Consider the following 134,262-nt stretch of genomic DNA (forward strand, 5'->3'; position numbering starts at 1 on the left):
AACAGTTTGGGATTCAGTGTCTTGCCTTGGGGTTACAAAACAACTCCTCTACCAGTTAAGAACAGTTATAAAACATCTTGTATGGAACAACTCTATCAGTTACAGAACAACTCCTCTATCAGTTAAGGACAGTTATAAAACACTTACTCTAGCAGTTTCCTACTCTGGCATGTTTGCAAATAGTATGGTATAGGCCTGTCATGTTAATATCAAAGTCTCATCCTAATGTGAAACATTTCAAAATCTACATCAGTCATTAGTGGGAAAAGAAAGATAACAACATGGCATAAAACTGTCACAGCTTTCTCAAAACGTACTGTATGCTTCGTGGCTGCCCTCTGACCATGCTCACCAGCAGTTCTTTTTCAGGCAGCAGTGACGATGCTGCTGCTCACCAGCTCAGGAGAGAAATGGAAGCTGAGCTCATGGCTTCAGTCAGTCAGGTCTGGGCTCCGTCTGGGATCCCCCCAAATCTTCAGCAAAGCACAGAGGAAAACCTTTATCTCAGTGCGGCTACACCAACCCCAGAAACACCCAGCACCACCCCATCACCCATTCCCAAGTACCGGGCTTAGAGGCATTTTCCCAGGGTCTGTGGCTCGGGGTGGGGGCGGGCAGGCAAGAGAGAGAGACTCTAAAACAAAAGCGGGAGGAGTGTATTAAAATGTTATCTGCCCGCCACATTTGGCTGGGGCCACAGTAGTCCTCTCGGGGGCTAAAGCGATCTCGCATTGTAATGCAACTCTGAGAATGGTGTGATCAGCCTGGATCGCTTGTGCTGTGTCGTTAGTACTGGGAGTCGCACTGAAAAGGCTCCAGCCTCAACTCTAGGGAGGACTGAAGGATGCGAGTCCTTCTGGATCATTTGTTTGTTTGTTTGTTTGTTTGTTTGTCAGACTGCTCCACTGTAAACTAATCTGTTCACACAAATGTGACAGTCTTATGTTTTGTCTTGATAAGGTTTCGAATAAACGCAGCGATTGAATACAATCCAATAAATGTGTCCATGCTGTATTCTGAGAGAAAAAAAGGACAAATGAATAAAGCAGCGCAGTAGTGGCAGATGATAGACCTACTGCCCTGGCAGTTCAGAATGCTGTGAAAAGAATTACTGTCCAGGAACTTTTATTATTTCCTTAAGAAGATCAAACATGTAGCTAGTGTTGCACCTGAATATCCAAGTGCAAGTTCAAGTTTATCGTCATGTGTATACAGTAAACAGTGAAATATGTGTGCTCTGGCTCTCATTGTCTTACATAAAAGTCCTCAGTGTGGTATCAGTGGGCTGTCTTTGTATTTGACACAGGGCACTGAAGCAGCACCAAGTACTGCTTAAAATGGGTTTGATTTGAAGCATGACTCGGTATCATTAATTTGTGGCATTTATTAGAAGGGTTTTCATTGTGAGGGGAATACTGATAATGGAATAACTTTGAGGTTCTGATTACAAACTTACACCTTTGAAACTATAAGTTTCCATTGGTTCATTACTTTTCAGTCATTTGTATTCAAAGTAATGTGTGGTACAGTATCTCATTAAGAGTTTAATTGGCTGATCACTTGGAAAAGTTTATGAGCCGAAATATTTTCTAAAACACTAAAAAATATTTTCAGTAATAATTATAGTGCACACAGTGTATGCTCCTGAGAATCTGACAAAATACAGTAAGCATATATGCATTTATACTTATTTAATATGTCAAGATACAGACACATACAGTGATCTGAGATACAGTTGCTTGATATGACCAGAAACAGACACTTGATGATAATGTATGCATCGATAAATCAAGTTTTATTTTTATAATATATGTAGTTGTAAACACAAAATCAAAATAAACCTAATTTACATATCTGCAGTGTACTGTATATGTGTGAAATGAATCAGTAAATGGGGCGGGGATGAGGCGACTGTTTTCAGCCCTCTCACCTTTGGTTCTTTCTCACCTCCTCTCAGCGCCGCTCAGCATGAAACCCTCTGTTTGATGCTCAGGAACTCAGAGGAACTTGACAGGGAAATATTTGCAAGTTGACAGGCCTATGAAGCAGGCATTAATTTAGCGATCTAAATAAAAACAAAAGAGGCCTGGAAGACTGGCAGGGGAACAAGAAGACGTTCGGCTGGCTTGTCAGAGGGTCCACTGGGAGATCCAGCTCAGTGAACCCGAAGTCATGGCAACAGAAGAATTACCCCCTGATTTCAGCTTGTCTAACCTGAAAGCTCACAAACAGCAGAGATCACCCTGTGGGAGAGGTGCACCACGCCTCATCCCACAAAACAATTTCTTACTTTTCTGCTCGCTCAGAGAGGAGACAACTGGAAAGAGCAGAGTTTTGGGGCCACAAGGCAGCAGGGTTTTGGGCCACAGGCAGCAGAGATTGAATGTTGAAAAGACTTGCAGGAAAAGTGGCTGAAATCACCTCCCGGTTCCTGATAGCTCCCTGTACAGCCCTTCATAGTTTTGAAATAAAGTTAGAAGTGTTATTGTGTTATTCTACATGTGTTGTTGGTACACTTTATGTAATTAAAGATATTTGGGAAACTGTATTGTATACAGTATTGTATATTGTACTGTATGTTATGATTCTCCTGTGCATTTGAAGCCATTCATAAAAAATATGTGTGTAAGGTACACATATTTGTACTGTAGGTTACCAAGTGTTTAGGTACAGGGTGTTCGATTCAATACAGATGTGGAAAGTAAATGCCGTCTTAAACAGTAATCAATAGAGGGTTTTTTTGTTTTTGCGTGTGGCTTTCAGATTCTAGTTCCCACACAAACATATTAAGTGAGGGACCATATGTCAGTTTGGTTAATTAATGACATTCTATTGTTTATGTGTTGAGCATCAGCAGTATTGTCAGAGAATGTTGGGCTAGCAGTACAGGCTTACTGTAACAAAAATTAACTGAATGGTGACTTCAACACCGAGGTCTACCGAATCATGATTTTTTGTTACACCCCTAATAAAAACACCAGAGGCCTCTCACCACTCCCAACTGCACCATGGTAAATCAGAGATTTGGAATTCATGAATTTATAATTGTTCCTTTAAATTCTCAGTCTCTCAGATGCTCAGTAACTGCAGTCAAAAAACATGTCAGGGTTGGCTGTAAAAATTCAGCCAAACACAAAGTGTAGTGCATGGTGGAAGCAGAGATGACGTGATGTTTTGGTTTATATCAGTCTTCAGACATGTTGCTAGGCACTCATAGAGAGTATAATCCTGTCTGACTCACTTCACTAAATGCATATATATTGGAAGAATAAAAGGCACACCTACGTAAACATTCATACATATTTTAAATACCCCTGTTTCAATTAATAATTAACCTCTAAGTGCTTTTAGAACACTAATACAACAATGGCAATGACTCATGTGCCTACACTGCAAACACTAAATGGGGTAACTCGGGGTTATCGTTCGAGGATTTATCTCTACAGATATGGCTCCTTCTTTTTTAAAGCACATTTTTTTGGCCTTTTTATGCCTTTAATGACAGGACAGTGAAGAATGACAGGAAGTGAGTGGGAGAGGGAGAGTCGGTGTGGGATCCGGAAAGGACCACGGGGCGGGAATCAAACCCGGGTCGCTGGCATACGGTGCAGGTGCCCAAGCCAGTCGCGCCACGGCCGGGGCCGATATGGCTCTATCTAATGGCTTTATGTCAAATCTGATTACCTATGGCTGAGAAATAAAACTCATGCTACACACACACACACACGTACGCACGCACACACACACACACACACACACACACACACACACACACACACACACACACACACACACACACAAATCAAGTTATGGAGTTTTTGGTGGGCTCAAGGGTTATTTCTACAGAGAAACTCAGGTGGACTTTTGTTAGATTCCATTCAGGTTACACACTCGCTTCGTCATGTAGCCGTAGCTACAGTAAGTTAAACTTCACATAGTCCTTCATTAACTCACTCGCTCACAGCATCCGCTAAGCATTCTACCCACTCCTGTGTGGCCCATCACGGGGAGAATATTAACTCTTGAAACCCACATATGTAATTAGTGCTGTAGCTTTACCGCCCACTTCCCAGCCCCTGGGATTCAATCAGAAGCATACTGGGCCTGCTCTGTCAGCACCACAGCTCTGCTGATTTTGTTTTTTCTTTTTTTGTTGGGCAAAGACTTTGTAAAATTACTTTGCCCCAAATTGACCTGTTCGGACCCGCAGAGGTTTAAATAATGAAAAGGCCATTGGGATGATCAGATTTGGGTTGTGATTTATGAGGAAGAGGAATGACTGCATGAAAGGCATGGGAGGCAGGAGGCTGGCTGGCAGTGATCCTTGCTCTAATAACTCCCTGTGGTCAGATAACTACATGCATTATTTAGAGCTCAACATGTGTTCACTCATTTATTTATTTATTAACTTATTTTATTTATGTATGTGGCAAGCCCAAGCCACTATTACTGGAATTTGGAACCTATTTAGTTTCCCCAAGCCATCTACTGGGTTCCCCACAACAGGTCACTCAAATGAAAGAATGGGGCAAGAGATACAGGTTTCCTCAAATACATTAATTTTATCATGTACACACAGACAGGTAAAAACACAGTAGCCCATAGTTAAAAGGAACTCACATAATCAGTATGACAGCAGTGAATGAGCCTCCAGAGGCGAAAGTGCAGCAGTGCAATATGGGTCCTCACAAGTTAGTTCTTTACAGCACAGCAAACCGTACAAAGGCAATGACCCGGTATATACACACCCAAAAATACATACAAAACCAATACACCAAATAAGGGTCACAGCAAAAGATAAGGACTAGCCTATGAAAGAAAACACAAGGCCCACATGTAACCCTGTAATACTGCCCACAGATGGAATTGGCCCAAGCCAGTACTGATTACATGTCCCACAAATAAATACAAATAAACTAAAATAAGTTTAAACGAAACTCATGCACTCTCACTTCAATCACACACATACGCAGACTTACCCAGACAACAAACACACCGCAAGCAGCAAGCACACTGATCGCCAAGCAGTAGCCAAGCATAGCCAATGAGCAGCGAGAGATAGCAACAGGCCCAGTCGATTGGTGCAGCCGAGACCAATTCTGGCTGTAGCTTTTTGGACCAGCTGGAGTCTATTCAGGGTGGATTTAGTTAAACCTTCCGGTACATATAGTGAGTTGCAGTAATCAATCCTTGAAGAAATAAAGGCATGGTTAAGAATGTCTAAATGACTGAAAGAGAGAAAAGACATTCTCTCCTTCTCTCCCAGGAAGTTCAGATGCACGTAAGCATCCTGTTTTTCTATTGATTTCAGTAAAACCTCCCTCACTAACAGCACAGAGGGAAGTCTCAGAGATGCGCCCCAACCATCACAGCTTATACACTCAGCAAACCAGGTGATTTCTATCTGCAGCTACCCCAGTGGCCAGAGCCACTAGCTTACAGAGTGCAGTTTGAGAGTTCAAGGCTGAAGTTAACTTTCCTGACAAGCCATAGGTTATTGTGCATATCCATGTTGCTGTGGTGAGGATATTATCACTGTATTCAGATGCACTTAAATATTTGTTAATATTTATTTAGGATAGTGACTATATGTTCTGTTGCTGGTCGTCAGTTGTAAACGCTATAGAAAGTCTGAGAAACATAACGTAATATAACATAAAATGTATGTTTTATTTTTGTCCTATTTCTCAGCACTAAATCCACATTTTAGACTTGTTAGGTAGGCCTAGTTTGGCAATTGATTATTTGCATTTATTACACGGCTCTTCATAATGCTGAAGAATGCTCCATTCACTTGAATGGGCCTTTCCAACGTTCGGTGGTCTGCTAAGTAAGGGATAATGTATAGAACGCCGGTAATTATCAGGAAATAGGTCCTGACAGGGCGAACCGGCCTGAAGGGACATATTTCCCGATAATAACCGGCGTTCTATGCATTATTCCACTTATTACACGGCTACTTGCCAAAATGAAACAATAAACTCCATGATATGGCTCTTTAGCCCACATAGCCTAAGCTACAGTATAGCCTATTTGTTACCGTTTCATCATGGCTTTTGGTGAGAAAAAAATAGTTTGCAACATCACATGCTGAACTTGAATCAAACATTCTTTAGAACACAGCTGATCAATCGTCTGCTTTCACTTTTGAATGAAGTTCTAGTCCTTGCGTAGTGATATGAAAGACGTGAATTAGAAGCACAAAGCCCATTTTCCTTGACAGTGGTCTGTTATACTTAGCAACGGTCTGTTATTGAGAAATAGCAGACCACCAAATGTTGGGAAGGCCCATTCAAGTGAATGGAGCGTTCTTCAGCATTATGAAGAGCTGTGTAATAATTCTCGATGTAACATGTACAGATATGTGCAGTGTAGTAGCAGTAACATTATCAAAGTAGTATGAATAATAGATATGCAGTGTATTAACAGAATAATATATTATAAGAAAAATAGAATAAATATAGATATTGTAACAATTTGATAGCGACACACACAGTTGTCCAATCAAAAGGTTTATTAGCTGAGAACGAGAGCACACAGACCAAGACCAAGACCAAGACACAGAACACAATACACACGGGGCAGGTCAAGCAGACACACACACTACACATACGGGGAGGACGCAGCCCCCCACACAAAAAGGATCACACACGAGGGAGAACTAAAAGGGAAACATGTTACAATAAAGACGCTAACATTACACTCAAAACTAAGGAGATATAAAGACATAAACCCCCCAAATGTTCGCTCTCGTATCCCAGGATGCCCTGCGTGGGAGAACGCTATGCAATGTCTTGTGCGCCGACGTTACACAGCTCCCCCAACAAGCCATTGCCGTCCTCGGCAATGCCCACGAGGTAACCACATGCTAGCGCCGGGCGGCGTCGCCCGCCACTCAGTTCAGTCGCGACAGTACTGCCAACTCACGTGGGGTGCGCCGCCAGGGAGCTCACTCAGCGGGGACGCCACGCTGCTAGCAATCCAGTACGGGCGTGCTAGCAGCCACGTGGCCGACCCGCTCGTCACCAGCTCCCTCTCAGCAGCCGCCCTCAGGCTGCACTTTCCGCGGCGTGTCACCGCGGCACTCCTCCTCTCCTGGCGGGGCCCTAGGTGGCCTTTTCAACCGTCGACACTGTACCAAGCACCGGGGTTCGAGGGGGGGTCAGATGAAGCTGCACCAACGCCACTCCGCTCCGTCGAGTCACCGACCAGGACAGACAGGCACCGACTCCGCAGCAACCGTACCGCACTGAGCTCTCCCGCTGCAGCTACCGTCTTCGGCGTCCCTTCTCGTGTTGCCTCCTCGCAGAGCCGTCCTGCTCTGCTCCCGGCCCGTTCCACTCCCTCGCGGCCTCAGTGAAGGCACGACCCCCGAGATGGCCATGCTAACGAATTCCACACAACGAACTTTTTAAAGGCGCCGGCCAACAGGCCAACTAGAACGGGCGCCCACACAGCACGGTGCCTCTCGCCCGCACCCAAAAGTTTTAAAGTTCAGAGTTTAGAGGGCCTTTCCGTCGAAGCTGCCCCCACCGTCGCGAGTTCGCTGCCCTCAGCAGCTCCGCCAACCTTCCATCGTCTAGGAACCTCGGCGAGCCGCACTCCCTCGGCCCCGCTCACGCGTTGCGGCTCGCCGTGGAGTCAGCGCCCAGGCCAGCGTCGTCTCTTCAGGCCCCTCTTCAGGCAAGATAACTTAAAACAAGATAATCAAGCAAACACAGGGGTAGATATTTTAGTTTGTTAATTGTTGTCATGTTCATTTTACCTAAGGTCTTTCATGTGATGTGGTCACCTGGCTTGTTAGTTCATATAGAAAAATGCAAATATGCAGTGCAAAGCTTTGTGAGGCACATTGCATGTTCGGTTGACTGGCTGCTAATTAACTTGTTCTTGTAATTGATCCACCCATCAAGGCCTAATTAGTTTCTCTTCATAGCGACAAAAATGATTAATGTTTTAGAGATTTGATGTGGGCAATCAAAGGTCAGTCTATAGTTATAGCAGTAGCCAATAAGCGTTTTAAATGCATTCATACTCTTCAAGCTGTAAGTGCTTAATACAATAGCAATGCTTATAATACAATAACAATGCTTATAATACAATGCTTTATAAGATCAGTTATGTGTGTCACTGTTATGTCACTGTTATGTCATGAATACTTGAAACCCTTTATGTGTTTATCATGCTGTGGATGTTGGCTTGATCTGCACTTCTGTCCTCCAAATGAATAGAGCTGATATGTGTTTGTGCATTAATATGTGTTCATTTTACAAACTGTTTAAAATATTTAATTGTTGTAAGAAGTATTTTTCTACAAAGCTTTCTATTTATGATATTGAGCTGGTATTATATTGAGCTGGTGGTTAATTATGTTATGCTAATTATATGTGACACTCATGTCTCTAGGATTGTATCGCTTAGAGAGATAGCGCAGCGACTCTGAAAAGCAAATTAAATAACAAAAATATTCATAATTGCATTGCATTAAGATCAGCATGTTCTCTAAACAAGGTTTTGATGGACATTTCAACAGCATGCCAACTTCTATTTGCCAAACTCCCCTTACATATCTAACTCCCACTTTAAAATAATGTTGTCTGTGTGCTTCTGAAATATGACAGTGGGTTTGGGCTTTGCAAGTGCAAAACCTATACAATGATAAATGATAATAGATGACAATGAGGCTCTCGGCCTGTCCACCGTGTATGGCATGTTTGGCCTAGCAACCTTGGAGGAGAGGTGAAAGAGAGGTGAAGCACATTGAGGAGAAAAAGAAGCACTGCTGTCTGTGCGAGGGCATGTGTTTGTGCACACACACACACACAAACACACACACACACACACACACACACACACACACACACGTGCACCCACACACACACACACACACGCAAACATGCACACACACACACACACACACATAAACACACACACACACATATGCATATTACAGGGCAGTGGGACAGTGAGCAGCTGGAGGAGAGTATAGTTGTGATAAGCATAGCTTTAGATTAACAGACTCACAGGAAGGGAGCAGGTCTGACATGCCATGTTGACGACGACAATTTTTTTGGTAACACTTTATTTTAATGTGTCGCTGTTACAGTGTACTTACCTAATTAGGTACAGTGGTACAACCTGTGTAACAACATGTACTATCAGGTACTATCATTGTACTTGCATAATGTATTTGTGGGTACCTACATAGAGTTGTTACATTGTAATACTGAGTGCTTTTACAAAACGTTGCCAATTTGCCTAAATTTTCATCAGAGGCAAAGAGCTGACCTGAGACCTGCTGGATGGGGTAAATCGGGTCATGATCGATTTGATATACAAAGCATGCTTAGCTCCAGTCAAGGCCTCATTGTCTTCAGTGTACCTGTAACAGCTGTGCTGCTACAACCTTGTTACTCTTTGATACAGTGGAATAAACTGGAACAGGTCTTGTCTTGGAACAGGTCTACTAATTCACATGTACTGTGTGGTGTAACAGCACATCAATTACAGGATGCATAACATCATTGACAGGATGTATATATGTAGATGTAATTACTTAACTGGTACACTTTATTTTAATGGGTTTATTCCACTGTACCAAAAGAGTAATACATGTGTACCAACACAGTTGATACATGTAGTACAGTATGTAGGGTAATGGCAGACATGTTCCAAGACACCAATGACACAACATACATGTAATACTGTATGTAATTGTAAGTACTTAACTGGTACACTTCATTTTAATGGGTTTATGCCACTATATCAAAGAGCATATAGTTGATATATGTACTATGTAGTGAATTAGTAGACTATTAGTGAATTAGTAGACTATTAGTAGACTGTTCCAAGACATCGAAGACATAACATACATGTCATATGTACATGTAAGTAATTAACTGGTACACTTAATAGGTTTATTCCATTGTATCAAAGAGTAACAAGGTTGTAGCAGCACAGCTGTTACATGTACACTGAAGACAATGAGGCCTTGACTGGAGCTAAGAATGCTTTGTATATCAAATCTATCATAACCAGATTTACCCCATCCAGCAGGTCTCAGGTCAGGTACACTGTAACAGCGACACATTAAAATAAAGTGTTACCATTTTTTAAAATTAATTTCAGTAATAGAATAAAATGTCTCACATTATAAACACTTTTATCATGATATGACACTGAATTCTAGCACTGCCTCTTCTTGGACAATTACTTGCATTTATATTTGAACATGGACATTTCAGTGCTCCATGGCACTTAGTTCAATAGATATGCATATTCAAGGATACTGCCAGGATTGTGTATAGTGGGTGTTCCAGACTGAATATACCTGGGCCAATTTTTTTGTCCCAATCCAGTCTTTCTCTCTCTCTCTCTCTCTCTCTCTCTCTCTCTCTCTCTCTCTCTCTCTCTCTCACACACACTCACACTTAGACTTACACTCACACACATGTGCACATACACGCACATACGCACGCACACACACACACACACACACACACACACACACACACCCCACACATTCCCACATGTGTGGGCTGTCGTGTGGAAGGGTTAAGGTGGAGGGGAGAGGAGGCGCGAGTGGTCCTCTCTGTAAAGGGCAGTTTGGCTGTGTGGCTCCGGGAATGACACGCTCAGGAGAGTGTGTAATTAACCAGTCTGCAAGCTCAGCACAGCGCCCAGGATCACATTCCGCAAACACACTTAATGATTACGCTGCAAACAAGCAGGCGGGAGAGCGAGTGAGTGAGCGAGTGCGTGAGCAAGGTGAGGCCAGCAGATCCTTCACAGCCTGACCGCCTGTCGATGCTGAATGGCCCACACACTCCGCCAGCTACAGTACGCCAGCTGTGCATTTTGATTTGACCTCGGGGTGTGAAGACAGAGGACAGGAGCAAACCACTACCTTGGCCTTAGGGGTGACCTTAACAGCACTACACACAGAGCTGTGCACTTCGTGTTTGATCTCAGCGGAAACCGAATACCTGTTGGAGAGACAAAAAGCAAAACCTTCGTGTTTTTTTTTTGTTGTTTTCCTGTTGCGCATGTAAAAGACAACCCTCTCTGCTCAAAAGAGGACAATTCTGCACGGAGAGACAAAGGCTATTTTGTTTAGCAGTACATTAGGAGACATTTCCTCATTTAGGTATCTAAAATATGAAAAAAAAATGTTTTATTCTGTAAAAATGATTTGGTTGGTATAGTTATTTTTTTCATTTTGGGCTTAAGAAAACTTCAGAACTTTATCTAACATCTTGGGGGAAGTTGATTCCGCAGTCTTGGTGCAGGATTTTGTTTGGTGATAAATGACTCTAAACCTTATCAGTCAATGGTAGGCCATGAGAATGTAATTACAATTGATCTCTTGTACATGCCATCAATTTAAAATCCACTCCCAATATCCAAGGTAACCCCTAAGTCATTGGTCTCAAGAAGTTAATGTTAATTAGGCTAAAGCGTTACTTTTTCATTTAGTCTGAAAAGGAGTGTAGCTGCTATATTACTAGATCAGAGACTAATACAGTGGTATGGGTGCTTTCAACCATATCACCTTGTTGGTAAAAAAAAATCTTTCAATTTGATAATGTGTGGATGAAATAAAACTGTTGAGTAGCTCTTTCAGTGGCTGTGGATGAAGTAGTCCAATGATCAGCATACATAATCCACTGTGTTTGTGCAAGCGTTTCCCTTGGGCACAGCATCTTAAGCCTCAGATGCAATATCCAAGACCCAAATGCTGTTCTGAAGGTAGGGTTAGTTTTTAAAAGAAGGGGTCTCCCAGGTGAGATGCATTACACATAATACAGTATGTAGCTAACAAAGATGTTGACTTGTACATAACATCTTACAACAAGTTCCAAGTGGAATGCTTTTGGGATTGTTTTGGGATCTGCCACAGAAAGTAACATATAGCACAATTTTCCAGCATCTGGGTGTGCAAACCTCTGACAACATTTTGTCCTACACCAACCTCCAACCTAGGAACACAATTGTAGTTTGTAATACAAGCTGGCTATTTGTAGTTTATCAAGAACAACCCTGCCCATGCATTCCAAGTGCCTGAAATCAATATGAACTACATACTGAGCAGCTTTGATAGAGATCAAATCATTTGTAGTCTTGGAACATTGGCACTGTTTTCATAAATACCGACATGCTCTGTTTGCATTTAGAGAGTGCTGTTTAGACATACATTTTAGATCAAGAACATGCACAATTGTGTACCTGGAGAGGGTGTGATTGGAGGTTATAATCCAAGTCAGGTCAATGATAGTTCCCAGAACGGATGATTTAACTGCCCTAACACTTTATAAACTAGATGTACCGTAGAGCGGTACTAAATAGGACCTCCGCCCAGTCCGGCACATTTTTTTTTTTTCAACAAATATGTCACGCTTGTCAAATTTCCTACTTCCTACTTTGTTCCTTTTTTGTGTGTTTGTAGTTGAGTGTGTGCTTGTGTGTGTGTTTATTGAGTGTGTGCCTGCATGTGTGTGTCTGTTTACATTTCTTGTGTATGTATGTGTGTTTATGTGTGTGTGTGTTTTTTGTGTGTGTGTGTGTGTGTATGTGTGTGTGTGTGTGTGTGTGTGTGTGTTTGTGTTTGTGTATGTAGGTGTGTTTGTACAGTATGTGTGGGTGCATGTGTGTGAGGGTATGTATGTGTGTTTATGTGTGTGTGTGCGTGTTTGTGCGTGTCGTGTGTTTGCATGTATGTGTGTGTGCATGTGTAGTGTGTGTGTGTGTGTGTTTACATGTCTTTGTGTGTGTGTGTGTGTGCATGTGTGTTTGTCTTTATGTATGTGTACGTAAATAAAGCAAATCAGGGAACCACCTACTCTTTCCGATAAGTGCCATGGGATCTTTAACAACCATGGTGAGTCAGGACCTCAATTTAACATTCATGCAAAGGAAAACATCTCCTGCAGTACAGTGTCACTGTCACTGCAATAGGGCATTGGGATTGATATTTGTTTGGTGGCTTTTGGCCACAGGGAAGAGTGCCACCTACTGGCCACTTGGTGTCCAGCCACCTACAGGCCACTTGGTGTACAGTAACATAAATCATAAATTAATTTATTGTATGCCCCCCCATGAACGGAATTCCAAAAAACTTGGCGTGCATTCAGAGGGTGTCATAATGATCCCACACTTCCAATTTCATGCAGTTTTGACCATGTCAGGTCAGATATATCTGCGATTACAACATCTTATTTTTGCTTTTTCATTTTTAACTAGGTGGCACTGTACATGAAATGAGTGCTTATGGGATGGGACCAACATACAAAAAAAGGCGGTCCGCTTAGGCCCTACAATTCTCGAAATATTCACAGAAAACTGTGTCCGCCCTTCCCTCCTTTCGGGGAGTCCAGTCCGGCTGAGGGGCGACGGATCAAAACGAAAAACAATGGTTCCATGCTATCCTTGTGGGGCTACATGCCCACCAAGTTTCGTGCACCCCGGTCTTTCAGTGTCCCGGGAATCCTTGATGGAAAATTACTCATGCGGAAAAAAACAACAAAAAAACGGATGAAAATAAAATCTGACGAATAACAACTCAGAGAGAAGACTTCACACGTAGACTGACATGTTTTTCCAGGAGGTGAGAAGAGAAAGATGGGATCATCAGCAGAGTGGTGACTCCACTGATATGTGGCTCACCCTTATCAGAGGTTGAACTAATGCTTTGTACTGCAAGCCTGGCAATTCTCCAAACCGAATATGCCTACATGTGCACCAACGACAAGGACCCCAGTGGTAAAACCTGAAGCCCACATCTCAGCCCTGTCCTATTTGTAGAGTCCTCTCAGTTTTTTTTTTTTTTTTAGAAATGAGGGGACTTTGATAGTGGAACAGCATGCGGCCCGTCTTTCCTGTCAGAAGTCAGTTTATTTATGTTTTTTTGTTTTGTTGTGTTTTGTTTAATGAAAAGCCACCCCTTGACGTACAACTTAAGGGTGGCAGTGAATTTATCTCTGTACGCTTTCACCTCCATCTTAAGAGGTTCTAGAGGAACAAACCCTAACCTTGCCAAATCCATAAGGACGTGTTCAGGTGAAAAACTGTGGTTGGACGTGTGAGAGATGGGAAAGTGTGCCGGTCTATACCTGATAAAAGAACATGAAGGTCACTGGATTATAGCTTGCCTGACAAAGCCACTGGTACTCAGTGATTACACTTTTCTTTGCTGTCGGATATAATGCTACAGTGTGCTTTTTATGAAAGGTATTTATTTTGTCTGCCGCTGAAGCATATTTGTTTTTTTTTTAATGACTGATTGATGGTGTCATTTCTTGATGCTGGACACAAAATCCTCAGGGACAAATTCAGATGTTGTATGTTCATGTGAACTGTCATGTAAGTGAAGCAACACAAAGATACAAAGACTGGATGCTGCATTATTAATGGGAAACCTGATTCTATCAGAGGAATGGAATCCCTGCTTTGAGTAAAGATCTGCTCTGTTCTTGTGGCTCACAAATAAAAAATACCCTAGTTTACAATCAGTTAGCCTCATCAAAACATCACGCCCATGCTTATTGAGACGTTAGCCTTATTTCATGGGTCTAGGTTAGACGTATTGACATTACTTTATTGCAAATAGATCACATCCCATGGAGAGCGAGGACAGCTGTTGCATATGACCAAGGTCTTTATCATGGCAGTATTAATATACAATCTCCCGTGTGTATCCCGCAGATGTGTCTCTCTCCACCTGCTATCCTTTGGCAGGATTTATGGGATCATTGGCACAGAAAATATGCACCGTTAAGTTTTTCACACAGTGCAATTCAATCACATCATGAAATCCCTCCTCGGTCACCTCCCTCATTGTGTGCCATTGTCGCAGGTATTTTTCCAGCCGCTGCACCACCTAGAGGATTTAATTCCTCCTCGGACTCCGGCGGGCAGAAAATCACCTCCTGAAAAATCATTACTCTCCATAATCCCTGCCTCGGCTCCTGTAGGACTGCAATGTGTGGATGACAAAAGCAGGAGGGAGAGAGACTGATAGGAGCGTTGGCCGTGGAATAAAAGCAATTGGATTAGAATAAGTTTGAAAAAAAAAAAAAAGACGGAGATATAGCCAAAATTGAATTGAGGCCTTTAAGTGCCCTTGCCTGTCAAGGTCTTTCATTTCTCAGTTTCCAACTTTATTCCACCTGGGTGACAACTGTGACAGACAGTACAAAGAGCCAATCGGGTTCAGTTTTAAGGACCGTCCTCTCTGTGTCATTCTAGCGTTTTGCATACAGTGCTTCCATCACCATTCCAGAGCACACATGCCATGTCAATCAAATAGCAAGATATTCATATTAGATACAAATATGACGTACTATAAAATTAATTGCAATTATGTACAGTGCGTGGGTATCACATCAGTCCTACTACTAAAGGGGATAGATCTTGTTCTGTGTTAGCCCCAAAGCTCTGGAATGCACTGCCTGAGCAAATAAGGTTAGCTCATTATGTGACATCTTTTAAATCTCTTCTTAAAAACTCACTTGTACCGCAAAGCCTTTAAAGAGTTTATTTAAGTTTAATTCTTTGTTTTCTCTTGTTTTGGGTTTGTTTTGCCTTGTATACTGTCTAAAAAAAAAATCTGAATACTTTTTCTTAAAGCATGAATCATAGCAGTGTTCATAACAGCGGCTGTTCTGGCTATACAACTGGGCGTGTAGTTAAGTACAGCGGGGCCTCTGCTATTTGCCGAGTAAAATTGGAGCTTAGGCCCTTGTGATGATACTCAGTCTGCCCAGGCACTGGCCACCAATGAATGGTGAGATTCAGTCCTGCTGGGGAATTGAGTGTCAGTGAATAACCTCGGCGGGCCTTTGTCTCACCTCAACCCCACAGGGGGGCAGAGATGGAGAGAGGCAAAGTGGGGTGGAGAGGGAGGTGCAGAGTGAAGGACTGAAAGGAGAAAGGGAGGGGGGAGGAGGTGTGGGGGTGGCAAAAGGAGGCCCAGCGTGAGATCGTGTTGACCAAGCGCTTCTCAAATCCACTGATTATAAAGCAGATGTGGTGCTTGGGAGGAGAGAGAGTGCTTGGAAAAGAGAGAGAGTGAGTGTGTGTGCAGGCAGACATCCCTGCCAGAACAGCTACAAAGACATGAATGAGTCGAAAATAAGAACCATCAAATGCGTCCCCACAGGCAGTCCAAGATAACAGTCCTGCCTGTGTTATTGAGACAAGGGCACGGTGAACTTGATACCTCGGCTGTTGTTTTGGCAATTAGTACAACAGAGCGGAACCCCAGTCAAATGAAATGCATCCTGCAGTGGTGTGGATTCAATTATCTGTCGCACATCCTATAAAACGCAAAGACATTCGCCATTCTGCTCCATCATGCAAAAAACATTATTCGTTGACACTGTCATTAAATTAAGCTTGTGATGAACATAAATAAGTTATGACACACCTATGTTTTTCGTTATTAAATAAAGCCACAATACCTATAAAAAAGAATTCTGAATATTGTAAATAGAAAATGTCTTCACTGGTGCGCATAATGTGAATGTGCTTTCATTGCTGCACTTAATTTGGCATCTCATTTTGGCAATCCTCAGCATGATATGTCAACAATTGATTCCTCAAAAACAAACCAAAAACAAAGTTGTCTTCCTAAAGTCTGCATTATCTAGGTCAACTATCACTGCCAAGTTACCCTATGAATCCTCGGTTCCTTGTGTTGTCTGTCTGTGATTGACATTGCACCATGACCATTTTACACCTAGGCACAATCCTCTCTCCGCTGCTCAGGAGCGAGTCTGTGCCGTGTGTAAGAGAAAGGTGTGGGGGGCTAAAAGTGTTCCTTCCTCGCCACTCTTGCATCAGGCCCCATCAGGTCTGCCTGCTCTGCCACCCCCGCAGTGTCAGGTATCAGGAGTGATCATTATCACAGGATCTGTTATGTTTCCTCGTATACTTCAGGAGCCAAGTACACATCACATCGTGCTGACGCAGGCGCAGACACACAGATAGCCTGGCATGGCAGCGCGCAAGGCAGAAGGCAGGGATAGACTTCTGAAGAACTGCCTACAACCAGTCGAACCCAAAGGGATAGGCTTCAAACAGAGCAGTGACAGCCATTTTTTTTCCCTCCCTTCCTTTCTCTGTCTCCACCATCTGAACCAAAAACACCCGGTGGTAGAATATCCTTCTCTGACTGTGAAACAGCCAGAGTTGTTTTTCGTCGCAACATGTTTGTTTCGCTGACCATCTCCGCCTTTACCACCACCGCCGCTGCCTTTGTCTGATTGGGTCTGGACCCAACTACCTACCCAGCTGCAGGGCTCCCAGCAGGGCTGCCTGTATTTGTCATGCAGCTGGAGGCCAGTGTACCTTTCAATATAAGTGAGCCAAGACTTAGAGAAACATCCTTCTGAAATCATTTCTACATTAAGGCAACCAACTTAAACATGAAGAGTTTGGTTCCAAAATGCACTGTAAACGTAAATATATTTTTATGTATGGCAAGTGCTTCTTTTAAAGCCTCACTGATCATAAAACAGGAGCCGGCTATGTCTAATATGGGTGTCCAGAGGGTGCAATAATTTGTTTTCTATTCAAGTGGAGAGTCATTGCATGAGTCCACTCTAGTATGTCTATGCTGGAGAATGGAGAGCACGTTCTCATAAGTACAGCTGGAATTATGCCTTTCTGCTCCTTTGTGGGTGGGCAACAGAGCGGTCCGTTTGCTCAATGAATTGAATTTGTGGATCATTAAACATGGTGACCCACGCAGCCTGAGAAGATCGCTCACGAGGGACCAGAATTATTATTTCATTGAGCTCAGGCCATCATCCGCAGTGCTGCTTTTGCTCCACTGTCCTGGCACACCTCTGCACAGTTGCTTCATATCCCAACCCCAACTCCCAACCTCAAATGCTAATTCCAAATCCTGCATCACATCATCCAAGGCATTTTAATTTTAAACTCTCCATCACTTTCCGCTGACATATGTCTAATACAGAGAGTTGGCAGTGAAGCTCATGTCTAATTAATGCATCATCCTAACTTCTACGAGTGAGCTGCTGCCTTTTTTGGTGTAGAGAGTCTGTGGACATTGCATACCAATGTTTTCACACTAATTCCAAAGCCAACTTTATAACCTCCAAAAAGATGGAGTTATGAGTCAATATAGTTTGATTCTTTTATCTACCACAGGATATTAGTTGTGTCCATGCTTTCATTCTTACCAGTGGCATTGTCCTTCAACGGCTGATTCATCAGAGCCTCTATTTCATTTCTTTTTTCAAGGCTTCTTCTAACTCTTGGGCAAGAGTTGACTTGCCCTGTGTGTCAACTGGTGCAAGTCCAGAATCAGGTGAAGAATCACTCACAAAGAGCAATCAGCAAGGTCACCAGTAATGGCCAAGAGAGTTGCCATGGCGGCCACACCACCTGTTGTCCGTTGCTGTCTTTGGATCACAGGGTGTCATAGGATGTCTGTCTCTCCAACCTCCTGTCACAGCAGAGCAGCCAATGCACCAGTACAATGGTGTTGCACCTGACTGTGCTAATTTGACAAAGGTGCACCTGTGCGGGATAATCAAGCAATCCCAAATACTCAGGTGTCGCACACTGGTCCAAAGAGCACAGCCAAAAGCTGTCAGGAACCATCTTTATCCCAAGACCGCTTATATCCACTCCAAGAAGCACTAACAATGGGTCCTGCACGTGCATGGGTGTTTATGCTGATTGAGATTTGCGGGAGTTGCCGCGAAGGATTCAGTGACGTCGTACTAGCACAAATACAACACAATGAAAATATTTTTGAGACAGCCGCAGTTCGTCTAAAACAGGTCTCTGGTATGGAGTCATACCAGAGAATAGCCGGGTCAGTTCTGCTTTTCCCTCCTAACCTAACCACTAACCATGCACAATCCTCAGCATCAGCAACTTTCTTCAAACATGAAACTGCTGGGGTAAGAAATCTGAACACTTTAGAAGATGGATGTTTTTAATGTAACTGAGGCAACAGGAAAATTATGTCCCTGTCTATGTGAGCAAGTAGGCAATTATGTCTCTGTGATCCTGTGTGTATTGGATGGGGTCGGTGATGTCATTTAAAATGTATCTCGGCAAGTACAAAATCAAAATGGTGGGGATGGAGTGTCTAGACAATAGCAGAATGTTAACACACAACATCCCACAATAGCAAACACAATATTCCAAACCTTAGATACACTATCAAAACCTCTGCTTCTGATCTGCTTCTGCTACCAAATGATTTTATCTCAGGTGCATCGCCTTGGATAATATCAGATGCGATGTTGATGAAAACATGTGGCCTAACTCTGAAGATCGCAGAGATTAGATACAGTAATTGTGTGCTTTTTTTAGTTCCCCCCCTTTTTATCTGGGCTTCTTGCTGTTGTTTTTTGTTCAGAATGCTCTTGTGTGTTTCATGGATATTTTGTTCACTGTAAGCAATACTGTAAAACTTTTTCTGTTCTATCATACTGTAAACAGTATTTATACTGTACCTCCTGTACAGTAAAGGGGGAAAAATTATTTGCTTTTTACTGGAATGCTTTTGAATGTGAACATTACATGTGGACACACAGTTCCCAACCAAGACATTTAGGTTAAAACTTGTGGATAGAGCATGTTTTGCATGCAAATACCTGTAAAACTGAAACATAAAAGTCTTTGTTTTTGTAATGTCAACAATAGCCAGTATTTTGAAACCTGGTGTACTTTGATTGACTGCATGTACCTTGTGAAGTGAAAAGAAGTGTTATTCTTTGACAGAATAATTTCATTTTGAGTCAGATTTCCAGTGTTTTGGTAAAGTTAGTGTGTGCAGAGAAATATGTGTTCTGTTTTGAAATGAAGAGTTAGTAGGCTATATATTTAACAAAATGTGTTTTTGAGAAGAAAATGATCCATTTAGCCAATTGTGTTTGGTAGGTGTGAGTCTGTGTTAAGAGTTTAGAAAAAGTATCTGAAGTATGGGTAAGCGCTTGTTAGTGATTGAAAAAAACTGTAATTACTGGTTTCTATCATTAATGACAACTATAGTCAAATTATTGGGAGACTGCCATGCAGCTCCCTAATGACGGCTTCTAAGAAAGCTTATCCTCCAGCAAACACTTTTGTGCACATCTATAGATTGGTTTCACTTTGAAATGTCATGTCAGCATCTGATTATGCTCTGAGATGTACCATTCATTTCATTCTGTTTTACTAAATTGCATAGACCCCCTAGGCTTGAGGGTATATGTTGCATACTGTACATATCCTTTTGAGACAACCTCAGTTTGATATCCAACATTCACTTAATACAAGCAACTGGGCAACGTGAGGATTAATGTCTTGTAATGTCATATGGCACAAGGTTTCTTTTTCAAATATGTTTCACAAAGAGAGAAAACTGCACACCTTAATCAGAGGCTCTGTCCTTGACTAGTCATTCTGAAGGTGCTGTTACTTCATAAAGCAATGTGAAGAAAAGCACTGCTCACTTTGACAAAGACAACCGGTATATTGATGAATTGACAATGATGACTTTGAGCAATTGTCATGCATTGGTTCTATAGGACACAAGTAAACTTTACTGTGCTATAGCTTAAAGGATGGTGCTGGTATTTTTTCAACCTGAATAAGGTTTATTTGGAAAACAAGTAATGTGTCAAATGAGGGATAGTCTCTATGTTGAGAGGGGTCTAACAGATATTATTACACGGCTCTTCATAATGCTGAGGAATGCTCCATTCACTTGAATGGGCCTACCCAACGTTCGGTGGTCTGCTATTTCTTGATAACAGACCATTGGCTAGGCTATGTAGGCTAAAGAGTCATCTCGTGGGGAGTTTATTGTTTCGTTTTGGCAAGTAGCCGCGTAATAAGCCGGATAATGTATAGAACGCCGGTCATTATTGGGAAATAGGTCCCTTCAGGGCGGAACAAGACCCCTCCGATGCGCGTCCGGTTCGCCCTGTCGGGACCTATTTCCCGATAATGACCGGCGTTCTATACATTATCCCTTACTGAATGTCTGTTACACAGTTGGTTATATGTCATGTATATGTTATGTCAAGTAAACTGGTCAGAGTGTGTAATGTTGCTAAAAAAATAGGTAACACTTTAGTTGACGGGTGAGTTCATAACACATTCATAGCAGCTATCATAAACTGCACATAAAGCATTCATGACTGTTTCATGAGACATGACTCAACATTCACACCAAACCTTTCATGAATGTGGAAGACAGAATGACAAAAATGTGTCAAAATAAAAGTCCAACAATTGCAAAGCAGCATTGCCGTTTTTGTTCCGAACCTCTTACCTGATCACGTCACATCTGAGTCAATGGGCTACTCCAGTGCCAAAAAGACAGAACATGGTCAAGCAAATAATTTTTGTTTCATAAAAATGTATTTGTTTTATGATACCTTTGCAGAAGATTTCTCATCTTTTGCTACTGGGAATGTCCAACCGTTCCAGGTTACACAAATACGGGTCAGCTGAATGTAGGCTAGTTTACCTCCCAGTGTAAAATTCAGTGATTATGAATACTTCACAACTTGTATAGTAAAGTGACATTCGATGTAGACTTCATAAGATATTCATGAAATATTTACAAAGGCTGGAGAGAAAAACGGCAATGCTGCTTTGCGATTGTTGGACTTTTATTTTGACAAGTTGTCATCGTTCTATCTTCCACATTCATAAAAGGTTTGGTATGAATGTTGAGTCATGTCTCATGAAACAGTCATGAATGCTTTATGTGCAGTTTATGACAGCTGCTATGAATGTGTTATAAACTCACCCATCAAGTAAAGTGTTACCAAAAAATCATACAAACTGTACAGTGTATTTGAAAAACATGCCTTGTAGTAAATGAGGGGTATTACTCTCTGCACAGTTGGTTATATAAATATATAAAAAATCTAAGACCTGTAAAATATATTTAAAAAACAATTGGGACATTATTCTCTGTCATTTGTGTTTTGAATGTTAAAGGAATGCTGGCCATAACTTTACTGCTGTCATTTTCATAATGGACCAGTAGTATGTGTTTTAGATCAAGCTCTCATGATTTTCATAATACCCGAGCACTCCCACATGTTTGTGATGAAGCCCATCTTACCCAGTAACCCGTACTGTGATTCCTGGACATCACGCCTAATTGTGTTCTCCCAGCCCCCCTCAGACAGAGCACCCAGGCCCCTGTCTTGAATCTCAAAGTGGGTCATTGTGTGTTATGTTTGGTAAGGGCCACTAAATCACTCTGCAGGGGTACGTGTCTCCGATAGCCATGGGGTCCCCGTTAGATGATTTATATGGATAATATGATGCGGGTAATAATAATAACAACATTTTATTGGAATAAGAGATGAAACTAGGTCAGGCTCCAACAGACTTATTCAGTATCGGACCAAGGCGTGCCTACGGAGACTCCAGACACAAAGAGACTCATCCATCAAAAAAATCCAGCCAAATATAGCCAAAGAAATATAGTGGAGCGCTTGCTCCTCTACTCCAGTAAGTGGACGACTAACTAACTCTGCCAGTCACTGAAAAGTTTGCACACGAGAGTTTTTTAAGTTTTCAGTTTTTTCAGTTTTGGTGACATCTCAGCCCAACAGGAACGTTGCCAAAATAGAATGGTGATAACCCTTAAGATGTTTTCCTACTTATTTTAAAATGACAAAAGAATATATCTGCTGTGGACAGATTTCTTCAAAATCGCCTCACGTGACTCTACTTCTTTCCCTACTAACAGAGGAACATCTGCACCCTATCAAATGGATGAAGGACCATGAGATGTCATTAATAACCGCCTGTCCATATTGGATTAATGCTCTTTGTGTATGCATCTTTTTCTCTTAGTTTGCCCTACTGAAGGTCAGAGGAGATAGGATGCTCTATTTGACAACTAGTGCGAGACATCCATCCATCTTGGGGGCTGAAACTATGGTGATGGAACTAGGGTAGCACACTCGGGAGGAGAGGAAGGAAGGAGAGGGGCAGGCGAAAGGGTGTGGAACCCATGAGGATAGAGGGGTCCTGCCCTCAACACCGTACCCCAAAGCTGCTCTACCAACTGGGACGTCGGGAGGGTAACTGGAGGTGCTTTGAAAAGCACATGGTGGTACATATGTTGAGGGGTTCTCTTTATCTTTAACTCAGAGCAGTCAAGATCAAATCACATCATCATAAAAAACATGTCCATGAGGAGATTGTTTCTATAAATCCATTTAAACAATCATTCTCTCATTTTTATATAATATTTAAAAGTTTGTAACAAACCTTATATTTATTAATATTCCACTCGTTCAAACAATGAGCTAATCATCTAATCAGGAGTATCTAGATCTGTCAGCTCCTTCCCAAATCCACCTTTACAAATAACGTAATACACAGCACTAATGCAGCTTTCGCTGTAAGTTAGTTGCTTAGGAACTTAGGAAGGTAATGATGGGGCCTACATGTCCACAAATCTGGCCAGATAGGTTCTTACATGTAGTTGCATGTACAGTAGGTGTTGAGTGAGTTGTTAATGGTTGAGGATGAGCATTTCTGATGTGGTGGTCTAGTGATATTCCATCAACAACGTGCATGAAGACAATTAATCACCATTCATCAAGAGCCAAACCTGAAAAGATGTGCAGTTCCCATATGGTACTCTATATGATGCACTTAAATTATTTTTCAAAATGTAAAATCTTAAATGCAAGGCTTCACATGAATTGTTATTGTATCTTTGCCTATATACAGTGACATATATATCCAATAGTAGAAGGATCAAGAGATTTCGTCTCAGGAGGAAGTAACTTGAATTTGATATATTTCCCCTTGGGGATCAATAAAGTATCTATCTATCTATCTATCTATCTATCTCTCTATCTAACTGTACCTAACTTAGTGACTGAGGGAAAATCACAGGCAGATGAAGTCTGTGATGAAATTCAACAGAACCGAGAGTTACACCAACACGTAGCAGATAACCAAAGGGTCCACTCCTGCCCTCCCTTGTCCTGGACTGGCCAACTACTCCAAATAGAACAGGATTAAAACACAGGCATCAATATATTCAAAACAGACCTTTCTCATTAGCACAACAACAAAATAAGTTTCCCATTAATTTTCTGTCGACTTGGTGCCAAGGCACAGCACATCTTGTGCCTTTGCCAGCTGGACACAGGAGACCAAGCAGTGAAAAGCAGCACTGAGATTGGGTTGTGCCTTCGCCATGCGCCACATGGAATACTTAACAAGTTTCTTGCGCTCTGACATCAAAAAGGCACAGGGAGGCTCCTCTGGGATGTCAGTGGGCTAACTTTGGTCTCTGGTGGGAGGCTACGAGGAGCGCGCTGCCTTGGCTTTATCTTCTCTGTATGCTAATGGAGCTCTGGCTCTGCTTGGGATACAGCACAGTGCTCCCCGGCCTTGTAAAGCCATGCTCACAAGATCTTTTATCAAACACTGAACAACTGACCTCCATTGTCTTCACAAACACACACGCGCATGTGGCGCACACACACACAAACACACACATGCGCATACACAAGAACACCTCACAAGCTCATGCTTTGTTGAAAATCCCAAGAGGATGTGTGCCATGGTGTGAAACCAAGCTGCTGTTTCTCATGCCAAACACATGGATCATTGCCTTCCCCAAAGGTTGAGGTTGCCCTCTTATCAAATGTACACACCATATGTTGAATCTTTTATAACAGGCTCAGAGGGCACTTTTTCTGGGTGGAGGATGACCACACAACAGGGATGATTCCTCAGAAATTATTATCTTTCTTTCAGTTTTCAGGGTTCTGTCCTGACACATATGTTGTGTTGTTTCCATAAAACAGCAAAAAAACAGCCTCGACATCAAATTATCTGTCAGTGGTGGTGTTCACAGAAATGAGGTTAACGATATGTCTCTGACGGCCAAGGCAGGTGCTCCTGGTAAGGTTTCAACCAAATGAGATGAATATGTTTATGTTAGGGCCCAAGCCATTTGATTCTGAGCCAGAGCCTGCGCTCCTGTCATGGGAAAATATAATTAACAGGTCTGCCGCCATCTCTCTTGCAGGCCGCCATGTACATTTAGATAATGAGCAGTCCTTTACATGACAACCTGTGGTGGTGAATTATGACTGCTGCCATCGGTCCTGCAGGTAGGTTTCCACCATGATATAATGAATGCTCATGGAAATGACTGGGTTTTTTGTTTGGATAAATAAATAAATAAATAAATAAATAAATAAAAAAGCTTCTGAATAGACAGTATTGGTGGGTGGCGCAGGGCATGAGGATGTGTGATGAACTTACTGAGTCAACTCAACTATATCTACAACTGGTCCTTGAAGTGACCGTTCCGCCATTGAAAAACCAATAGACCATATTCCCCAATGACGTGCTAATTGCAGGTTGTGCTCTACCATGGCCAAATGTCTCACCGTCTTTGAACATAAGGATTTCGATTTTGCTTTAACCTCTATTAGCCTCCGTGCTACTAACTCAACTGGCTTGAATAGGTACAGAATTGTGGGTAACGTTATTAATTTTGGCCTATGTGCGGAATCATTCCGGGCGCCTTAAAGGGAACAGCTGTGTGACAGAAGCCAGACCATAAAGCTTCAGCTCGACCATAAATCACTCAGCCTGACAGCTCCTCCCCTTGATCTACACAAGGCTCATCAGGGTGGGAGGGGGACTGCCATCATGCACCTGACACAAGGGCATAAATGACACTCTGCTCTTAACAACACAATCTGCCATTTTTCCATAGTTGGTTACAGAGTTGACAGGTAAAATTAGAATGTGGAGAGGCATATGACTGTGACACTATGGAGCATGCTACGGCCCTTCAGATGAATCATAGGGTATGGACTCAGCTCATCTCAAAGATATACCCTTGAGAATCACTTATGGTATATATATTGTTCAACTTCTACAGATGGGTGGGTATACAATGATACAATGCTCACTTAACCATTTTAACCATTGATGGACACCGACAGTCCTGCAGTGTTGCCACTGGCTCACAAATAGACTGTGCTATTATGGTGGGATTGGTACTCTCAGACAATGATTTCTAAGAATACCACCGCCCCTTTCTGGTTCAGCAGCACTCTGGCCAATAAATCTGTGGATGTACGTCATTTCAAATTATATGCGACTTGCGGGTCATGACAAACCAGGAGCTTCTAATTTTCAACCTGTCCGTAAAATTAAACCTCCTTTGGTTTCTTTTTCTTCCCTGAAACCTCAGTCTCCTATCGTACTCCTGGAAATTAAATCCAAATTTTGGGAGACAGCCATCATGTTGGTAATTACACTAAAGTCTGGATGTAATTAATTTTATTGGACCAGTTAATCGATTCCTGATGAAAAGGGAGATTGAACAGATAGCTCTCTTTATTCATTTCAGTTTTTCCTTTCTGACTTGCCTCATCATGGCTGGCTTTGGCTAAGCCATTATCCCAAAATGACACTGTTTAATGTGGCTGGCCCCAAACCAGCATAGGCAATGTGCTAACTGACATTTAGGCCCTGCTATGGAACAATGTGATGCCAATGCAGACTAATTCCCTCATAATCAAGGGTATGAGGTGTTTCTTGTTGACATGTGGGTGAGCATTGGCAATTTGTGTGTATACTGCACACTTGGATGGAAAAAACTTTATGGCATGCCCTTAAATAGCAGAATGTATTTTATTTTTTACAGTTTACAGTTTACAGTCCTCATTCATGTACAAAAGAGTTAATTGAAATGTGGCTACTTAGCTTGGAAAGAAAAGGAAACATGGATGGTAATAAAACATGTAATAATTGTTCAATAAAATGTCATCAAATTTGAAAGGCCATTTGAAAGCAAAATAAAAGCCCTTTACTGTGTGTTTTTAAACATTAATTTCTGAAGAAATTAGAGGAGATTCATATTGACAAGCCAGCTGGAATCTGCCACTCTCTTTGTCTCTCTCCTGTGTGCACAAGATGCATTCCCAATTAAGCGGAGTAAATAAAGTTAGATCTGCTACGTGGAGGAGATTGAGATGACCCAAAAAGTATCATCCTTGCATGTACTGTAACATGGTGTTGGTGCATTTTGACATTGTAAACGTTCTCGAGGAATAGTGAAACACAGTTTGCAGTAAAGCTACTATTTATTGGCTAAATTTGGGTGTCGTATCAGATATTCAGACTCGGGCCAGAAATTAAGTCCAAATATCTTGTCTACAACATAACAAAAAATACGCCATTATAAGTGCTGAAGTCAAAAACGTATCCCAAAAAGAAGGCGCAAAAGTCTGCTGAGTTCCGTGCAAAATTCCTTTAATGACTACATAACGCAAAGCGACCAACATTTATACCCCTCCTTAGATGCTGACACAACATTTGGCAACTTCGAACCCACATGTGGCATTATCAAAGGATTGTTGTTCGGTCTTATCTTTGCAGCACAAGAACAGAGTTTTACACAAAGTTCAGGGGTTTTACAGTGATCACAGGTCACACACCGTTCATGGGTTACATATCGTTCCCTCGTTTTCTCTATTCCTGGCTGTTTTGAGTAGAGCCTGCCTCCGATGACATCTTTATCTCCACAGCTGCAAGGCCAAACATGCCTTTATCAAACAGGCTTCGCCCATCCACAGTGAGACACAAAGCGACAAAGAGAGACATAGGGATACAGAGCACACAGGGGGAATTCTGGTAGAATAGCTTCAGTATGTTATTAGTATTAGTTAAACTTGTTATTTAAAATGTTATAAAAGTATGTTAGTTAGGAATAACTTCAGTGTATTACTTGAATATGGTTGAGGTTATATAAATACATGCTTTACAGTTTCAAACTCATTCTCTCTCCATAAAACTTAAAACAGTAATCATCACAGCAGCAGCGTAAGGGTTTGGCAGTGCTGTGTGAAGTTGTATCGAAAACAATGGAATCTAATGTAATCGAACGTTAAAACCGGAGTGTGCCGCACTCATGTCGGCCCCTATGTGCCTTGATTGTCTGTGTGTATCAGTATCCATGGCTACCTATAAGGCACACAGACATTAGGTCACCAATCTAGAACCCAGCACGCAAATCCATATTTTATTTTAGAGGAGAGAAAACGTCCTGGTGGAGCCCCATAATTTATCAGATAGGCTCCTAGAAAGCTTGACTGGTGTTTGAAGAGGAAACCTCAGAGGAGAGCTGAGCTCTTACACAGGAGAGGAAGCAAGAAACTTAAGTTAACTGAGAACACTGAAATTGGAAAGCCATTGGTTAATGATGCCTTACATCTGTGGATCCTTCTGAATTACAAATCTCTAATAATTGAATCTCACGTTGAACTCATTCTAGACCAACAAGTTTCCTGTCATCTAATCACCTTCTTCTAACTGAGTCAGAAACTATTCCTCACCTCTTCAGTGTGGTGCTCCAGCTAGGTGTCGCTTAGCTCGCACATTGGGTCCTCTGTCCCATCGACTGAGTGGGCTCTGTGCATTGGTGTTATATTGGTGTGCATTGGTGTTATATTGGTTCGAGCCTTGATAAAGGGGGAAAGGACTGTGAGTCTCAACAAAGTGCCACAAAAAAGTTTTTGGAATCCCTGTACCTGAAATCATGAACCAATGATGCACTCTGTCAATCATCAGACATCAGACTCCTGAGGAAAATTGACCACATTGTGAAACAAGAGAGCCATTGTGCTAATAGATAGATAATACATTATTGTCAGACACATCTGAAATGTATCGTGTCCATCATAGCAGATAAATTTGCAGGGTCACTCAAAATACAAAGAATAAGACTCAGTATACATGCCATTAACCACACAATTAAACACATTCCAGTGGCCTTTCAAATTGCATTTGAATTTTATTTAAATACAAGACTTGTCTCTGACCAATAAAAGGATGGGTAGAAGTAGGTGTGGCCTTTGACCAAGGGTAATTGATTGTAGAATAGCCAAAAAAGTTGTAGCATTGTTATAAAACCTTTAAAATCTCTAAACTGGATTGATGAAAGGTCACTTACACCTGTAGGCTACATTGTATTTGGGAAAAGCAGAAGGTAGCAGCATAATGTATTTATTTATTTATTATTAAACAAAACAATCCCTGTCAGTTCCATGCAGTTTTCAACAGCTATCAAGAAGAGAGGTCATGTCATGGATTTTTGTGAATGCACAAATTAAATAGCAGTAGTCTAAAACAAAATGCAGTTTTACCCAGTGGTGCAAATAACTGACATGTCCAAAAGGGCCTTCATGAAATGCGTTGCTAGACTGTTCATACACATTTTAACGGGCCAAGTTGAAGCCGGTTGAGCTACCGTCCGTTATTGTTCGTGCAAATAATAGGCTGATTCATGTTCCCTTGCATTTTGCAACTATGAGGTCCATGGTTAGTCTGGCTTTCGCCAGACCAAGCTCAATCTTTTAAGAAATCGAAAAAGAAATCCACGCACTGGCGCACCCCCCGCGACGTGTTCGCCCCTCGGTTTCAGAGCTATTCTAAATGCAAAAATGCATAGAGGAGTTATGACAAAACCGTGACTGTTAACAAACTATATTTATAGCTATATAAGGTAGGCCCTATGCTAGGCCTATTACACAACATAAATGGTCACTAGGCTATGCTGGCGACCCAAATAAAATCTCCTTTGGGAACCAATGGCTTACAGTATCAAGCGGACTTAAGCTGCCACCTCTTGGCGAAAAGTTAATAGTTTTGCATATCAGTAGTAATACATTTCACGCAGCTGTGTTAATCACGGAATGCGCGAATGAAGTGGACACTTCTAAATGGAACCCAACCCACCTGTACAGTAGCTCAAGGTCTGTGGCTAAAGCAGCCATAATGAAAGCGTTATCATTGTTTGGATACTTCACACACATGTGTTTTTTAATCTCATAGACTACAGCTGGAATCAAAGCACATCGACTCCCCTCTTACACCCTAAACACGCACTTCGAACAAACAAAAAGCATCTCAGTCTCACGGTATACAGTAGCCATAGGCAAAACTGTATCGGACCAGTGTAACGTTGGTACTAAATCAATGATTTTTGTAGCACGTGCAACAAATATGTGTAGGTACAGCCTCTCAACGTGCGCTCTCTAAAACATTTGGTTTAAATGGAGATGTAGATCATCACGGGTGCATTAATAAATCTACATTGCGCGCGAAGTTGACACAAATTATTCACTTTGACGAATTTATGTAGTTTCAGTCCTAGTTACTTTACTTTGAGCCATGCTCTTCCTTACTTGAATCACCTTTGAAAATAGAGGATTGAAGTAGCCTATGTTGGGAATGAACGTTGACTCTGATGCTTTTTGAGACTTTGAGCAGAAATGCCCCAGCCCGGTGTTTAGGATGCATCATAGACAGGTTATCTTTCAGGTAGCCTATATATTTTCCATTAAAAAACCATCACGTAGCGAACGTGTTGTGGCTAACTCACTACTCCTGTTAGTAGCCTAGGTTATGGTCATAAGCAAATGAGATGACAATCAAAAGATACAATTAGTGCTGCTATCAATTTGCTTGGTATAACCGCATTTATAGTTTTCTACAAATGCAATCAAATTGGCCTCCATCACTCAACCAATGCTAACGGTAACATTATTGTACCTAGGGTCCTATAGCTATTGATATTATAAGAATAAACGAACCGTATGTAAGAAATGTAATTCAATTAATCATAAAATGGCCCTGATTTGTCACTAGACATTAGGAAATCATGCTAATTTCAAATACTTATATCACTGACAACAGTAGTCCGGCCAGGATATCGTCATTTAAAAAAGTGAAGTTGCATCCCTCAACTGATGTTGATGTTTACATATTTGTGTTTTAGCCTGATCCGCCACCCTCCACCTATCTAGTAATCACAAAGTCAGTAGTGTTTCGGCATCTGGGTTGCCAGCTCTGCTCTAGTTACCACATCTGGGGTGTACACCGCTCTACAGTATTTTGAAAGTGATTGTAGTACCAGTTTTGGCCAAAATCCTACATACAGTTCCTTTAATGTACCTGCAGTAAAAAACAAGCATATCTGATAAACATTCTCAGATTTATTTCGGCTTGAAGAAGAAATGGGAATTACATTTCATGTGAAAATCGTCCTATCCTTATTAGACGTTCTCTGCGGTAAACTACAGTCCTTGTAGGAAGCGTCCATTGTTTTTCCAACCCACTTCCAACAAAATTACGTCTCACTGCAACGATGCGCCATCTGGTGGACAAACGACTACGTATCGCCAATACTGGAAATGCAGCCATGATGATGATGATGAATATTTGGTTTTCCTTTAATCCTACCGAATTTGTAATTATGTGTCGGCCGTTCTAATTGCCGATACCGATAGTATGTGCATGTCTGTGTGTGTGTGCGTGTGTATATGTGTGCACCGCCATCTACAGGCCAATGAGTGTACAGTCACTAAATGTACACATAACTTAATTTTTTAGACCCCCATGGATGAAATTCTACGAAACTTTGCATACCCCCAGAGGATGCCAGGTTAATCATAGACATACAATTTGGTGCAGTTCTGAACTGAGGAGAGGGGCGATTAAAGCAGAGTGATATTGCATTTTCATTTTTTACCGGGGGGGTGCAAATCACAAATGCATTTTTTGGGTTTCGGGAGGCCCAGCATGGAGGGGGAATGGCCCCCGGGGACCAAACAAAATTTTTCCGTAAAAGTCTAGTGGGGCTACATACCCACCAAATTTCATGTGCCCCGGTGTTTCGGTGTCCCGGGTATCATTGACCAAAGATTCAGGAAGTAGATGACGGGGGGAGAAAAAAAAAGCTTCGCTAGCGGCAGTCATAATAAAATGATGGGTAGAAGTGGGTGTGGCCTTTGACCAAGGGTAAGAAACATAGGTAACACTTTACTTGACAGTATCGACATCAGGGGCGATTCTAAATCTAGAGCTTTGCTGGGGCACAGGCCCCCAACTCCCAATACATTAAAAAAAAAAAAAAATGTGCGCGCAATATGAAATAAATGGCTAGCCTAGGGGTAGGCTACAAGCTTCAAAATCATTATTGTCATTGTCATACTGTAGGACCAGCACTCTCCCTCAATTGTTGTAGCAGCCACTATCCAGCACATTCAAATACATAGGCATAAGTAGGCCTATACTCACTGCATGAATTTAATAGGCTTTCCTACTAACACAAAGGAAGCTTATTTTTAGTCAAAATTGAGATATCCTTCCCTCCCAGGAAAGGGTCCTATAGTCATTCTGGCAATATTTAATTTGGATAATTTCCAAATGTAGCCTATAAAAATCTGCACTAGGCTACTCTGATTCTGTGCAGATTATTATAGGCTACATTTGCAAATGCAGCAAACTTATTTAAGTTTGCCATTAAACCATAGATCAAATCACAGCACTGGCTACCAACATAAATGTTAATGTGGGCAATTATCATACCTCCCTCATCCTCCTCATCTCTCCTCACTGTTCCTCTCCCTCTGCCTCTGTTCAGGAAGAATTTTCTGATGTCCATCTCTGAATAGTTTATCAAAAGGCTATGTTTAGTTTTACAGTAGGACAGCTTCACAAACAGTATAGGCTACTTTTACAGGACTCTCTCTACAGTATACGTAAATCATTATTAATTCTCCGCATGGTGTGAGTGTGTGTGTGAGGGAGAGAGCACAAGCTGGTAAACTTTTGCTAAATTTAGGCTACAATGACGCTAAGCATTGAAAAACAGATGCTAATTATGTGGGCAACATTCTCTAACAGCGATCAACTTGTCATTTTTTCTGTCAAACAAGTTGTGAATTTGTTGTAACATTAAAACAGGGGACGACTTACTCTGCGCTCAAAGTGATGTGATGAGCTCCAGCGGTTTCCACTCTACAAAGAAACACTCGGAAGAATCATGTGAACGATTTTCATTGGTTGTTGCGTTCAATCTTACCCAGCTACAGAGGTGCTATTTCCTGATTGGCTATTATGCCCCCTTTCTTTTTTTCCTTGTTTATTTTTATTGGCTGGTAAGTGACAGGCTCGAGTCATGACTAAAGCAGGCACGGAGATGCGCTCATGAATGCCGTTTCCAGCGAGAGCAGCGCTAGAATTTTACTGGGGCACTGGAGACTTTTACTAAGGCACGTGCTCCAGTGAATAAGGTCTAGTTACGCCCCTGATCGACATAAGAGTGACATGACACTGTCATGACATGAAACCTAACCCAAACCCTAATCCCTAACCCCAACCCTAACCCTAATCCTAACCATAACTTTAAAGGAGAATTCCGGTGTGATATTGACCTAAAGTGTATTGAAACATGATACCGAGTGTGAACGTATGTCTCATAGCCCATCTCGGCTTGTCCCCTGCACTCCAAAATCTGAAGCTAGTTAGCCCGATGCTACCAACAGCTTTTTTCAATAGTGGTGCTTGGCATCCCGGGCTAGCCATGCAAATAAATCACTGTTTTACACCCATTTCACGAGGCTCAATGTATCTCCACACTTCATTGGTAGACTTCGAGGGGCCCTGACATTTAAAAGCGAGACATTGAGAACTTTGAAAAAGTACTGGTAGTTTACTTACAAGGCGATTTATACAGACAGTATCTTCCGAAGTTTAAGCGTTTGCAGCCATCTTGAATTTAGTCGCGATAAATTAGAGCGAGCAAGAATGAACAGCTATGATAAGGGATCAGATTCCAAAAATAATTCAGTGGAAATGCATGGATTCCAGTTGCTGCTACTGAAAGAAACTGGAATCCATGCATTTCCACTGAATTATTTTTGGAATCTGATCCTTATCATACCAGTTCATTCTTACTCGTTGCTCGACTTATCGACTAAATTCAAGATGGCTGCAAACGCTAAACTTCGTGGAAGATACTGTCTGTATAAATCGTCTTGTAAGTAAACTACCAGTGCTTTTCAAAGTTCTCAATGTCTCGTTTTAAATGTCAGGGCCCTCGGAAGTCTACCAATGAAGTGTGGAGATACATTGAATTTCGTAAATGGGTGTAAAACAGAGATTTATTTGCATGGCTAGCCGATGCCGAAGCACCACTATTGAAAAAAAAGCTGTTGGTAGCATCGGCTAACTAGCGCCAGATTTTGGAGTGCAGGGGACAAGCCGAGATGGGCTATGAGACATACGTTCACACTCGGTATCATGTTTCAATACACTTTAGGTCAATATCACACCGGAATTCTCCTTTAAATCTAACCTTAATCCTAACCATAACTTGTTATGACAAAAACCGAATGTCACTTAATAACAGAAGCGTTATGTCATAAACGTTTATGACTTGTTTATGACACGTTCATGACAGTGTCATGTCACTCTTATGTCGACACTGTCAAGTAAAGTGTAACCGAAAAATATATAGGTAAGAAAAATATAAAGTTTTAACATGTTTAAACTTAAATAAATATATAAACAAACATCTATGTATGTGCATAATTATGGAAAGAAGTGTATTTAGTTTAGTATGTAGTTTTCATTTGAGATGTTAATTTCAAACAAATCAACCCAAAATCACCAACAGAGCAGCCTTCAAGAACATTTCACAGGGGTTATCAAGCGAACACTTTCCTTCATGAATGATTCACTGAATTAGGCCCACAACACCTCCAGAAGGCTCAACAGTATCTGGCATCCCAGACCCAGCCCCATCCACACTCATGATGGGTTCTCTGCCAACAAATATCGACAAATTCATTAGTCACTCATTGCAGTGGCCGTTTATGATCTGAACAGCAACGTAACCAGACAAACCGCAAGCCCTTTATGCGGGCACCGTCAAATACCAACAAACTCATTAGTCAATCCTCTTTGTTGCCGTGGCCATTTACAGTATAATCCTATCAGCAACATATAAACAAATAGCAAACACTTGATGAGGGCGCCAACAAGTACAAGCAAATTCTTTGGTCATTCCTCTTTGTTGCTGTGGTTGTTTATGATCCAATCAGCAACATAACCCAACAATCCTCAAGACTTTGATGCGGGCACCCACAAATACCAACAAATACCACCAAATACAAATTCTTCAGTAATTCCTCTTCGTTGTTGTGGCCATTTATGATCCAATCATCAGTATACCCAACCGACACGCAAGCCTACTCCAAAAACACACCAGCAAGATTTCAGACATCTCAGAGTTAATTCAGGTTACAACATGACCCCAAGTAGTCTGTGAGTTGGAGAACACCTCACATAGACTAAAACAAAATTCAGACATATAATATAAGTCAAACACACACAGATTAAAACATGCATGCGCTTTCACACACAGACACAGTCAATTGATTGTTGGATTGAATGTTAAGTGTGAAAATGAACTTGTTTTTTCTATAAACTAACAGTAAATTAAACATTGGAAATGAGATTTTTGCATACAGTAACTTGCTTGTTTTGTCCCAATTTCACTACACAACTACATAGAGAAAACCTTGGCGTTTTACTACCCTTATAGCACATTGTTGCTCTGAGGTAACAAACTGATTTCTGCTTTGGGGGGGTTAAATGTTATGATTGATATGTCAACAGGGACCCTCAAGCTCTCTAAAAGTGCTGCAAAATATTTTTTTCTGCAAAAGTATGTATGTATGCAACATGAATGGCTGTATTTTTCATCCGATTGTATGAGGACAGAATAGTCATGTCAAGTCAAGTCATATAGCACATTTCATACACAGAGGTCATTAAATGTTAGGCTCAATATTCTCCAGAATGGAAAAACTCATGGCAACTGCTCTAAGACTACAGGGGAAGCTCAGCCTCCTAAAATATCACGGAATATCACATCAAATAACACTATTACATTAGCTTCTAGCCTACTATTCCAACTACAACATGCTGAAAACATGTTCATTTTCATGGCTAGTTTGTTCAGCAATAAGGTTTTGCCAGTCATTTCTTGTGATTTTGCACCCGTAATACATTGTGTGACGACACAATCTATCAAAAAAACATGCAAAAAACCCATAGACGCTCGGCTTCACTGGACTTTCAAAAGCTAGATCTTTATTGGACCAACGCCACAAAATCGTCATTTCCAGGGAAGCCCGGCGTCTCTGGGAGTGAATAGAGCTGCACAGTCCCGCCCACAGCCGATGCCGGAAGTAAAAAATCAATGCAATTTCTCCGGTATAAGCCATAGAAACTTAACTGCACATGGTAGACTTAAAACCAGCTACGGCTGTACTAAGCGATTGTATATGCTCATATAGACGCCAAGAGTTCATGGGGCACTAACCTTGTTTTGAGATAAATGCCTTTTATTCGCGATCTCTTGGATAAGTACTTCATTACCCACAATCCTGAACAAACAATCCCACAGTGATGCCTCTGATTGGTGGAAAGGCCGTTATGGTCATAGTAAAGCCCGTCTACGGACATTATTAGACATTCTCTGAGTATTTTACTGCCTATGGCGAAAATCTTAATATGATTAAAAACTTTCTTGACGAATATTGGTACTTGTATCAACAAGGATTGTGGTTTATACATCACACGAACTTAGTCAGGGCCAGTACACTATCAAATAGACCACTGTAAATATTAGTTCAAACACTCAAACTTTTCAGGTAGCCGACTGGCTAACCTTTAGCATTTCCGAGGCAGCTAACATTAGCCTACATGCTGCAACACAGGTATGAAATATATTATGTTTTAGTCAGTGTCCAAAGGGGTGAAAGCCATTTTAAATCGGGTCACATTATTGACTGTTGTGTGTCCAAGAGTCAGCTTGTGGGTTTTGTAAGGGCCAGCATGAGGGACAAAACCTACAAAGTTGTGGTGAGTTAAGCAGGGAGGTTGGTAACGTCAATGCTGCTAGTTAACATTAGCTAGGCTACTGTAGCCTTCATACTGTATGATTCATATCAATCATTAACCTAGGAATACTTCGCCCGTGCATTTAATGAACATTTTGTGTAATAATTCACGGCAAATTAATAAACTGAATATGGTGGTCCAAGAGCAGACCATGCACCGGTCCATGCATCAGCCCGACTGAGCAGTGATGACAGTATACTGTAGGATGACAGTCAGGTACGGCACACCATGTTGCTAACGTTAACGTTAACCGCTTTCACACACACACAATATAAAATACACGATGATAAATATAAAATTCAATATCAAAACACTATTATTTACACGATTACTCCTGAAATAACTGCTATTAACTGCACATTCACTATATAAAAGTTAAATGGCAAAATAAATCGTGCCGATTTTGCCTATATTATTCAGTGAGGCGCGGCGGTTTATGGGATGAGTAGTTCCTTCGCTCGGAAATGAAAATATGTACACAGTCTTGTACCTTTGACTTTTTTTGGATTTTCTCTTCGTTTTTTTTTACTCGAAATTATATGTTGTATGCTTATGAGTTATGCCGTAGCTGGTTAGCCTAAAACATGCTGTAAAACTCTTTAGATACGGATTTTTCCAAACGGCAATGGGACAAATGAATGGGAATCTTACATCCGGCACCTAACCGCTTTTTGGCTGTGGGCGGGACTGTGCAGCTCTATGGGACAGTGGGATGGCCCGGACGCCGAGCTTCTGTATGATGATTGGAGGAACCGTCATAGAGGCTGGACTTTTTTTGATTGACAGCATATTTCGCGATCTGACAGGAAGTGGTTCAAGTTCAAGCGATCTGCAAGTTGCAGCCAGGGGCTTCTCAGTTCAAGGGATGGGTTAACGTTAGTGTTGGCAGGTGAAGTCAAGAGGCAAGTCAAGTTGCAGCTAAAATTCTCATAATTTGTGATGTAAATGTAAATAAAACCGTAATGTGGAGTTATAGAGTTTGTGACTTGCTTTTGTTTCAGTTGTGTATTAGGGGTTTGCACCGACGTCACGTTCTGGCCGGTAACTATGGTAACCCAGCATGCGCGGCCATATTGGCGATACTCAGTGAATGAAGTACATTGGAGTATTATGCACTTTGGATGTCTTACGTGATTGTAGCCGTGTCTAAACAACAGAAAAGCTCATAAAAATGCGTCTAAGATGCAAAGGCATATAGGGCAGGACTTGGACCACAAGAAAAGGAGCAATATTTCGAGAAATTACGGATTATTGGCAGCGCAGATCCATATGAGTTGGGTGAGAGAGACAAAGTACTAAGTTCAACCACAAACGCCCCCCTTCCTCTTTTGGAAGTCAATACCTACACCAGATGTTTTTTCTCAGTCTAACCTATTGGTACAACCTAAAACACGGCAATAATTAACCATTTTCCTTGACGATGTTAGGGATTTACTTCAGTGCCTAATGCTTTCTAATGAGGCGAGTATCTCCAATATGGCGATGTCCAGATCTGATGACACGCCGTGCAAACCCCTAATTTAGGCTAAGTTAGGTAGTGTGCTATATAATGGTGTAGGCTACATTATGCTAATGTTTACTTGAATTTTAAAAGCCTACCAGGGGAGATTAAAAATAAAACAGCAAGGCAGATGAACGTACACAGATAAATTAATCTAGAAGGCTAGCCTAAACTCCCCCCAAACTGCCATGTCTGTCATGTTAACTCTATAGCCTACTGTTTAGTCTATTCTGGGTTTTGGGATCATTTTTGCCCTCAAAGAACAATATAGCACCTTAATAATATTAATTTAATAATTGACCATTTTTATCAGAGCTTCCCCTATTGCAAAGAGCAGCAACCGCCACTGGTTTCAATACATCCTGGACTCTCTCTGAAGAAGCCGAAGAAAGTGAAAGATAAAAGACTAGATAGATAACTATTCTGTTCTACTGTATGTGCTAAAGTGAACCCAACAAGTGAGCTGAGTGAGCACACAGAATGGGGACCCAAATGGACAGCGGGGAAAATCAATTTTAGATGAGCAGTCTAGAAAAGATTTGCAGCAGTTCAGGATCTGCATATTATATTCATACAAGAATAAATGTGCCGGGCTGGTTTAATGATGAGAGACAGCACTCCGAGTGGCCCACGGCTATTTTGAATTACCTAGTAAAATGAGCTGACATTGGGATTTGCGCCTCACTTCCTGAAAAGATACAATTAATTCTTGACACCCAATGCTGTTTGCCAGGCATATCTTTAACGTGTAATGCTGACATTCAAGCCGCACTCTGTTAAGTGGCTGAAAAAAAAAAGAAATGTTCAGAATTTGTCAGATTCTAAATTGAAATCACTTAACTGACAAACCTAAATAGCTGAATTTCTACATGGTGTGTCTGTCAGACTTCATGTTTTTTTTTTGCATTTATTTATTTTTTGCATAAAGCTCTGAATTCTGTTCCAAAAACACAGTATAAAAGCTATACAGTACTGTTGTGTTCTACACATTCGCCTGAGAAGAAGAATACATGGAGAATGAATGACACTGTTACTGTTGTACTGCATCCACTTTATTACTAACATATTACAAGTCACTTTGCATACTATCGTAGAGTTATTACTACATTACAACCTAACAAGTACATATTCACAAACTGAGACATATTCAAACTTGAGACATACTCAAACTGAGACATATTCAAACTGAGACATACTCAAACTGAGACATATTCAAACTGAGACATACTCAAATTGAGACATATTCAAAGACATACTCAAACTGAGACATACTCAAAGTGAGACATATTCAAAGACATACTCAAAGTGAGACATATTCAAAGTAAGGCAGGGGTGTGTGTGCAAGTCAGAGGCAGGGTGGGGTGTGCCCTTGGCGTAGGACGTTCCACTGGGACCTGCCGAGTTCAGTTGTGGATTAATTTCCTTTCCCTCCTAACTTTTCACATTTGTGCTGTGGATTTGATATTTGTGCTATAGATTTTGTATGTGTGCTGTGGATTTTATATTTATGTTATGACTTTATGGACGTATTTTGGCGATCAGAAACGGATGGTCATAGGCGTAGACTTTAAAGACATTAAAGGCGTGGCCAGTCCACATACACTAATTTGATGGTGTGATTTTGTGATCAAACGCTGGGCACCGGACGCAAAAAGGTTGTTCTTATGTTTCTTACTGTAATCAGTCATGGGTGTGTTTTGGGGCGTAACATCCTTTAAACCAATGAGAATGACATCTGACATTTTCATTTAAGAGCAAGCAGCTCAACTTCAAATAGCGCATCGTATTTTGATAGTCAGAGGCGCATTTTAAGGAATCTGCTTACATGCGAGACTGTGTGTAACAGGGATTCCACTAAACCTTGTTTTACTTTGTGACTAAAGTATAGCCTACATGCATCTGCACTCGCCTATTATTTGAACTCATTAAGACAAAGTGAAACTGTGGTCTCTTGTTCAAAACAAATCAAATCAAATCAAATGTTTATTTGTCACATACATTATTATAGCCTGCAGTGAAATGCTTGTTCCACTGACTCCAAGAATGTGCAAAGGATAAATATTTAAAAAAAAGGGAGAAGAATAAAGGAAGATAGTCCAAAGTGCAAAGTGTTTAGGCTATGCTGGTGCTCCTGCTACAATCCTCATTTAGAATCCTGATAGCCTGGGGGTAAAAACTTTTCTGCATTCTCTCCGTGTTGGACTTCAGGCAGTGGTAACAGTTCTACACAGTTAATTACTTTCACTATTGACTGACAAGTGGTTACCATCCAAAACATAGCCTGATAAAAAGCAACACTTGAATGACTTGTGACATGTTTGAATGACTGAATAAAAGGATATTTACCCTGCAGAGGAGTTGCTGCTTACATCTCGAGACAGTGCATCTTAAGCTGTGCTTTATATGCACCTTTCGCTATACTAGGTTTTTCTTGTTGGTCAGTGGCGTAATTATTTTTAGAGGGTGTAAGAGCGATTTTTAGATCATGCGCCAGACCACACCTTATGTTGTTAATTGCCACACCCCTGGGTACAAGGTTTAATAAAAGTACAGTGCATGGCGAAAAATCCCTCACTTTTGAGTGTAAGATAAGAATAAGCCTTGCGTTGCGCTTTGTGCCACCTTGCACCGGGTGCATGATAGGGGCCTATGTGTTTGTGACTTTTGTATTTGTATTGTGACTTTTGGGTTGGACCATCAAGGCCTACTTTTAATGTCATCCACTTCCCTATGCATGCTAGGTTATAAAATCTGTCATAGCCTATGTGTACAAAAAGAGTATTTTTTAAGTGGAATAGAACTACTGCTCTACATTAACCCTTTGTTTGTTGACATTTTTATCATGTATTGTATGTCACGATCAGTAAACATTTGATTTTAATGTTGTCGTTGACTCCATTCAACTCTGCTTGTGATTGAGTTAGGCTATGTACCGTAATTTCCCAACTATTAGCCGAGGTTTATACATTGATTTTGCAAAATGTATTCAGCTATGAGGTTAAAGGACCTTAGCAACTATTTCAACGTAATTAGAAATCACTTGGATGGTTAAATGACCTGTTCCGGTGAAAATAGTGACTTTCCCCGCTGCCCCTAGCGCCCTCAGGCGGCAAACCAACCTTGCAACATTGAGACTACCGTCCCGGAAAGAGACGTGAGAAACAATTAACTTGTTTTAAATCGTGTTTCTTACCTTGTAACATCCACATTGTTCTGCCAAACTTATGCTAACCGTTTCGCTAGCTTGTAAACAAATCCACGTGCTTTATCGTTACCTTTTTCCACAGTTTGAAATAGCATAATGCACAATTTCTCCAGCAGAGGGGGAAATATAGCTAATCCTGCCAAGTTTCCCTTTAATACATGGGGGCAGTTAATATGATTTTGCTTTCTGCAGACAGACAAAGTCGGCATTTACACTGTCAAATTTAAAGTTAGAGTTTACTGATATAGCAGTCTCTTTTGTTCAGAGCGACATTTATGGCGAGTTTGGGATTCGAACCATGGCTGACCAATCAGTGACACTGTTCCACATGACCCAATTAATGCTGCTCCACATGGCGCTGTGTCCTCATACATCATCTGTCCCTGAGACAGTTAAATGCATTACATGGACTCACAAGGGTCTTGGTCTCTTGGTATGCACTTCAGATATAGACCCTTTGAACAATAAAAACAAAAACAATGCTTGAACGTTCTATTTGGTTCCCAATCTACTTCCTCTGCATTAAAGGTCCAGTATGTAGGAAATAATGGAAAATAAACTGTAACCATTCCAAAAATGATGACCATATGTTGTCAGAGAGTGAGGAAACACGATTAATTGAAGTAATGGCTTATTTGACAACATTACTCTAACCCGTGAAACCCCGTAAAACCCATGAAAAAAAATCAGTTACGGGGCGGAATCTCTTGGAATTTTCATTTGTTTTGAACAATTAATTCTAGAATAGCGTAGCCTATTAATAATGGGCTAGCGCGTCCTCCTATTTGGGTTGCCAAATTAGCAAAGGCTAACTGTCAACAGCTGTCAGTTGTAGTCATGATCGCCTACAAGAGGCAGGCAAATTTCCAAAATTAAAACAAGAAACAAATTAAGTGGACATCGGAGGAGCTTCCTGAGATGGTGACGTCTTCGATCAAACGAAGAATATCAAGTCTGCCTTGAGAGCTGGCCATATTTCTCCACAACAGGTAGCCTATGCTAAACTTCATCTGCATCGCTAACTTCAGCTACATATGTTACGTTGGTTAGAGAGGTATTTTTTGTTTTCACTGTTTCCGTAATGTGTAGCTGGGTCATGGTTGGAGAAACGTTAAAGCAGCTGCAGGTCAACTAGCGTTAGCTAAGTCTTCATTACATCTGGCAACCCAGAAGAGGCTCGCGTCTGGTAGTCTTGAGAACGTTCACCAGTGTTTTGATTTTGGCCAACAGAACGTTCAGTAACAATCCTACAAATCGCACCTTTAAGATAACATATGGAATGTTAAAACAGAAGCCTTGTGGGGCCAACTATGATGCTGATAATGGAACTCTCTTGAAAGGGTCTATAAGGCAAACACACGCAAATCCTCCAACTGCCACAGTCTATAACATTATTCTCTGGGTGCAGTGGGACCTGCTGAAGTGACGCCTTGGGTAGTTACCATTCAATCCCTGTTCTAGTTCTCGGGTAAGACCCCCAGATTGTCCCTCTAACAGACCCCTCAAAACACGGGACAGGCAATAAAAGTCTGCCAGTGGTGTGTGAACTATTTTGTGAATGCTCACAGATGCACAGATTGAGTCAAATGTAGGCCTACTCACAGCCCTGATAAATTAACATGGCAACTTGTAAACAAAGTGGCAGTTTAGCAGGAAATTATGACTCGAAGTGCTTGTCAAGTTGAGAAACGGGTTAAAAAAAACATCCAACATTTGTTTCTGTCTCACTCAGGCACAATCTCAAGCAGCAATTTACTGGGCATGTATTGGAATGAGCACAAAACAGAGATGGTACCACATATTAATTATGTATATCGGAACACCTCAGCAACCATTACCCCTCATATACTGTACTGTATTTTTGTTACTACAAAGTTCGGTTACAAGTCCGAAGCGCTAACCAGTAAGCCACGGCTGCCCCTAGGTAGGTAGGTAGGTAGATAGATAGATAGATAGATAGATACTTTATTGATCACCAAGGGGAATTAATAAAACAGTTTAGAAATCATCGTTATGGTTAAATAACCTGTTGTGGCGAGAATGGCCGCTTTCCCTGCTCCCTCTACCGTCTCCTAGCGGAAAACCAGCCTTGCAAGATCTCCATAGCGTCCCGGCAGTGTCTGAATCAGGAAGTCCCGTAAGAAGCGAGAACGAGCGAGAAACACAAAATGCTTAAAACTCTGAACATACACATTCAAGCACCGATTAGCCGTGCCGGCTAGCTAAAAGGTGACTTCATTTTAGATGGTCATCATGGCAGAGTCAGCAAAAAGACCAAAAAGATGATTGTGAAATATGCATCCCAAAGCTGTAGGGGGAGCTCCGTGGAGAAAAATGCGACAACAAATGTGAGAAATCGGCAAAGAAATGACGGTTACAGAGTTACAGAAGGGCCCTTTAAGTAGCGTTTTAATGATAAATAAACTATAACAATGTATTAGCAAGACAGTGAGATTGTGATGATTTTGACAACCTTTTTTTTTCAACCTTTTTTTTTATTAATATTCATAATTCACAGTATTCATTTATGACTTTTACTAGCTTTCACTAATTAGTTTGCACAGAAGAACTATAACAGATCATTACTGTGTGCATAAATGCAATGCCATCACTGTGAATCCAAAAAGAATAACAATTATGAGAAAGAATACAAATTATCAATCAATTAGTTATGAAATATTAACACATTTCGCACTAACAGTAAAACTGGAATGTATTGATGAGGCCTATTACTTGGTGCTGTGAGTTAGGAATCTGCTGCTGCTATGTTTTATCTAGTGAGTATCTAGTTTATTGCTGTGATCAGGACTGAATTGCCACACATGCCTACAAGACAGCATGCTTAAATCTTGGAGTGCAACGTCTATTCAGTCTTGTCCAACCTCAGAGACAATAGTCGTGGTCAATTTTAAAAAATTGAATGATTGAGCAAAACTATCCTGTCTCTCACCCTTTATGCAATGTCCTTGTTTGAATTTGCACAATATTCCAAATATTCTGCAGACTCTAGGGCTAATTACATAAGAATTATCATAAACATGAAATACTCCATTTGACTTAATACGCTTCAAGAACATCACATAAATAATGCATAGGGGCACTTTTATTTTGTCTCAAGGGGGACTCGCAGATAATTCAATTTATTACTTTCTGAAGAGACTAGACCAAAACAATACAATTAGATTTTCGTACAGCCAATAGAATGCTTAAACTGCCATGGAGCCATATTGTGAAGCCATACCCAGTGTCACAAATCAGTCTGGAGCTTCCAGATCGTAGCCGGGCTTTTCCCCTGGGTTCCTGGCTGGCTGTGCTTTAAGCATGCAGGATTGACACAGAGGCGGAGAGAGCGAGGAAGCACCACCTCCACTCATTTCAGTGGCTGATACTAGGCTAGCTGATTCAACCCAAAATATACACTCAGTGGGCAGCAGCCATCTTTAAAACATAGCATCCAACATGCTCACATCCACCTTTATCTTCACAAACAAGCCAAATAGTTTTCACATTATAGTTGGCCATGTGGATTGGTATTCTGTTCGTAGGAAATAACCAGTTCATCCACCAATCCACACAGACAACGTTTGTTACAACCTGTAATGTGTCCCCTTATTGTCAAATTGTGAAAATGTGGGCAGAAGTGAGCACGTCAGACACCATTTTTAAAGAAGGTGGCGGCCAACTGGGATGCTAACAGGCTGAAACTAACGCTCTACACCGTGACCCCCTGGCTTTGAGCATGCTCCACTCCCAGATAGCCTAGTCCATAGCCACGCCACACCACGTCATGCTACGCCACGCCACGCCACACCACGCCACGTCACGTCACGTGCACAGTGCACCTTTGTCTAATTATCACTCTGATTTTCATATCACAGTATTTAAGCCTTCTTCTGTAGATCTTTCTTTGCAGTGCATTGTTGTGCTGCCCTGTTTTGGAGTTTGGATTTTTTTTTTGCCCACCTGGGCCAGGGCCTAGGCCCGGTTGGCCCGTTCAGTAATCCATCCCTGACAGTAGTGCAGGAAAAACATGTACCATACTAGCTGCTGAAACTTTATCATTAAAATGCCCCTTTAGCATTAAAATGGGGCAATAGTCACTGAGTAGTGGTGTCCACTTGCAAACTCCACATGCCCTGCAAATACCCGGCCTCTAGAGAAGCAAGATGGGCATTTTGTGACGCACGCACCATTCCAATTTTAAGTTTGTAGGAATGCACCGCAATTGGGTTCCTTATACTGAGAGAGAGGAAAGGGAGAAAGGGTCATGATTTCAATTTGCTTGAGGTTAACGTGAGAACATCTCTCTCAGACTTGAAGACATGAGAGATGCAACATTGCAGGCGTGTATTAATCTCACTGACACTAAACAAATTGAGTGGGACACAAGAACAAGAGCAGCGCAATGAGGATGACTCTGTCCTTTGAATATAGTGGCTGAGTGAGTCACACAGAACATTGGCCATTTTGGCTGTTCAGTATAAAGTCCAGACTGTCCAGCTCTATGTCGCTGTCCTGTCCATCGGTGTAAAGATAGACTTGAACATGAGCGCTGTCATTCTAAAGTGACTGCCATTCATTGCTGCTCAGAGGTGGTGACAGCCATGACCAAGGCAGTCACTCATTTCTAAAGGGTGGTAATTGTCCAGGGAGCAGACACCAAAGCCTTGTATTCTCTCTGGGTGATATCTGCTCTGAAGTTTTATTGCTCACGTCAGGTGGAGCTTTAACAAGACAGGAGATTTACAAAGCAGCCATTAAAACCCAGATGAAATCAAGGAGCAGTACCCCCTTGAATGATCAATCCATCTAGGATATCGAACTTATATAGGGCCACCTGAGTAGAAAAGACTGTAGCATGTCTGGTGTGTGGAGGTATGGCTCTGCGCTCAAAACCATTTTCTAATTCAATCATAGTCATGTGATTTTATTCATCCTGTCATGTTCTGTTTTGGCTGTATGTTTTGTTCTTCCATTGCTCTGGACGGATCGCTGAAAATGTGCAGGGCATGTCACCGAGGTGTTCAAATACTATAATGTGTGACCATGGCCTCTTACATTATAGCAAACCATGGAACACAAAGAGGGTGGCGAAATATGGAATTTCATGTTGATGAAAGATTCAGAAATGTTGAGAAAATGGAGTCAACTATCTGGACGTGGTAATTAGCACAACCCAGAGGTAGAATGACTGTGTTGAATCAGATGGTTTACATGGGTGGGATTCACACAACAGGATGTTTATGTGTCCCTGACTCCCTACCCCACATTGTGTACATTTGTTCAATGTGTAAAGTGTCAGTTATTGCTGCCAGCCAGGGTTGTCAAATCCCATGATGCTGTCGCGATACTGTTCATACTCAAGTCACTTTCAAATCCTCACTTTGGAAACAGGGAATGGACAGGACTCCTACAGAGGCTCTTCCTGTCTTAGTAATGCAATCACTGCTTTCTCTCTCAGCAGTGTGATTTAGAGTGAGAGTGTGTGTGTGTGTGTGTGTGTGTGTGTGTGTGTGTGTGTGTGTGTACATGTCACAGGACTGAACCTTGTCTGAGCAATTATTTCACCTGTCACATCTTGTGTCCTTGTGTCTATTTGAATAAATTGTCTATTTATTCTGAATTGCGGATACAAATAAATAAGTAACATTTTGAGTTATACCACATGTAGAAATTAAATCCTATCTGTTATAAGCTGCAGCATGTTGTTATGACTACAAATCAGAGGTGCGGTGTCTATTTTAGTAGCCTATGCGTTGTTCTCCACTTTCTCTACATCTCCACATGCATTCCATAGAATTTGAAGTACAGAAAACAATACTATTTCAAGGTTTTTCTTTCTTCACACACATAACAGAGAAGCAGTTCCTTTAATGTAACTAAAAGTATTTCCCATATATATGTGAACATAACTGTATTATAAAGCTTTCTCTTACTGTTGCAGAGTACAATAATGAAAACATATTTCTCTTGTGTTTTTGTTCAGTGTAATTGTAACTGAATCATCATCATAAAGGTCAATTGGAAAATGTGATCTTATAGATTATATTAATATGAAAGCTATATAGAGACAGAAAGAATATGAAAAAAACAATTTTACCAAGAAAACAAGTGAAAAAAGCATGCGACAAAGTGAGTGCACATGCAATTTTTACCCTATAGACAGACCGATGGAAAAAAAGAGAGAGAAAGAAAATGGTTGCCTCTGGCCTCTCTCACTGGCATATCACGCCTCATTTGATTTCAGCCATTATGAACAATATTTCTCATCCCACTTTGGGCCCCTGGAGCTGTTGGCTCTGAAGCCACCTGATATAAATAAGTACGTAGAATTACAGCTTAAAGCTTCACGTTGAATTACATGTGCCTTTCTGGACTTTTTTTTCTTTTTTGGTTTCTTTCTGCAGTCATGATTCCCTTCCTAGTCTTACCTCACTGCATAGTGCACACTATAGGCTTACATACTGTATGGCCCTGTATCAATAGCCATGTGGATTTTGAAGGTAAGGCATTCTTCTTAAGTCATCTTCATTAGGTCAACTGCATTTGGTGTAAACTATAAATGCAGTTGACCTAACCCAGAGGTACAATGAATGTGTTGAATCAGATGGTTTACATGGGTGGGATTCACACAACAGGATGTTTATGTGTCCCTGACTCCCTCCCCCACATTGTGTACATTTGTTCAATGTGTAAAGTGTCAGTTGTGCTGCCAGCCAGGGTTGTCAAATCCACGTATGCTGTGCGTATACTGTTCATACTCAAGTCACTTTCAAATCCTCACTTTGGAAACAGGTAATGGACAGGACTCCTACAGAGGCTCTTCCTGTCTTAGTAATGCAATCACTGCTTTCTCTCTCAGCAGTGTGATTTAGAGTGAGAGTGTGTGTGTGTGTGTGTGTGTGTGTACATGTCACAGGACTGAACCTTGTCTGAGCAATTATTTCACCTGTCACATTTTGTGTCCTTGTGTCTATTTGAATAAATTGTCTATTTATTCTGAATTGCGGATACAAATAAATAAGTAACATTTTGAGTTATATATATCCAATCTACTGCATCTCTAACAAGATGTACTGTTAGAGATGCAGTAGACTCTACAGCATCTCTAACAGTACATCTTTATTAGGTCAACTGTATTTACAGTGTAGAGCATCAAATACATTGTTCCACAAGCAATAACTGATTTAGTTTAGTTATTTAACCAAGTGGTTGGTGTGTATAATTGTGCATTTACTGTATGAAGGTATCTTGTTATGTCACTGACTCTAGAATTTCACTGAGCAGCTCCTCCCCTCGTGTCTGGATCTAAGCAGTGCCACCTCCTCCAGCCTTAATGGAAACCGACGCAGACGGCACCTCATGTAGACGTGCGCGCGGAGACTTCATTTGCACAGTGTCTGGACCGCACTTATTAGGACCCACACATAAAGAGGTTACCCTCCCAGGCGACTGAGCTCAGGCATGTGCAAACAGGCATCAGTGACAGCGGCTTGTTAAATTGATACATTGCTGATTCTGACCTGTATCATTAGGCTCTTAAATTTCAAAGGAAATTCCCGCACTAGGCAGGCAGGCAGGCAGTCATGCAGGCATGGGTCTCTCTCAGTGGGGACTTCTGAAGACGTGACTAATGGTGGTAGATTGGGGATCAAATTGAGTATATTATTTAAAAGCCTCATTCTCGTCGATAATGAAATTGTATTCATGCCCACTGACATGGATGTGTGCTTGGGATAATCTCATTGGCGCTCTGGAACATCTGCCTGCCTTTAGGGAAGACTGCATTTGAGAGTCGTCGGCTCTTGGACGCCTTCCTTACCTCTCTGAATGACCTCCCTCTATATCCAATCAGAAGGCTGTAGAATGGATGATGGAGTCCCACTGGAGAGCTAAGCATCCTGAGCTGATGAGGAGAAGGTGGCAGAGATAACGTGCAGTGATAAAGTGATGAAGTGAAGAAGTTGCAGTTGCAGAGAGATATATGACGATAAACAATGTAGCTGTTCAAACAGCTTGATCAGCATCCTTTGGGTCCAAATGAGGTCAAGAAAAGTCACACTTCCACTGTTTTGTTCGACAATAGCTGTCATTTTAATTAATATTGTTTAATTGTTGAACTGTACTGTTCCTTCCTGTGCTGCACTGTCATCTCTCTTTAGAATGAGTGAAACAGCCCCCCATATGTTTTGTGGTGACTTTATGGTGAAATACAGTATTACACTCCTGTCAACTCCAGGGAAGCCAGCCTGAGTTTGCAGCGCTATCAATCAGCAAAGGAAAAAAATGTCAACCAGTCAGATGAGGCTATAGTGGAACTGTGATTAGCCTGCACTGTAGGAAGGGCAGCCAGCTTGTATTTGGCTTCCTCCAGCCCCACACCAGTCATATCATTGGATGTTATCAGTGTCCATCTCGTTTAGTCTTGAGTTCACAGTTAGCCGTGCAGTTCTGGATGGTGGGGATCTGGAGTTTTTTAACCACTTCCACTTTAGCCACTTCAGCAGCCAAAGAGAGAGACGTGTCTCGCTGTCTCAAGTGTCTGTAACCTCTGTCTGTAGTCTCTAAAAAGAAAAATTACAGACATTTTTTGAAAATCCCTAAAAGAGGTTCAAGAAGATGAGGATGTCTGGTCACCCAGGCTTGGGATAGTACCCCATCGTATCTTAGAGGAGATGACATCTAAGAACAACCTAGTACAGAACCATAGCCTATTTTTGAGAGTTTTGAGTGTAAACATTGGGGGCCAAAAATACGTTAATCGAATATGCATTTGCATTTGAGCCTTGTGGCATGCTCATCATGTCAAAGTAGATCATTACTGTAAGCCACTGACTAGGCTCAGAACAGAATTACACTTCAACACTACTGTGGAGAGGGTCCCTGCAGACTAAACAAAGTATTTCTTACCTTTGTAAATGTAAAGAAAAGATACAAAAAGGGCTGTTAGTGCATTACCTATTTGCTGCCATCTTGCTAGGACTCTAGGCTAGGAAGATTGTGGTGACCTGAAGAAGGATAAGGTAATGCACTGACTATTCTTACGGTTGCCGCCATCTTGCAAGATCAGAAGAATAGGTAATACACTGATATTAATATTTGTGTGGCTAAGTCATTTCCTGTTGTATGAAAGGTGAAAAGTGAACAGAGGCTCTATTACCTATAAAATAAATGAAACCACTGGGCACTGTTTCAAATATTATTAATCTCCAGTCGTGGTGATATTCACCATGGAGAACACCATGCCACAGATTAATGGCCTGAAACATTGATGTACTTTAGTACATCTAAGGAAGCCGATCCCCTGTGGATCTCATCACTAGCAGTGATTGATGCTGCCACAGGAGACTCGCTGGCCGGAGAGCCACAACTCTCACTCACGTAAAGCTGACACTCCATCGTCTGTGTTTACCCGCAAGATTTACTGTGCTGCAGACTGCTCATTCAACAGCATGGGAGCAGCTTAGGGGCCAGCAGCACTGATTTAAGAGTGTGTGTGTGTGTGTGTGCCTGTGTGTGTGTGTGTGTGTTTGTGTGTGTGTGTGTGTGTGTGTGTGTGTGTGTGTGTGTGTGTGTGTGTGTGTGTGTGTGTGTGGTCAGCACACCATGGCCAGCACTGCTTCAGAGTTGCCCTACCGCACCATGACCAGTGGGGCACAGCATGTATTTCAAAGGGGTAAAAGTGAGTAACAGACCAAAAGAGAGACTGAGAAAGAGAGAGAGTGAGAGAAAGAGAGGGGGGGAGAGGGGGAGAGGAAGAGTGACACAGCTGAGGATAATCCACACAAAAAACTCATAAATCTCTGTGTAGCTCAAACCTTGCTGTATGAAGAACACTAAGTGTTATGTGTTACACTGACAGAGCAAGATTAAGCCCTGAAACACAAAGGATGCCTTGTGTGCGCATTACATCTTATTTGTCATCGATCATGAAGAGCCCAAGCCACACCAGAAACACACGTATGCCATGCAGGCAGTGTTAATGCTTTAACCTGTTAACATAATAAACATTAAGATGTTGTGCTGTAGTAGGAAAGCCCATCAGCCCCTGCAGCTAAGATGGTCACCTGCTCCTCTCATCCTCAGCATTGCAACAACTCCAGCATGATGGCTGTGGGGAAGGTACAGGCACAACTGTGACAACTGCAATGAGTGGATTCCACCTCCAACACTTTTATAGTTTGAGGATTTTAGGATGGCGGTCCAGCCCTCAAGCTGACTAAGTGTTCCATTTTCAGAGGCGCCCCATGGAATGTGGAAAGACTGGTTACCCTGGTTACCCTGGTTGGCTGAGGGCACACACATAAGCATCCAGACTACCAAAGACATGATACTTCATAGGGTGGAGGAGGATGCCACATATCTCTCCTCATTTGGCACCAGACCTGTGGATTGTCAGTAAGAATGGGGTGGCGCACAGGTGAAGCCTAAAACTAAAACACCTGCCTATATAATGTTGTCTGACAGAGAGACGCACATGGATGGAGATGAAAGCCTCTGCAAGCATCCACACTCCACAGCATGACTGTGACTTTGTCTCTTGAATTTCCCCTGGGGATCAATAAAGTATCTATCTATCTATCTATCTATCTTGTCTAACTGTTGCTGTCGCCACTGAGCCTTTATGTCACTCTTCAAGGTCAAGAAAGGCTGTTCATTACCTCCCATTTGGCATCGCACGCGTTTATCTAACAACAGAAGTGCCTGATGCCTCCATAGGGCCCGCACTCCAAAATGTCTCGCATTACTGGAGCTGTTAAAACAATCTAAAAAACCTCAGTTTTCCATCATGATAGCTGTGTGTTTGAAAACTCGCTTGTTTTCTGAGAAAATTGCTCTATCGTGTCATTATAACACACTATTTACTTCACTCTTCAATAAAATCAGAGAGATTAAACTGAGCTATATTGTCTATCCAGACATACTGCATTCAAGTGCATTCTTCAAACAGCAATTAGGCCCCAACCCATATTCAAGCCTATTGATTAAACCTGGTTATTGACTCTTTATAAGAGTGGAGCAATGCAACATTGTTCTCAGGGGCACATTTTCTTGTGTGGTATTTTAAATTGAAGGTTAACTTTATCGATTCTTAGGTATGCATCTATTTGAATATCATTTTTGAGCGAATTTTAAGAACTGGATGAAGAAAAATATAGAACACTAATTGATGCAATAGATGTAAACGTTTTGAGACTGAATTCTGGACAAGTTGCTCATTCAAATCCCTGGCTTCTCTGTTGGTTAGCAACAGGCAGGGAGGGGGGGGGGATTCAGCCATGCTGTCAAAACAATGTAGTCACTTTGGAGAAACAGAGGGATGTGTGCAAAGTCATCAACTCAAAAGGGTCTGGATGCTAGAATTGATTAGCATTTAGATTGTATCTGGTTTAGAATCAGATGGATTGCTTCAGATGAATGAAATGGAGCCTGTACCACAGATGAACAGAAAATAACTGGATGCAATCAAACTGACCAAATTGTTTTTCAGAGTGTTTAATCTGCCATGTAATATCTCTTCATCCCATTGAAATGTTTCCAATTGGGCAGTATATTACAAGTGTGTCGTAGCCCACATCCTTTTAAATTACCTTATTATTATATTATTATTACTGTACTAAACAATAACCACCAGCATTGTTACATCCCTTACCCTTATCTTACCCTACAGATTGTTGACTAATTGTAGTTGTTGATTATGTAATTCTAAATAAGTATGGAAATGTATCCGCTGTTAAGCCTAAAGGGTTAGTAGTTTGAGTATAGTCCATACATGTAGACACAGCCTGAGTTAGTTCATATACAATAGAATACCATGAGCCAGATCTGTTTCAAAAATGTTAAGTGGTGGAGTACGTACAATAGATGTTATGTTTGATTCAGTTTTCAAACATCTTCCGGGGTTTTATATTAAAAATCTGAGAGACTTTGACTGTATAAATCTCCCCTCTCTCCTCCTACAAAACCCTGAAATAAATAAATAAATTTAATCTAGACAATTCTGGGTAGCATGCACCTCTTTTTTTCCTTATGATGACTTAAAAGTGTGCATCTTTGCATCTGCAGTATGTGTGAGGGTTTCTTTTTGATTGAACACTATACTGATAGTGGAACCACAAGCACCCATCAGGCCGTAATTTGTTGGCGCGTCACCCATTCTGCTATACACTTAAACGGGAAGACTCTGCCATTTGAAGTTTTCATTGATTCACAGAGTGCCTGCCTCTGCAATTCATCCTGCAAGCCTACAGTACTTCACAAAACAGAGTTTTCCAGAGTGTATCTTAAGCCCATGCCAGTCATATTCAGCAATATAGTAGAATAGCAGAGCAATTCCTTCAGGCTCGTAGCCTAATTGATCAGAGGTCATGCAATCAATATGATTGTCAAAAATAGATCTGTCACTGACTGCACCTTAAACTGAAAGGTGCATGCATTAAGAGCATTATAAGAGCCAATGGGGTGATGCTCAGGTTGCAATTGCAGTTGGATGAGTCTTGCCCTTTGACTGCATCTCAGTCTGTTTCTTTTCCGATATCTTCACCTCTGTCATATCCTCTAATCATGACCCATCTACTGTGAGCTTCATGGACTTGCTTCTGATTGAATTGACTAGACTCTGAACTCTTCCAGGGCTAATTTTAACACGGTAAGAAATGCTCTGCTAATTCCTCAGTAGCACTAACCACTAACATCCTCCTGTTAGGTTATAGAGCCACCTGCTGGTATATTATTGAAAGTAAAATAAAAAAAAAACATAAAATGATTGTCATGATAACTTTATGGAATTATATTGGGGGATAGATTGTGTTAGCCATATTGTGGCTGTAATGTGTTTATAAAATTATGTTCAACATTTGTTATTGTGTCCAGAAATAACTAACACAGAATTACCATTTATAAAAAATGATTGTGATTTATCTGGGATTGCGAGTGTAGGCCTATTTTACAAAGACATTTTGACCTTGATCTTGTTCATTTTCCCCTTGATTTAGTCTGAAACTGACTGTGACTGAGAACATGTGCATGTGTTTGTGTATGGTATGAGTAGGCCTTTTACAATGACTATTTCTGCTGTGCTCAACCCCATAGTGTCCATCAAGGCTCATGCTCTCCATGACAAATGGGCATCATAATCTTGATTCTTGAGACACAGCCTCTGCCTCTTCATGAAATCATGAATCATCGTCATGATTCAAGGCATGAATTGATCTCCTTGTTGTTTTGTGCGCACAGAGCACAAGCCGTTCTCCAGATACGGCCATGGAAGTTCCCGTGTGCTACAAGACATCCTCCTGCCTCTGGTGTACATTGTGTATCAATGTCGTCACACACCCTGGGAGGCCCGCACAACAGCGCGGATGCCCAGTGTGTTCACTGCCACGCCACGCTGAGCCCGGTAGGATGGCACGCCACCCTCATTATTCCTCGCCACGCTTGTGTTTATCTAGCAACACTATCCCCTTCTCATGCCTCCCTCCTCCCCCCGTCATTTTATACTCCCTTACCTTTAATTACTCATGTGTTTATTTAATTAAAAGGGCAGGGTCCTGCATGAATATTTAATGTCCATCTCCTGTCCATCACCTACCAAGCTATTTGTTTATTCCTGCAGTGAATGCAGCAGAGTAACGCTCTGCTGTTTTGGTGGAAATGCCATAAAGGCCTTATTGTTCTAAATCAATGATGTGATCCTTGTTTATCATGTAAAATCGATACATTTAGAGATATGATTGTTAAAACTGAATTACACAAAATGAGTCTTCTGGTTCCACTGGTACCTGCACAAGACAATGCAGAACATTTATTGTAATTGAAACATTTTGAATGTAAGATGCAGGTTATGTGGCTTTACACAGCAGAAGAAGCCTTTTATTGAATCGACCCACGCAGATTCTGCTTTACATAGTTTTGCTAGCAAATGTTTATTCATGTGACAAAAAGGTTTTGTGTTGATGAAAATACTGTTTCATGGATTGTTTGAGACACAGATGGTGGTTGAAAGGGTTCCTGAAGGCCTCATCATCAGACTGGAACTTCTAGACAAAGAATTGTAGCTATTTGCACTGTGTACGGATATTATCAGAATGATATGTTTACTTAGTCGTGTACTGAAATGATCCTTAAATATTACTTTTAGCCTACATCAGGCTGCTCCAGAATGACTTGTTTGCTTCCACAGAGCAATTCAAGGTAATCCTTGTAAACAAAAGCACTGGACTCACTGTATGTTTGCCAAAAGCCACTTTCACACTCTTAGGATTTTTGACATTCCACAAGAGCACTAAAATGTCAGGTTGACAGAAGCTCATAATGTGGTTGCATTTGGGCAAACTTCATCTCAGACGGAAACAAAGGAGTTTCGAAGTCAACAACAACCACAATTGGGAAGGCCGTCTCTTTATGGGCTTCCTTTTCTTTGTGCAGAACTGCCTACAGTACATCATCTGAGTCAGTCATTCTCTTGCAATAAAACCACACCCGTATTACCACAACATACTGACATCAAACAATAGGCTACAGCATCAGTATCCAACGATGCCCCCTCATAGAAAATGCTTTCTCAATCAAGGATGAGAGCCAAGAATCATTCCAGATGATACACATTTTCATAGGAACTGGTTTAAATAATTTTGTTAAGCAAATTTAATCTGCTTTGAATGACTTCTCAGTGTAAGTCAGGCACTCCCCCTGCCAGGAAGCCTCAGCAGCACTCCAGCATTGGAGTCTGTCTGTTCCTAGTAATACATATAATACTGCTGCTTTAAACTATTCACTTTATTGATCACTCATACTGAGATCAGATAGAAGACATAATCTTCTACAAAATGTGTTGATCAGTGTTGATCATTTAATGTAATTCAGAAATTCAGAAAGATTTAAAAAAAGATGTTTTGCTGACTCATACACTATTTATACTTTACTTGGTTGATTAAAAGATGAAAACTCTGAAAAAGTCCTTCATGAAAGAGATTATTTATACAAATATAAAATATCAAAGCCAAAAAGGTCATAAATGTCCAGATCAAAAATGGCTGGCCACACAATGTGCTCTTCACTATTCATGTGCAGGAGTTGTAAACAAACAGTGCAAGTACATAACAAATGCTGCATCTGAAACACCATTGCAAACCATGGCAAAAGATGTATAGCCTACATCCTTAATGCTGTCTGACATTAAATTCAGAGTACCTATTGCAGTGTAAGGCAGTTTGTAAAAGAGAACATTAAACAATTTGTGAACTGCGATAACCCTAAATTGTGAATCTCTCATAACCCATTTTCTGCATAACAGGCCAACACATATCCTCAATGGCTTTTATATCATTGTAGTTCATGTTGTCCTTCCAAGTGTTGATGGTGGCCGGTGATATGTCACCCTCGTACATCAGACTGTACAGGTTGGTGGAGGTGCTGTATATGAGCTGGTTTAAGGCTGCTGGGGAAACAGGCACCCCGATAAACGAGTGTATCTCCCCTGCGGTGTCCTCTGGGAAACGCACTATGTCCTCAAACTTCACTCGCATGAAATTGTCGGCGGGCAAGTCACGGTTGATCCGGACAGTCGCGGTGGTGTGTGCCAGCCACACCTGGGCCAGGAGTTTCACAGGCTCTGGTTCTGGCTGTGAGAGCAATCGCGTCACAGCCTGGAACTCAGCGCTGAACTTTGTGCACACCTGTCCAGCACTGCCGCCACCACCACCACCATTGCCCTCCAGCTGAGAGAGTGCAGAAAGGTGCTTCTGAACATTTTTACGGCTGTAGAGGCTTGGCGTACTGCTGTACAACATCATGTAAATCCACGCACGTGGGTCTCGTACTACATAGATTGCCCGGAAAGAGGGCCCGATCACCTCCTGAATGAAAGGCACTTTGAGAGACCAGCCCCCGCTGGCCAGGTTCAACATGGGCCGGGCATTGCGGTATGTCGCTGCGTGGCGCCACAGCTCTCTGGTGTACTCTGAATGCCTTGTGGTGCCTTGCTTTCTGCCTCTTTGCTGTGCCAGTGGCTGCCTGCCAACGTTCTTCCCTTTGGTTTTTTTGATGAGCCGGTTCTCATTTCCGCGAGGTAGCTGGATGTTCTGCAGGTGTAACCTGACATTGAGTGCTACGGAGTGAAACCAGCCCTGGATTGCTTTGAATTGCCCACTCTGGGCATCCGTTTTAGACCATTCGCAAGCATCCACAAGCGTGTCAAACGCATACTCTGTTCTTGGCACTTCCAGATGGGCAGGGGAGACACTGATGTACACAAAGTCAGAGCTGTTGGAGAACAGCTGCTCAAGGATCTCAGACCCTGAACCCGGCAGGGATGTAATGATGGTGGATGGCAGGGTGCTCACAAACTGAGGGGAGAGAGAAACAGGGTCTGAGTCTCTGAGACCCTCTGAGATCCTGTTTGATTTTGTTCCGCATATGAACCGTGCACAGCCATTGGAAAGAAGAAGAAACTCAAAGAGCCAGAAGAGGAGGATGAGAATTAAAGTGTAACGCATGAGCCAGTGTAAGGGTATGTTTAGTGTTCTTCTTCTCCTCAAATATGCTAAAGCTATAAAGAACATTAATCCCACAACTGTAGTGACAACTAATCCAGTGTGAGAAGAAGAATCTGATTCATTGTCACTGACTGCAGTTTGAATCCCCTGACCAAAATATATAATTTGATGCTTGTTTTCTACTTTAGCAAAGCCACTAAAACCTAAATAATTAAATCTGGCACCGATATCTTGATAGTGTGTTGCAACTGACACTGTTGTTTCTGTATCATTCAGTTTGAGAGATAATCTGACCCCGTGTTTGCTGTTGTCAATAAACCTGAGGCTGGAAACTTTAACATAGGGCCCATGCATTAGGTATGCTATTCTGGTGACTGAGTTTGTCATGGGAAAAGTCACATTGATGAACTGAGTCCACCGCTTCTTGAACTCAGCAACTTGTTCGGCCTCTTGTATCCTGGCAACAGGACTCAGACCTTCACTGTCAAGCCAAAATATTTTATAATGTGCATCCCACACATCCATCAGCGCACCATTGTACTTCTCGAAGACTCTGTGAGGCACGTACTTCAAATCTATGTCCAAGTTATGAAAGAAGGCACTGAGGGCATCCAAAGGTGAGCCCTTCTGTTTCTCCACGTGATCCAGGACGAGCAGAGTTTGAGAGTTAAGCAGCATCAGGGCACGGTACACACTCTTCAGCTTCATGGCGGAGGAGTAGGCCGACACGGCCTCCCCGCTGACGAACAGGGTGTCTTGGTGAGAGGACGCGGCCACCACCTCTCCCGCGGTGCTGCCCACGTCCTTCTCTCCCCAGTAGAGCCATTTCCCACACTCGCCCAGCTGTCCCTCCCACGGCTGATTGCACTGGCTTGTCGGAGAGGGAGAGAAGACGAGGACGTTGTTCAGGTGGCTGTACTTGGGTCCGTACAGCGCCTCCGAGATAAACACCTGGCCATTGGGAGCGAATGTGAAGGAGTTCTGGTCTGGGTGCTCATGGCCTGGGTTGAAATTAGTCCAGCCGTCGACCCAGGAGTAAGGCTTAGCATGGACAATGTCATACACAGCCCTGCCACCTAGTTTCCCAGACTTGAAGGAGACAAATGTGTTCCCCTCTCTGTAGGGCAGCCCGGCCCCGTACGTCACCACACCCCAGTTTGAGAAGATGTGCATGTTTGCTTTGCCAAAGCCTGGCGGGGGTTGAGGGTCATTCTCACCGTCGTACCAAATGAACTCTGTGTGTAAAGTTGCCCACCTCTGAGCTGCTGACTGCATCATTGGTCCATCCTTGGGTCTGTGTTTCCGGACCTGCTGAGCGAGCCAGTTCCCCATGCCATTCTGGAGGACAAAAGCGTCCAAAAACACCAGCTGACTCTCAGGACCATAGAACCAATTGTAGTTAGAGTCCGCAATGCCCACTGTCCTTTGAAACCCTGGGAGAAGAGTGGCATAGTAGAACCAAAAGTGTGCCCGCAGCCAATGGTTTTGTGTGTTGTCAATATGAAAGTGCCGCCTCGCAAGGAAAACGTACTGTGTGATTGATTTTGCAGTGTAACTCCCATATGCAACACCCTCATCTAAAGACCCGTCTACCACATGGTTCAAAAGAAACATGGTTTTCTCCATGTAGTTCACGACCACCTGCTTCCACATCATAGTCTCTGGGTCACTGTGTTCCCCCACAACAAGAGCACCCGTGAGGATAGCCATGATATTGGTGGTTTGGTGGTTCTGGAGAAACTGCTTCCCCCACCCCCTATGCTTAGACAGCTCATACAGATTGTGAGTAGCAGCACGGATCTTCTTCAGGTACTGAACCCGCCTCTTTGTGTCCAGGTAGATGTAGATGAAGTCGTACGCTGTGGCGAAACCCGTGAGAGAGTGGGCTATGGGTACCTCATCAGTGGGTGCGCTGGTCACCATCCAGTCTGGGTACTCAGCCATTCTGTCCATATATTTCACTAGGAACTGTGAGGCTGCGGAGTCGTCTGGACAGAGCAGACAGTAGAGTGCGAGCGGGGGCAAGTTGTTCCCATAGACCTCGTTCCATCTGCTGCCGAATTCCTGGTGGTTTTCAGGTGGCAGGTACATGGCGGGACTGGACAGCATGGCATCGACAGCATTGTGAATCACTTTGAAAATATGTTTGTGCGTTGTTCTCACCTTCTTTTTCAGTGACTTGAGCTCAACCTGGTCAAAGAAGAGTCTGGGATGCAGGTCAGTGGACATGAGCTTCCAGGGCTCTGTGGTGGTGTTGCCTGCCAGAGGTTTCACCCGCTCCATGTCCTCATTGAAAAGCGACTGTTTGTCAGAGACATTGAAAATGCCTGAGAAGGCAAGCCCCACTGCCAAGAGACAGAGCAGGATTACAGACCGCCCAATGCATTCTGCTGCCATGATGCAAATTCCAGATGTTTTTTTTTTCACCCCAGTCTATACCCCTCCCCTTTTCAAGAGTCTGTGGGAAATTGTCATCAGAAGTGTCTGTGTACTGTCTTCCAACACTCTGAACAGGAATGAGAGGCGTGTTAGTGTTAATGCAACTTGGTAGCACTAAAACATTTTCAAATGAACTTTTTGCTGTCTCTGATGATTGTCATGTTTTCGTTCTTGAGAGATCCCCTTTCATTTTCACCGTTGTTTCACGGGCAGCACAGTAACACAATATTAGGCTAACGTATCAAACAGTAGAAGTAAAATGTGAACATTCCAAACATCAACAAAAAGGTTTGCGCCACAAGTGAACAAAAACGTATACCATTGCCTGTTGCTTAATGTATGTTTGAACTGTGGGATGTCACAGCAAGGATCCACATAAGTCCAACATTTCAAATCCGTATCTCCTTGTCATGACCAGGTCAAAGCCTCCTCTAAAATGCATCCCAGTATCATATTCCAAAACAGTGTAATCGTCCGTCGTGCTCGAGTCAAGTTTAATTAGATAGCGCACTGATCCAACAACCACAGGGTCCAAGAAATATGTAGCCTATGGCTACTGTAGTGCATTTTATTTGGCGAAGAGTCGTTCTAAAATATCGGTTGTTCCATCGTCCGTTTGTTTAAAGAAGCGTCATCTTCTTTCATCCATCCAGCGATCAGGGGCAGAGCAGAACTAGTGACAAAGTTTGATTTGCGTAATCCTCATATTGAAAACCTCTTCCCACAATCTGTTCATGCCTAAACCCAAGCCCCATCCAAAGATGGATCATAACCCCGCCTTCCTAGTCAACTGTAGTTTAGGATTCAGATCAAAACATTAACAATGGCATGCCCATTTATCGATGGAATTACTGTAGCCTAGGTTTGTCTTGTAACTCCATTTCACTGACAAATAGCCTATACTTCCCAGATTGGAATTTAAGTACAGCTCTGCGCAGTAAGAACACATAGGCTTCAATGTGTAGTGTACAGGCCTATATTCCCTGCAAATAATTCACACAAGATTTAATAGAAAATCGGTTCCATTCCTCCATCCGTCTGGTTTACTCCATAGGACCACAGTAGTTGTTTCAGGCTGGAACTGGAGTGATATCATATAGTTGACATGAAGCATAGGCTCATGTTTAATATTGGAAAAATCTGTTAAGATAAAATCAAAAAATAAAATACCAGAATGCAGAATAGTCCCCTGTGTCTATGTGTTTGTGTGTGTAATGTAGTTGTAAGATTTACATAATATAGTTGAAAGATATATACAAGCTGACCTATGAAACAATCACAAAAATACACCTTATGAGTAAGCAATAGTACATTCATTAGGACTATATATGGGAAAATATCTATGGTCTAGCCAATTATTCTCGTGAATTCTGAAGTGCTGGACGTTTTTCCTAGCATAAGGGCAACTTTTCCTCTGTGCCACGTGAGGGTAATTGCCATCTAATCTTTCAGTTCAGCTCTATGCTTTGGTCTTTCATTAGACTGTGCTCCTCTCTGCCACACACAAATATAAAATACTGTAAAAGACTTCACAGACCTAATCATTACCAACTGGCCTGGCAATTTCACATTGTTGCGCAACATTTTCTTTCTGTGGAGTAACAGTCAAATGCACAAGCACAAGCCACACAAAAGACCAAGTGAGATCTGTCTCAACATTACTGCAGTATGCAAGGGTTAGGTTTATCTAAAGCTAATTATCTAAAGTTTATCTGAGCCATAGTGTTTTGCATGCCATCAATGGTGACATGGACCATTCTGATTGACGTTCAGTCAGCATATATTTCAAATCTCTATACTTCATTTAGGCTACAGAATCTCAATCTCTGCATCTTACTCCCTCGCCAATCATAGCTTATTCATAGAGAATTTCAATGTAATTAAAAACAGACCCAAGCTAAAGACAAGGACATAAAAACTCTTCAAAAGCGTTTTCACTATGATCACTTTTATCTGTCATTTTATAGTGTTTGTGAATGTATGTCCAAGTATATGCCCATATTTGATTTAAAATATGTCTTGGATCATACAAGTATTTATCTTCGTTACATTTTGTTGGAGCATACAGTATATTCAACAAATACATCTGCTGAGAGACTAACAATGCCAACCCAAGGTGTTCTTTCACAAAACTTCAATGTTATGTAATTTTATAAGTAAACAAAGAAATGAGATCCCCAATGTTTTTATTGACATAAAACAACCAAATTGTTTAGATTAAGTAGATTTGTTGAATACACATGGTTGTATTTGGCCATTGCATCCCAACATTACTCTCCAGTGACAATTTGCTAATCCTCCTTCTTAGAAGCCAAATTCTTTCTCTTGTTTTCTTTGTCTGCGATGGCCTTCTTCCCTGTCTGCTGCGGCTCCTCGTCTTCATCATCGTCCACGCGCTTAACAGTGCATGTGGCATATATTATCATGCCAACGACTCCCACAGGAATAATAATAACTGCACACGTCGAGGCCGGTGCAGCATCAAACATGGTCTGCATTAAAAGACAAACAATAGAGATTCAAAGTCATTTTTTCAGCTTGAGTACAAGAACTACATTAGACTAACTGTCAAAACCAAAACTGAGGGCAATGCAGATGCGTTTTTATCCACAACTCCAGTCAAATGTTGTAGAGCTTCAAAACTCTTACTTTCACGGTTGTCTTTGCATCATTCACGGTTCTTTTGATGCGTTGCACAATTCCATTTCCTCCAAGTTGCTGAACACAAAAAAAAAAACCATCATTCTCAGAAGGTTAACATTGCACATCAGATTTGCATGAGTCAAGGCAAATAACCAGTTCTCTCATCATGTATATCAGTAGATATGTCTCTACACTGGATACATGCAAGAAGACATTTCTATATATTTCCCTCATTTCATTCCCCTTTGTGGTATAACTGTCTGTATAGGTTTTATTTCAGGTTCATTTACAACAGCAGGAAGTGGAGGTAGCCTACCAGCTGCACAGCATTTCATCACTCCTCAACAGATGCCTACACCAATCAGCAGAGTTCATCCCAAAATGATGCAGTAACAGCACTGTGACAGTGGTTAGCATTAAACCACATGGACAGCTGGCAGGACCAATCATGATGTGCGATCTCACATACCTTAACCTTGCCATCCAGGATACCATTTAAGAATAAAACCAGATCCTCTATGGTCTTCACTGGCAACTTAGGCATATAGTATCCATCATTGGACAGGTTTAGCACTATGATGCAAGGTGCCTTCACTTCACTGAGGAGAAGACATATTAGATCAGGTCAATCTTGACAGCATTACAAGCAGCCAATCTGGCAACTGAACCCATTTATTGATATTAATCCTAATAAAGAGGTATGTCCTCACATGGAATATAGTGTTATTTGTGTATTGGCCATTTATTTCCTCCAATAATATATAAATATAGTAAAAATGTGATTAAAAGCCTAGTCTCAATTAGACACAGATCCCTTTTTACCAGCCTGGAGTGGCTACTGGTTTGGACAAATAAAGGCAGGTCTCAATTAGAAGCCTGGTCTGGTTTTTATGGACCTGTTTAGGTTGTATAAAACCCCTAAAAGCAGCAGATCGCCCGCTTGAGTTAGTTCTAATCTGCTTAAATCGCGCACACCAAAGTCAGAGTTTTCCCACTAATGAAAGGCACACTATGTTAGCTAAATGTTCCTAAATGTTTAAACTTCTGTCAATATGGGCATGCTATACATTGTCAGTGTAGATTCTGTAGATTCTGCCCAATTCTATCGTTCAGTTTATTTAACGGAAACCATGAGCACCAAAGTAGGCTACGGTCAAATTCATTCAGATTTACGAGCATGGTAAAGAGAGGCAATAGACAGTGGTGACTCCATACCTTTTGTCCATACCATAAAGTCTGAAAATGTGTCCTTTCCGCAATTATTTGTACCAAAGATTTTATGATCCATTGTACCATTATTTATTTGATAGTTCTGTATTTCCCATCTTTGCTGAGCAAAAGTTTTGTGTGAAAGGAATTAAAGGCCTGGCCCATATAGACACCTGTCCCAAATATAAGCAGGTTGTGTTTGGCGATTGAAGCAAATTAAAGCCCCGGCTATAAAATCGAGTTTTTATGGTATACAGTATTTTGCCTCAAAATCGTGGTGTTATGGACCACATTGTATCACATACAACCTTCAGGTATATTATTATATTATATAGTACATACATAATATATATATATATTATAGTGAAATATGAATATTAAACTCTCGCTCACTCCAGAACTAGGCCATTCAGGTAGCTGTTTTCTTCCATGTGACCAAACTGGTAGTTACTGGTAAAGAAGAAAAACACTTTTAGCATTGAATGACATAAACAGATACAAAATGTCTTAAACAAATAGCACAGATTCTGTGTTTATAGCATTTGTATTAAAGATAGCATTTATGTCAAAATGCCAGTGCTGTCGACACGTTATATTTCTATTACATTATTATATTACATAATTTCCTTTATACCGACTGTCAAAAGATCTTTCTATTATTTCTCATTACAGCATAACGGTAATAATCCAATCCAACCTTAAATGGTAAAGAATGTATAAGTGAGAAATAAACCCCCTCTCACCTGCTGAAATGATCTTTATATTCCGTTGCAGCAGTCTCAATCAGAGCCTTGAGGCTGAATTAAGTGAAAGATTTTCCAACATTTTAGAATTGTGTGTCATCTAGCATTGAACAAGCATAAATTACATTACATTTATACATCTTCCTTTTTAACCAACCGAATGCTTTCCTCAGATGGATTCTTCTCATTTTCCACAGCTATCACCACAAGTTTCCCTGTTAATAGTCAAGCAAAAGAGAACCATGACAGTGGCACACAGTAATCACTGTGGCACCATTATCTACCAACTTGTGGGGAAACTCATATATTACACAAATTTTTGCTTTTTAATCTGGCTAATCATGACAGTTATCTGTTTTATAAAATGGTTGTAATTTACCTGAATCTCCCATTGCATACAGTGTGTAAGAGTCAAGCTTGGTGTAAGTAGGAAAACGCTCCCTGTTCACCCATGTGGTAAGGTCACCATGCTGTTTTTCTGCAGGCATTACATTAGATAATAGAGGTAAAGGGGAAAAGAGTAAATCACTCTTTCATTATACTTCAGTTACTTCAATTCAATTCAATTCATGCTCATTTCATGATTAATGCCCCTATATAAGGAAGATTATCTTAAATATCTTAACATGATATTTATGGACTACACAAAAAGACAGACCCATAATTTGCAGTGGCTGTGTAGGTTTATCTCTCTGTAAAATGTGAGCAGTCTAAATATCAATATTCAGCATGTCCTGCACTGAAGTCATACATTTTATTCATACAGTATATCTGAGTGATACATACAGCTACAATATAAACAAGCCCCAAAGTGTCCAAATATCAAATGCTTCCCAAGGGTTCAAAGAGAATATTTGTGGATATATTTTAAGTGTCTCTGAGTTTTCAGTGCCATATAAGGATTAATTATTCATGAGCTTCACATATTGGTTTTGGTATATCCCGATAAACATAGCTACTGTTTGTTTACTTGGAAAACCACCAAAGGCCACTTTGCCCTTTTGTTTAAGCACTGCCTCTCTGTTTTATTATTACTACGCCATAAGACATACAGTATCTTGGCTAGAGAAGAAAGGCACACCCCTTAATGAGTCATTCGGTCTTTGAAGAGCACCATCCAGAAAATTGGGCCACAGTCTAGCAACAACCAGAGGGGTTCTGTTTAGACTGGCTTCTCCAGCCGGCCTATTGGATATAATCTGTGTCCATTTCCTGGGGGGGGGGGGACCATCCTGTTTTCCTCCAACTTTTGTATCTGGGGCCACTGGGGAATTTCTCATTTGTCTGATGTGAATGGTGAAATATCAACTACATAACAGTCTACATATGCAAAATAAGACACTTACCATCATACATGAAGAATGTTCCATCTTTGAATACAACAACTGATGGAACTTCTGGAAGTGTCACGGCCTGATGTAAGCAAACAAAACGTCATGAGCAAATAGCAAATGCCAAAGAAAGGGGGCAGATTTAATGAATATGAAGACTTCGGGCCCTAATTTGAACAAGTCTATCAACACTCATTATCAAAGTTCACATGCATGAATTGTAGTCATCGTGGGGCATGTGGGAGCATTTAGTCGACTTTAGCCGTTTTAAGCTCTTGCCAATTGTGTTAAATTAGCAAACTGATTTTACCTAGTTATTAAATTAGCTTCAGCCCATCATTCAAATTAAGACCCGATATGTGTACGTACACATGTATACTTGAAGGACAGAGACAGACTAAATAAAGAAAGAAAATAAAATATAAAAATATATAAAATATCCAATACTCTAATTTTAAGTGTATCAAAATAAACTACAAAATACAGTAGCCACGTCATGTATAGAAATAAAATACTGTATTTTTGTATTTTGAAAAAACTAAAATACTCTTTAAAGGGAGCATGAAATCACTTTGTAAACCTTCCATATCTATTTAATTTATTCCTTCATCACTACACTGACTCTGTTGATAAAGTGTTTGAGAGCAACAGCTTTTCCCTGCGAGACATGATATAAATCTGCAAAACAGTGAACAAATCAACTATGCTGACCTGCCTGTTACATCTCATAGAAGTCACAACTGAAGTGTTACAAACTAACCACCGAACCTATTGAGCCACAGACTGAGCTTAAAGTAACCCAATGCAGTTCTATTAGCCTATCTTATAACAGCTTCAAACTCATGGAACACTGCCATATCTGGCCATGTCTTGAATCACTGCCTTGAATTTCCCCTTGGGGATCAATAAAGTATCTATCTATCTATATATCTATCTATCTATCCATCTAATACAGAGAATGAAGTCTCTGACATTGTCAATGCATGCTCAGAATGATATTGCACTGTGTAAAGCTGTTGATCAGGTAGGATCATGACCCAATGGGCATAGATATGCATGATATATTATGCAACTTTTTGAGCGATGTTGCAGGGGAACCATATAACAGCTTCCATGTGTTCTGCTGACTAAAGTTCTCAAGAGACTTGAGGTTGGTGTGATAGAGGGGGGGAGGGGGGTGTGTGTGTGAACAACCTACACAATACTCATCTTGCTCTGGATTATCTTCCTGATTCTCAATATTCTTATCACGTGTGGGCAAATTACAGAGTCAGCACCATCCAGGGGCTACATCCATTGTTTTGCTTTTGCCATTTTATGACTGTACTGGTTTATGTACTGGTTTTACCAAAAACATTTGCCAATATTTTGAAACTACAAAAATACACATCTACAAAGTATCTTGGTACAAAATACGAAGCCATTTTCTTTATCCCAGTAAAATACAAATGACAAAATCCTATTTTGTATTTCAAATATGTATTTGAAATATAAATACTGCCCATCTCTGTATGTACGTACAGTAAGTATGTATGTACATGTACAATGAACGTGTGATGATGCTAGACTCACCTTAGGCAAAACAGTCTCTAAGGCTGAGTAAAAGGATAGGTACACAATGAGCTGGGAGGCCATTTTCACATACTTTTCCTGTAGAAAGGAGAATTTTATTTAGGTAACTGTTAACACCTTCAGATGTATCAAGTAAGAGCTCTACTGCGCTCCATCGTCTGTTCAGGGCATTACACTGCACCTTCTCTCTTCCCATGAGGTACAAAACAAATTCCCCACCCTCCCAATAATGACCACAACATGGCAAGAACAAATAGATTATATAGTGTTAAAAACATAAAATATCTGCAAAATAATAATTTGATTTGTGTTTCCTTTGCACCTTCAGAAGTGATGCTCCTCCGATGTACACAAAGAGAATATCATTGCGGCTCATGACATGCTGAAACATCTGCTGATTTGGAATTGCCCGGACAACTGGTCTAGTTATTTAAAAAAAAAAATAAAAAAAAACATAAATTGGTCATTATTCATTAATATATTATGAATGTATTGCACTGTGAAGTCCCTGCACAATCCAGTATCTTAATATTTCATTTATAGAGTGAATTGTATTATGGTAGCCTACTGTACATAGATGGCATATTTGAGAGTACATACCCTGATACTCTGATGGCAAATTCAATTATCTCATCCTTCCGCCTAGGGCCATTGTAATTGAAGATTTTTTCACCCTTAAACCTATCATTGGGGAATTAAAAAAAGATTAGACTATATTCAGAGCAGTAACAATGATCTACTCCTAAAATACACAAAAGCCTGAAGGCAGTTCATATGTAATGGGGGCGATATAACTGTAAACACTCACAGTTTAATTGTAGGATATCCACGGACTCCAAATTCAGATGAAGTACCTATATATTTTTATTGTAAGAGATTTTACAGTTAAAGTTGACCTCATGGAAAACAATAGCCTACTGTAGCCTAGAGCAGCATATGGAGCAAACTGTTCTGTAAAATGAATCAGTAAACATTCATTTAAATGTAGGCTACACTGTGGAGCAACAAGTATAAAACATCCATAATTCATAATAAAGGAAATCTTTAGTTTTTAAAGTAATGACACATCAATATGGAAAAGATGAGGACAAATCTCAACCATGAATCCCACTTGCACGATAAATAAAATAAGGCTTGGGTTGTCGTGGGATACTAAATAGACAGGCAAGACAGTGGGAATTGTCTCTCTTTCCAGCAAATACCAGCCACAAAGTGCTTCCTGAGGCTATACAATGGATAACTATGCCGACCATCTGGTTACAGCTTGAACTCCATGTGGTTTACAACATAGGATAGGGTAATCCTATTAGATGATTGTGAATCCAACCTGCATAAGCTACATGCTGCCAAACCAGTTTGCAAGTGGTGTATACCTCACCAGTGACTAGACTGAAAGGACACAAAACCCACACCATGTTATGTTGCAGTGAGATCCACTTTACACGGCTTAACAATGATATCTTGGTGTTGACTTGCCCACCCATAAACATATTATACCCAGCATGAAACAAGGTTAAGCGGAAGCAGAACACTTACTAGTGTATTTGGTGCAGTCCATCATGCCCACGTTCACCTCAGAACCCATGCTTTTCAGTTCAGCCCCTACTTCATACCACACCGGGGCAAACGTCTTACAGAATGTACACCAAGGAGCATAGAACTGCAGGGGATGATAGGCTACAATGTAAACTCTCATCAATCCAACTTATAGCTACTACAGCAGTTATTGGTGAATATGCCTATAGGCTATCAACCTTACCTCCACCAGCCACATTTCTTTCGTTCTTATCTCCTTAAACCTGAAGAAATGTAATTCAGACAAAAGTGTTAAACACTTAACCTTATATATAGGCTAGGCATATTTATTAATTTAGGCTATAGCCTAGTTTATGTTAAGACCAAAAGAAAGTTTTAAATCTGATTGTACATACGTATCATCAAGCTCGTCCACGTAAGCTGACACAGATGTTATGGCTATGAAAATCACTGTAAATAAATCGATCAAAATAGGTTACAGTAGGCTACGCTATATAGGCCTAGTCTAGGCCTATATGCCAATATAAGGTTCCTTGTGCTTAGCTCGAAGCATGTGGACAAGTCCGGGGCAGAATCTAACAATTCAACACGTAAGTAAGTTCATTGCGTTTACAGTCAATTATTCAGGCTTACCTGCACAGGTGAACCGTAGTGTTGCCATTCTCGCTATAATAGCCTACCCTACAATGAGATAATATCCGTAACCGCTATGTGGAAACAAGGCCATCAAACGACTCCCACGAATGTGACGTCGACATACTGTACCGCTTAGGCCTACCTGAGCAGGGATTTAGGAATCTGCTTAAGCCACTAGCTGAAGGCTCGAGTGTCGACCAACGATTGAATGGATAGTCTCAATTAAATTCTATTCAATATTCAATAATAGCCTAAATATCTTGAATATAAAAATTACAGGTCATAATATTTGAATTACTATATGACATAGGCTATCAATCGAGTCTGTGATCTGCGAATCTATAGACCTTTTAACACAGGACTATTGGACATCATAATTATAAGCAACAGGCACGATTAAAGAAACGATTACAAAAGTTTATGCATGATCAACAGCATGCAACGCATAGATAGGCTAGGCTACGGTCTGAACACATTTACAGAGGGCTTAGTGTGTAGGCTACCCAATATACCAGAAGATGGCGATGTATTGCCGTGCTGAATCACTGTTTTCATTGGGATCGGCTCGGTCCGAGCCACTCTGAATTAGTTTCTCATTGAGCCATGGCTTTGTACAAACAGAGTTATCTTGAGCGCCGACGGAAAACTGATCGTGAGGAGGAATTCACACAATCTGAAAAAAATGTCTGGAATTACAATCACGGAATGGGCCTTTAAGTACTGATTGCATTTTACTGGAGCGAGTCACTTGACCTCACTAAAAAGCCCACAAAAGTCTTATTTGGTCTCAAGTTTGATTGGTCCGAGAGCTGTATTTTGAAAAATCTAATTCGTCAACATACATATCTGTCAGTATCAAGTTTCACATGCATCGTCACTATTGGGTATGATGGACATGGAGGTCCGCATATACTTGCATCTGTCTGGCTATCACTGCTGTCAATCATCATGCGTTCCCTCCCGATGATACTACTGCAAGTGGCGTCTGAGGAGGAGGAGAGGCATTTGTTATTATGCCATTGGCGTAGTAGGGGGTTCGTGGGTGCCATACATTAAGTACAGCAATACTTTTAGACTGAAATATATAGGGCAAAATATTTTGTCTAAGCAGTTAACTTATGCGTAATACTGGAAGCACTCATGTGGAGTTTCGTATGAAATATTATTATTTTACGTTAAATGTGTGCGCTAACAGGCTAGTGCGTTGTTTGTTTTCGGTCATCTGACGCTGTTTAAACATTTTTAACTACGAACTTCAGCTAGCAAGTTCATTTTCTTTTCTCGCCTGCCAGCAAACTCTTTTGGCAATACAAACAATTATAGTAGTTTGCGATCGCTGAAGTGAAACCTGTCATATATTGGAAACTTTTGAAGCAGCTAGCTAGCGAGAAGACTGTAATGGGAAGAAGAATCAACGTCTGCAAGTTGGGCTAGCTTTCTAACTTCGCTAAGATCTTTATGTAAGTTCTCGTCTATATCTTGGACTTGGCAGTGATGGATTGCACATTACACTTTTGACTTCACTGTGACTTGCAATGGGACTTAACGAGGCCTATCGACCCTTTAAACGGATTTTCTTAGGTAAAGACATACTACCAGGTAAGACAATCACTCACTCGAACTTTAGGTAGCTAACGTTAGCGTATGAGCTAACTTAACATCGTCACTTTATGTCACTATCCATTGTTGTGTGTTGCTGAGTGAACTTGACAGTTAAATAAGTTGCCAATAATTTGCATAAACTACTTGTTGATGTAACAGTTATTGAGAGCCATCTAGACAACAGCCAGATTTATGAACTCTGAGCCATCAAATGTGCATCCTATTTGTTTTGATAAGCAGTGCCCTACAGCACAAGGGATGTTCTTCACCCAAACCTATTCATAAACGGTAGCTGTGCAATCAATTCAGATTTAAACGTGCTAGTAATGTAAGATCAGTAATTCCTGCATTTGACATTCCTGCATTTGACAGCTAACGTTAAGCGCTTCGTTACGTCACCTTCAAAGGCTGAAATTCTATTTGCGCCGCAACTTCATAATGCAAGCTGCATGTGCACAAGGTTAATTAAGTATTCTAGCCTACAATAAAAGTGCGTTGGGATGACAATAAGGCTTTTAATATGCGTATTTCCCTTCTGTTAAACAGATAGCCTAACTTTCACAATAATTATTGAAAGGGTATAGCTCAGTGTTCTAACGTTTGCTATTTATGGAACTCTTGTGCAATTCCATAACCTGTTCCAACCAAAGTCCAAGCATGCTATTCAAAATCTCCCGTGTAGCCTACCTCTGAAACAGGCCCTGAGGAAAAGCTCACTCTCCGAAGGGCAGCTCAGCCCAGTCATTATTTAAAATCTGTGGAATGTGAGGCATGCTGTTTTTTCACATCCCTGTGTGGTGTAAAACAGATTGCAAAGTCTGATTGTAAGCTAAGCGACTTAAATTACCTGAATATTTTAACTATAAAATACCTGAAGGAGGCTAATGCCGTAACTGGCCTATTGGTCTCCTCACTCCTAAGGTGTGGTGAAGTAGTAGCAAAAGTATGGTCCCATTAGTCAGACATAGAAATACCCTCACACCTGTCTTGTGACTATCCTGTCTGAGTCCTGTTGGACCATTGTGTTCTCATTCATTGTCACCCAGGCTGGTGTTCTTTGAGCATAGAGATGAAAGTCTGGATTTAGCTAGTCTAGCCACTCTTTTATGTAGAATTATGTAATTAAAAGATGCAACATCAAGCTAATAACAAGCTAACTGCCGCGTTTAGATGGTCTGTCAATATGGTTTTGGAAGCCAAGATTTTGGCAGCCTTCAGCCAACTTTGACATGCGTTTAACACATCACATTAAAAACCCTTAATGAAACTGATCTAATATTAACTCTGCTCTCAGTGTCATTTGCACAACAAGAGGTATATAGAGGGGCAGGGCCTTTCCCTATTTATTTGGAATGAGGATGTGTCTCCGTGGTTAGTCAAACATTCCAAGCCTTCCATACTTAGTACAAATTGAGAACTACACACCTTGACGTTTTTATGATTGGAACATATGTCCTAAATGACAAAGGTTATGTATAGAGACTAACAAGTAAATGCTCTGTGAGTAATGCATGCTGAACTATAGGCTATTTTCCCTCTCTGGGTTTGCACTCGTACTTTAATATTGTCCCCCGTGTGCATGTCATCATCTTTGGAAAACTACCTAATTGTCAACTGCCCCCAGTAAAGATTCACAATTCAGAAATTAACCAAGTCTCAGCCTGTAAATATTTGGGTGTCATGATAGACAAAAATCAGTGTGTTTTCTCCATAGATTGAGATCCTTTGGAGCTAGTAGCCAAATAATTTCTTTGTTTTTACATCAGTTATTCAGAGTATCATGCTCTATTGTAGCACAGTCTTTGTTGTTACATCAGTTATTCAGAGTATCATGCTCTATTGTAGCACAGTCCTCCTTTTAATCGCAACAGACTTAAAAACTCTATCCTATTTTTAAACCAGCTAAATTAAAATCCAGTGCAATATTTATTCAGGGTTACAAGTCTTCATTATCTTGTTTTTGTGTATGTTCATGCCATTGTCTTTTGTGATACATGTACATGCTATATGTGTGTCTATGTTGTTTTTCTTAAATGAGCTGCCTACTGATGGAAAAACAATTTCAGCCCTGACTGACAAGAAAGTTGTATCGTATGGTATTGTATTGTTGTGTGGGAGGATGCCATAGTTAATCAGGCTGGTTTACTTTAACCTTCTGAGACTTCTGGATGTTTGCTGAGGCTGAATTATCTTGCCTCATGGTTCTGAGAAGCTACTATCCATCCTGATTGGATCCCCCTCTCTCTCTCCATCTCTCTTTCTCTCTCTCTCCATCTCTCTTTCTCTCTCTCCATCTCTCTTTCTCTCTCTCTCCATCTCTTTCTCTCGCTGCCCTCTATGCAGCATCTTTCCCTCTCTGTCTGGCTATCACCCTAATCTAAAGTGCTTCCTCCATCTTGTTGCATGTAGAAGAGCAGCGCGACTGACCAGTTCCTGATGCATTATAAACAGTGAACGACTGCTGAGATGTCAGCCAGCTGGGGATGGAGAGTAGAGGAAGACAGCCAAGTCTGGGAAGTCAGTGTTAGACATCCGCAAACCCAATTTTGTCAGCCTTTCTCTTTTTTCCCCTTCAGGCTCTGAACCCAATCAACCCGATGCTTCATGCATGCTGAATAATGGGAAATAGTTTTATTTCTTTCAATCTTTCTTTTTGTTTCTCTTCCTTTCATTCTTTAATTTCTAAGTTATTCTCTTTCTCACATGGATTCTTGGCCCCCTTTTTCTTCCTGTATTTCCCAGAAAGAGAGAAGGCATGACGACATAAGCACCAAAAGTGCCTCCCTCATGCTGTGCACTTTCCTGACAGCCTCAGCACACAGAAATAGTCGTGGACATTCTTGGCAGCGCTGGCTTTGTGATTTCAAAGCACAAGAAAAATGGGGAAAGAAGCTTTGGTGGAGGAGGGAAAAAGTCCTTTTATGGATGTCACTGGTGGTCTGGCTACACCAGCTTTTCTGTTCAGACTGAGAGTAGTGAGTCAGAGTCTTAATGTCACTGTAGCGTTGTTGAAAACGTAATATCAAACAGTCTGTGGTTGTTGACAGCCTGCCAAACACTTAAAAAAAACTTTTACATGAGAAAGCCTTGCTATAAAAGCTAAATTAAAGTGGTCATCTGTTCTCCAATTGCTTGTTCGAAAATTAGAATGAAAATAGATATATATGGCTCTCTTGAAGTCTTTATTAGCAGTGCTTTTAAGAAATACCTGAGAAGAGAAGGAAGTCAGGGGGTTCAAACGACACTAATGCTACTTTGCATTCATTCAAACTGATCCCAGCTCAGCAATAGGACAGGGCACCTGTTTGATCCACTGTCTAAATCTGTGTGTGTAAACTTTTTAAAAAGTCTCTAAGGCATGACATGTTTTTGTAAAATACCATCACACTGAAAACAAATGTTGTTCACAAACATACGTGAACGTTTCTAATATGGATGAGAGACATGATTGGCCATAAAGAATGAATTGGTGACGAAGTTGAAGTGGAATAATTTGGGGAGTTGAAAATATAAGACCGGTAACGTGCACTCTTGCTTCAGCCCATCAAGACGACTAGTACAGCTGTTGTAATTCGCCAGAGGCCTGGGCAGATCTACTCAGCTGCACTCTTGCAGCTGAACACTCAGATGATGAATTGGTCAGAAGAGAAAGGGAAATCCTGGTGTTGTCCAAGCTGGAGAATGAAATGGCGACGCAAGAGAAATATCTTCTTTAGCCCCCTCCACCTTTTCTTCCGCTGTCAACTGAATATGGTTCGTCACTCGGTGTCATGTCCAGCACGGCTTTCACAGCAATGCAGCAGGCACTGAATGCATTTAGCTTGACATCCAGATAGATAGATAGATAGATAGATACTTTATTGATCCCCAAGGGTGTAGGTGTAGGTGTTCACGGTTTGGTTACTATTGATTGTATCGCTTTGTCGTGTCAATAAAATACCAACTCCTTAAATTGTCTGAAGATGGCTTGTTTTTTTGTAAATGAATAAATGAATGAAATCAGCCTGACGGATGGCCTGCATCATCAACCAACAGAGTCCACAACAACAATTGTTCTGGCTATTTATTGTCCTGCAGCGATGTGACAGCATTGCTGACACCTGAAGACTCTTACCCATGTGCTACCTTAGCCGCGGTATTAAAATTGAAACGAGACTTCCGCAACACCTGTTGACAAACACACACCTGTTTGATTCCCTTAGGCTTGTCTTACACCACCACCGCCTCCTGTCTGTCAAAGATGTGAAAGGTCTACTGCGGAGTCCTCCACCACGAACGGCATCTGCAGCATCAGTAGACATGGATCGGAACAAGCGTAACTCCATAGCCAGCTTCCCGACGCGGGCTGACCGCCCGGAGGAGCTGGACGTGGGGGTGGGTGGGGTGGAGACGGGCCAGCTGGACCGAGTGTGCCCCTCATCCTACCGCGCCCTCATCAGTGCCTTCTCACGCCTGACCCGTCTGGATGACTTCATCTGCGAATGGATCGGTTCTGGCTTCTTCTCAGAAGTCTACAAGGTAACCCGAGGGCAATGGCACAATGCCCTGCTTCACAGGCGTTTTTGGGTTAAGTGTTGAGTTTAGACTCTGAGGTATTTATAGGATCGAGAATGTTTAGTGGAGATGAGATCTTCCCTCACATCTATTTACACCCATATTTAGGCTGTATAACACTGTGCAGGTGTGGAATTAAATGTGTTATATCTGCCCAGTGCAAACTATTAATTTAGCGCTTTTAATCATAGTGTTATCACATTGTTTAAGCCCCATTCAAACATAGAAGAGACTCATGGAGTACTATTGTCATTAAGTAATTACAAGCGAAATAACTATTGGTTACGCAAAATGTTGCACAACATCGTTAAAATAATTTCAACTGTTTAGATGACAAGAGGAGGGCAGCAAGTGAATGGTCGACAATATGAAAGAATGCAGCTTTACTTTACTTTTTAATCTACGTCTTTAGATCTGGCATCTGAAAAAGGGCCACAAGGAAATCTCATGAAAGCTCATGTGTGTCTGACGCCCTTCATGTTTACTGAAACCCCATAGGCCTGTTTAAGTGCGCGGAGGCTGTATTTATATTCACCCTTTGAAAAGGCATAAATAGCTCATAGAGCGGGCCAGAGAGAGAGAGTCTGACTTCCCCAGCTGCCTGTTTGGTTTCAGTAGCTTTGTGTGATGCTAGCCTGCTATTTTATGATTCAACAACAACAAAAACACAATACTCGCTATTAATCAAGCTGGTGGCATTTTTCAGTGTGTATTACGTCAAAACAAGGTCAGTGAGATTCGGTAATACCACAGCCCATAACTGATTCACAAGAATGTGCTGTGTGAAAATGGAAAGCAACACAGAGGCCACCAGATGCATATCAGAACTCCTGAGAAGTGTATAATTAGGCAGTGGTGTGTCATGCCATGGGCCTGCTGAATACTGCTGCATAACTGCAGTGGCAGCAGTGATCTGAGCCTCGCTCAGCGGAACTGTAAACAGTGTGGAGAAAAGTGAAATGTTTTGCTGTTGTCAATATTAATGGTGCTATCTTTAAACTGGCTCCCCTTAGCAAGAGAGCAGGAAAACAAACTAACTCGCTACGAGCAACGCTCTGTTTACAGTAGCTTTCTCACTTTCTCAGCTGCGTTTAGGTTCAAAACTTTTTGTTTGGAAGAAGAAGAAAAAAAAACGATTTGTTCCATAGGGCAGACAAGCCCTCAGAGAAAATGAGCTCACATTGCCTGATCAGTCACAGAGCCAGATCAATGCCAGTCATCACAGTGGAATGGCTGCAGCCGTGTCAAAAGGCTTGCCAGCCGTTGCCTGGGCAGGCTGGAAATCCTGCCACTGATGGATTTAACAATTCTCACGGACCTAGTTGTCGGGCATCAGGCTTAGTCAGAGTGACATACTTGGGGGAGTGTGGGTGTACGTGTCTGTTTGTGTGTGTGTGTGTGTGTTGGGTGGGGGTAGTCTGGGGTATGGTGGCTGATGAGTAAAGATGTGAAGTCATTAGGCTATGAATGGTCATGGAGTGGATGTTTCGAGGTCAGGCTGTATGAAGCGGCAGCTGCAGCCTTGCTAAACCACATCCTCGTTCAGTGCTGAGTTGGAGTGAGGCTGCAGTGCATGTAGGGTGAGTTGAAACCTGAAGGCTTGTAGGTTCTCAAGTACAGTAGCCAAACTCTAACACTTGAAAAGTCACACTCCTTATAAAGCAGATAAAGAGTATAGAGCTTTATTATCCTACTTCATTTAATATATTGTTGACATTAAACATTTAACAAAAGTCATTTAAGGTGGGGTTTTTCCTTTGACATTTAGTTCTCCCTATGCTCCACTTCATTATACCCCAAAAAAAAAAAAAAATAAATAAAATAAAACAGAGTATTTTTAGCTCATGGACAACTGCTTCCATAGATTTTAACTGGATGGGGTGCCTATGAATGGAGCACAGAGACATAACAGTGTGCAGTCAGCCCTGTGTAATAAAACACCCAGACCAGACTCATTAGCACACGGCTGTGTGGGGGGTCCGCGTCCGCCATGCCATGTGGGGGTGAGGAGGAGGACACGAGACCATATCACTGTGTGTGTGTGTGTGTGTGTTTGGGGGCAAGTGGGAGGGGTTGGGTTTAATCACAAGGTAATAAGGAACCAAGTTATTGGCTGTACAGTAGTTGAATGAATGCACTGAGCATCTAATAGACCATAATGTTTACGTCAGGCTGAAGTTGAGACAATGCCTCACTAGCAGGGTATTGGCCCCAGCTCTCCGTTAAGTGTTCCTGTGAATAGTCATCAGCAACCCACTATCCTGTGCGGTTACAGCCTTCAGCAGGGGACTTTTGAACACAGAAGGATGAGGTTGTCACATGGACTGTATAAATAATGCCCTGTCCACTCATACAGCTCGTGCACTAATACATCAACCATGTATGGTTCTACCAAAAATTCCAAATGAGATGGACTGAGAGACGGTGGAATATAACATTATGTCCAATATTCCAATATGTGGTTTAATGTTCTGCATTTCTCATTAGTGGGTCACTTTGATACTAAAAGTATGATTCTATGTAATGACTGTATGATATCTACTGTCTCTGTGTATATCTGTGTGTGACTGTATTTAGAGATAAGAGGGAATATTATGTTCTGCATGGCTGCGTCGGTAGCTATCTGCTCCAGATTGCCAGGTTGCCACTAATCAGAGTCTGATTCAGTGTAGTCCACGTAAGATGGGATGACACTGAACACTATCTCCCGTCAGCCTGGAAGGATACTTAAACCCTGACTATTTCCTTGTCTAGTTAGAGCAGCTGGATCTTTAGGTGAAGTCATGCTGTCTCTCCCTTGATGCGCATCATTGTAAATAAACTCTGTTCCTGATTTTTCATACTATTGGTCTGACTGGATCTCTATTCATCTATGGTATCAAAATTACCATCAGACCCAAATAGTTTTAGAAAGGCCATTTTAGTGATGCCAGTATGACCTTAAATAGTGTCGGGCTTTTTGAAGAGGGTTGTTTCCCCTCACTGGTCTCCTGTGTAATGTTGCTATGTGGGGATGAAGCATTAATCAATACTCGTCTGTTACATAATGTGTCACGTTTCTGTGAGACTGTGCTCCCTGTGCTTTCAGTTGGTTTCAAACTCCAACGTGACTTTGCACGTATGTCAATTGGCATTTTATCAGCTTGCTGTTTTGACGCAGCGCTTTGTTGTTGGATAGTCTTCAGATGGCTGTACACTGCAGCTCTGCTGAATGGGTGTAAGGCGTTTCATTATTTACTTTGCGAGAGGGAAGGAAAGGCCATTGTGTGACTGAGTAAAAAATGGCAAAAATCACCTCAATATTGAGATGCAGGATGTGCTACTCTATACGGAGGACCAGTCACAGACGGGCCGTAAAGGGGTGTGGTACTGCAGCCTTTAGAGGGTGTGCGTGCGTGTGTCTGCGTGCGTGTACGTGAGTGAGTGTGTGTGTGTGTGTGTGTGTGTGTGTGTGTGTGTGTGTGTGTGACCGTCTGCACTCTCCCCAGGTGGCTAGGGGTGGAAGCCATCTGCCCCAGCTCGTCCTGCTGGGCTGCCTGCCTTTGCTTCGACGGGCCATGATGACCGCGCGGAGCTCTCTGGAGGCTGAGTCTGCTAGAGAGGGATGTTGTTGTCGTTGTAGGAGGAGGAGAGGTGAAGCACAGCACTTCCCTTTTTCCAGTGGCTCCGTACTTCCCTTTAAACGGGGTTCCTGTCCTCTCTCCGCCTCTCCACCCAGTGGACTTGGGGGCCTTTTTTGATTGGGTGCAGTCAGTGAGAGCTAACAGCAGTTAGCCTCACTCTTCTGTTCCCAAGGGCCTGTTGTGAACTCTTGACTGACTATTCTGTGGTAGACTTGGTATCTTGCACTTGCCCCAAACCTGTTGATCAAATATGCACTGGAGTACCATTTCTCTGCCTTTGGGCTCTGACGCTCTGTATCGCTGCCTTTCAGCTTGAGGAAGTGAGTTGGAATAGATACCGCTTAATATTTCAGTCTATCATAAGCACTTCCTGCCGAGTCTTTCATGCAGAGCTCAGAGCGGAGCGTTTCTTTTTCGAATCCCTTGTAGCAGGCCTGCAGAGCGGAGAGAACGACACCACTTGAGGCTTTACACCGAGCCGTGCTAATCTGTCTCAGAACGTTAGAACGTGCAGGGCCTGTTGCGAGCCATGCTAACCTGTCTCAGAACATTAGAACGTGCAGGGCCTGCTGCGTCAGTGCTCCCTGACTCACTCACACAGCGCCAGTGTGATAGAGGGTATCTCCTCTTGCCCAGCACTTTGGAGTAGAGTACAGTACACCAGATCCAAGAATACGACCTTTGCCCCCTGCCATGCAGCCCACACCTGTTAAAGGTTTAGATATGTAACAGGTTTAGCTATATAACAGAGGTGTGCACGTGGCGTGCCGGATGAATCCAGCAGGCTGAAAAAGCCATTCAGTCTAATATCCTTGAACACTGAGCTTTGGTGTGTAGCATGGGCTCAGGTGCGAGTTGTTGGTGCACAATAAGGAACTTCCTGCCTCCAAGGCTGTTGCGAAAGTAGAATTCTGTTTGTCATCACTTGGCTGACTCAATAAGATCTAGAGCTGCTGATAAAAAATACAAGAAAGATGTAAGATATCTGAGAAATATACAGATATATTTAATTTCATTTAAACATGCACATACAAGTACATTTTATAATCCAGGCTCTCCACTGCAGTAGCTTCTGTTAGATAAGTCTGAACGTTGTCTACATTGATTTATGAAGGTTTGAAATCAGCTTTTTAGGAGACCCAGGGCCAGATATATTAACGTTTGCGCCCATTTCAGGCGTATTTGTTTCGCAACATGCACATAAAAAAATGGCAAGGTATGTACAAACAGGCCGCACTGAGGTAAAAGCACAGAATACCTGTCGCAGGAGCTGAGAATGTCAATTTGAGCTTTTCCGTCTCCTGCATGCATTCATAGGAGGGTCAGGAGAAAGTGGGATTTTTGTGTAAAAAGATAGGCGGAGAAGCGCCTAATTAGGTATTCCCCTGTATGTACGAAAACTGCCCATTAAAGCGCGTGTCTATGTTGCGCCTAAATATTTCTGCCTTGTAAAAACAGGTGTTAAATGCATCAATAAGAGAACCTTTCAAAGACAACAGAATCGCTATTTAGAGCACCAGTTTTACGTCTTTGTACTATGTCAAAAGCAACCTTAATTTTCGTTGGCCTTTCCACTTAAACTTTCCAACTTGCTAGATTTGACCAATCTTCCATAGCCCACGTGCACAAGTAGTTTGAGTAGAACTACTGCTCTTCATTATCTAATACAATGCATGACAAAACAGCTAAATGTGTGCTTATCAGTTAACTTCATTCAACTGCGCATGTGATTGAAGTATGTCTTTCAGTTGTTAATGTTCATAAATTGAGGTAGGGGGCGGAGAAAGGCGCTGTTTACCCGATGAACTGCATGTTTGGTAAATACGACATTAACATAAGCGTGCGGTTTCTGCGGGTTGGACATGGCACTGATAACGCTATGTTCGCAAATGTACGTACATCTGGTCCCAGTGTTCATGCAGTGTGTGTGTGTGTGTGTGTGTGTGTGTGTGTGTGTGTGTGTGTGTGTGTTTTCCAGGTACGTCACCGCGCTTCGGACCAGGTTATGGCTCTGAAGATGAACAAGCTGAGCAGTAACAGGGCCAACATGCTGCGTGAGGTGCAGCTGATGAACCGACTCTCCCACCCCAACATCCTCAGGTGTGCACACAGACACACACAGACACACACAGACACACACAGACACACACACAGACACACACACAGACACACACACAGACACACACACAGACACACACACACTGAGGATTTCCTCACGCGCTAGCTGCATACCACAAGGTCATGTGGAGAGCCACAGGGCAGAGCATGAATGTGCTTCAGGGTTTAGTAACCAAAACAAGCCGATGTGCTAGGGAGGGAGGGAGGGAGGGAGTGAGGGAGTGAGTGCTGTGTAATTGCCTTGTGTAAGTCCTAGATGAATTTGCACAAGTGGATGCAATGTGTTTTTCAACGACCACAGTCGTTCCTTTAATGGTACAGTTTGTTGTTGTAGTGGCGGGGATCCATTGTTAGATTGACTCATTTGAGATTTTATTGTCAGACACAGGGTTCGAAATTAGCACCTGCCAAGTGCCATTGGCGAGTATATTGTTGTATTGGCGGCTGAGTTATGACCGCTACTGCTCAAAGTTGAGCTAGTGATTACTGTGATCAACCTATGATACGGAACACAGAGAGAGAAAAACACTCATTCGTTTTCGTTTAGACAGGCCCCCTTGTTGATTGATGTCATCTTAGGGAAGGGGCCTCTCACTTGGCTGTAGCTGAGTGCCTCACTGGTTCTTGCTCCTCTTTATTTCCAGTGAGTGGCTCAATATCAATGCAATTTGCAGCCCTTTCATCTCGTTCATAAAAAAAAGACTCGGGACTGCGGCTTTCAATACAAATCCCTGTCACTTCTTGCTTTTGTGGAAGAGTGGGCCGAGCAAGCGAACCCCCTCGCCCTCCTCCCCTAGCGTTGAAGTAGGACGGAGGGCCATTAACAATGGATGGGCTGGACCGCCACCCTGAGCTTGGGTTTCATTGATGTCCGTGCCTCTCAAAGAACTGACTTGGCCTTTTATTTTAAGCTCCACAAAGGTCATCGCAGTCTGCCGCCACAGAATGGCTATAAATAGAGTTTTTAAAAGATGCTTTGACTGTGCCAAGGCCACAAAGGTATCTGTAATCACACTTGAATATGATTTATTTATTTGTCAGAATATTTCAAATGTTTTGAAAGTGCAGTGTTATGGAAAAGTGACTTGTGTCATTTTGTCAAACTCTGCAGTAGTACTGCGATTTCTTAGTTTTTGTTTTATTTTAGTTTTTCAAGGGACATGAGCGTAAGATATGAAGCTGTATGTGTGTGCTATTCTGAGATTAGTCAGTGCTGCTGAAGTTCAAGTTCAAGTTAGTTTATTCGTCACATGCATGATTGTACATGTACAACAGCAGTAAAATGTAACATCTCCAACTGTGCTGGGAGACAATAATAATAAAGATAATATAATAAATAGAAACATTAAAAACAAGGGACTCCCCTGTAGAGTTATGGAGCTGGATCTGTTCATTGGTTAAACATGTTAAACAGTCTGTTGTGTAGTCTGTTGCTTGTTCTGGCCAGCGCAGACTTATTCTTTGTCAACATGCTGGATCGTCCCACATCATGGACAGAGTGACTCGAATTGTTTTAGTCATTCCATATTTGTGATGCGCAACTGTTCGTTTGCACAAGGGAGTTGTGGCCAAGCGCAGGGGACAGAGACAGAGGCCGTGTGTGTGTGTGTGTGCGCAGGGACGCTACAATCGCAGCATTGTTGCGTCCCGCTCCACCGGGCCGCGTGGGGCCCTGGTGCTGACAGCGGAGTTCTGAGGGGGTCTTTGTTGATGAAATCCCAGCAAGGACCAGCCATAAACTCAGGCTCTGGAGTTTATTGGGCCATAACGTAAAAGCTGCTCACAAATGTTTGCTGTTGTGTGTCGGCGGCTCACGTGTGACGGCCCTGCCCATGAGGGCCGTTTGGCGCTGATGGTGCCTGCTGGTGCCATAAGGGCCGACACAGGCAACCCCAGTCTCTCCTGGGTCGCTAACGATCTGCAATGTGGGGCTGTAAAAACACACACACATTCCACACACACGCTCACACACTCACACACACTCACTCACATACACAGTCCCAGTAAGCTGAGAGATGGAATGCCGATAAAGAGAGAGTAATTTGTTATGTTTTCCATTTGGAGGCAAAAACACTCATGTTGGCTCTTGCCCCTTGTAGGTACTGGGAGGAGCTAGGACTCCTCAACTGTTACTAGACCAGTCATGGCTACAGTTAACTTAAGGTTAAAATAGAAAACAATACTTTAAATTTGGTTTTGACCATGTAGAACACAGCCCCAAACAGTATATTGTGCTGCAGTTTTCCTTAGGGATCTGCATTTTCAGGTTGCTGGTACAGGTCTATGCATTTCCCAGCTTTGCTCTCCCAAGCACCTGAATGCAGTGTTCAGTATCATCAGTCTCAATGGAGCTTCTCCACAATGCAGCATCTCTGCATGTCATTTGCAGGATCCGCAGAATATTGGGCTGGACTTCTGGCCTGGGGGGAAAGGACTCTTAATACCTCCACTTTTGAGTACAAGTGTTTTTCTTCTACGTTCATAAAAGCAGGAATGCACAGCAAATCTCACTGGCGCTGTTTTTACCCAACCAGATATTAATGTTGTTTTTCCCCCTAACTGCATTTGTCATGGTTTGTGTTCTGACGCTGTTGTCTTCAGATGTTCTGCTCAAACAGACAAGTAAATTAGTGGGTGAAAGTGACTGACTTATTCTTTCATTTCTCTCCTTCTCTTCTCTTCCCTCTTTCCCTGGCAGATTCATGGGTGTCTGTGTCCAGGAAGGTCAACTCCATGCCCTGACAGAGGTAAGAGGCACACCTGTTTCAGGTGGGGGTTAGATTCTTTAGGTAAATCAGTTACCTAAAGGAGGTTGTCACGTCTGGGAATGACAGGACCAACTGAGGCTGCCTCCAGCTTGATCGCTCTGTGTGTGTGTGTGTGTGTTTGGTTCAGTTTCACATAACATTATTTCTACACCGACCCAAATTTGTCATTGGTCATTTGGTGTTGATCTTCAAAATATAATGTGGCATTTACCATTTTGCAATGAAGGCAGAGCCACTTGGGTTGATCTGGAACCTGGCAATTGTTTATTAGCCAACAATATTAGCTTTTATGACTAACCAATGAATTTTGTGTGGCTGGAAAATAGTGTATTAATTCACTAGAGTTGAGACAGACGCATGCGCAATCTGATATACACTACCGGTCAAATGTTTCGGGTCACTTAGAAATTTCCATTCCACTCCATTATAGACAGAATACCAGCTGAGATCAATTGCATTGTCTTAACCAGAGCAGCAGTTTTCAGATTACATTATGTTCTTACATAATTGCAAAAGAGTTCTCGACTGTTGTAGAAAGAAGAAAGAAATGGCTGATCTTTAATACAAGATCTACATTGCCCATTATCAGCAATCATTCATCCAATGTGAAAGGCACATTCTGTTTACTAATCTGATATAATTTTAAAAGGCTAACTGATCAAACATTGGAGAACCCTTTTGCAATTATGTAAGCACATAATGTAATCTGAAAACCCTGATTAAAAAAAAAATGTAACTGATCTCAGCTGATATTCTGTCTGTAATGGAGTAGAATTAAAATTTCTAAGTAACCCCAAACTTTTGACCGGTAGTGTAGCTATCCAACTCATGACGTGGATCGACACCGATGCAAGCAAACCGAAATCAGGAGTGAAACGCACTAGGGTTGATTAGAAGGCACTGAAGGCTGTTGGGGTGAAAGCCCCGTCTCTCTACTCAAACTTTAGTGTGATTTTACTGTGGTGTTAAGTCAGTCATTTCCTGCTCCAGGTAGGCAGAGTTAATGGGCTACAGTCTCTGTCAGGCTGGCAGGTTAATGAATCAGTGAAATGTGTGTACTGTAGGAGTTCCCTTATTTCTCTCTCTCTGTCTCTCTCTTGTTCTCTATCTCTCTCTCTCTCTCTCTCTCTCTCTCTCTCTCTCTCTCATTCTCTCTCTCTCTCTGTCATTCTCTCTCTCTCTCTCTCTCTCTCTCATTCTCTCTCTCATTCTCTCTCATTCTCTCTCTCTCTCTCTGTCTCATTCTCTCTCTCTCTCTTTCTCTCTCATTCTCTCTCTCTCTCTCTCTCTCTCTTTCTCTCTCATTCTCTCTCTCTCTCTCTCATCCTTTTTCCTTCGGTTGTCCTCTCACCCTCTTGTTGTCCTTCTGGGTCCTCCAGCGACGTGTTTAACAAAAGAATGTAGCCTTTCCGACAGACAAGTCTCTACAGGCCCTTTGGGAGAGCACAACACTGTCTGCACTGTTTGTAGCCGCCGCGCTGAGCTGTGCTGTGCCACCGGGGCCCCTTTGGCCCAGAGTGAGAGTAAAGATCACGGCACTGCGTTATGCACGCCATGTGTTTTTGACTGCAGCCTGTAATCAGCGGCCACTTACGGGCACTTTTAAGTATGGTGCCCCGAGTTAGTGCACCCTCTCACCTCACGGCATTCTGGGCTACACACGCCTGACGCTAGAGTGGCTTTGACACTAACCCCCTACAATCCTATTTCCTCATAACCTTTGTTGTGTAAGTAAAACGTTTGAATCCTGTGAATTACCAACTAGATGTAAAGTGTGACTGCTACCCGTCTTCCATATTGCAATCACTGATATGATTCTAGCTTGTTTTCTCCTAATATGGGGCTGCTGCTGAGAACTTTCTCTGTATGATCTATTGTTAAAATGGCTGTGGTGGCCCAGCAGAAGAGGTCTACCCGATAGTTGACAGAGGTTGACCGTGTATGTGGACATGGGGCCCTCAACTCATTTACCTTCTCTCTTTGTAGACTATGAATTTGTTTTCATAGGAATTGTAACATGTTCCCCAAGTGACTGGGTTATCAGATTTATGAACATCTTCCTCAAAGCTTTTGGAGAGCTACTTAGAAACAGGTGGGGAGCTACTGGTAGCTTGCGAGCTACCTGTTGGAGACTCCTGCTATACGTCAAGGCGGGGACTCCTTATTGGGCGAGACCTCAACGGTGAAGTGAACTTGAATAACATCACATGCAACCAGTGTTAAATTCTGATCTATCTATCTATCTTTTATTAATTACCTTTGGTCTAACTCTGCCCACTTTGTGCTTCTGACTTCGCTCTGGCAAAATACGCTGTTAAACTCACACCCACGATGTGTGAAATCAAGGGCACTCCATCATCCAGCAGTACTCAAAAAACAGTCATCGGTCAGTGGCTGGCCAGCAAGGGGCATGTTGTCAGTTATGGGAGCGTGTTGAATGATCTATTAAGTAATGGTCTGCTCCTCTTAAGAAAGTTGTTGTGGTGTGTCTGTGCAAACGCAGAGGTTGTCAGTTACAGGACATTTTAATTGAGCGTGTTGGGAGTGATCTAGTATTAAGTGACTGTCTGCTGTTGTTGTGGTGTGTCTGTGCAAACACACTGTGTCTTGAGTACAGGTTTCCTGGAGTACAATGTGCATGAGGCCATCACCGTGGCAGTGTCTGTGTTGCAAGTACGCCTGTTGACACACTAACTGTACAACAACAGTACAATTTAGTTTTTAATTAACAACAGAGAATGACTGCAAATGGACACCACACTCACCTTGAGCTGTAGATAATCAGTGTTTTGTTTCTTTCTGTTTTTGAGTTCTAGGTTTTAGGTAAAGCAGCATGGCTTTCATATTACAGTTTTGCAGTCAGGGAACTCGGTTATCCAAATGGGAGGTTTGGGTTGCTGCCAGAGTTCCGCAAACCTTTTCATTCATAGTCACTATGTCGCTATGTCAACCACCGACCAACAGCACCCATGTGTCCGGTCTTACTGTCGTATTTTTACTTCACAATCCTTACATGTTTCCTCAAACATCTGCCGTTACTTGGACTTCCTTCCCAGTCTGACACAGCAGAAGTGTCCCTTGACATGAATGTACCAAACCATACCATCCAACATCAGGAACAGTGGGACAGCTGTGTCTGAGTTGCACAGAGCCCGAGGGAAGGATTCACTTAGGCAGTGAAAATGTATTTCTAATCTCCTGTGTGGGAGTGAGTGTGTATATGTGTGTGTGTGTGAGACAGACAGACAGACAGACAAATCTAGAAACAGTATGAGATTACACCATCATATAAATAGATAATCTGGAGTCAATGGTTTGATAGATAGATAGATACTGTATTGATCCCCAAGGGGAAATTCTAGAAATGATAGGCACAGCTCAGGAGGCCCTTGTTGTCCCCAGACAATTTGCACTACCCTATCCCACCCATGGTGTCTATCTATTTCTGTATTTACAAATTGATTTACTTATTTACAAATTGATTTACTTATACATAGCCTTATTCTACCGTTCTTCATACAATCCATCCTACACATATACACTTATTGTTAATACTCTTATAATGTTACGGTATCTGCACTACAATGGTACTGTTACCACACTGCACATAGCTGTACATACTGTACATATATGGTTCATACTGAATATCCATATATTCTGTTTTTCTCATATTTCTAATATATTCTGTTAATACACTGCATATATCTATATTATTCTTACTACTATTATATTGGTACTGCTACTACATTGCACATATCTGTACATGTTGTTCATACATTGTTCATATCACATAGCTATATTTATTCTGCTCTTGTAAAGTAACTGCTAATACACTGCACGTATTTATATCTTATTTGTATTACTCTAAACCACCTTCTGTAAACCAACTGCGTACTACTGTCTACACTGCACTATATTTCTTTTCTTGCCTATGCACCACCTGTCTGTACTTTGTATATCACATTGCACTTTTCTGCTTTTTTGCACATCTGGTTAGACGCAAACTGCATTTCGTTGGCTTTGTACTTGTAGAGTACTCTGCACAATGACAAGAAAGTTGAATCTAATCTAATCTAATTTAATCTATGCAGTCTACTCATGCTTACTACGCCACTGTGAGCATGCAGGCCCAAAGGGAGGTGTGGCTTGTGGACTGACTGGAAGGCAGCTAGGCTGTATGACCTCACTGGTATATCAGGTGATGCTGTATGACCTCACTGGTATGTCAGGTGATGCTGTATGACCTCACTGGGAGGTCAGGTGATGCTGTTTGGTAGAGTGGTGCGTGCACATCCCACCTATCTTTAGGCTAGGTGCAGGACAAAGGAAACGCAGAGAAAACAAAAGAGAGAATGTCTGCACTGGAGAGTAGCTCCCAAATCCCCCGTTTCAACCCGACAGGGTCTTCAGGCAAAGAAGAAGGCCCTGTCTGGTCAAAACGTCATAGGTCAGGTGACTCTTTCAGATGTTTGACGACCCAACTGGAAGTGTACTGGAAGCCTTCATGAAATGCTCATTTTGACACCCATCCACCCTGCTGAGCTGTCCTGAGTGATGAAGGTGGTGTGGTTAGTGGAGGAGGGAGGCTGGCTTTGAGGCCAAGACTTGAGCATGGCTGTCCTTGCCGTTGGCACATTGACCTTTGCTCTGCTTTCCCTGTGCTGATGCACATTAGCGGAATGAGGCATTAGGGCAATTCTAATGGTAACTAATCCCTAACCCACAGGAGATTATACTATTATTCCAAGCTGCACATGACCCCAAGTGTTTTATACCATCCTGAATCCAATCCAAACAGAGCGATGATTCATTTTCCCCATCTTTCGCCAAATCCATTGTCCGACGCATTTTACTCATGCTCCTCATACTGCAGCGTGATGAGTCCTGCTGTCATCGGCGTTTAATTTGACCTGCGGCCACTGGGCTTTTACTGGCCGTACTGAGCCGTGCATCAAGGGCGCTATTTATCCGTGGGCAGCAGTCCTTAGGGCTGCTCTCGCGCCAGAGGGATTAGCTCCATAAAGGTGCGCGGACACCGCGCTGCAGTGAACGAATGAACGGCCTTCTTTTCCAGTGACACGGTCAACCGGCCAGAGAGCGGGCCAATGAGGTCACTCAGCCTGGCGCGTCCCCAGCACCCTCTGACCCGCCTGCCTGGTTCTCCAGGGCCCGCGCGGGCGTCCAACCTCTGCCTGATTGGAGGAGAGAAGCGCGGCGCGGCATGGCGTGGTGAAGCGAGGCTGGCAGCAGACGGCAGATGCCGGTGGGGCTCCAGAGGAATTTGAGGGCTAAAGACGGAGTAATCCCTCATCAGCACCTCAGCCCCCAGCCCCCAGGACCAGCACCAACCCCCAGTGTCTGTCTGGAGCTGCCAGTGCAGGATGGAGATCTGCTTCTGTGCGTGCGTGGTGTGTGTATGTATGTGTTTGGGGGGGATCGCATGGGGGAAATTCCCTCCACAAACATCAAGGTCAATCAAATCCCATCACCCCACACTGCTGTTGGATTAGGTTGTCTGCATGCACAAGTGCACCCAGCAAGCCCGTACAGTCCTCCTGCAAATCACCCCAAAGCACCGGATGCACATGGCGAAGACAAAGGCCCATGGAGATCTAGACCTTGATCAGTCTGCACACACCATCATCACTGTTCAGCCTGAAGGTGCTTGTGTGTGTGTGTGCGTGCGTGCGTGTGAAGGTGCATGCCGATCTGGACACCATCATCACTGTTCAGCCTGAGAGTGTGTGTGTGTGTGTGTGTGTGTGTGTGTGTGTGTGTGTGTGTGTGTGTGTGTGAAGGTGCATGCCTCTGGTTTGTGTGTTTGCAGCACATTGAAGTAAACAAGGCAAAAATAGACACAGATTGCGGATTCACAGGAGAGTGTCGGGACTGTGTATTTGGAGAAGGTGATATCTAAGACCCTGCATCTGAAGTGAGAGGAATAGCACACACATACACATACACCAGCACCTGTCATTCCTCCCCGGAGGTCAAAAGTAAGCATTAAATCACACTTCCTTTGGCGCTGCGAAAACATGCTGCTTACCTGGTACCACGGGAGCTTTGACAACATAAAGCCTCCAGGAAATGTTTGTCTCTTGTTAATAACAGGGTATAAAGTGCATTTGATTCTTTGTGAGTCTGAATGGAACATGTAGACAAGCCTGCACTTAGGTTGGAGGGATTTTTCCCTTTATTTTTCTACCATGCCTGTTGGTTGTGGTATTTTGAATGGATTTGTTGACTGCTGGTAAAAGGTCGTGGAACACCTATCCCAGATCTACCATGACTTCATGATGCAATACAGCCTACACGCACACTAGAGAGCTGATCTACATGGCTTTATTGTGTGTGTGTGTGTGTGCCAGTGTGTCTGGGTCTGTGTGTGCACTCGTTAAGCCTCACACAGTAATCCCATTCACACGGCTTTGGCAGTAAAAGATAGCAAGGAACTGTCAGATAGCCACAGATCACAGGAGCTCCTCCACTGGCACACTTAACCAGCTCAGGGCACCGACCGGCCAAACGACCAACCGACCGCTGAGCGCTCCTCTCCAGGCAAGCACAATTTCACCGCTGTTTTTAGTTGGAAGGGGGGTTGGTGGCTTCCTCGAGCTTGCCTTGGACTGTTGAATCTCCCTTGCAGCCATGCTCTCGCCCTATCAAAACAGTGTTCCTCTGCGCTTACTAAAGTAGGCCACTGTGGAGCCCATGGAGGCTCTAATTAGATAAGTGTCATGTCAAATAATTCCCCACAAAGCCGGTATTGTATCGCAGGGTGCCCACATTTCCTCCTGGTGATAGCCGCGGCGCGACTTTATGTCTGCTGAATTAGATTACGCGCAGCGCAGTAGTTTAATGTCACACAACACGGCAGTTTAAAAGATTACTATGTCGTTGTTAGTCGAGTCCTGCTGTGCTCTTAACAAATGGCTGGGGTTTAAGCGTGTGCCGTGGGTGCCAACAGAGCAGTCATAGACAAACTCACAGATGCGTTATTAGCCAGGTTCCCATCCAACTTTTAAATGCAGTTTTTCACCATGCAAACGGGAAATCCAATGGGAGTGGAAACACTCGAAATCTGCATATGTTTTTGCATGTTTTATAAGACATTGCTTCAGCAGAGGGGGTGAATTTACTCCCAATTTGCATAAGGTATTACATTTTGCAACTAAGGTTGATGGAAAACTAAATTTGTTGGGCTCTTTACAACTCTTCTCTTCTCATTCTCATTCCCATTTTCTTTAGCCGATTTTTCACCAATGCACTTAAAATGTGTGAATTGGATGGACACCCAGCCACTCACATTAAATCCTGTTGACTTCAGTAGCATAGGCTGTAAGTTGCTACCATGTGCCACAGTGTGTTTAGATTTGATTCTAAACAGTGTTTTCTGAAAACTACCCCTCCCAGGTCAACAGGAAGTACACTCATGAAATATTGGTCCATCTTTTGTTGACTGCTGCTACTGATAAGGATTCAAATAATGATTTCCAAACCGCAGTGGATATGCAGGTTAATTTGTGACCTTTTTGCAGCCTTTTTATTGGTTGCATGCCACCTTACTACCCCAACCCGTAACAATGGATTTAGCCCTTGGAACACATCTGAGTCATGCTGTCAACTAACAACTGATGTTTCCTACCGTTCAGTCCTGTTGTGTGGAAAAGTTGACTAAATGATTCATTTCTCAGCTAAGTCCACCTGCTGCAATCTAAATGTGGTCCTTTTGCCGTGTTTCTCAGTACATAAACGGTGGCAACCTGGAGCAACTGCTGGACAGCAACAAGTACCTGAGCTGGACAACTCGGGTGAAGCTGGCTTGTGAGATCGCCATGGGCCTGGGCTACCTGCACTCCAAGGGCATCTTCCACAGGGATCTGACGTCTAAGGTAAGAGAAGCACAGCGTGAATCCTAAAGCAGTGTTTCTCAAACTTTTTCAGACCAAAGACCACTTAACCAATAAAAAAAAAACCTCACACACCACCTAGCTAAAACAAAAACAGCTGATCTACTTCAACAGTATATTACACAATAGGCCTACTACCCCAGAGTAAGAGGATACACACCCTTTTCTGCTCTGTGTGTGCAATAACCGAGTCTGACACTGTTAGCATAGCTTAGCATAATTCACTGGAAGTGGGTTAGACCAGTTAGCCAATAGCTCCCTTAAGTAAGTTAGCATGTTCCTTTAGAGAGAGACATGGCCTGGTCATCTCTGGTCTCGCCTTGTCTGCTCTGCTGCCGACCTCTCATCTTATGTTTCGGTTGCAGCATATGACCGGGGGGTGGGGGCTTCATGTTTTCTGCACAGCTGGCGTCTCCTCCTGTAAAAAGCATTGTTTACATTCTTCTGTGGCTTTCATAAATCCCCCACAGCCCATATTTAAAAGTATAGTTTTGAACATTTGTCTGGACATGCATCAAACAGGCTTTTGAGGTGTGTGTGTGTGTGTGTGTGTGTGTGTGTGTGTGTGTGTGTGTTCACCAACAGAACTGCTTGATAAAGTCCGATGAGAATGGCTACTCTGCAGTTGTTGGAGACTTTGGCCTTGCTGAGAAGATCCCCAGTGATGAGTGAGTGACCTGTGCAGCACACCGCTCTCCTGTACCCCTCTACCTCAGCACACCACTCAGCACACCACTCTCCTGTACCCCTCTATCTCAGCACACCACTCTCCTGTACCCCTCTATCTCAGCACACCACTATCTCAGCACACCACTCTCCTGTACCCCTCTATCTCAGCACACCACTCAGCAAACCACTCTCCTGTACCCCTCTATCTCAGCACACCATTCTCCTGTGCAGCATGAAATGTCATCACATTCAGCCTTCTTTTTTTGGAATGAGCTGATGCTGTTATATCAACAGGATACTGCATCATTGTTTGGGGAACTTGAAACAGAGAGAAAAAAGGAGAAATCGAGACTTTTATTTTAGGGATATTTGTGTTTTTTTTCCTCCCCCTTTCATCATATTCCAATGGCAACCAGCAGCACAGTGTTCTCTGTCTGTGTGTGTGTGTGTGTGTGTGTGTGTGTGTGAGTGTGAGAGAGAGAGAGAGAGAGAGAGAGAGAGAGAGAGAGAGAGAGAGAGAGAGAGAGAGAGAGAGAGAGAGAGAGAGAGAGAGAGAGAGAGAGAGAGAGAGAGAGAGAGAGAGAGAGAGAGAGAGAGAGAGAGAAAATGGCGTGGCTGTCCAGAGCTGAGGCCTTAGCTGCAAGTAGAGGGAGCTGAGCCAGGGTAGGGTCATCTGATTAGGCAGGAACATACCGTTCACAAGAGGGCTAATAATACCAGAAAATGCTCAAGGAAGCGCCCCTCTCCATCTCTCTCCCCCTCTCTCTCTCTCTCTCTCTCTCTGGCCCCGTGGTCCCAGCCTCATTAATAGGCATAGGTGTGGTGAGCAATATCCCTGGGCCTTGGCCTCCGTTCATGTTGTTTTTGTTGTAGACTTTGTGGGAAGTGAGCGCGGTGTGCCCGGTGTGTAAACCCAGCAATCAAGTGTATCAATATTTTTGATGTGCACAAGTAAAGGATGTCAATTGATCTGTGTTTGTTACCTGATAGTCACCTCCTGTTGTGTGTGTGTGTGTGTGTGTGTGTGTGCATGTGTGTAGTGTTGAAGGGGAGAAGCTTGCTGTGGTGGGATCTCCATTTTGGATGGCACCAGAAGTGCTGCGAGATGAGCCATACAATGAGAAGGTGAGAGAGTGCTGAGCCATGCTGCAGATCCTGTGTGTATGGCTTTGTCTGCGGCTGATCACCAGGGTGCTCACCGTGTTCTCTCCTAGTACTGGAACTCTACTGAACTCTTAACTCCTCCATGCCCATACATGTTTAAGCACCTTACTAAATTGCACCTTATTAAATGCACCTGTGACCTTGTGCACAGCAACTTTATCAAGGACTATCTTGACTGTCTGTGCCTGTTTTTATTCTGCCCTATAGTGTATGTTTATTTATTTATTGTATTGTATTGTCTGTCCTAGCCAAATGTATTTTATTGTGCTGCCTTTACTGAGATTGCCATTTCGTTGTACTGGCTCTGCTCTCTATAATGACTAAACTGAACTGAACTGAATTCATTGTCCACCTGCAGGCAGACGTCTTCTCCTATGGTATAGTCCTCTGTGAGGTTATAGCACGCATACAGGCCGACCCAGACTTCCTGCCTCGCACAGAGGTGAGACGCTGACTAGCAGGCCTTAAGGTCTTATACATAGCAAGCCAGTGAACTTTGAAGACTGCAAACTGAACTGTGTGTGTTGGTTGACTACACTTGTTAGGCTGTGACCTCCCACTCCTTTATTCAATTGCTCATCAGAGAACATAGACATAGACTTGTCATGGTTATAGCCACGTTTTTAAATCCATCAGTGAGGCATCATTAAAAAAAAGAAATCTTAAAGAGAACAGCATTTCTTGACTGTAGGGTGCAGGAGCAAATGGGTTGCATGATAACCAAAAATAGTTAAATTTGTTAGAGATATTTTTATTTATGTATATTGTTATGTTTTTGGTAGTTTGATATACTGATGTTCTAAAACTGACATTGCCAACAACTTTCTCAGTGGATTCTTGGAAAAGCTTAAAAAAGAAACATTAGAAACATTAAACAAACATTAGGCATAGTGTTGAGTTGAATTGTGTCGTTGTTGTTGGCTGGTAGCTCCTATTTATTGGTTGGCTTCTCTAACTGAGCTCTCACTCCTGTGACCCTATCCCTGCAGAACTTTGGCCTTGACTACCATGCCTTTCAGCACATGGTGGGAGACTGCCCCCCCGACTTCCTCCAGCTGGCCTTCGACTGCTGCAATGTGAGTACAAAGAGCTCGTCTTTGCCTCCCCTCAATCTGGTCTGTATTTTCTGATGTAGCCCTCTGAGCGGGCATGGTTCTATCATCCCTACAGAGGGATCCACTTACCTCCTTTGTTTGAGTAGTGGTGCCTGTGCTCCTGATCCCGTCCAGCCCCTTCAGCTTGTCAGGAGTGTTTTTCATGTGTCTCGTGTCTCATGTCTAGATGGACCCGAAGCTGCGGCCGTCCTTCCCGGACATCGTGAAGCGGCTCGAGGAGATGCTGGGCCACCTGCGCGTGGAGGAGGCCGAACAGGAGCGCATCCACACCTCTGTAGAGGCCGACAAGACCATCCCCAAAGGTACGTCTCTCTCGCTCGTGCTCTCTCTCTCTCTCCAAAATCAAATGGGACAGAGAAAGTCAGCAAAATGGGACGTTTTAAGGATGTGCCCTTTTTTCACTCCTTTAAGGATGTGCCCTTTTTTTTTACTCCTTTAAGGAAGTGCCTGTTTGGATGTGCCCCTTTTTACTTGTCATCCAGCTGAATTTCCTATTCATGTACAAAGACGTTTGCTTTGATCCTCTTTGAGAACGCCACTTGTGGTTTTTACAAGCAATAAAATCCCTTGTCCATATAAAATGTGCATGTTTCCACTACACACGCAGCAACTGAACTTGTCATTTGCCACTTGACACCCAGCTTCCATGTAAGACCTGGGTCTCTCTGGCTTCCTGGAACGAGGAAACTGTAAGACAAGCAGGCCAGTATGTGTGCCAGCCGTGGCGGCTGTGTAATGTAGCCCTGCACTGCAGATCTGTGGGCTCTAGCCGGCCCCACTGCCCCAGCCTGGGATGGCCTTCACTAATGAGCCATGGCTGCCATTATTTTTACACTGTGTCTGCTGGCAACGACCAATTACGCTCGCAGTGTAACAATCCCACGGTCTAATTTTCCTGGGCGAGTAATTAAAAAGGGGGTGGCGCTTCCCAACAGGTGATTAGAGTGTTGTGAGGCATGGCATGGTGTGAATTAAAGCCTGCCATCCATAAATCATTAGGGCTCCTCTTGGAATCGCCGCAGATTCTAATTGGGTGCCCTGCCACCTGAGGAGCTCCATGTTCTCTGGCTTTTCCCTGTTGACAAGCCTATATGTGCCTATAGCTTGATCACAGGCTGTCTGGCAATAACATATGCTTTGTTTTTTTGTCAACTTATGAAGCTGAAGTAATGTGACAAATTATCAGAGTCTATTATGTACTGTTCCTAGCAGTGGAAGTAAGCAAGGCAAGATTTAGTGAATGGACATGAAGGTTTTGCTATTTGTATATGACCTCATGCAATCAAAATCCATTTGGACATAATCAGCTTTCAACTAAACTCAATTACCTTTTAAAAAAAATGCTCAAGACTGTTTTCTAACTTGAGGTTCAACTGAAGTAGTTTGATCCAAATGTGCATGTCGCCCCCTAGTGTACAGTAAGTGCATGTAGTCTCTGGGGTTGTCTGTAGTCTCTCTGACTCTCTCTCTCTCTCTCTCCAGGTGATAAGCTACAAGGTATGAAAAGGCTAAACCCGCTGGGCTTCCAGGATGACAAGATTCCTCCCAAGTCACCCCGTCCTCGGCGCAACATTTGGCTGTCGCGCAGCCAATCGGACGTGTTCTCCCGCAAGCCCGGCCGCAAAGTCAACGTGCAGGACCCATATTACAACCCTGGACCTAAGGGCACCGGACGGGGAGGAGCGCCCAAAATTAACCCCTTCAGTGCCCGGGAAGACCTGAAGGGTGGCAAGATCAAGTTCTTCGATGTGCCCAGCAAGTCGGTCTTCTCGCTCATGTTCAACCTGCACTCGCCTCAGGGCAGCCCGAGAGGTTCGCTCTCGCAGCAGCAACAGCAGCTCCTGCCCGGCGCCGTCTCCACGGGCAACCCCTGCGGCATGGCGGCACTCTCTGTGCCCTGGCCGGAGCCTTGGCAGCTGCCCGGCCGGCAGTGCCGCTCGCTGCCCGTCTCGCCGCAGCTGCCCCTGTGCGAGGCCTTCTGCTCGGCGCCCACTGGCTCCAGCGCCCAACGGTCCGAGCAGGCCCAGCAGCCGGGCGCCGAGGCCAAGCAGAGGCCGCTGAGCAGCTGGGCCAAGAAGTACGGCGTGTCGGACATCCCGCCCTTCCGGCCGCGGGCCGGGCGGGAAGAGGAGGCGGAGGCAGCGCGGAGCTGGCCGGACGGCGGGGAGGGAGGGAGTAACGGAGACGCCGAGGCCGAGGCCATGGACTGCTCCAGCGGCCGGCCCAGCCCAGAGACGGACGAGGAGGCGGCGGCGCGCGGCGCCAGCAGCCTGCCCAACGGCAACGGGGCTTGCGAGGACATGGAGGCGGAGGATGACGAGGAACAGATGATGGGGCTGCCCGTCCTGCCCTCAGCGCCGGCCCTCACGCTCAGCGTGGCCGCGCAGCATCAGGAGCTGCGCTCGGTCGTCCTCACACCCGGCAAGCCGCCGCTGGGGTCCTCAGACGTGATCTCACGGTGCGACATCTGACCACCCCGAGAAACAGGACTGAGCACCAGAGAACGAGAGTGAGGGCGCCTCCTGCTGTTTAAGATAGGGATAGTACTGCAGTCTTAAAATGCAGAGAGATTATTTTCACACAAATCATGAGTATTTAATATTTTGGAAGAAAAAATACTTTGTGTAAATATGCGGCAAGAAAGAAATTTAAGCTTGGACTTTTGGACTAAAGGAATGGGGTCTGAGGAGATATGTGGAGAGCCATTGTGTGAGGTCTGAGGTCCAGGTCAAATATCTTGACATTTTCAGAAACCAGTTTAACCGTGTGAACTTTTCAACTCCAGACCGATTGTTTGAATGTAACAACACATTTAACATCCTATAAAAGCACTCTCAATGACTTAATATCTAACTCAGCATTTTCAACATTTGACACGTTAAGTTGCATAACCCTATCCTGCTCACTTACTACTGAGCAATGGCTGTAACAGCTAGAAACACCTGTCCTATAACAGCTCAGTGAATAGCTATTTAGCATGTAGCTGTTCAGTTTCCTAGGGTGCTTAAGCACATTGCGTCATACAAGTCATACATTCCAGAGATGGATTTCATTCATGAGGACACGTCTCCTTCCCCAGTCCCAATAAGCTTAAGAAAATATATTGGTCTGATTATTTGTATAAGGATTATCCAATGGCACTCAGCACACTGCTGATACACTGTACTGTGGGGGGACTGTTGACCTCGGCATGGGAGAGCTTGACCAGTCCCCTGTCTGTTCACTCTCTGAGAATGCCACAAGAGGACTTGTGCTAGACTGAGTCACACACACAGAGTTTTGTCATGGCTGGGATCTCTCACACAGGGTCACACTCTCTCCTTCAGGACCTGTAGTCACATCTTCAGCTGTGTTCCGATCTGTTCTGTAATTACTTAAAATTTTAACTTGCACTTGAAAAGATAAATGATGGTGTAACTTTTTTTTCCCTGTCTTTTTTTGTTGTCACTACATTTCTATGCAATGAATATAACAAGGCAGGCTAGTTCTAAAGAGAATCTATTTTGATATTTAAAAGAAATGTCTTAAATCTGTTTCTACAGAGTTTGTGGAAAGCATGTTATTAATGCAGCTTGGTTAAAATGGGGATTTTGTCGATGTAAAAAATCTGTTTTGTTGGATACTTATACAGTGCTTCTTTTTGTCCTGACTGTTTTGTGTCAATTTTTAACCGTAATACAGATGTATATTTTAACCAAAGACAGATCAGGACAACGTTTTCCATTCATCTGGCTTTAATTTTATAAATGTACACCATTATAAAACTTGTATATCCAATTGTTACAAATAAAACTCAACTTTATATGTAACTGCACTACAGTAGAATGTATGGTTTTTGTTTTGTCATTTCTTTATACAGTCTCAGATTTTGAAAGAACCATTCCATCTTCGAAATCATAACATGACACCAAATGAGAATGAGATGGATGACCTCAATTAAATGAACACCATATACAATGTTTGATGAAACGCAAGACCAGGACACATCTGTGTTACCTGTACGCCCACAGACTCTAAAGTCATTGTTAATAACAAAACCATTTCAAACACGACTCACATCATGCCATCGTTTCCACCCTTGGAGCTGCATTGTTACTGAGGCGCTTTCCCCAGACAATGTCCATTTTATGCATGTGTGCCTTTGACGACTTGGAAAATGTGCTTTTCACAATGTGTAAGGGTACGGATTTACCACTTAGATAAAGTTTGTTTAAGCAGCCAAGCAGCCATTTGCCTGGGCTCGACTCCTCGCTTTTCGCTGCCAGAGAACTGGCGTAGGAAAAGATGTATCCGGTCATAAAGGCATCAAAGCCAGCTCTGTGGGTCCCCGCCTCTGCCCTCTTCACTGCTGCGTCTGCTTCCCTAGTCTTGACCGCCAGCGCTGAGGGGTCCCCAGTCTGAGCCCCAGATGGAACAGCTCCTTCCTCCTCTGTGGACGCTCCCAAAGTCTCACGGTTTATGCTGCCTGCATCTGCACAGCTATCTTCCTGAAGGTCATCGGTCATCTCGGTGGCAGCGCTGGTGCAGTTCTTCTCCACTCCATTGTTCTGACCTTGCTCCTCGACATTGCTGCCCTCTAGGTGAGCCTGCTTGGTCGGGGGTGCGTCCAGACCCTCCTCGCACGACTCCTGTGGGCCCTTCTGCTTCTTCTTGCGTTTCCTCTTCTGGCGCTTGCTCTCCTTAGTCCGCTCGTCCTGCTGGATGATCAGGTCTGTGTCGTGAGACATGGGGCACTGAGACCCATTGGGACACCACCCGTAAGCCTGAGAAGAGGAGCCAGACCATGTAGGTATTATATAAAACTGGAGAGAGTGAGGAAGCCCCCCCCATCATTTCAATGACAGATGCTAGGCTAGCTAATTCAGCCAAAAGTGTACTCAGAGAGCTGCTGCTGCTTCTTTATCTTCACCAATGGCGACCAACATGTGCTGATTAGCCAATAAGGTGCATAATACATGGCCACAAATTGTCAAGGTATTGGTTGATCCTCCCAGCAGGAAATTGCCAGTTCATCCACCAATCCACACAGACAACATATTTTGTGTCATGAATAATGTGGCACCTAATGTCGGACGCCATTTTTAAAGACAGTAATGGCAAACTGGGATGCTAACTGGCTGAGGCTGCATTCAGAGGCTGCATTTTTGCTTAGGAAGTTTCCTATTTCAATGAAAATGACATGGAAATATTTAGTGAAGAGCTGTTCGGATTCTCTACATGCTTAGTAAAGGTGCTTCAATGCTTTCTTTAGCAAAGGTACACTAAAGCAAAGAAAGCGTACACTGAAGCAAGGAAAGGTGATAAGGATGCCTCCTTGTGTCAGGTAACAAAAACCAATCAACTTGACAAGTCAATAAAACTCACTTCCCATAAGTGTAAGTAGAGCCAGATTGTCTTAAAACCATGATTGTCTTTTCCTAGGTCCTTATGAATTTATCAATATCTCTCCTTGACCTTATGGTGTTTTGGAAACGGCAATAGTATCCTAGCGCAGCCAAACCCTCTCTACACCCCGACCCCCTAAGGCTGACCCAGGTCAATGGCTGAACAGTGGTGGAATGACGGTATGATGAACCCACTGCTCAAGGAAATACATTCATTTTGAATCTCTCTCACAAAGATGTCTAAGAGCCATGCATGCAAGTGCCTTGACTGTGATACTCACAGAGAACTGTATGCAGACATCTGTTGCGCCTCCCACGTGACCATCAGCGCATGGCCTGTAGTCCACATAGCTCTGCATGTTCCCAGTGTAGTTACAGAACTCCAGGAACACATGAGGCCCGTGGCCACCTGCCTGAATGGATCTGCCATTATCCAGCTTGCTGTGCGAAAGAATGAGAGAAGGTAAAGGTTAAGAGATAAGGTATCACATTTTATGGTGCTATGTCTGCAAAATATGCAATGAATTACACATATTTTTGCTGGCTGTTTTTTTTTTCTTTTCAAATACTGTACTGACTTTACCTACCACTTCTTAAAGGCGTACTCCAGATATGAGGCCGTGAGCCGCAGCTCATACTCAGTGGCGTATTTGGTGTCATAGATGCCTGCTGGGAACATCTCCGAGAGGTCTGCAGTAAACGTACCCAGCTTCTCGGGCAAATGGGCATAGAAACTCTGGTACAGGAAAACCATGTCAACCAATCCATTATGAACAACCAAAGGCTTGTGAGCTCTGAGGATCTCCACGAAAAGATTACGAACATTTATCACATGGACATCGCCACCCTTGAAATACAAGGAGAAAGGGGATTAGAATGTTTCTTCGAGTAGTTTCCCATTAAAAGTAATGATGATATTAATCAACATTTACCTTATCGTTGCCCTTATTGTATGGGACCCCCTGAGCATACTGTTTGTTGAAATCAAAACCATGTTGCACAAGGAACTGGACTGATTGGGGTTCAATAACATACTCCTCTGAACAGAGTAAAGTCAAGTTGTACACTTGCACGAAGTAAGTATGGTCAGCCTGAAAAAGATCATTGACACAATCATAGTATATTATAATATAGTTAATTGTCTAGTTAACACAGTATAATGATTATACAACAATACAAAGTCTTACTTTATCCTCAAGTTTCTTGAAACACGCCAAACCAAGGGACAGAATGGAGCGTGTACGAGCTGCATGGCAAATTGCCTTATAACGGTCTTCAATGGACCTGGGGGAAAACAGCCATAGAACATATGACGAATTCAACATTAAGTACATCTCTAATTAAACTGCTCCATAATTGAAGCCTTCAAGAAGTTTAAAAACAAAAGGAAAGCAAAGAAGAAGAAAAAATAACCACCAAGGGCAGCACATGTTGGTACAAAACAAAATCACATAAACAGCATTCTATTCAGGGGGGTATTCCAAATACATGGTTTAGTGACAAACCTGGGTAAATTAACTCAGAGTAAGTGGTAAACCTCCTAATAGAAGAGCTGTATGGCTTCATTCTCCTTACAAAGCAATGCCATAGGACTCTTGTTGTAGGAGGTTTACCACTTACTCGGAGTTAATTTACCCAGGTTTGTCACTAAACCACGTACTTGGAATACCCCCCAGATCTCTTGCCAAACACACAGATAACTTTCTCGGATAAAGAGATGTTAGCTCTAGGTTAAGCTACTTACTCTGCAAGAAGACTCTTTCTGTTTCCCAAACCGCTCAGCTCCTAAAAACAAGTTACAAGGATTTATCCCGTCAGATATTTGCTTCTCACACACTTAACTTGTGCTATCAATGAAGTTAATGCTTGTTAGATATCTCACCGTGTCCAAAGATATAAAAGATGATGATTTAATGGCCAACAAAATTGCTGGCCACATCTCTTTGAAATTATTGCTCTGTACATCCACAACCGGGACCACCATCGAGGTTGCCATATTATGCTGGAGTCGATCACACTAACGTTTCACTTTATTCGGGAATAACAGTTGTGAGAAGATATCTTTAACACACATGGGCTAGCTAGACGTCATACAAAAGGACATGGCTCATGGCTGTGAGGAGCTGTATCTTACATATACGCTCATGCGGTCAGCAGTTACACTTATCAAACCATTTAAAGGTTTCCACTAAATTACATCGATGTATGCTTAACCTCAAGTGTAGTCATTCGTTTAGGAACCCACTAAAAACCAAAACACACCACTAACTTCTCTTCTCAAACGTGTAATTCATAAGGTACAAAAACACATGGGTATGGCCGTCACAGTGGACCCTTATAGATGTCTTCAATGAAGGCATGGGGTAAACCGTCATCCTAGCTTACTGTAAAGTCACCAAATAATGGGTCTTTGCATGCTTTGTGTCCATGGATATGTGATTTATTATATTTAACTAATAAAATAGTCTGTTTACTTATATCCTGAAATTCGAATAAGATTAACAAAACTATTGAGTCAGGCAATTCTTCGGCCAACTCAATAAAGTGACATCAGAAAATACGCTCGCCAAGTACCCCAGTGCCATTTTGGCTCAAACAAAGTCTGCATTTCACAAATTTCTTGTAGCCTCTTTTTTATTTTTCGTTGTAAAACCTTTTGTTACGATATTGTTAATATATTTGAATGCATGTGTGTATTCTTTCTGGTAGGTGTAAATTAACCAAAAACGTTTTCCCAGGAAGTCCTTGCTAAACCGCTAACCTTGTTAGCGGTTAGCTTTAGAGGGCTCTCTAACGTTACGTGTCATCAATAACGAGACACTAGTTACTTGAGCTAGTAAGCTAATAGCTTATAGCTATTTAGCTTACTGCTAACCTTTGCCACTTCATAACTAAATATGGGTGGATGCTCTGCACCAAATTGCTCTAACTCCACTACTATAGGTAAACAACTCTTTAGATTTCCGAAAGACCCCGTACGAAGCAGAAAGTGGGTGATAAACTGTCGACGTGACTTTGTGCCGACACCCTGCTCCAGGTTATGCCAGGCAAGTTTGTAAACTCATGTACATAAGCGTCGCTATGCAATGACATGAACACAATGGTACCTATGTTTGTCTCGGTTGTTGATTTGGATGCTGACAAAAATACAGCGACTGTTCTTTCGTCCTATATCTTACGAAAGATCCATTTCATATAATTTTCTCGCAGGACCATTTCGAAGAAAGTCAGTTTGAAGAAATCGCAAGATCACCAGCAGGGGGGAAGAAACTAAAACCTAATGCCATCCCTACCCTCTTTAATGTACCCGACCCCCCCTCTCCCATCACACCTCAGATAACTCTACCTATTAAACCAGAACCAGGTAAGATAGTCCTACCCATTTTATTTTTTGCTTTTTTGACAAAAAAAGAGTATTTTATATACCTTGAATCTGACTTTAAAGTAAGGTATCCCTGTTAAGAAAGTCTCTTAATTGAAGCCAATATTTTAAATAGGACTAGGCTACTTTCTTACAGTGCTGACGAGGGTATTCTTGCCATAGTGAATTGTATTATTCATAAGGATTTACTTTTTTTATCATTAAATTCCAGTTCATGTAGTCTTGACTTATGTACTTCTAGTGGAGAAGGACCTTAACGTGGGAGACCATGGCTATGCTCGGCGACAGCCTAAACTGAGTACAGAGGAGGAGGCAGGACTGCAGGCCACAGAGGAAGAGCACCCTTGCACTCTCTGTCAACACTACAAGGCTCAGCTGGAGCAGCAGCAACAACACACAGCCAGGCTACAGAGAGAGGCCAGTTTCACATCCATTTGGGCAAACTCCTTTTTCTCATTGTGCTTAAGCTGACTTTGGCATTGTAGTCCAGTAATTGCTAGAAGTATTGTAGAATTATCTTGTGGTGCTTGTGTGTGCATTGGCCAAAAAAGTGTTCTGAAGCCATCCTTGTGCTGATGTGTTTTAACAGGTAGAGGAAATGAAGAAACGTCTCCACAAACTGAACAAGATCGAGAAAGGGCTTCAGATGTTCCTGTTTGAGGATCAGATCCGGGCGCTCACCTTGGCCAAGCGCTCGCGCAGGGCCGTGTGGTCTCAGGACACTGTGTTGACTGCCCGCAAAATCCGTTGCGCCGTCGGGGTCAAAGGGTACGAGTTCCTCCGAGATCTGGGATACCCCTTACCCTCCTACAGAACTTTGTGCAACCGATTGGAGCCCAAAGCAATGTCCACCAGCATGCAGGAAGAGCTGGCTGAACTGGGCCTTGGCATCATAACATCATGTAACAGTCCAGAGGGCAGTGGAGCTAATGATGACGGACTTATAGGGGTGATGACGTAGAGGCATTTCTCTTTTTATGTTTTGTTTTTAAGTTTCAAATTATAAAATTAATATTTGGCTGAAGGCAATAATTGATGCGGCTCTATAGTGAGCTTTTGCATCGGTACCTGGTTGCATAAAGAGTGTGTGATCAGAGGTATTTTTTTTTTTAAATATTAAATTCCCAATGAATATTTTGAAGATGCTGGGTCATTCTCATATGAACATATTACAATAGCCAACACACCTAAGACACTATTAGTTGTTTGCACACAGAGTACAGCCATGAAAATAGTATGCAGAATATTTTAAGTAAAAGGTGTTTTACTTGAGTGCGTTTAGCCTCATTTCTTCTTCAACAATGTTCTTGAGCCTTACCGACTGCAAGATGGTGTCATAACTTGTAAAAGTCATTCATTGATGGCCATGTTTTTATTATTGTTTACCTCAGTGGTGACGAGGGAAAGAAGTACACAAACATATTTGCTCTCTGCTCCAGCCACTTCACAGAATTTGATTTGTTTGGTGCACATGGTTGTGAGGGGCTTGGCAGAATGACTGCAAACTACACACCAACATGCCACACGTTACCGTCCAGCACACAATGTTATCTGTCATACTTGGAAAGGAAAACGAAATATGCATCCAGCGCATTGGAGAAGAGACACTGTGCCCTGTGGATACTGTCACAAGTGGTAACAATGGATGGCCTCCTAAGCAAACTCTTGTCTGACTGCATGATGGTGTCCCACCACACTCCATAAACCTCTATGGAGTTGCAAAATGATACTTTTGTGCAGCATGCTGTTATCCAGGCAGTGGTACTAAATGTACAATATCTTAAGAATAAAAGTTTTCAACAGTTACAGCATGCGTTTCAGAATTATCATAGTTACTTCATGAAATTATTGTTACCTCAATGTTTAAAATGACAGAAACAGGACATGTGGACCAAAACTTTTTCATGACAAACCCTTTGTTTTTAGATGCCACGATGTTTAGAGAGTGCAGAGCGCAATAGTTTTACCAGAGACTTGTACTTTGGTCCAGTTGTTCAGAGGGGTTGAAAAACAAAGCTGCGCAGACAGCTGAAAAGCTGATCCTCTTTCCTTGTGTAGGCTACGTGTTAGTATAGTTTAATAACAAACAAGGGAGTACAATACACATTCTTTAAATTGATAAGTTGAATGCATGCTTGCTTAGCAAAATACAGGATTTATCATACTCAAATAGGATATGCTTGGAATAGATGAGGTGCAACCCCCCTCCAGAATTTGAAAGCATGTAAACCAATTACCCAATGTTTACTTCAAGCAAACAATGATTAATGGCTAACAAAATGTGCTCCTGAAAGTAGAGTTTGAAGGTTGTGCCACATAGCCCACACATTCAGGGCAAACCCGCATAGGTAAGTTAATGTCACCTTATCCAATGATTGGTTCTTGGTGTTTGCTTTGGGAGCAGCTTTTGGCTCTGATGTGTACTTTAAAACCAGGGGGTAAACACTATAGATTGTAGGTAGGCTGGAACACACTGACTCCTACAGCCATCAAACAAGGTTTGTATTGTTAGGTAATTCTAGTAGGTTATGTTATTTTTCATTTAGTTAATATTTATAGCTCACTATAAATAATGGAACAACTTGGCTCTCTGGCACTGTTTTTGCTTTTTCAGTTGTGCTTTAGTGGGTGAAGTAAGGGAAGGCGGTCATGCAGGGACTCCGTGCTCTGTGGCTGACTGCACTCCCTGCCCTCCTGTGGGCATCACCACTGTTGGTGGAAAGGGATACTGAAGCCTCCAGGATATGCAAGACTGCCCCACACTGGGAGATAGAGGGCAAAGCCCCCATGGAGGAGCTCCATGGGCACATAGTGATGGTGGCGCTTCTCAAAGCTAGCTGACACTTCTGCCTGACGCAAGCTTCCCGGTAAGTGGGATTTAGAATTAGAAGAATCACAAAGTCATGGCAAAGTTCTGTAATGTTGTCAGGAAGACAGTGTATTCGTTCATATGCTCATTGGGGCGGCCGTGGCCTACTGGTTAGCACTTCGGACCTGTAACCGGAGAGTTGCGGGTTCGAACCCCGACCAGTAGGCACGGCTGAAGTGCCCTTGAGCAAGGCATCTAACCCCTCACTGCTCCCCGAGCTCCGCTGTTAATGCTGGCAGCTCACTGCGCCGGGATTAGTGTGTGCTTCACCTCACTGTGTGTACACTGTGTGCTGTGTGTGTTTCACTAATTCACGGATTGGGATAAATGCACCAAATGAGACCAAATTTCCCTCACGGGATCAAAAGAGTATATATACTTATACTATACTATATTATACATTTTGAACTCTGCACTGTCTTGTCCATGGTTATCCATACTTAGACTGAGAGCAAGACTGAGGCACACACAAAGTTCTAGTTCTGCCTCACTGCTGTAGGGAAAGCAATGGCCTGCCTTCTTTTTTCCCCCTCACCTTTCCTTTTGATTTTATCGATTTCCAAACGTACACTTTTCCCCCCTGAAGCATGGGAGACTTGCGTGACAGGCTGGCCCTGAGTAAGCTGGCCAATGTGTCATTCCTGATTGTGAATGAGCAAGAGGCCCAATCCAGAGCCATGTACTGGGAGCTGAAGAGGAGAGCAGCAGAAGGGATCCCTGTCTATCAGCAGAGTCCCCTCCAACAAGACGTCTGGGCTGCTCTTCAGGGAGAAAAAGATGACGTCCTCATTTATGACAGGTCCAGCTTGAATACACATCACAATCATTTTCCATCATATTGATAAGAAAAAAATCTTTCCATGTGTCTATGCTTAGTTACTAATCAAGAGTGAATAACCAACATGATAATTGCAAACAGATTAGGTAATTGCACAGATGCATTGAATCTTCCTGCTGAGGGGTTGCATTCTTGAGCTTTTGGCACACAATTAAACCTTGACCTGTTATACTGGCCTTTCCTATGCCAGATCTTTTAAAAACATGCTTGAGCAAAGCAAACCATGGGGGTGTGAAACTTGTTGAATTAAGGATGCCTAGTGAGTCCTGTTTCTTGTCTGCTGTCTCCCTCTGTCCCCACCACCCTCGCCCCATTTAGGTGTGGCAAGCTGACTTTTCACATCGTTCTGCCATACAGCTTCCTACATTTCCCATATGTGGAGGCCGCCATCCGGGCCACATATCACAGAGATATCTGTAACTGCTCAGTAAGTGTCAATTGATAAAAAAAAACATTGTTTGTTTATATGCCATCTGATATGTTGGTAATACACTCATTACTGTTACATTCTCACTTATATTCCAGTTGCATTCTTACACGTCCTTTGAATCGGGATTCCACAATTCTACGAGCAATGACACCACGCTGTATCCAACACCAATCCCTGACCAGGCCCATGGTAACGTAACAGTCCGGGCAGACGATCAAGAGGGTCCTGCAGACAAGACTCAACTGCTCCCCCAGCCTTCTCAAAGTGATAGTGATAGGGTCCACTCCCATCAAGCACACAAACACACACATGGTCACCATGGTCACCATGATCACCATGGCCATGCTGCAACCACAGGAGACACCACACCAGAAAACCATGATCGGTAATACGCTGCAGTCCATGGACTGTTGCAACAAACAAAAAGCAAGCAGCTAACAGAAATTCAACTGGTTAGATCATTACTGTTTACTCAACAGTGTTACAGTAGACATGCAATGCTAGCCAGTGAAATGGTGGAGAGAATGTGGGTTTGCAATCTTACCAAAAACAGTTGGTTGGGAAATGGGTTATCAAGGCTCATAATGGGATGTTTTGATGTTTTAGCTTCATACCTCTTGTCTTTTCATGATATATAAGTGATATCCTCATCTTGTTCAGTGAATGCCTTCACATGCTGACCCACCCATGTTTGTACTTGGGATCTTCATCATGGTATTAAATTAGCAAAAATAAATATGCCTTATTAAAGTAGCTTTAGTCAGACATTAGACTGTGTGCTCGACATGAAAATAAGGACCCCATATTTTATCCATGTGCATCTCAGGCATTATCCTTGGGGTAAAGATGACATCATTTTCCTAGGTGCCGTACATAAACAAATAAAAAAATATATATATATTATTAATTAAAAAAAAACATAATACATGACAAAAGCAATAGAAATGTTTTTCTCCATACCCCAGCTGTTGCAGATAATTCATTGTCATCATTAGATCAGGGTTTCATATCTATTTTTCAGGGCCCATGTTACAGTTTTGGCATATTCCTCTCTCAACTTGGGTCGATTGTGTGGAAAGCTGTTTTGATGTTTCAGCCTCATACCTCTTGTCTTTTTTATTTTCCTTAAGCGATATTGTCTTTGTTCTATACATTCCTTTGCCACATCAGTTATCATGAGAACCAGTCTGTGACTCGAGCTGAGCAAGTGATGAGAGCGCTTCGGCAGCTTCATGTGTGACAGGAATAGGTGACAGGAATCCTTGACCTTGATGTTGCATGTAATGAAATGTGCACTTTAAACCTCACTAAGGTGTGTGCATATGGAAGCTGTGTGGCTGATGGGTCAAGGAAATCATCTCGTGCTCAAACACATGTCAAGCTTCCTGGAGGTTTCTCAAAATTATGCTAAAAGGCTCGGATACACTGGCTATAAATTCAAGCAGAATTTCTGAAGTGTGATTTGCTCTTTGTGCAGGTTCAGTTGAAATAAAAAGTGATCTCATTTTAAATGTTCGTTTGTGAAATTGTTGTGAGACAAGGCTACTGAGAGACCACTGCTGTGGTGGTGGGTGTGGCCAACAAGTAGACGTCCAGGTGAGAGGAGATAAAGAAAGACACTGACCAGACTATGGATATAAACCAACTATAGCCTATATTATGGTCACAATGACAATGTGGACACATGACAAACAAGCAGAACAACCATGGTCGTCAGTTTTTGTGTGTTTGTTTGTTTAATGCAAGGTAGTCACAGAGTTCTACCTGTGTCTGTGTAAAAAGGTCGCAGTGAGGATAGCCTAGCCTATAGGTGTATCATGGTAGCCAGGTCGCTAATAAACGAAGCCTGAGCGAACCAGTGGTTTTCTGCCATCAGCGCGCATAAATCATTCAGTATTCTCGGAGACGGTATAAGCATCTTGTGACTCCAAACCATCGCTTGTTTCGCACCTGAACAGTGGGGTTAATACATTTTTTATAATAAACTGTTGTCTTTCCATTCCTTAATCCACATGATACTTTTTCCATTCTGAAAAATACACTGATAACTGCGTTTTCCTGCGTTCTCGAGTAAATGAGGGAGATGGAGCGTTCTAAAGTTAAGAGTGACAGCGGAGTTGTGTAAGGGATTTTGTCAGGTTAATCCGTCTTGGAGCGAAAGCCCTCCGTAACCTTATCATCCCCTAATAACCTAGTGACTTCAGTGTTAAATAGCTTTCCTGCCAGTGAGGGACGGTGCTTTCTTGGAAAAAAAGATTCCAAATTACGCATCTTCTTCAGTAGTCTATCCAAACACGTTGGATTTGTCGTCTTCTAGTCTGTTTTGTCGACAGATGGCAGCATTTCTTTATTTATAAAATGACGAGAACGGGGGTAAGTCGAGTGTCTACCGTACCGATAGGCTATCACTTTTTGTGAAATAAAAGGCTTGATTGTTTGTTATTATGTGCGCCGCAAACATTTTTGTCCATACAGGTGTCTCAAATCGCCTCGCCATGGCAGAGACTTCTAATCTTCTATCAATGGATCTTAGACAATGGAGGTAGGCCTTTATATAAAAAATAATTTAAATTCATCATCTCTGTTTTTGGACCCAGAGCTTGCGTGTGTGTGGCTAAGGGCTCATTTATTTCATGCGCATGCCCTCTTAATTCTCATGATTGCAAATATGGTGCTAATATGGTCAGTGTGTTTTTGCTGTGCTATTTGGATACATCCAAATGTATTTTAAAATAAAATATAAAATACCCTAATTTAAGTGTATCAAAAATAAATAAACTACAACATACAGTAGCCACACATGTATCAAAATAAATACTGTATTTTTGTATTTTCGAAACACTAAAATATTCTTTAAAGGGAGCATGAAATCACTTTGCAAAACTTCCATATTTGTCTATTTAGTCTAGTCCTTCATCAGTACACTGACTGTTGATTAAGTGGACAGCGTTTGAGAGCAACAGCTTTTATCTGCCTACATAAATCTGCAAAAAGTCAACAGATCAACTGTGCGGACCTGCCTGTTACATCTCATAGCCGAAATCAGAGCTGTACTCAAAAAGTCACAACTTGTCAAGTGGTACGAACTAACCACCAAACCCATTGAGAGCCACATAATATGGGTTTAAAGCAACCCAATACAGTTCTATTACCTTAAAATATGACTCATGGTACACTGGCATATAATATGGAGAATGAAGTCTCTGACATTGTTAGTGCATAGAATGCTTCATATTGCTTTAGGTGATACATGGGGCAACTGTTTGAACAGGGCAACCACATAACCGGTGCCTGTTCCAATTGGATGATCATGTTCATTTGCCTGATGATTAAAGTTATCAAGAAAATTAAGTTGCCCAATATCAAAGGGAACGTGCCAGAACAACAATACTCAGGAACGTTGAACATTGCTCAGAAAGGTGCCTTGTGTATCATCAGCTTTGGAGGACACACACACATCACAGTCAAAGATGCTCCAAAGTTCTACCAAAAACAGGCAAACTTATATATGTGGGTGAGCAAGTAACCATGTGGTTGAGTGAATGGGTTAGTGTGAGAGAGGGAGTGTTGTGTGTGTGAGCAACCTACATGTTACTCATTTTGCACTGGATCATCTCAAAATTCTGATCACAACAAGTCTGGGCAAATTGCTAACATCACCAAAAGTATTGGTTTTACCAAAAATATTTGGCAATATTTTCAAACTACAAAAATACACACCTACAAAGTATTTTGATACAAAATACACAGCAATTTTCTTCAACACAATAAAATGCAAATGACAAAATACAATTTTGTATTTGAAATACTTATTTTAAATAAATGTTTAAATGCCTAATACTGCTAATCCCTGGCTATGCACAACTATGACAATTTTGTTCCCACCAAAAAACTATTCTGTGAAGTCATATTGAGTCTTTTGGAGAAATATTTCTGTCAGTGTTTCTAGAGTGCACACACCTGCTTAAGATTTATGGAAACAGTATGTCTATTGCTGATATTTAGATAGATTGTGTGTCCCTCAGACAAAAGGACAGATCCATGGCTGTTGGTGTACTCCCCTGTCCCCATCACCTGTATCTTCCTGTGCTACCTCATCATCGTGTGGCTTGGACCAAAGCTAATGGCACACAAAGAGCCAGTCAACATCAAAGCCATACTCATCATTTACAACTTCACCATGGTGTGCCTGTCTGCCTATATGTTCTATGAGGTAGGTACAGACAGGGTAAATCCACACACGAATGGGAATGGTTGTTGAAGCCAAACAGTAGAGCTTATGCTTTTGTTCAGCCTTGTATATGGTCCCAAGTTAACAATGTTGAGGGCATCATGATACTCTGGATGATGTGTGTCCCCCCAACCCCGGAACCTTTTTCCAACATAACACTACTTCAACAGGTGTGAAATCTTGAATGCCTTTTAAGACATGAATCATGATTGATAAGGTTTGGACAGGTTTATGAGAGTTTGTCTTTTCTAGAATTGCAGCAGAATGGTCTTTTTTTGCAAGAGTCCCTAGTTTGTATTGTCCTGTTTTATTCATTGCCTCATGTTTCAGACTGCTTTTTTTCATTACTGGGGGTTCTGGGAACACTTTTTTTCTCACACAAGTATTGTTCTCTGCCCCACCACCACCTTCCATAAGTTTACCGCGACCTCCTGGTTGGCCAATTACAGTTTACTCTGTCAGCCAGTGGACTACAGCAACAGCCCATTAGGGATCAGGGTAATTATTTATTAATTTCTCTCTTATTTATTAATATCTCTCTTTTTACTGCTCTCATCTACATCCCTCTGAATTTCTAAATGAATTATAAATGTTCCATCTTTTCAAGTTTTAACCTTATTTCAGAAACCAGAAGCATGACAAATGTAGTACTCCAACTAGCCTAATTGTTCCTTCTGTATAGATGGCCAGTGTGTGTTGGTGGTTCTACTTTTCAAAAGTCATTGAGCTGAGCGATACAGTAAGTCAACAAATTATACGAATGTAACACGGAGATTCCAGGACTCTGTCCTCACTTAAAGTTTATTTTCCCAGGTGTTCTTCATCTTAAGGAAGAAGAACAGTCAGTTGACATTCCTACATGTCTACCACCACTGCACCATGATCTTTAACTGGTGGGCAGGTGTCAAATATGTGGCTGGGGGCCAGTGTAAGTTCTACATGCACGATGTACGCACACATAAAAACATACACAGAGTTGAGGCATTACACTATTCTGAAAGAATTTTGACAATGACAGGAATGCTGCTATGCCCTGAACAAAATAACACTAAGCCTATCACATTGATTCCAGTTTTATGTGGACTGGTGTCATGACTGATCAATACAATGTTGGAGATGCCTTGCTTTTGGGCAGACAAATCACTGAGACATCAGAATCATTGATGTTAATTTAACATTTAAGCATGCAAACCAAATTTCCAACTGAAGCTTTTCAGCCAGTACCTCTAATATGTTTCTGTCGGACCGCTTTGGGACCATGAGTGGATGCACTGTACTTTTTCAGCCCAAGTTTTGTAAGACTACAGAAGATTGAAACGCTTGAAAATACCAATACAAATGATGATATCATTGAGCAGTAATCAATGCAGAAAAACGGCACAAATAAGTATTCTGCGTTTTTGTTTATCCATTTGTTTGTGTGTGGTCCTCAGCATTCCTGATTGGACTCATCAACTCTCTGGTCCACGTGGTGATGTACATGTACTATGGACTAGCGGCCCTGGGCCCCCACATGCAGAAGTACCTGTGGTGGAAACGCTACCTGACCTCCATACAGCTGGTAAGGCCTGGCCATCATATAGGATCCTCTGGGTCACACTGATGTCAACACAGTCAATTATTAAATATACACAAAGCCATAATCTTCATCAGAGATGCCTAGTTGATTGTATTCACAAATTCAAATTTTCAGTCAGTATTTAGTACTTGAAGTGAGTAGAGGTATTGGTGTAGCCAAAATGTGTTAGAAACCTTTTTGCCCAACAAATTGTAGTTTTATTGTAATCCTTAGGTACAATGTACTTAGAAAAAAGTTATTCTTAGTTAAGGATTGTTGCAACATCTAATATGTGCTCTCATTTGAGAAGTAGTGTACTTAAGACTATTGTTAATTAATACTTAACGACTACCTCTACTCCTGGTCATAATGTAGCAAACCCAGATGCTTCATACAAACTAGTCAGCTAGTGTCTTTATCACTGCAGCTCCAGTTCCTCATTGTTACTGTTCACACCACCTACAACCTGTTTGCCGACTGCGACTTCCCCAACTCCATGAATATCGTTGTGGTAGCGTACGCCATCAGCCTGATTGGACTCTTCAGCAACTTCTACTATCAAAGCTACATTGCCAAGAAGACCAAGAGGCTGTGACGATCCACGATCCGACACAAGCCAAAGATCTCCCCTACCCTGTGACATGTCGCCGTACACTCGACACAGTTAAAGTGAATATGTGTAAACCTTGTGGAAATAAAGGACAGAAAGTGACAACTTGATACCTGTGATCTCTGTGTTCACCTTTGGGGCAGGAGTGGGATCGGGTTTAGTGAAAGCAATCTTGTGGAGATGATGTAGCCTCAGATACTTCATCTGTGTACTGTGTCACAGTATCTTCTCCAACCTAAAGAAAACACATTGTATACACACACAGACACACACACATACATGTGCGTGCACACCACACACCCACACACACACACACACACACACACAAACACATGTACACACACACACACACACACACACACAAAGGGCAGTCTCTCTCCACCCCCACCCCCTACCCCCAGTGGTTATCAGAGATGTAGTGCTTGCTGTGCTCTGGTGATCTGGCCAAATTGAAACAGACCTGACTCTCTCTTCTCCTCCTCACTCTCCTTATTCATCTCCTCTCCCTTGCTGACACTTCATTGGCCAGGGAACTCTGTGAACAGGAGAGAACCAATCAGGGAATACCAAGGGAGCTTTGTCATTAGTGAGAGTCCCGCCCCTCCCAGTTAGCTGAGTAGGATGAGTTGTGCTGGCTGTGATGCGATAGGCCCCCGTCCATCCCCCTCTCTCCGCCCCCAGCTGCACTGCATTACACAGAAGGCCATCTGGGTCATGGACATGGATTCATTCACTTCCTTTGACTTCTTTGATCCACATCAATTCCACTCTGCATGGTTTCATTTGGTAGCATTCAGACATACGTACAGATGAGTGGTTATTGTGGTAGGCTTTCAGGGTTGTTTTCCTTAGACCGCCATGCTGGAGGCAGATATGTCAGTAGTATCTGCACAATGAGAGTTTGGTACCTCCACGTTTTTGTCGCAAGGTCCCTGGTGCACATTAAGCATCTGGGTGCGAAGCTTATAGGCATTTTTTCCCAGAAGACACTTGATCCGTTGAATTGCTGGTGTTACATAGAATCCCCCCCGGAAGCAGATGAGTCAAAAAACCACAGGGGATGATTGGAACGCCACAGGAAATCACCCACCCTGTTATAAAACCATTTCAACTAGGGGTCAACACAGTAGGCTACATGTTTACAGATCTCAATGCAACATGCTTTCTTTATGCTCTGCAGATATGTGTGTTTGCTCAGTTGTTCTAATAATTTATATAATCAAACTCTGTTATCCAGATTGTTATATTTCCAACTCTCGTCACATATAATTATTGCTACCAGTTCACCCTGTGTACCTGAGAGGAATCATTGTTAGGTCTGGAATGCTGGTAACTCAGGCACCTTTGGGAGGGATAGCAGCATTGAAGTTTGTTCTGACTCATGCTCCAAGCTCCTTATATCTGTCCTGAACATATATCTTCCTCAGTCTGTATCGGAGTCATCACGGCATTAACCAAAACATGCACAGCCCTTTGTGTAGACAAACCTACAGTTTTCATGTCAGGTGTTAAGCATAGAGCGACTGGCTGCTTGACTGCTTTATATATATTCAACATGCACTTAGTTCTTTAAGCCCCTCTTATTACACGACTCTTCAGAGTGCTGCAGAAAGTTCCATTCACATGAATGGGCCTTCCCAACGTTCGGGCCTATGTTAAATCTATATAAATCACCGGCAAAGTATATAATCACCGCTGTCAATGGCAACGGGTTGATTAACGTCTTTCATATCCCTCCGCAAGAATTCCGTTCGCTTATTGCAATGGAATTTCATTGAAAGGAAAGTAAGCTAGTAAGGCGTTGCCCACATAACACCTGAAACTGTCAAGTTCTATCTGTGTGGCGAACTATTTATTTTGTCAGCGGAAGACACAAAACGGTAGCAAAATCATTTTTAAAGATTCATTGTGTTAGGTTTCTTTTCTCTTTTTGGCAAGTAGCCGTGTAATAAGAGGAATTATGTATTGTCCGCCAGTAATTATCAGAAAATAAGTACCTTCAGGCAGGGCTTGAAAACGAAATTATTTTTCAAACGTTCCGTTCCGAACGGTTCAGGTAGGCCTATGTTTAACGTTTTCGTTCTTGCATGCGTTCCGCCACCAACATATCGGTCCTGAACGGTTGAACATAAAAATATCGTTAGTTCTTAAAGTTCTGGCAGTGTTTGGCGGGCCTATCAAGTCTATTTTTGTGGACTTTACCTGAGAATAGACGTAGGCTACTCATTATTTCCCCTTGATTTAGCCTATACCGTAGCTATGCCCAAAAATAATAAATCACAGGCGGCATCCAAAAACATTCAGTTGGGCTATCCATCCCATAGCCTACAGACTTACTGTAGGCCTAACCTATGCCTATAAATAATTTCTTATCAAAAATATTTCTGGATACGTGCTAAACTCCTTACCTGGTTATAGCCTAAGTTTTATCCATATGGAGATCTTCAAAGGCTTAGCTATAATTCCAACCCTGTTTATAAACGAACCTGTCTGTTGCTGACAAGGCCTATCTCAAATTTCCCGTTTAACTCTTCTACATAGAATAGGCTATAATTGCGCAAACATTTTAAATCTCAACTTTAAAACGACAAGGCGTGGACAGGCAAAATAGGCTATTACGCATAGGCTACAAACAATTTCCAAATCAGTTTCAGTAGCCTATGCTACGAGCTGGCCCTAAGATCGAAGTGGCAGCCGGATAGGTTACATTACAACAGCAAGACAAAATATACACATTTGGACCAAAGGTCCATTTCTTTTTTTTTTTTTTTTTTTTTTCAAACTGCAGAAATCAAATTATTAGGCTGTTATATAGAGAAAAAAAAACGTTATTAACCGGTTTTGTGGATTTCAGAATAACGTTTCTGTTCGAACAGTTGAAGACCATTTTGTTTTCGTTTCGTTTCTGCTCCTCGTAAAATTCCGTTCGTTTTTTCGGTTTTCGTTTTTCGTTCCTTGAACCGGTTCGGAGCCCTGCCTTCAGGTCGAAGCAAAACCCCTCCGCTGCTCGTCAGGGTTCTGTTCTCCCTGTTGGGACTTATGTAAGGGATAATGGACGACACGGTGGTCTGTTCACAGAAGTTAATGCACGGTCGAGGTTGTAAAACGGCCCCGACGCGAAGCGGAGGGCCGTTTAAACCTCGTAAGTGCATTAACTTCTGTGAGTCCATTATCCCGCTTATTCCACTGTTGCCACTTGCGTTGTGTTCATTTCCTGTTACAATTTAAAGTTTTAATCGCTAAAACTTGTCTTGTTTGTAGAACTACTTTCTTCCAACACATATCAACTAATTTCTTAACTTGCAGGACAAACTGCCGTTACTAGTTCTAAATGGATGGTTGCTACGGCACTTTCTTCCAACACATATCAACTAATTTCTTAACTTGCAGGACAAACTGCCGTTACTAGTTCTAAATGGATGGTTGCTACGGCCAAAGGCCAGTCGTTAGTTCTATCTCTCCCGTTGTCAAGCGGGCGTATCCCAAGATTCTGATGAACTTTAGCTTGGAAACATCGCTATTTTACTTAGCCTGCTGTCATCCATCTAGCTAAAAGCCACCTCCGTCATATGCTACAATGTTGCCATGTTCTGAACGTCTGCATTTTACAGCTCAGATGCAACCTGACAGTTCATTTAAACTTCAGAACGAGTTCGGCGAATTAATATACAAGTGTGATACAGGCCTACAAAATGGATCTTCTTCATACACGGGTTTCCCGTTTACCAACAAAACTAGATGCGCGCGCAGCCGTGAGGCAGAAGACGCTTGGTGGCCGTCCACAACGTTATAAACTTAACCTAAATAGTCAGCTGCTGTAATCTACAATCGGATTTTTTTGTATACCCCTGTTGTCTCAATGATAATAACATCTCATTTCAGACTATATTTCAAAGTTTGACGTTCATTTGCATTATTAATATAACATCGTATTTTGTCATTTTTGCATACATGCATACATTGCATTCCGTTAGGGATATTGAACATATTTAACATTCTCTAACCATCGTGATTTCGAATTGGTGCAGTTTTCAGCACAAAAACTCATTTTATTCTTTTGCTCTTTTGCATTGCTCTATGCTGTTCTATGGTGCTTTCTGCCTCTTGGTTGAGCACGCATGTTTTCGTGACGTTGCATAGAAATCCATGTATAGGTGTGCAGATAACATCAAATTACATACAATGGGAAATTCAACCAATCAGTGGAATAATTTCCGATAATTACCGGCGGACAATACATTATCCCTTTACTTGTGCATTATGGTTTGTATAATATTGTTTTATTTCCATTAGGCTGTTGATTAATTTGACCTTATTGTTTATTATTGATATTCTCCTTAATGTTGTCTTGCCATTGTTTTTATATTATTGATTGAATGGACATTATTGTTTATTATTGCTTTTCCCCTCATTTTCATTGCTTATTTTTATTAGGCTATTGATTGAATTGACATTGTTGTTTATTATTGCTATTCTCCTTATTATAGTTTGACCAACATTCTAATCTGTTCCCTGTTAAATTTTAAATATTATGTTGTTTTTGTATTTGTGTGTCGCTTTGGACAAAGGCGTCTGCCAAATCCCATAACCATAACCATATATATTGAACACAACTGCCTTATTGCCTTATATCAAATGACAATGTCTCGTAGTCTCATGAGAGATTCAAAGCTGTCCCCTCAGTCTGCCTCGAATGACTCCACCTGTTTAAGTGAGTCCTCACACACACTCAAAGGAGAGTCTCCAAAATTGTGTATTGTCTGGGCGCCCCATGTTACCTCTCTGTTGAAATCAATAAACAGGCCTCGTCAGCCTTCCTTTCAATGCTACGTTCCCGATGGCAGCAGGCAGATGAAGGCCACTTCTGAAATCACATAAGTAATAGCCATTTTGGGGGGTATTTGACAACAGGCCTGGATTGAATGGGGGAAAGACTTGTTTGAAAAGAATGACAACCTTTCACAGTGAGAGAAAAGGGTAAAAAGAGCAAGCACTCTACCTTTCTGTTTGTGCTGCTGGAATTCCATATTTTATTCAGAAATCCCGCTCATTCGTACAGCATGGGAACAATGGACTACACATGTTTGAGTGTATTATCACACCAACCATCAGCTTCAGATCGCAGATCACTGACCTCTTTGTGCTCCTACATGGTGACGAATGGCGGCATGATTAAGTGTTGATGAATGGAGACTGAATTCTGTGCCTCCCTGCATTTCCCCACCCATCCTCTGGAGAATGTGTCAGCTGTAGCCGGTTGTTCCTCGTCGCTGCTGAGCAGGTCAGTCTGAGGACCACCCTGCCCTGTAATTTGTAATCAGCTGGAGGAGCCGCTCCCCTCATCGGCCAGGGCTCATGGCAACAGGACAGCAAGTGGACACTGCTCAGCTAAAGGTCCATGAGGTGAGCAGGGGTGTAGTGGTAAATTAAGAAGTGGACTATGAACTATGATTTCTGTGATCCCGGTGAGGTGGACTGCGCCATGCGGTATCGGATTTTTAAAAAAGGCATTCAGAACATGTTTGATGATGGTGGAGGTTATTGTCCAATGTTTATAACAATACCAGTGGTATTAAATGGTTCCTAGAGTGTTGATGAGTGTACATATTGCAAATGTGGATAATACAGTGTGATTTTAGAATGTTAAAAGTTGCAATTGGTGAATAAACTCTTCTGATTGGTGGATAAACTCTAATAAGAGGTGGATAAACTCTATTTCTGAAATTTCAGAGGTGGATAAACTGTGTTTACTTGCGTTTAGCCTCCACAACAGCCCTGGAGGTGAGAAGAGGTTTCCACACAAGTTCAGCAGAACATTAACACACAAGTTAACAGGTGGGTTTGCCGGCCTCTTGAAGTGTTGGAACTTCTTCTCCCTATACCCTTTACTTTCTGGCCCTGTTGGAGTGTTATACACTTCTTCTCCCTATACCCTTTACTTTTTGGCCCTGTGGTGTGTGAGAAAGGTCAGACATAAAGGGCATATGGATTCAGAGAACAGCCTCTGCTGAAAACTGGTGAATGAGTGCTGAGAAAGAACAAGCCAAATTGTCGATTATGGAGGTTTTAAATCAGTGGTCAGCGGCCCACCGGTGGACTGTTAGGGTGTTGCTGATGGTCTTTGACAATGCATTAAAGAATGTATAGTCATTGAGAGTCACTATTTTTTTATTTAGCAGTCTTCAGGTTGCTTCCTTTGTCAGAATGGCGGTCCCTGGGTCTGAGAGTATTGGATTCAGAACTTATTATTTTTTATATACATGTGATTTAGGTCCGGATTCCTCTAAGTTTCTGAATAGTTTAGGGGGATAGACCAAATATATTCTTTTTGGATCACTAGCTCTTGTTGTGATTATTGTGAAAATTTGCTCTTTGATTTATTTGGTTGTTATTGTACACCAATCATGTGTAGCTATTTTTCATGACTTATGAAGAAATCAGTTAAATCATATATCTAGTCATGTACCGGCTTATTTGGATCTGACTAACTTTGATGAAACAATTGTATAATCATTTACATTTTGTGCATTTCCCAGGAATATTATGATTTTGCAGTGTTTCACTGTTCAGCATGGCTGCGTCAGTAGCTATCTGCTCCGGATTGCCAGGTTGCCACTAATCAGGGTCTGATTCAGTGTAGTCCACGTGAGATGGGATGACCAACGCCATCTCCCATCAGCCTGGAAGGATACTTAAACCCTAACTATTTCCTTGTCTAGTTAGAGCAGCTGATGGATCTTTAGGTGAAGTCATGCTGTGTCTCCCTTGATGCGCATCATTGTAAATAAACTCCGTTCCTGATTTTTCATACTACATACTATGTTCTGACTGGGTCTCTATTAAATCTATGGTATCAAAATTACCATCAGGTCACAATCAGTAAAATTCCTGTTTATCAGGTGGGCATATAGAGTAAAGTAAAGTGACTCGTATCCCAAATGACACTGACTCAGAACAGCAGGTCTGGGCATTGAACCCAGGCCAACCAGTTATCAGGCCAGCAACATGATCCTGGCTCTGCTGTGCACATAAAAAAACAATCTTTCAACATGTCTGAAACTATAAGCTAAAGCCTAGAATGCATCAACCAAATTTCAATTTGATCAATTAGTTGTTGATGAACCACGTTTTTTTTATTATTATTATGACCGCCGCGCAGCGAAGCGGCGGTCATATAGGTTTAGTCAGATTTTTTTTCTTTTTTCCCTTTTTTTTTTTTTTTTTTTTTTTCGCATGCCCAAATTTCCGTCAATGATTCCGGGACACTGAAAGACCGGGATACACGAAAACTTGGTGGGCATGTAACCCCACATGGATAGCATGGAACCATCGTTTTTCGTTTTGATCTGTAGCCCCCCCGCTGGACTGGACCCCGAAAAAGGAGGGTAGGGCAGACACAGTTTTCTGTAAATATCTCGAAAACCGTAGGGTTTAGGAGGACCATTTTTTTTTGTATGTTGATCTCAAGGGGCCATGTCAACCCATTCCATAACCACTCATTTCATGTATAGCGCCACCTAGTTAAACACAAAAAAAGTAAAATTGAGGTGTTGTAATTGAAGGTATCTGTGACCTAACATAGTCAAAACTGCACGAAATTGGAAGTGTAGGATCATTATGACACCCTCTGTATGCACGCCAAGTTTTGTGGAATTCCGTTCATGGGGGGCCACACAATAAATTAATTTATGTTACTATACACCAACTGGCCTGTAGGTGGCCGGAGACAGTTTTCTGTGAATGTCTCGAGAACCGTAGGGGCCTAGGAGGTCCACCTTTTTATGTATGTTGGTCTTAAGGGGCATGTCAACCCATCCCATTACCACTTATTTCATGTATAGCCACCTAGTTAAAAAATTAAAAAGCAAAAAATTAGGTGTTTTCATCACAATATCTCTGGCTGACAAGGTCAAAACTGCACGAAATTAAAAGTGTAGGATCATTATGACACCCTCCGAATGCATGCCAAGTTTTGTGTACTTTCGTTCATGGGGGGCCTTACAATAAAATAATTTATGTGTACATTTAGTGACGTACACCAACAAAGGATTCCGGGACACTGAAAGACCGGGTACACAAAACTTGGTGGGCATGTACCCCCACATGGATAGCATGGAACCGTCATTCTTCGTTTTGATCTGTAGCCCCCCCCCCGCTGGACTGGACCCCCCGAAAGGAGGGTAGGGCAGACACAGTTCTCTGTGAATATCTTGAGAACTGTAGGGCCAAGGATGACCAATTTTTTTCCGTATGTTTGCCTCCAGGGGTCATGTTAACCCATTCCATGTGCACACATGTGCATAAACAGATACACACGCACAGACATACATCTACAGTAATCATAATGTATGACACATACTCACACAGTAGACATATACGCATGCATGCACATGCACAAACACACATACGCAGGCAAACACACAAGCACGCACATACACACACACACACACACACCCACACACATAAACATAAATTTGTACACGCACACATGCACACAATTCAAGAATTTTTCCCGTCATCTACTCCCTGAATTTTTTTTGGTCATTGATACCGGGACACCGAACCACCGGGTACATGAAATTTGGTGGGTATGTAGCCCCACTAGACTTTTACGGAAAAATTTCATTTTAGATCCCCGGGGCCGATACATAATTACAAATTCAGTAGGATTAAAAGAAAGCCAAAATAAATATTCATCATCATCATCATGGCTGCATTTTCAGTATTGGCTGAGAAGTAGTCGTTTGTCCACTAGATGGCGATCGTTGCAGTGAGGCGTAATTTTGTTGGAAGTTAAAAGTGGGTTGGAAAAACAATGGACGCTTCATACAAGGACTGTAATTTACCGCAGCGAACATCTAATAAGGATAGGACGATGTTCACATGAAGTGTAATTCCCATTTCTTCTTGAAGCCGAAATAAATCTGAGGATGTTTATCGGACATGCTTGGTTTTACTGCAGGAATGCGTTAATCGTGTATTATCAATAAGGACCTAGGTAATGTTACCGTTAGCGTTGGTTGAGTGATGGAGGCATTTGATTTATTGCATTTGTAGAAAACTATAAATGCGGTTATACCAAGCAAATGTATAGCAGCACTGTTTGTATCTTTCGACTGTCATTTATTGCACGTGCTACAAAATCATTCTGTGCAATGGAAGATTTACCAACGTTACACCGGTCTGATACAGTTTTGCCTATACATCGTGAGACTGAGGCGCCTGTTTATTTTGTTTTAAGTCGTGCAGGGTGTGAGAGGGGAATCGATGTGCTTTGATTACAGCTTGGTAGTTGTAGTCTGTGAAATTAAAAAGCACGTGTGTGTGTGAAGTATCCAAACAATGACACCTTCATTTCATTATGGCTGCTTTAGCAAAACACCTTAAGCTACTGTGTAGTGGGTCCCATTTAGAAGTGGCTACTTCATTCGCGCTTTCCTTGTACGCCTGTTTGAGTCGTGATTCACTCGGATCTTTCACCCGTATCTTTAAATTAACCCATGAGTCGCGAGTCTCTAGTATCATTAACTCGGATCAGTTGAGTCCTACTACAATTCAATCTAAAACGATAAACAGCGCCACACACAAACCTCTTGCAACATTAGCTAGCCTACTAGCCATCATAGCTGCCAAAAATGTAACAATTTCGTAAGTAGGATAACCACAACTCCACAAATCAACTCAAGCGACTGAGTGAGCAGGCAGTCTGAGATAACTGGTTAACTTTCCGCAGAGCCGGGTTAGTCGGATCAACCCGGCCGGTTAGGCTACATTGAGTGCCATTTCTGGCGACTCTACGTTGTCATGAGTGGCTGTAGACGGCAGTAGCTCCTCCTCAAAGTGAAAAGCAATTCCACAACAAAAGCCATTCTTCACCTCTTAAATAACATTCAATGTTCTGCATGTAGCCTAGGCATACTTTAGATTTGGTGTGTAGATGTAGCATATTAAAATGCAATTAGGTCGCGCAGACAGTCCGAAACATTGCACGCTCTTAATGGAGCTGCTTTGTATACCCGGGTTAGTTGGATCGCTGGGCCGGGCGGTTACATTATGAGTGCGAGTCAGCCGAATCAGCCGGCTACATTGTCATGAGTGGATCAGTAGACGAGCGAATAACTCCTCGTCAAGGTGAAAAGCAAATCCACAACAAAAGCCATTCTTTCACTTCTGAAATAGCATACAATGTTCTACACGTAGGCATAGCCTACTTTAAAATGCAATTAGGTCGCGAAGACAGTCCGAAACATTGCAAGCTCTGTATGGAGCTGCTCAGGCTAGCCGGGTCAGTTGGATCAGCAGGGTGGGCCGGTTACGTTGTTATGAGTGCGAGTCAGCCGAATCAGCCGGCTACGCGTTGTCATGAGTGGATCTTTAGAGGAGGGCGAGTAACTCCCGTCAAGGTTAAAAGAAAAATCCACAACAAAAAAGCCATGCGTTCACTTCTGAAATAACATATATTCTGCACGCATAGCCTACTTTAAAATGCAATTAGGTCGCGAAGATAGTCTGAAACATTGCAAGCTCTGTATGGATAGTAGGCTAGCCAGTCGGATCAGCCAAGCTGGCCGGTTACGTTGTTGTTATGAGTGCGAATCAGCCGGCTACGTTGTCATGAGTGGATCTTTAGAGGAACGAGTAACTCCTCGTCAAGGTTAAAAGAAAATCCACAACAAAAGCCATGCTTTCACTTCTGAAATAACATATATTCTGCACGCATAGCCTACTTTAAAATGCAATTAGGTCGCGAAGACAGTTGCAATGTCCGAAACATTGCAAGCTCTGTATGGAGTTGCTTGAGTAGGCTAGCCTACCTGGGTCATTTGGATCAGCCGCGGGCTTAACCGGGTTACATTATGTTGTTATGAGTGCGAGTCAGTCGAATCAGCCGGCTACATTGTCATGAGTGGATCTGTAGACGAGCAAGTAGCCTAGTTTCTACTCGTGTCAAGGTGATAATAACTAGATGTACCGCATAGCGGTACAAAATATGACCGCCGCTCAGTCCTGTACATCCGTTCCGCGAAAATAAATCACACTTCAATTTGTCTCCATATTTTACTCCATCCCCACTCTTGAAACTTTTGTGTATGCTTGTTTGGCATGCCTGAGTGCAAACGCGGCTGCACAGAAAGTACCCTACTGGTGCTGAAAAGGTGAATAGATTGTAGAATAGCCAAAGAAGATGTAGAATTGTTATAAAACCTTTAAAATCTCTAAACAATCACAAGTAGGGCAGTTCATCACAGTTCATCCATTGCAACTGGATTGATGAAAGGTCACTTACACCTGTAGGCTACATTGTATTTGGGAAAAGCAAAAAGGTATCAGCATAATGTTATTTATTTATTTATTTTTTATGTATTTATAAACAAAAAACATCTCTGTCAGTTCCATGCCGTTTTCAACAGCTATCAAAAACAAAGGTCATTTTGGATGGATGGATTTTTTGAATGAATGTTTTCTTCTACATAAGATTTTAGTCATCTTTAGTTCATGTAATACTTTATTGTCAATGCACAAATTAAGCAACAGTAGTCTGAAACGTTATTGTTAATGCACAAATTAAGTAACAGTAGCCTAGTCTGAAACGAAATGCTGTTTTACATCTAACCAGTGGTGCAAATAACTGACATGTCCAAATGGGCCTTGATGAAATGCGTCGCTAGACTGTTCATACACATTTTAACGGGCCAAAGTTGAAAAGCTTTTGTCCGTTATTGTTAGTGCAAATATAGGCTGATTCATGTTCCCTTGCATTGTTTAACTGAGGTCCATGGCTAGTCTGGCTTTCATCAGACCAAGCTCAATCTTTTAAGAAATCAAAAATAAATAAGCGGGCAGATCAGGCTGGGTTCACTCCAGCCTAGTCCATAGGCACCCGATATTGTTTAATTTTCCGATTGAGATATACACGCTCTGGCTATTCTAAATGCAAAAATGCATCAGGGAGTTATGACAAAACGGTAACTAACAAACTAGATCCTAATAGAAAGTTGTTAGCTCCCTAAGCTACAGGTAGGATTATAAGGTAGGCCTATTGACAACATAAATTGTCAATAGGCTATGCTGGCGACACAAATAAAATCTCCTTTGGAAACCAATGGCTTACGCCTTACAGTATCAAGCGGACTTAAACTGTCATATCGTGGCGAAAAGTTGTAATAACATTCACGCAGCTCCATGAGTCAAGGAAAGCGCGAATGAAGTAGCCACTTCTAAATGGGACCCACTACACAGTAGCTTAAGGTGTTTTGCTAAAGCAGCCATAATGAAATGAAGGTGTCATTGTTTGGATACTTCACACACGTGCTTTTTTAATTTCACAGACTACAACTACCAAGCTGTAATCAAAGCACATCGATTCCCCTCTCACACCCTGCACGCACTTAAAACAAAATAAACAGGCGTCTCAGTCTCACGCATGTATAGGCAAAACTGTATCAGACCGATTGTAGCGTTGGTAAATCTTCCATTGCACAGAATGATTTTTTGTAGCACGTGCAATAAATGACAGTCGAAAGATACAAACAGTGCTGCTATCAATTTGCTTGGTATAACCGCATTTATAGTTTTCTACAAATGCAATCAATCAAATGCCTCCATCACTCAACCAACGCTTAACGGTAACATTACCTAGGTCCTTATTGATATTACAAGATTAACGCATTACCTGCAGTAAAACCAAGCATGTCCGAAACATCCTTAGATTTATTTCGGCTTCAAGAAGAAATGGGAATTACACTTCATGTGAACATCGCCCTATCCTTATTAGATGTTAAGCTCGCGGTAAATTACAGTCCTTGTATGAAGCGTCCATTGTTTTTCCAACCCACTTTTAACTTCCAACAAAATTACGTCTCACTGCAACGATGCGCCATCTAGTGGACAAAGCGACTACTTCTAGCCAATACTGAAAATGCAGCCATGATGATGATGATGAATATTTATTTTGGCTTTCTTTTAATCCTACTGATTTTCATTTTTTTACGGGGGCAAATCACAAATGAGTGATTATGAGCCAGGTTGATGTGGGCCCTTGAGACCAACATACCATAAAAGATTCACAGAGAACTGTGTCTGCCCTACCCTCCTTTCGGGGGTCCAGTCCAGCGGGGGGGCTGCAGATGAAAACGAAAAATGATGGTTCCATGCTATCCATGTGGGGGTACATGCTCACCAAGTTTTGTGTACCCGGTCTTTCAGTGTCGGGAATCCTTGTTGGTGTACGTCACTAAATGTACACATAAATTATTTTATTGTAAGGCCCCATGAACGAAAGTACACAAAACTTGGCATGCATTCAGAGGGTGTCATAATGATCCTACTCTTTTAATTTCGTGCAGTTTTGACCTTGTCAGCCAGAGATATTGAGATGAAAACACCTCATTTTTTGCTTTTTAATTTTTAACTAGGTGGGCTATACATGAAATAAGTGGTAATGGGATGGGTTGACATGCCCCCTTAAGACCAACATACAAAAACCTCCCTAGGCCCTACGGTTCTCGAGATATTCACAGAAAACTGTCTCCGGCCACCTACAGGCCAGTTGGTGTATAGTAACATAAATTAATTTATTGTGTGGCCCCCATGAACGGAATTCCACAAAACTTGGCGTGCATACATAGGGTGTCATAATGATCCTACACTTCCAATTTTGTGCAGTTTTGACTATGTTAGGTCACAGATACCTTCAATTACACCACCTCATTTTTTACTTTTTGTGTTTAACTAGGTGGCGCTATACATGAAATTAGTGGTTATGGAATGGGTTGACATGGCCCCTTGAGATCAACATACAAAAAAAAAAAATGGTCCTCCTAAACCCTACGGTTTTCGAGATATTCACAGAAAACTGTGTCTGCCCTACCCTCCTTTGGGGGGTCCAATTCAGCGGAGGGGCTACAGATCAAAACGAAAAACGATGGTTCCATGCTATCCATGTGGGTTACATGTCCACCAAGTTTCGTGTACCCGGTCTTTCAGTGTCCGGGAATCATTGACGGAAATTTGGGGCGAAAAAAAAAGAAAAAAAAAAAAATCTGACTAAACCTATATGACCGCCGCTTGTGTCGCGGCGGTCATAATAATAGGCCTAATGAGAATAGTAGTAGTAGTAGTAATAATAATAATAATAATAATAACAATAATAATAATTATTGTCACTGCAGGGCATTCCGTTCCTGTTTCTATGTCTACATTGAAAGTCAATTGCTTAGGCTAGGTTAAGACAATAAATAAACAGTCTGGCTCAAACTGCTTTCTTTCCCGTGGAGTGGGTGGAGATTTTGAGGGGCAAATCACAAATGAGTGATTATGAGCCAGGTTGATGTGGGCCCTTGAGACCAACATACCATAAAAGATTCACAGAGAACTGTGTCTGCCCTACCCTCCTTTCGGGGGTCCAGTCCAGCGGGGGCTGCAGATGAAAACGAAAAAATGACCGGTTCCATGCTATCCATGTGGGGGTACATGCTCACCAAGTTTTGTGTACCCCGGTCTTTCAGTGTCCCGGGGAATCCTTGTTGGTGTCGTCACTAAATGTACACATAAATTATTTTATTGTAGGCCCCCCATGAACGAAAGTACACAAAACTTGGCATGCATTCAGAGGGTGTCATAATGATCCTACTCTTTTAATTTCGTGCAGTTTTGACCTTGTCAGCCAGAGATATTGAGATGAAAACACCTCATTTTTTGCTTTTTTAATTTTTAACTAGGTGGCTATACATGAAATAAGTGGTAATGGGATGGGTTGACATGCCCCTTAAGACCAACATACAAAAAAACCTCCTAGGCCCTCACGGTTCTCGAGATATTCACAGAAAACTGTCTCCGGCCACCTACAGGCCAGTTGGTGTATAGTAACATAAATTAATTTATTGTGTGGCCCCCCATGAGCGAATTCCACAAAACTTGGCGTGCATACATAGGGTGTCATAATGATCCTACACTTCCAATTTTGTGCAGTTTTGACTATGTTAGGTCACAGATACCTTCAATTACACCACCTCATTTTACTTTTTGTGTTTAACTAGGTGGCGCTATACATGAAATGAGTGGTTATGGAATGGGTTGACATGGCCCCTTGAGATCAACATACAAAAAAAAAAATGGTCCTCCTAAACCCTACGGTTTCGAGATATTCACAGAAAACTGTGTCTGCCCTACCCTCCTTCGGGGTCCAATTCAGCGGAGGGGCTACAGATCAAAACGAAAACGATGGTTCCATGCTATCCATGTGGGGTTACATGTCCACCAAGTTTCGTGTACCCGGTCTTTCAGTGTCCGGGAATCATTGACGGAAATTTGGGCACGCGAAAAAGAAAAAAAAAAAAAAAAAAAAAAAAAAATTAAAATCTGACTAAACCTATATGACCGCGGCCACAGCGGCGGTCATAATAATAGGCCTAATGAGAATAGTAGTAGTAGTAGTAATAATAATAATAATAATAATAACAATAATAATAATTATTGTCACTGCAGGGCATTCCCGTTCCTGTTTCTATGTCTACATTGAAAGTCAATTGCTTAGGCTAGGTTAAGACAATAAATAAACAGTCTGGCTCAAACTGCTTTCTTTCCCGTGAGTGGGTGGAGATTTTGATGCTATTATATTAGGCTATTTTATATTATATTATATTATATTATATTATATATGATATTATATTAGGCTACCTAACATGATATATATATATATATATATATATAAAATATATATATATATATATAGCTATGATTAATAGGCTAATAATATTAGTTGCCTAGTAGGCCTAATAGCTGCCTATAATACCTATTAGAATAGATTCCTAGTAGCCTACTATTAGTATATAGTAGTGGTAATAAACATTGTAGCAGAGTAGCATTAGACCTAGGCAAATTTTCTATTGTTAACAAAACAACAACAAATAATTAATTATTATAATATAGGCTACCCTCCCTGTCAATAAGATCAAAGTTTCTGAACATGAGCACCAAAAAGATGAACAATGTGTGGATGCACTTTGACCAGGAGACCAAAACTCTTAGGCTAAATGCAAGTACTGCAAAAACCTGGTTTCAAATCATGGAGGATCCACATCCAACATGAGAAGGCACTTAACGAAATGAAGCACCCCACTGCACTGCTTGAACGTAGGACTGAATTTCATTGCGATTTAGCAATACTGACTCAAGTGACTCGTTCAACCCGGATCAGTTTAGTGAGTGACTCAGAATAACCCGGATCCTTAAAAGGAATCGAATTTGACAGGCCTATTTCCTTGACTCATGGAGCTGCGTGAATGTTATTACAACTTTTCGCCACGATATGACAGTTTAAGTCAGCTTGATACTGTAAGGCGTAAGCCATTGGTTTCCAAAGGAGATTTTATTTGTGTCGCCAGCATAGCCTATTGACAATTTATGTTGTAAATAGGCCTACCTTATAATCCTACCTGTAGCTTAGGGAAGCTAACAGCTTTCTATTAGGATCTAGTTTGTTAGTTACCGTTTTGTCATAACTCCCTGATGCATTTTTGCATTTAGAATAGCCAGAGCGTGTATATCTCAATCGGAAAATTAAACAATATCGGGTGCCTATGGACTAGGCTGGGTGAACCCAGCCTGATCTGCCCGCTATTTTTTTTTGATTTCTTAAAAGATTGAGCTTGGTCTGATGAAAGCCAGACTAGCCATGGACCTCAGTTAAACAATGCAAGGGAACATGAATCAGCCTATATTTGCACTAACAATAACGGACAAAAGCTCTTCAACTTTGGCCCATTAAAATGTGTATGAACAGTCTAGCGACGCATTTCATCAAGGCCCATTTGGACATGTCAGTTATTTGCACCACTGGTTAGATGTAAAACAGCATTTCGTTTCAGACTAGGCTACTGTTACTTAATTTGTGCATTAACAATAACGTTTCAGACTACTGTTACTTAATTTGTGCATTGACAATAAAGTATTACATGAACTAAAGATGACTAAAATCTTATGTAGAAGAAAAAACATTCACAAAAAATCCATCCATCCAAAAATGACCTTTGTTTTTGATAGTTGTTGAAAACGGCATGGAACTGACAGAGATGTTTTTGTTTAAAAATACATAAAAAATAAATAAATAAATAACATTATGCTGATACCTTTTGCTTTTCCCAAATACAATGTAGCCTACAGGTGTAAGTGACCTTTCATCAATCCAGTTGCAATGGATGAACTGTGATGAACTGCCCTACTTGTGATTGTTTAGAGATTTTAAAGGTTTTATAACAATGCTACATCTTCTTTGGCTATTCTACAATCTATTCTGTGCAGCCGCACACACACACTCAGGCATGCCAAACAAGCATACACAAAAGAGTGGGGGATGGAGTAAAATATGGAGACAAATTGAAGTGTGATTTATTTTCGCGGAACGGATGTACAGGACTGAGCGGCGGTCATATTTTGTACCGCTATGCGGTACATCTAGTTATTATCTTACTACTGTGGCAGTAGTCCATTACTGAACATCCTGATTGAAGGGCGGTAATCCCATGCTTCCTCTGCCTTCTCTGGTGGTAATAACTGCACAATAACAGTGTTAGTGAGACGCAGGTGACATAGCTTCTCTCATCTTGTTCATTATTTAGATGTTTATTATTATTATTTATTATAATGGAAATGGTTTCATATAATGTATCTTTGAAACAGGAGTGAGTGGTTTTTATATTAAACATTCAAACAGCTCAAACTGAAATGTCCTTTGTGTGAGAGGCAGACTCATTGTAAATAATCATTAATTATCACAATGTGCAGACAGTGCTTCTTCTCTGAGGTTCATACTATAAAAATACTCAATACTGCTCAATATCTGGCATGTCAAGATATATGAGTGAGATGCACTTTAAATCTCTACACAGATGGATTATCAGCAGGGTTCATGTAAAGATGACCATCATGCATTAGGTTGTGCTAAGGTGAGGAATTCCTCATCTTTGTAGGCATATTCGTCCCCTTAGAATTATAAGGTTCTATCTGACATTTTTGTCAAAATTGAGTTATTGACATATTCTTATTCTGTGACACCTTAAGAAGATGAGGTGAGGTGTTTCTTGTAGCTGTATGCATTTTTGGACATTATATCTAAAGAGGTTTGTTCCACTTATCAGTATAACTCTATGGAATTCTAAAACTTTGAAGCTCAATATCTCAGAACTACTCAGAACGTAGATAGAACCCTATAATTCTAAGGGGACGATATACTACCGAAGCTTTCCGACCTGTTTTTTCACTGTCACTGAATAGCCTTTATACTTTACCAGGGCCCGTTCATGTGCCGTTGATCATGTTAGTCAGAGAGGAGGGCCTTGCACTGGGTTTGGGATCAATCTAGATGGCCACACAGGTCACATTTGTCTTTGCCAGGGCCTTTATCACAGAGCATGAAACCAATCCAGATTGCATTATCAATCATGCTTAGAAAGGGGGTCAACACCTATTTATATTTTAGTTTTTCTAAAAGTAGTCAAATTAAAGGAGTTTGCGAGGACAAATATTGGATAATAAGCCAGAATATAATTGGAAAGCAATGACAATAAGGTGAGATTGAAATCAGATGAAGAGGCAGGAGGCTAGGAGATGTGTAAAGGAGATGAGTCGATAATCATTTTGTGGAAAGGATTCTATACCGGTTATGGAGGTCCAGTCTGATTACTGTTTGCTGTCCAGACTGGCTGAATGGTTTTGTTTCCCCACTGAGCTGACCTTTAACAGGTATGTGGCTCACCGCTCTCCTTCTGGGTGCAAATGTTCATCAGCTACTCTACTGTACTGCTCAATTGCAGTATGCTGTTTGTACACACACACACACACACAGAGGGAGAGAGAGAGAGGGGGCAGAGAGAGAGAGGGAGGGAGGGAGAGAGAGAGAGAGAGAGAGAGAGAGAAATGTGCAGTGTGCAAATGATGTAGTCATCTCTTGCTGAGCGACTTAAGCGCTTTGCCTATTGATCAGGGGAGGTGGTCATTACAGGATTGCACTAAGATGCATTCACACACAGCACCTCAGCCCCCCAAGTCTCACCTCGTGATGGGTAACTCCCTCCTCTTCCTCCGGACGGTTACCATGGCATCTTATCTGATGGTCACGAGTTTCACATGTGCCCCCGCCCCCACATGCCTCTTCCATTAAGCTTAAAACATTACATCAGGGATGATGATGATGATGATGCTCATCTCAGCTAGCCTCAGCTCCTCCATGCATCAGGGTCTGGTATTAAATTAGATACAAGCTAAAAACATGACCTATAGGTTCTTTAGCTTAACTGCCCCCAGGTACCTCCCTCTCGTTTAAACAAATG

The 134,262-nt window shown here is 42.1% G+C and overlaps 7 protein-coding genes across 11 annotated transcripts; 4 read left to right on the forward strand and 3 right to left on the reverse strand.

Moving 5' to 3' along the window:
- Positions 1 to 56,444: 56,444 nt before the first annotated feature.
- dsela (dermatan sulfate epimerase like a) lies at positions 56,445 to 60,757 on the reverse strand. Its single transcript, XM_048255736.1, has one exon. The coding sequence runs from the start codon at positions 60,395 to 60,397 to the stop codon at positions 56,759 to 56,761; it is 3,639 nt and encodes a 1,212-aa protein (XP_048111693.1). The 5' UTR covers positions 60,398 to 60,757; the 3' UTR covers positions 56,445 to 56,758.
- A 1,851-nt stretch (positions 60,758 to 62,608) lies between these two features.
- Positions 62,609 to 70,745, reverse strand: tmx3a (thioredoxin related transmembrane protein 3a). Its single transcript, XM_048254160.1, has 17 exons — positions 70,622 to 70,745; positions 70,107 to 70,251; positions 69,869 to 69,923; positions 69,697 to 69,736; positions 69,474 to 69,597; positions 68,746 to 68,791; positions 68,538 to 68,618; positions 68,260 to 68,359; positions 67,938 to 68,015; positions 66,381 to 66,447; positions 65,414 to 65,512; positions 65,192 to 65,249; positions 65,035 to 65,088; positions 64,685 to 64,741; positions 63,552 to 63,681; positions 63,089 to 63,157; positions 62,609 to 62,931 (listed from the first exon to the last, which is right to left on the reverse strand). Exons 2-17 carry the CDS (start codon positions 70,132 to 70,134, stop codon positions 62,731 to 62,733), a joined length of 1,287 nt encoding a protein of 428 aa, XP_048110117.1. The 5' UTR covers positions 70,135 to 70,251; positions 70,622 to 70,745; the 3' UTR covers positions 62,609 to 62,730.
- Positions 70,746 to 71,117: 372 nt separating this feature from the next.
- On the forward strand, positions 71,118 to 99,446 carry tesk2 (testis associated actin remodelling kinase 2). 3 transcript variants are annotated; one of them, XM_048240855.1, is made up of 11 exons: positions 71,118 to 71,708; positions 75,914 to 76,229; positions 81,867 to 81,988; positions 84,705 to 84,753; positions 92,520 to 92,666; positions 93,270 to 93,352; positions 94,394 to 94,478; positions 94,876 to 94,959; positions 95,507 to 95,593; positions 95,799 to 95,935; positions 97,110 to 99,446. In XM_048240855.1, exons 2-11 carry the CDS (start codon positions 76,011 to 76,013, stop codon positions 98,101 to 98,103), a joined length of 2,007 nt encoding a protein of 668 aa, XP_048096812.1. In that variant the 5' UTR covers positions 71,118 to 71,708; positions 75,914 to 76,010; the 3' UTR covers positions 98,104 to 99,446. The 3 variants fall into 3 exon arrangements, with proteins under 3 accessions (XP_048096812.1, XP_048096793.1, XP_048096802.1); XM_048240836.1 differs by having other exon boundaries at positions 71,118 to 71,569; XM_048240845.1 differs by having other exon boundaries at positions 71,118 to 71,569; positions 95,799 to 95,934; positions 97,115 to 99,446.
- Positions 99,349 to 103,338, reverse strand: toe1 (target of EGR1, exonuclease). Its single transcript, XM_048240867.1, has 7 exons — positions 102,899 to 103,338; positions 102,761 to 102,801; positions 102,204 to 102,300; positions 101,949 to 102,107; positions 101,604 to 101,863; positions 101,298 to 101,457; positions 99,349 to 100,395 (listed from the first exon to the last, which is right to left on the reverse strand). The coding sequence occupies exons 1-7, from the start codon at positions 103,010 to 103,012 to the stop codon at positions 99,691 to 99,693; spliced, it is 1,536 nt and encodes a 511-aa protein (XP_048096824.1). The 5' UTR covers positions 103,013 to 103,338; the 3' UTR covers positions 99,349 to 99,690.
- Positions 103,339 to 103,578: 240 nt separating this feature from the next.
- Positions 103,579 to 106,211, forward strand: si:ch73-382f3.1 (uncharacterized protein LOC100151273 homolog). Of its 2 annotated transcripts, XM_048253729.1 has the most exons (5): positions 103,579 to 103,721; positions 103,960 to 104,063; positions 104,227 to 104,380; positions 104,640 to 104,815; positions 104,988 to 106,211. In XM_048253729.1, the coding sequence occupies exons 1-5, from the start codon at positions 103,700 to 103,702 to the stop codon at positions 105,357 to 105,359; spliced, it is 828 nt and encodes a 275-aa protein (XP_048109686.1). In that variant the 5' UTR covers positions 103,579 to 103,699; the 3' UTR covers positions 105,360 to 106,211. The 2 variants fall into 2 exon arrangements, with proteins under 2 accessions (XP_048109686.1, XP_048109677.1); XM_048253720.1 differs by having other exon boundaries at positions 103,580 to 104,063.
- A 626-nt stretch (positions 106,212 to 106,837) lies between these two features.
- selenop2 (selenoprotein P2) lies at positions 106,838 to 110,046 on the forward strand. The gene is made up of 5 exons (XM_048260949.1): positions 106,838 to 106,896; positions 107,013 to 107,265; positions 107,854 to 108,066; positions 108,424 to 108,532; positions 108,631 to 110,046. Exons 2-5 carry the CDS (start codon positions 107,048 to 107,050, stop codon positions 108,922 to 108,924), a joined length of 834 nt encoding a protein of 277 aa, XP_048116906.1. The 5' UTR covers positions 106,838 to 106,896; positions 107,013 to 107,047; the 3' UTR covers positions 108,925 to 110,046.
- Positions 110,047 to 110,667: 621 nt separating this feature from the next.
- Positions 110,668 to 115,031, forward strand: elovl8a (ELOVL fatty acid elongase 8a). 2 transcript variants are annotated; one of them, XM_048260962.1, is made up of 8 exons: positions 110,668 to 110,908; positions 111,011 to 111,077; positions 112,561 to 112,748; positions 113,184 to 113,264; positions 113,449 to 113,505; positions 113,580 to 113,694; positions 114,200 to 114,327; positions 114,752 to 115,031. In XM_048260962.1, exons 1-8 carry the CDS (start codon positions 110,894 to 110,896, stop codon positions 114,917 to 114,919), a joined length of 819 nt encoding a protein of 272 aa, XP_048116919.1. In that variant the 5' UTR covers positions 110,668 to 110,893; the 3' UTR covers positions 114,920 to 115,031. The 2 variants fall into 2 exon arrangements, with proteins under 2 accessions (XP_048116919.1, XP_048116928.1); XM_048260971.1 differs by lacking the exon at positions 110,668 to 110,908 and having other exon boundaries at positions 111,043 to 111,077; positions 112,545 to 112,748.
- The last annotated feature ends 19,231 nt before the right edge of the window (positions 115,032 to 134,262 follow it).

The sequence above is a fragment of the Alosa alosa genome, chromosome 1 (assembly GCF_017589495.1).
Source record: "Alosa alosa isolate M-15738 ecotype Scorff River chromosome 1, AALO_Geno_1.1, whole genome shotgun sequence".
Taxonomy (NCBI): domain Eukaryota; kingdom Metazoa; phylum Chordata; class Actinopteri; order Clupeiformes; family Clupeidae; genus Alosa; species Alosa alosa.

Excerpts from the sequence above, each read along its gene's own strand:
- dsela (XM_048255736.1), bottom strand. The coding sequence starts at position 60,397 with ATGGCAGCAGAATGCATTGGGCGGTCTGTAATCCTGCTCTGTCTCTTG.
- tmx3a (XM_048254160.1), bottom strand. The coding sequence starts at position 70,134 with ATGGCAACACTACGGTTCACCTGTGCAG. Across the intron at positions 69,924-70,106 it reads ACTACGGTTCACCTGTGCAG|TGATTTTCATAGCCATAACA; the intron begins GTAAGCCTGAAT and ends ATTTATTTACAG. Across the intron at positions 68,619-68,745 it reads GGATATCCTACAATTAAACT|GTTTAAGGGTGAAAAAATCT; the intron begins GTGAGTGTTTAC and ends CCCCAATGATAG.
- tesk2 (XM_048240836.1), top strand. Across the intron at positions 93,353-94,393 it reads GAGAAGATCCCCAGTGATGA|TGTTGAAGGGGAGAAGCTTG; the intron begins GTGAGTGACCTG and ends GCATGTGTGTAG. Across the intron at positions 95,594-95,798 it reads TGGCCTTCGACTGCTGCAAT|ATGGACCCGAAGCTGCGGCC; the intron begins GTGAGTACAAAG and ends TCTCATGTCTAG.
- toe1 (XM_048240867.1), bottom strand. The coding sequence starts at position 103,012 with ATGGCAACCTCGATGGTGGTCCCGGTTGTGGATGTACAGAGCAATAAT. Across the intron at positions 102,301-102,760 it reads AGAAAGAGTCTTCTTGCAGA|GTCCATTGAAGACCGTTATA; the intron begins GTAAGTAGCTTA and ends GTTTTCCCCCAG. Across the intron at positions 101,458-101,603 it reads GAGTACGCCTTTAAGAAGTG|CAAGCTGGATAATGGCAGAT; the intron begins GTAGGTAAAGTC and ends TCTTTCGCACAG.
- si:ch73-382f3.1 (XM_048253720.1), top strand. The coding sequence starts at position 103,914 with ATGGGTGGATGCTCTGCACCAAATTGCTCTAACTCCACTACTATAGGT. Across the intron at positions 104,064-104,226 it reads CCTGCTCCAGGTTATGCCAG|GACCATTTCGAAGAAAGTCA; the intron begins GCAAGTTTGTAA and ends ATTTTCTCGCAG. Across the intron at positions 104,381-104,639 it reads ACCTATTAAACCAGAACCAG|TGGAGAAGGACCTTAACGTG; the intron begins GTAAGATAGTCC and ends ATGTACTTCTAG.
- elovl8a (XM_048260962.1), top strand. Across the intron at positions 111,078-112,560 it reads ATGGATCTTAGACAATGGAG|ACAAAAGGACAGATCCATGG; the intron begins GTAGGCCTTTAT and ends TGTGTCCCTCAG. Across the intron at positions 114,328-114,751 it reads ACCTGACCTCCATACAGCTG|CTCCAGTTCCTCATTGTTAC; the intron begins GTAAGGCCTGGC and ends TTATCACTGCAG.